At 36.9% G+C, this 144179-nt stretch overlaps 1 protein-coding gene across 1 annotated transcript; it reads right to left on the reverse strand.

The window, feature by feature from the left end:
- Positions 1-28158: 28158 nt before the first annotated feature.
- Positions 28159-88621, reverse strand: LOC105385600 (transcription factor SOX-4). The gene is made up of 2 exons (XM_038106342.2): positions 88060-88621; positions 28159-34199 (listed from the first exon to the last, which is right to left on the reverse strand). The coding sequence occupies exons 1-2, from the start codon at positions 88180-88182 to the stop codon at positions 33486-33488; spliced, it is 837 nt and encodes a 278-aa protein (XP_037962270.1). The 5' UTR covers positions 88183-88621; the 3' UTR covers positions 28159-33485.
- Positions 88622-144179: the final 55558 nt, after the last annotated feature.

The raw sequence follows: 144179 nt of genomic DNA on the forward strand, positions 1-144179 counted from the left end.
AGAGAATAGAATAGAATAGAATAGAATATGTGGTTACTAACTTACTCTATTCTCACAAAAGATTTATGAATATTAAATTTCACACATCATTTGTTTTTACCTCTTTACGAATTAATCAATTAATATTGGATATTATTTATTTGAGTCCAATTTAACAAAAATGTGGATAAAATGCGAAGGAACCCCATAAAACGACTAAATCAAGTGACTAAACGATGTAGACTATAAAATGTAATTTGCCTGAAAAATACGATAATGTGGCGGGTACTTAACCTTTACTACTGTAAAAAATACTATTTATTCTCTTAGAAGTTTACGAAAAACCATAACTTCTGCTGGGGTAGCCACTTTACCTTTTTTAAGTCTGAATTATTTTGAAAAGCTTTTATTCAGATGAATAAATATTTAATTTTCCTTTTATCCACAAAAAGAGAGTAATGCCAGTAGCTTTGTATTTAGTATTGTAGTTGATAAATAACCTACTTATTAAAAAAATTCCTCTGCCGGGAATCGAACCCGGGACCTCCGGCTCCGAAGTCAGTGTCCTAACCGCTGCACCAGTGACCTTTCACAAAATTGGCCACTGAAGTGTAGTCTGGGCGCCGCGGTCGCTCAACCCGTCTGGGCTTGTTTGTCAAGGCTTTCATATTTTATACCTATAGATATTATACATATATTCAGTATAATCAATGAGGTAAAAAGCGTCAAATGGCTAGAAAACCCTTTTATAAGACTGAATAGTGAACATATCATCGAAAAGAGGGTAAGTAGCTCAGTAGTCGACTATAGTCGTGAGCAATAGTAATAGTAGAAGATATTAGGAATGCATAAATATACATAAAATACTTACTTATACTAAATATAAAATAATAAATGCACGAATCCTATCCTAACCTAATATTAAACTTAAATGCTAAAGTAACTGTGTCTATCTGTCTGTCTGTCTGTTACTCTTTCACGCCAAATCTACTGAACCTTCAGGGTTCTAGACCCTGAGAAAGAACATAGGCTATTTTTATAACGGAATTCCCACGGGAAACTTTTTAAGGCGAAGCGAAGCTCGCGGGAATAGCTATATATAATATTTATATAATAATAAACAACAAAATACAATATCCAAAGTTTTGGGGTACAAAAAATGCTATTATTTATCTAACTTAGGTTTCTTAGGGTTGTTCATTGGTCTCTTGATTATTCTGCACATTACAATAATATAATATTTATATTATAATTTAACTTCAGTTATTTTGGTTCAAAGTACTGGCTTACTTCAATCATTGTATAGAAGGAGAGGGACCAAAGTGTATTTCAAGAGGTAACTTTACAAAACCTGTCACAGTTACGTAAGTACGTTTTTTGTCACATCTTTAAAACTCACAACAAATATTTGCAAAAGTCACAAACATTCTCGCGGCTCAGGGAGCATTTTTCGACAAATAACACAGACATATATGACACGAGATGCCCCAAGTGTACCGCACGTGTCAAAAGGTTGATTCTGATCACTTATGTTAAACTTTTCGTTCATACATTTTGGGTGGCTTGCAGCAAAAAGTTAATCAAAAATAAATCTGTTATCTCTTGCTCTAACACTATACTAAGTAAAAGTCAAAGCAAGACATAACTTGATTTAACTGCGTTTAATTGTTAGGTGCAATGCAAGCCACCACCAGGGTACTTTTAGCAAACTTAACGTATTTAAAATTGTACATAAATCAAATTTTAAATACATTTTGTACTAACTAACAGACGTTTGACAGGCTACTAAACATGTTTAGCATTTGGTTAAATTCCACCTTAGTGTCCCGTCCAGCGGTCGTTATCAGTGTCAAAACAAAAATAATAATTCGTATAGGTACAAATTTCGGCAGGCCCGGTTTTCATAGAACTTAGTGCATTTGTGGCATCTAGTTATATATGTCTGTGACGAATACCGAGAAGGGGAAGATTGCGGGGAAACTTTTCGGATAAAGTGACTAAAATATGGAGCGAGTGTTTCGGAGAAGACGCGTGCTTCGGACACGGGGATGTTTCGCCGAAGTATTGTTCTTTGGTTTTGTCGAATTTATGTTTATGATACAGTTTTATACTTTTTGAAGGTACAAACTTATTAAGTTAAGGTAAGCGTCCACCTATTGAAACCGTAGGTACGGTCATGTGCAGAGAAACCTGACCCCCTCTCGTAGCAAACAATGCTTCTGAGAGGGGTCAGATTTCTCTGCCTTATACTGTACGTATTAGAACAAACGGATTGCGGTAAATGTATGAAGAAAAGGCATCAGCAATGCCTTGCTACTCTTCTACCTCTGGATAATAGCAATAAAAAAATGAAAATGCCATGTCTATGTCAGGCCTTTGTCGACAGTTAATAATGTGTGGGGACATCTCAAACACGGCCATCCGATCCCAAGCTAGGCAGAGCCTGTAATATGTATAACACAGATAATGTATCGATAGATAAATAATCATCTACCCAAGTACAAAATATCTGGCTTTCGGCATAGGAGTCAGCGTCACTAACCAATCGGTCGTAATTTTTTTCATATACCTATATATTTTTTATTTGAACGAAACATTTACTTTTTCATTTAGCAGTAATTAGGTGCTATTGTAACTGAAACTTTTTCATTGCCCATCAGTGTAACAGATACACAGCAAACTTACACAGCATAGTAAAAACTACAAACATAGGGCAACCAACTAAACAACGTAATTTAGGAAACACAATTCAGTCGTCCCATTTTATAAGGCCTATAAAAACGGACAAATAACTGTATATACTGGAGCCTCCGGGGAGCGATGGCGGCTGTAGGAGGGCATGAAACTTGACTGTTTAAATGTACAGTCGACAATAGGGAAAAGTATACAGGGTGTTGCAAAAAGGGTATACTAAGCCTTACGGGGGTGACTCAGGGGGTCATTCTGAACAACTTTTGTACGTCGAGTTTTGAAAATTCACGAAAAGAAAAATTATAAACATCCTGTATACCCTCCAGCGCAAATACTTTAAAATTTTGATCTACTGCAGAGTGACAAAAAGACCGAATAATAGACTCGTGAGCGATGAAAAATATCCAGTGACATATGGAACGTCAATGGCAGGTGGAACTTTTTCATTGCTAATGAGTGTAGTTAATTAAAAATGTTGAGCTTGTGTGGGCTACGTTTTTAGCAAATATAGGTCTAAAATGATTAAATATATCCAGTATTGAAATGGTAATTTTCGTTTTGATGTGCATAACATTATGTACATGTTCTGTTGGTTAACTTCCTATTAACCTACTGAAATAGAGGTAAGTAATTTGAAAAGAAAAGTCAAGATATTTGCCGCCGCCTGCACCCGGAGGTCACTCTATGTAACGAAAAACGAAATTTCGGAGCGCAGCTACGCGACCCATGACTCTATAAAAAATCACACGCACTCACGCCTTGTACTAATGTACTCCCTTGCGGGGTAGGCAGAGGTGCATTGCTGCACCCACTTTTCGCCAAAGTGTTATGTTAGTCCCAATGTAATAGGGGGCGGGCCTATTGCCATTTTACGGCCACATCCAAGACCCGAGAACAAATATCTGTGTTTAAACAAATATCTGCCCCAGCCGGGAATCGAACCCGGGACCATCGGCTCAGTAGTCAGGGTCACTAACCACTACGCCATTCGGTCGTCATGACTCTATCTCGTTGTATTAAACGTGCCGATTGCACGACAGCTCTCGTTCGCTCGTTTTTCGTCAGTATAGAGTAACCCTCCAGTGCGCCTCAAGGGACTGCTTGCTTGTATGAAACACAAAAAGATATGAAGTTGAAGCGAAATCATTATACGTTCTCCCTTAACATACTCGGCTCACGTCAGGGGCGGCGAAGTGCCCTATTCTTGTGACTGCTCGACACATTTCGAACGAGAATTAGAGGCGTGTGAAAAATGCATAGAAAACTTTCTCGTGAATATTATGGAGATAAAGGTTTGGATTTCAGTAAGATTAGCAATTGTTTAATATTAATCATTAAATTATAGGTTGGATGCAAAAAATTCTACAAAAATAATAACATGATATTTTGTATTTTCACCCATAGTCGTACTACGCGAACTCCGTATATTTTTACCAAACCAAAAAATCTATAATTTCATATAATATGAATTACGGTGATAGACATACAAGTCTTTTATTCAAAGCACTGAACGTTAAAATTTGTATGGAAATATAAAAAGGATACTAGCATACCAATTAAAAGAATGCTGTAAATCGTTATCATTATATTAGCCTATAGCAGTCCACTGCTGGACATTTCCAGGCATTCCCAGGCCTCTCCCAAAGCACGCCACTGGATGCGATATTTAGCTTTCCGCACCCAATCATAACCAGCCACCTTTCGCAAGTCGTCACCCCATCTAGCCGTAATCGTTATAGTCAAGCCAAACGCTTTGTTAAAACTTCTGAATAATCCAAGGAATACCCCCCGAACAGTGTAGGTACTAAAAACAAACGCGAAGTAGGGGAAACTGTCACTCATCATAGGAAAACCCTTAAGTGCGCGCCGCCTACACTGACATGCTTAGAATATTCTCACGCGAAGGAAAAAATGTTGTACATTTGACCCCGTGCAGCGACGGGTTAGGACGGGTTGATTTTATGAAAATGTGACGGCATTTCATGAGCTTTTGTTTTGAATATATCACGTAGGAGGGAGTATCGTGATAAGTAAAGATGCAGGGGGTTTGAGAATAACCTTTTTGTGAATATTAAAAAACGTTTTGGTTAAGGGCGTTGGTGATGTAAGGCGTCTTGGAGCGAGGCCTATGTCCAGCAGCGGTAGGTTTATGAATTCTTAGGTTTTATTTTGATCTCCATAATCCTAATCCTAATCCTAACTAATATCCTAATCCTAATCCTAACTAATATTATAAATGCGAAAGTAACTGTGTCTGTCTGTCTGTTACTCTTTCACGCCAAAACTACTGAACGGATTTGAATGAAATTTGGTATACATACGGTCTAGACCCTGGGAAAGAACATAGGCTACTTTTTATCCCGGGATTCCCTTTTTAAGGCGAAGCGAAGCGCGTGGGAACAGCTAGTTAATGATAATTTGAATATACTAAGGGTGCCTTGCACAACAAAGTTAATCAAAATTAATTATATGACCAATTTAATTTTGATTAACTTTGTTGTGCAAGCCACCCTAACTCAATAAATATAAGGTACTAATTTCGCAACATACCTAAATAATAATTATTTTCAATACACATAGAAACTATGCAAATACCATGCATGTACAAAATATTATTTAAAAAAAAGTATTAACCCTTCACGCACACTCTCTATTCATAAGTCCCCCACGACCTCCGTTCCATAACTACACATACGACATACACAACATTATGGAATGCAAAAGTGCATATCGATCAAAAGACCTATGTGAAACATACAGGGTGTTTTAACATATCTGTCGCCCCTCTTTCAACCGCGAGCATTAAAAGTGAATGTTTATGTTTATGTCACTTGGTGTATCTATCGTAAAGAATTGACTGTTTTAATTGTATACTTTTAATTCAGCCATATTTTAACGGCAAAATTTTCTTTAAGCTCATAAATAGAGTGGAGTTAAGTTTATTTCGTTTTTACATTGTGGATCAAACCCGAGATATTATATTAATACAAAGTTGAAATTAGAGGGTCTCCCACTTAACTTACTTAATACTTGTACCTAACAGAAAAAATATGGTTAAATATTTATTTTTTGTACTCCTATACAATGTATTTACTCCCTGTACCTCCTGCAGGTTGACTGGTAAAACATTCTTTTAGCATTAAGTCCACCTGATTGTACATAATCACTTTTGTATATTGTGCAATAAAGAATAAATAAACTATAAGTTAAAATTTTATTAAGAAGGAAAACTATATTTTGAGCACCCTGTGAATACACATGAGACCCTTTCTTCATAACTTGCCCGGAGTCCGCAGTTCCGTAAACGTATGGAAGTTCGGTGAACATTTTTTTATAGTTCTGACTTATGGTGTGCGATAAGAGAGCATTTTTGCATTGATGTGAAAAGGGTGGCTGGACTGCGAAGAATTTATTAGGTTTTTAGTGAAACAAATGGGTTGGAAAGACTAAGAACTGATAATAATATAAGGGAATGGACGAATCGTGCTTTATGAAAGCTAGTTGACAAGTGAAGCGACGACTTCGTTTCAGATAGATTTGTTTTCATAGTTTTCACGAAGATATAACTTGAGATATTTCTTTCCCCTATTGAAACAATTTGATGGTCTTCAAAGACAGTTTTTTAGCCAGAATAGTCTCACGTTAGCTTCAAACTGGAATTATTTTTGATGTTGCTGGAGGGTATAAAAGTATTTAGAAATGGCGGTAAGTTATTTAGTTGTATTCACTGTGTACGATTTGTATATATTAATCGTTGATACGTCAAACATTAGCAACTAACAATCTATCTATAAGCAGCGTCTCTCATCTGTCAAACGTCAGTCAGTGGATCTGACGGTTACAGTTACAAGTTGTCAGATTTGACAGACGAACGACGCTGCTTAAGAATTGTTAGATGCTAACATTCGGTGGTGGTAACCCCACAGTTTAGAGAATTGTCTAGGGCATGAAAAATACAAGGTGACATTCTATATAAATATAGAAATGTATAATCTGGTGTAAACGAACTTGTATCGGGTACTTTATCAGATACTGTATCAGCGATATGACTGTGTGTTGTTTATCAAATTTCACTTCGTCTTTATGCAATTTATCGCCCATCGTGATTATCATTATTTATAGGTGTTAGCAGTAATATCTTGTACTTAACTAACTTTATATTTGAATCCCGTACAAGAAATATGGGTATGGTATAAATTTTTGGCGTTTGAGTAAATGAGAAACATTGAGAACAACAGAAATAAACAATTATTAAATTTGTACTATCGCTTAACTAGATTTACACTACCTTAATATTCTAAACATCCAATCTCAAATTCGTAACTAATATAGACGTTAAATTCATTCACAAAATGTAACTAGGTATACTATTTACCTTTATTTTACTTTTTTCCTAATCAAAATCGGTTCAGCCATACGCCAGTTTATCGTGCAAAAACATACATAATACATAGGCCTATGTATTAGTTACGAATTTGAGATTGGATGTTTAGAATATTAAGGTAGTGTAAATCTAGTTAAGCGATAGTACAAATTTAATAATTAATTATTTATTTTATTATTTATTTATTTCAGATCAAACCAATAATCTCCATTTTGAAGCAGGTTAAAAAGTAAGGTTATAGTGCATCATCGGTATTTCCTGAAAAGCTCAGCTAAAGTGATGACATAAACTTGAACCATCTCGTCACGTAGTGTGAAAATATTGGCGACTGAACGAAATTATTAAGTCTACCTACTTCTATAAGAATTTATGTTATTAGTATTTTCAACAATGGTTGTAAATTGAAACTTGAATGTTTTATTATAGAGTCATACATTTTGAAACGATATATTGAATATCTAAAGTTTTATAGTAAGACGCATTTGGCGGTATATTTCCTTAGTTTGAGTCCCGAATTGAGTTATGCTACGATTAAAAATTGATTTTGGGGTCAGTATAAATAGTAAAGTTTAGCTTTAGAATAGCTTCAAATATCTTTTCCAATTTATCAGCTGACTTTAGGACGCGACGCTATAAAGCTATTATCACTAACATAAACGATCTATTTCAACATAATGATCCCTGCTTCGCTCATAATATGAAGATTTCAAAAGTTCAAGGTGAAATCACACAAGCCCTTGAAATCTCAGGAAGATCGTGACCCTTTGCGTTTACAATTAAAAATATATAAATTAAAAAAATAAACAATCGGCCATGACTCAGAATAGTAGTGAACAATTAACCCAGATACGTGTAATTGCAAATAGAAGCGTATGGGCCATGAAATTATAAATTATGTAGGAAGTATAGTGCGGGGTGATTCATGATTCGAGTAAAGTAGTTGAGTTGCGTGTGTTAGCTACTGACTGACTGAACACCACTAGAATAGAATAGAATAGAATATAATATCATTACTATTCAACGTAAAATTTGACAGTTATTTGTTGATTGTCAAGTAGTCACTAGTAGTGTGGATTCGTTTTTATCCCCGACGCAAAAAGAGGGATGTTATACATTTTACATGTCTGTGTGTTTGTATATTTGTCTGTGGTAGCGTAGCTCCAAACGGTAATGTTACCCCGAGTGTTATTAGCAATTAATTTTATTCAATTTGTAAACGGGTAAATATATATGGGCCCCGTACCCATTTACCAATAACGACCTGACCTATGTTATTAGATAGCTCATTTCCTTACCTATCATTTAATTTTGTTACATGGGGACATGTCTTAATTTGTTCTGGGGAAAACCGTCTTTGAAAGTTCATTAGGTAAACAAAATTTTGCTTTTTTATAGACACACGTGAAATGTTACTACTGTACTGGTACTATATTTAGTACGCAAAATGGTTCATTGCTTCACTGGTACTGTACCTTAAGTACTGAATTTAGTATTAAAAATGGTTCATGCACATTATTGCACAATTGTGCATGCTCAGTTTCTGTGTGGACAACCTTGTACTCTATCTAAAAATGAGTCATAGGTATATTCATTTGATCTGTTTTTATTTGTTATGCTTATCTAGTTTATTTTCTTATGTAGGTACAAAACCTATTATAATTATTTAATCACTTTTATGGATTACTTCGTCGTACTACAACAACAATAAATAATATAAGTGTAAAAAACTGAACTTATGGTGACACTATACTATTATTTATTATTTATTTATTTGAAGACCAACAAATGATACACTTGTTACATACATCAAGGCTACATAAATAAAATACTTAATAAAGTGTTCACTTAATTTATAATAATAATAATAATAATAATCATTTATTTCAGGTCATCATTTGTTACATTAAAATTAAAATCACAAAATAAACCCATATGTAAATACAATAAAAGTACAACATTTAAAACTGAATAAACATAAAAATATAATAAAGTGCTGTATAGGGGCAATAAAACTATGGACAAATTACAATTAAAATTATAAAAATGTTAAATGCATTCGCCTACTTCTTATTCCCCGACTGGTGCATGAAGAGCCAGTGCTTAATGAACCCATTTCCATAAATATCGTCGCCGACAGCTGCTATCAGCTCATTGCTGGAGCTCCGGACTCGGTCCCAGAACGACGCCGCCCGTAGCCGCAGCACGGCGAAGTAGTCGGGGACCCCGGCGTCGGCGAACATGGCCTTCGCACTGCAGTAGCGCGGTTGTCTCAGCAATATGCGTAGTGCGTCATTGTATTGTACTCTAAGGGTGCTGTATGCTCTCCTTGTGTAATTAATCCATAGTTGGCAGGTATAAAACGTTTGACAAAAGGCCTTGAAGAGCACAATTTTTACATCCTTAGAGCACTTGGCAAACCTGCGTGCGAGCATGTTGCACCGCACCGCCAGGGCCCGCCGCTCGCGCTCCATGTCGGCGTCGTCACTCAGGGTCTCCGTCAGCACATGACCCAAGTACCTGAACTTATCTACAACCCGAATCGATGAGCCATACATGTAGACCGGGGGTATCCTCTCCGGACCTCTCCCCACTCTAAATACCATTACTTCACATTTCTTGGCGTTATATTTTAAACCATTACTATTAGCGAATCTCTCACACACAGCAATGAGCTTTCTTAGTCCGCCGACCGAGGGGCTGAGGAGCACCATATCATCTGCGTAGCTCAAGTTGTTGAAGCATACATCCCCTACGTGACACCCGATGCCGGTGCTCCTCAACTCCTCGATCAGGTCATTTACATAAAGGTTGAAGAGGTCCGGAGAGGTCAGCCCTCCCTGACGAACGCCACACTCTAGTCTATATTCACTAGAATGTGCGTCGCCCCATCGTACAGAGTTAGTTTGGTTCTCATACCAGTGTCTCAACAGACCCACTAGGTCAGAAGGAACCTTAGACTTTAACATCTTCGACCAGAGCAGGTTATAGTTTACCAAGTCAAAAGCACGACTTAGGTCTAAAAAGCATGCATAGACCGAAGTTTCTCTATGTTTGTAGTAATTGACTGCGTGCTTAAGACTCAGTATCGCAGAGTCTGTTGAGAGACCAGGACGAAAACCAAACTGCGCGTCACTGATCTTAACATTCCTCATCAACTCGGGCTGCAGAAGCCGTTCAAGCACCTTGCCAGCGACGGTACCCAAGGAAATAGGTCTATAGTTTGACACACTCGAGAGATCTCCTGTTTTTTTTTTTTTTTGATGACTGGAACCACCACCGTCCTCATCATAAGATCCGGTAGGTACTGAAGCTCTAAGCAATAATTAAATATTAAAGCCAATATTTTATATACCTCATCACTAGCGTACAGAATATGCTCGATGCTGAGAGAGTCATGCCCGGGGGACTTTCCCCGGGTCATGCAGCGCACCGCGCGAGCCACGCTCGCCGCCGTCACACGCAGCTCGGCCGCTGGGGGCTGCGGGGCGGGGGCGGGGGCGGGCGCGGCCGGCGCGGGCGACGGGGCTACCTCCGCATCGGGCCCACACTGTACCTTGAGAGGAGCGACTTTGAAATGGTTTGCGAAAATGTCCGCAATGGCCGCTTCATTACTTTCATTCTCTACAGATACTGGCAACCCTCGTTTGTAGCTTAGAGCTTTAGTACCCTTCCAAAACTTATTAAAGTCTTTGTTTCGCTTCTGTAGTACTAGTATGTTCATTTTAATTATCTCTTCGTTATTTTGGCACCAGCGTAATTTACTCTTAAATATTTTCCGGCTAGCGTGCATTTCATCATAAATTTTACCCGTATTGGGTTTACCAAAATTTATCCACATCTTAAAACAAATTCTAGCCCGCTCATGATGATGTTGAACATGGTAGTTCCAGCCGGTTACCTGGCATTTTCGTTTTCGTGCACCAGCCTTGGTTATATTAGAACTAAGGATAGAAGCAGACTGTAAAATATCAATAAAATTAATATACAAATTATCAATACACTTAGCAGTAATATCACATGTTTGACTAGTTGCATTATACAATTGACTTAATTTATCTTTACAATATTTCCCATATTTATCAATTTGATCCTGATCTCGGGTACCCCATCTGATGCCATGAGATATTTTAGACTTATTTTTATACACTTTATTACAACCTGTACCTATATTACACTGTACAAACATTGGGAAATGGTCCGAGGTGGTGACGTCGTGGTGGACGCGCACGCGGCGCACCGTGGCCCGCGCGGCGCAGCGGGTCACGCAGTGGTCCAGCCAGCGCCGGGCGCCATTGGCCTCGCTGATGAAGGTGAACGTGCCCGAGTCTGCCCCGAGCATGTCGATGTCAGTGCAATTCCACAATTGCTCACGACAGAATGCCAGGAGCTCCTCACTGAAGCGGGTGCCAGGGTGGGCGTTGTAGTCTCCCATCATGTAGACCGCCTCGGCGTCACACTCCTCCACCACGGCACTCATGTTCGACAGTGTATCGATGAACTCTGGCACATTTTCATCTTTGTCACACGGCATGTAGACATTTAACACTAGATATTGCCGGCCATCAAACTCAATTTGAATGGCCGCCAATCGGTCACTCACACAATCTATCACACGCACATTAGCACACTTAGACTTACGCCACATGATCGCTAAGCCACCGTACGGCCGACCACGGAGTATTCCTGCTGAGGTGTCCACTGAAGACTTCGCGAAGGTACTGAAGTCAGGATCAATCAGGTCAGTGAACCCGAGGTCATGCTGCAGCAGCCATGTCTCCTGCAGCAGCACGATGTCCGCGGCGCGGCACAGCTCTCGAACATGATGGACTGATCGCTTTATGTTCTTGCAGTTAAACGTAACGATTTCGATCTTAGTTCGTACATCCATTACGGTTTACTGGGGGCGCGGTAGGCATTACTTTCGACGTACTTTCTGTACACCAAGTGTAAAGGCCAGAAGTTCTTATCTAAGAAGACATTCAATTTAGCAGTCGGTATAACCACTTTGAAGGAGTTAAAAGAAGTCTCGGTACGCTGCTTAAGTTGTTCTACACATATGGCTTCCTCCCCGAGATCTTTTATATGGGCTTCTATATCGCTACTTAGTATGTGTTTTTGTAGACGAGAAATATATATAGAACTTCTCGGTTCCGCCACTTGTAGCCGCGCACATTGCTCCAAAGAACCGCGCATGTTCCTTTGTTTCGTACGTTTTTTACGAACTACGGGAGTAAACCCATCATCCCCGTTAATAAGGCTTCTGGTTTCTACATCATTGAGCGGTCTGGCGTGAACCGTTGAGATCTGACTCATCGCAATATCCCGATAGCTAAGTCGCTGCGCTGCGGGCCGGTGATCAGCTGATAGCGGGCGGGGAGGGCGCGGCGCGGGAGGCGGGCTCGCGGCAGCGGCTGAGCCGGCCGCCACTGAGTCCTCCTCGAAAGCACGGCAGGCTTGCCTTTATTTTTTGCGCCGATACAATTTTGCCGCTTCGTTATGTTAATTGTGTTATTATCACTATAGGTCTGAACTGTATGAGTCAAATGAATTGCGGAGTTAAATCTCTTTGTTGTAGGTCTGACTTGATTTGTCGCAACTCGGATAGAATATTGTGCAATTCGTCTTTGGAAACTGTATTCCGGCGTATCTCTTGCATGTCTGCATTTATACATGTCATTTTTTTAATAATTTTTAATAAGACACGTAACGTCAATATGGTCTAGGGTTACGGGCGGTAGCCGGTCTATATTCTTAGCTACGAAATGCGGATGCATTTCGGGTTCAGTTTCTTTCATTCTTTTTAAGACGTCCTTTACATTTATTTTTATAGGTACTTACAGCTATCTTTATAATGAAGAAACATTTTACTAAATACCTATATCTACTAATAACTACTAACTTTAAGAATACTTTACTAACTTTACTATCAAACCAAGACAGCAATAGATTTAATTAAGTACGTTTAAATGTTTGGCGCAAGTCACCCTTAGTGCTGAAAGCATTTTCTTACTAGTCTAATGACAGGAAAACCGGTAAGAATATTGTATTTTCGATTTTCGTAAGATTTTTGAGCAAGATTTCAGCAGCGTTTCAGCAGTTCCATAAAGATGCGAAGTAATGTTCGTAACTTCAATGTGGAAATTCAATTCGCCAGGCAATTTCAATTTTTATTTGTAACCCCCCCTCCCCCCGTACTACTTGTTGTGTTAAATTGGATTAACAGAAAGCTTTCTCTCGGCGAGTGTGCTTGTTGGATTTACTTGATTCTGTTGGAAAAAAAGCCAAATTGAATTTGGTCCGATCGCGGTGAGGGCTCGGCAATGTGTCTTTTGGCTGCTAACGTGTTAAGTGTGTATGTTAACCGCCGTCGAAAAAATTGACGTGTCTGTAGTAGCGTAGTTCCGAAACGGCTGAACCGATTTTTGATTTGATTTTGGGTCATGTGATGTTACCACGAGTGTTCTTCTTAGCTAGGTATATTATGTATAAGAATATCGGGCTAAAAGAATAAAATAACTATTGTTTACAGTTAAAAAAAATGTGAAAATGTTCTGTTTGAGTAAAATTTGCTAAGTTAAACTCTAGGGCCAGGTACATAATAATATTTGCCTCCCAGTATATTTACTAACATTCGTAGCTTCTTACTTACAAATTATTACATACATATATAGTTCATTGCAGTCACTTTAGTTCAGTTAGTTTATCTTTTATTCTTATAGCATTATTTTTTTTTTGTCTAGTGGTGTAGGTACTTATGTATATTTATTTTCCAAATGGAATCACCACGTGGAAACTGCAATAAAGTAAGCAAAAGTCAGTTTATGTTTTTGTTTTATTTAGTGTGGTAAGCAAAAATATCGCTAAAACTACATTAAAATTGTGTTTATACAAGCAATAAATGCACTTGTGCAGCATAGGAACAGACATGCATTGATAAGCAGAATTATCATTTTATGACGTTATTGTTATTACCAACCTACTAAGTATAATTATTATTTGTTTATAACCAATCATACAGACATTTACTATACAGACCTACAGATACTTCTTGTTTCATAAAAAAGCAGATATGTACTTTCTAGTGTTCATATTGAGGATACCAATTTCAAGCCAACTTTTTATATTCTATCATATTCTATTCTCTGTTGGGGTGTAAGTAACTGCACCTGGCTCTCTCGAGTGGAACCTTTGTGCATATCCCCAAGGTCTAAACTGCCTTCCTAAGCTTGGGCCATTTCCCACCACGCTGGTCCACTGCGGGTTGGTGGGTTCACATATCTAGATGTGCTAAACTTTTATAATATTATGTTAATTGTTAATAAGTACCTAGCTAATAACTATTCGGTGGTGGTAACCCCACAGGTCTCTGTACAAGATCTTCCTAATGCAGCCACAACCGTGAACATGTTTAGAGCTACATCAATAGATATTAATCAGATTGCCAACGGAATAACACGGAGCAGGTAATTGGCCGGCAAGTCACCTTTACCGGGTCGAGTCTCTATATTACATAGTCACATTAGTCACACACATACGTCATACACAGAACCCGCCACGATCAGTGCAGCGATCACAGGATTCGATACTATTTTCGATTCTTCACAAACATATGGAAAAAGAACAGTATCGTCAACTGTCAATATTTTCGAATCTACACAAACATATTATGAAACTCACAAATGTCACTTTTGGAACTACAACAAATCACCTTACATTTTGACAGTGACAGTTGACGATATGCGACGTAAACGGAGGTTCGAAGATCTTATATTCGCTGCACAGAAAAACGTAGCGTAGATCGCTCTCCATGGGGTCACTCTGTAAATCGACGAACGAACGAACGAACGAGAATTGTCACGCAATCGGCACGCGTAATACAACGAGATAGAGTCGTGGTTAGCGCTGAAAATTTGCTGTTCCGGAGTTACGGAGCGCTGCGTAAACTACGGCTTTATCTCGTTGTATTATTCTTGTCTATCTTGTTCGTTCGTTCGCCGATTCAAAGAGTAACCCCCTTGCCAGCTTGACCCACGACGCTAGACAAGTAACCAAGGACTGGTTGGATGAGGACATGCAGTTTTGTGGGATTCAGAGGAGACATATGACTGTGTATTATTATGTTTGTAGTGAATAAACTCAAATAATAAAAACAAGAAAAAAAAACAATTTTAAAACTGATTTCTCCACTATGATGCTACTTTATGCTCATAAATAAATAATAACATTGGGGAATCTAAATAATTTGTGCCAGACTTCGTGTCGCTGTCTTGTCTTATCGTAGAGATAAGGATGTACATGCATGCGCTGATAAAGTATTGATAAAATGACGTTTGTTGCTCATAGCTATTTATAGATTTCTAACTTTCATCATATTATTCACGACCAGAGATCTAACCACATCAACGCTAGTACAGAGCTTATTGGACCACGTATAACAAAAGAAGAAGTTTTTTATGCAATTAAGTCTGCGAATAACGGAAAATCGGTAGGTCCTGATGAAATACCAGCTGAGATTCTTAAACTACTAGAATATGAACATCTTGATGTAATGGTGAATTTCTTCAATAGTATCTATGACACAGGCATTATTCCTTCAGATTGGCTCCACTCTATATTCATAACCCTACCAAAAATCAGCACTGCAAAACGTTGTAACGAATACCGTACCATTTCATTAATGAGCCATGTCCTAAAAAAATTCTTAAAGATTATTCACAAAAGAATCTATAGAAAGTGTGAAGAAAATATATCAGAGACACAATTTGGGTTTAGAAATGGCTATGGCACGAGAGATGCACTATTTGCCTACCAAGTGCTCATGCAACGGTGTTGGGATATGAACCAAAGCATTTACATATGTTTTATCGACTATGAAAAAGCGTTCGATCACGTGAAACACGACAAACTTATCCAGATCTTAGAAAAAGTAGGTCTCGACAGACAGCAAACGTCCGCGTAGAACACAAACTCACAGCTGATGTAGAGATATTACGAGGAGTGCGACAAGGATGTATATTATCACCGTTGCTATTTAACTTGTACGCTGAAGAAATTTTCACAGAGGCGCTTGAAAATGCAACTGAAGGTATTGTTGTAAATTGGAGACCCCTCAACAACATACGATACGCGGATGATACTGTTCTCCTTGCCAGCTGCCCTGAAGACCTGCAAAAGCTGATAAATTGTGTGGCATCAACCAGTGCTCGTTACGGTCTCAATATTAATATAAAAAAGACCAAGTACATGGTTGTCGGTCGTTCACAAATATCTGCCAATCTCTATGTCAACAACCAACCGTTGGAGAGAGTTAGTTCATATAAATATACAAATACCTAGGGTGTATTGTGAACGAATAGGAGGACCACAGTGTGGAAGTCAGATGTCGCATCGAGCAAGCCAGGGCTGCGTTTGTGAAAATGAGACACCTCCTTAGCAACCGAAATCTCAAACTCTCCACTAGGTGCCGCTTGGTACGGTGCTAGGTACATTTTTTCCATTCTTCTGTACGGAGTAGAAGCTTGGACACTGACCAAGACCTTATGTAAACGGTTAGAAGCCTTCGAAATGTGGATATACAGAAGAATGCTGAAAATATCATGGACGGATAGAGTAAAAAATGAAACGGTACAGCAAAGGATGCACAAAAGGCTAGAACTCTTAAACACAATTAAGAAAAGGAAGCTGCAATACTTAGGCCATATAATGCGCAATGAAAAATATGCCCTCCTGCAACTCATACTGCAAGGGAAAATACAGGGCAAAAGAAGACCTGGCCGTAGAAGAACCCACTGGCTATGTCGCAGCCGGATCGTATAATCCGCCACGTTACATTACGGCTGGCCGCATTACATAACAGGGCAGCTTTGTAATGCGCCGGATCAACGTTTAGCCGGATTGAATACGGCTGGATGAAATTTCGGCGGATTGTATTCGACGTCGTGCGTCCTTCAATATGGCTGGCCGTAATGTAATACGGCTAGAAATTAGCCGCCGCTTTGAAAGTTTTTAGTTTCTATTATTAACACTCGTGGCGCTGCCTGACATAACAACAACAATGGCGTCGGATACAGTTAATGTGTTACAAAATTGCGAAGAAATTAGTGTTTTAAATGAAAAAAACGTGATAAATACATTAGTGGACAGTGACTTTAAGGAATTTTTTAACGAGCAGTTAAATAATTTCTACTCAGCTCAATGTGGGACAGTGAAGAAACCATGGACAAAGGACCGAGTTTCGGAGGTTATAATGCCCGTCAAAACAGGTAAAGTGACCATGGATTCTGGTGGTCGGCGGAATTCAACACAATATATTACTAGGGAAAAAAATATGATATCATGAATGTGGCCGGCGAAGATTATTTGATCTTTAAGAAAAATAAACCGGAAGATCCTACTATCCGAGTTGTGCCGATGGGACATTATTTTAATACTTTGATGGAAGTCCATAAGGAAACCGGCCATAGTGGAAGAGATAAAATGATGTACGCTATCAAAAGTAAACTTTACATCCCAAAGAAGGCAATTGAAATATTTGTCTCCTTATGCCAAGTTTGCGAATCCAAGCGAAAAATACCAAAAAAAGCCTTTTTTAATTCAAACGTTTCTTTATTTTATAAGTATGGTCATGGTCACCCTACAATTACAGTAGACGTACGATGTGGCTAAACGTGGGCCGCCGTATTGAAGAACGTATGGAAAGGACAATCTGGCTAAACGTTGAACCGGCGCATTACAAAGCAGCCCTGTTATGTAATGCGGCCAGCCGTAATGTAATGCGGCGGATTATACGATCCGGCTGCGACAGCTAAAGAACCTCGCCGAATGGTTCAATATGTCCACCATAGAGCTATTCCGAGCTGCGACTTCCCGGGCCCAAGTGGCCATAATGATAGCCGACCTACGATAGTAGATGGCACCTGAAGAAGAAGAACTTTCATCTAAGTATTTCATGTTTTGATTGTCTGTATTTCGTTGGAATCTGAGAAATTAATATTCGAGAAGGTGGTATAATGAACTATACTTAATGAATATAATTTGACAGACCATGGTGTTCTGTCCTACCAAATGCAAAATCACGTATAATTTGTGACATACCCACCGAATAGTAGTAATTAAGTAATTTGTAAAAATTTCAGGACTTTGACTTTGAATAAAATATTATAGTGAAGTTGCAGTTTCCCCGTGGAAAATAAAACGTTATACCTACATAATAATATTTATAAGTTGCATTCATTGACTTCTAGGTACGATAATGTAGTTTTGATTTTTACAGGTATATACAGTTTACACTCTTACCAAAAAAAATAAGGTTTTTTTTCTTATGAAGAGACAGTTTCGTACAATCAATCTTCCGTGTGCTACTATGGTAGGTATTTTTATTTACAAGCAATATCGTAAGTGTAGATGCAATTTTCCACGGGAGCCTTAAAAAGTACCAAATTCCTCTGCAGCTGTCACATGAAATTTGTTATTTATTTAATCCTTTATTGCACAAATATAAAAATTAGTTTATACAGGTTGGATTTAATGCTACAAGCATTTTCTACCAGTCAAACCACAGGAGGTGCAAGAAAATGTTGGTCATACTCTAGCTACCTAACACAAGTCTTGACTGCAACACACCGGCGTATCGCGGTTGTAAACAACGAATTATCGCCTATCTTCCTATACGTCATAGAAGTCTGAATGTCATATTGGACGGTCGACCACCTCGGCAAGGTCACGCGTCATTTGAAGGGGTACGTGAAAGTCTGTTCAATGGCCTGCGGTTATCCTCAGGGTGTTCAAAAATGGTGGTAGAAATGGAGTGACTATCAGCTCATCATTCTGAAAAATAATCAGGTACGTACTTACAATATGTGAAATAAATTAATTGAATAGAATGGTATAAAACTTAAAATTCATTTGTAGAGTCGAGAATATAACTCATTCACTTTACTCTGAGCTAAATTAGAATTCGTCTATGCATAATAATTAAACCCCTTAAATTAATTAACGATTCACCAGACCAATTCCAACGGGAGACAAATTTGGACAGAACAATAAAATGTGATAAATAAATTTGTAAGGCTCTGAATTTTAACGAGAACATAGTTTACATTGCCTGTAGTCTTTGAGGTTTGCATAATTTTGCTAACAATATTAATTCACTAACATAACTAAATTATATACTATGTACAGTCAGCTGCTTTAGTAGCTATACACTTTTGTACCTTGTCAAAATACCTACTAAACAAAACGTCAATGTCTGAATGAATGAATAGGCAGTTAGTGAGTTTGACAAGGTTCAAAAGTGTATAGCTACTAAAGCAGCTGACTGTACTAACACATAAACTGTCTATCTAAAGTTAGTGCAAGTGACTTACCGTCGTCAGTTTCATACCTGAGAACGTCAAGTTGAGCAAAACTTTATGAACCTAAAAATTGCTCAGAAATATGATGTTCTGATCTAAATAAATACTTTATTATTGTTTTGTTGGTTAGTTAATTATAAGCTTAATATTATTGATTTAAGAGTTATGAATAAGAACCTAGTATTATTGTGAAATTGGTTCCTACTAGCTTTAAGGGAATTTGCAGTGCCCACTATGGGTATCAAGTTGTAAGTACTATATTATTTTAAGATCATTAATGTACACTTGATGGCAATAAAATATTTGATTTGATTATGTACTCGTAATGCGGCGCTGCAATTAGCTGAATTGTCGTAAGATAGATTCAGGATCTAAGTTCAAGCTAGATTTACTCAGATGAGAAACTTCTTATACTCGCGATGCGAGCAATAAAAAAATTCGACACCAAACGACCCCAATTTTGTCAAGCATTTAATTTAAAATGACTAAATATATCGTTTTAAATTGGCAGTATTGTGAGATGCTGTCAAACGTACTTCAATATTGCAAACGGCGTCATTTCCGTCTAGAAGTTTTTACTTCTCGACAATAGACGAAACTTCTATTGTCACTGGAACTTTTTCATTGCTCGTGACTTTCATCCTATCCTAGTCCTAACTTCCTAACTAATATTATAAATGCGAAAGTAATTGTGTCTGTCTGTCTGTCTGTAACTCTTTCACGCCAAAACTACGGGACTGGAACGGATTTGAATGAAATTTGGTATACATATGGTCTAGACCCTGAGAGAGAACAAAGGCTACTTTGTATCCCGGAATTCCCACGGGAAAACTTTTTAAGGCGAAGCAAATCTCGCGGGAACAGCTAGTGAGTGTATAAATGACAACAGTATTGCCAATTCTATAGAATCAATTTCGGGTGCCGTGGATGTTTTTCGGGACGCTGTTTTGTTTTCCGATGGTATCTTGGGAGCCTTGACTGACAAGTTTGAAGGAAACACACTCTTTCATACACTACTAAGAGCTTTTTATTAAAACTTGCTTATATATAAACTATACAGGAATTTTATAAGTGACGTTCATATTCGACCACCTATCGATATCATACGTATACAAATATTGCCAACTACTATTTCATATACCTACTTCACTTAATAATTTATAAAAAAATGCCATTAGACGGCTGACTGGTGTAGTGGTTAGTGACTGTTGAGCCGAAGGTCCCGGGTTCGATTCCCGGCTGGGGTAGATATTTGTTTAAAGACACATAATATTTGTACTCGGGTCTTGGGTGTTGATATTTATATTTAATATGTATCTATCTATGTATTTGTGTAGATATATCAGCTGTCCGATACCCATAACACAGGCTCTGCCTAGCTTGGGGTCGGATGGCCGTGTTTGAGATGTCCCCAAATATTTATTTATTTTAAAAAAAATTACATTTAGTGCCGGAATTTTGTAAGTGAATCTTTTCCATTGTTCTCGAGCCTATTTATCAAATACCTAACTACTCTCATACAATACCTAAGCAGTAACTTTACGAGGGGCAAATCTTCGACTAACGTGCAAAGCCCGCGGTGATCTGAATAACTTATTCGCAGGCACGGGTTAAGTTAAAACAAAAAGACGACCGAATGGCGTAGTGGTTAGTGACCCTGACTACTGAGCCGAAGGTCCCGGGTTCGATTCCCGGCAGGAGCAGACATTTGTTTAAACACAGATATTTATTTTGTTCTCGGGTCATGGATGTGCCCATAAAATGGCAATAGGCCCGCCCCCTATTACACTCTGGCGAAAAGTGGGTGCAGCAATGCACCTCTGCCTACCCCGCAAGGGAGTACACTAGTACAAGGCGTGAGTGTTTGTGTGTTTTTTAAAACACATTCAACAATGTCCCTAATTTAGAGTTAAATCTTAGACTGTGTAGCTTTAGAAGTGACAATTTTATTGTGTTTTTGTAACATTTGTGTAAATTACTCCGTTACGGAAAACACTGCAATATTGATGAACTTTTAAAATATTTTGTCCCATATATTTATTCCAATTGTTTTAAAAAATTGGGTTCATTTGGTGTCGGCATTTTTTGACTAAAACTTTTCGTTGCTCGCGACTGTAGTTCAGTTTCTATGCAACGTTTTAGTTTCAAAACTGCACACGAATATTTACCAAACCTAACATACTTACACCATGGGCCAGCGGAACCCATTTCAGCAGTCCAGCGACATTAGGCGTCGTTCCCAGACCCCGAATAGCAGCCGAGTGATCCCACGGCGACACTTCGGGCTCGTGTGTGCGGTGCCTAAGTAACAACGGCCCCCGACGACCCATTATTCAAATTTATTACTTTAATTTTATATAGGCCTCTGTTATATTAGACTTCTCATCCATTTTTGATGGCCGTCCTGAGTTTGGGGTGGAGTTTTGTAAGTGATAGTGGTGGTTCGTATTGAGTGCAAATATTATTATATCTTGTTTATATACCTACTTAATTATTACAGGTATTGCTTTCAATGTGAAAGCGCATAATTCAAAATGAGATAAAAGTATAAATTGATCTTTAATAGGTATATTTACTATCTACTAGCTGTTGCCCTCGGGCCTCGCTTCGGCACTCCGGGTTAAAAAGTAAATAGAGGGCGTTAGCTTTCAGAATTCCAAATGTCATAAAAATCGAATCTGTACTTTCTAAATGAAACATACAGCCTGTATACTGACATTATTTCGCGTTTATTTTTATAGAACTTACCTATAGTAGATTGAACCACTGATAAAACTTCAGCCTGTATAATTTTGTCTCGTTTCTGGTATTATTTGCCGGCGACGTCGACGTGTGGTTGTCGCGGATTAATAAACGTTGGCTGTTTTATTGCGACGCTGTTTAAAAGCGGCCCCTTCTGGCTCTGGGGTCACTCTAGATTGGCCAAAAACGAACGAACCGGAACTTCTTCTTCTTCTATCGTGTAAATGCACTAAGCTAACTTCCTCCAGTGTTTTGCTACTCTTATTGCGAGATCATTGGCCTTCATCAGGTCTCCTTGACTGCACTTTGGGGCATTAGGACACTCTAAGATGTGACGTAGTCTGGAGGCTTCCGCAACTCCATAGAGTGCTGGCATTGGCTGGGAGCATATCCCATCGCCTTAAATTGTCCTTCGTCCGGGCAACGCCAGCCCGGAGACGGTTTAGTGTTTTTGATAAAGACCACTCTTCACCGGAACTCTGAACCGGTACTGTCATGAATTCAGTACCGTTGGTGATGCAACGATGCAGTCATCGTTTTTCGTTAGCTGGAGTGACCTCTCTGTTTTGTTTAAGTTTTAATGCTAGGGCGATAAAAGCTGACGAAATTCATGCTTTGAAGATGACTGTGAGTTGATTGTTGACTTATTTTGTGTCTCTCTTTTTTATGTTACGTGAATGCCAGGACCATAATCTCATCAATTTGTATGGATTTATACACCTTGTACTTGTACCTTGTCAAAATTTAAATTTTGAATTCAAAGCGACGTCGACTTGTTAAGTTCAGTTTAATTTGACATGGTACAAAAATATATACCTACATAATATTTATGGGGTCAACTGTATCTGTACCTGCACCTACCACAAGCAAAGGTTTGGCAGAAACTCAAGTCTAAATAAAAATAGACGCATTTTTCCTGAAATAAAAATGACATATTATGTATCTAGCCTATCTGAAACCTAGTTAAACATTGTGAGATATGGCGTTTCGACTTTCTCCGTGTTCGGCATCATAAGGGTCACAGTGACAGTTAAATAAAGTCCATTTTTCTCTCCACCTTTAATTTGCAAGGTGCGGGTGCCTATATAAATAGAGTGAGTCGCCCGCGCGCCTCAGTTGTAATATCACCATGCAGAAATGACTAGGTTTCAGATAGGCTAGATACATAATATGTCATTTTTATTTCAGGAAAAATGCGTCTATTATGTAGTCTGAGCCTATCTGAAACCTAGTTAAACATTGTGAGATGTGTTTATTATCGCATGGTGGAGAGAAAACCAACTGTGACCCATAAGCTACTGATGAGTATATCAGTAGATAAATATTTGAATCTATAAATTTATAATGCATAGATTTCTAGGTAATAGATATACTAAAAAGAAAGGTATAAGTATACATAAGACTTAAGTACTTCCTTATTATTCCTGACTTGTCAGAAAGTTATGGAAGGTATGTACCTATACATATAGGTAGGTATTTATACATATGGATACACACAGTGCCTCTTTGAAAGCAATACTTATAAGTAATTATTGATCAAAATCTTGTTATTGTCAAGGCAATATTTTTAACATACACTAGCCGAATGGATGGAACCAGTGAAATACTTTAAACAATATTTAAAAGCTGTAAAATGTAGAATATCGATCCAGGCCGCTGGGGCTCAGGTCAGCACATGCTGACTAGGGTATGTAATTCTGGACTGACCTCAGAAATGCAGCAGCCGACCCTGGAGCCTCGAGGACCTGCTCAGTCAGCCCTGTACGACGACACGGCCTGCAACACCTGGCGCGGCATCTAGTCCTTGGAACGAGGAGTGGTGCTTGAAGGGAAGATAATTTTACTAAATATCTCAGCCTCATCAGCTACTGGAAAAGATTAGATGAAGGCTGTGACACTGGCGGATAACTAAGTATTCAGTTTTTCAAAACATGATGCAGGTCACTATATTCATATTCTAGATTGACAAGTAACACACAGTCTAATTTTGTATTCTAACTAACTCGGCGGTTAACGAGTTCCTGTGCAGTCCTACTAGGAAGGAAAGTTATTTTATAAGCCTTTGCACCGATTTTGTGGGCTACTATCATTCTGTATCATCATGTGTGAATATTATGAGCTCTGGCAGCATTCCTTGGTAGATGACATCAATTAATAAAGATTGATTAACACAACAATAACAATTATAATAGTTGATAAATGAAACCCGGCTAACATGTCTTAACTGGGTAAGTAAATGATCAGTCATGCCACCAGGATAAGTAAAATGTTCAGTACTTCATATGAAAAACATTAACAAGGTCACCTTTAGGTATGTTCGTCAACACTAAGGGCAGGTCTCGGCCAAAACCTTAAGGCTTCGCCTTGTTGCAACTTCAAAGGTACGTAGGTAGGTACCTACTTACATTGTTGTAGGTTCGATCTTGAAACCATTAAGTCAACCTAGATAAAACAAAATAAAATAGCTCGATTAAATAAAGATGGTACGTAAAGATGTTAGTTGTACCTGATCAGACCTGATGCAACGACAGCCAACATAGACTCTAATCTGTGGAAGCAACAATCATGGTGGCGGGAACATGGACAGTTGGACGAGCCACCTCGAGCCTATCAGAACTGACAGTTCGCCAACAGCAGATAGCTTGCGGCTATCTATAGGTAAACTTAGGTAGTTAGCTATACCCAAGAAAAAGTCCTTGGACATCGATATGCGAATAACTGTGACTGTACTTGTAACTTAACTGTACTTCAGCGACCTGGTATTGCATTCTGAAAGAACTGCGAAGAGTTAATATTATGACTAATAATTATTACTTATTTAGAAAGTTTTCAGCAAACTCTAATAAATCAAGCAGCTACCACGTCAGTTCCCGCTGCCCGGTTATAACTCTGTACTAGCTTAGTAGATATATATACCAGTTCTAGCCTTCAGCTAGAGGCCAGAGAGCTCCTAAATGAGATGCGAGTACGGGCATGACACAAGTAATTTTTTACTTGGTAACTAGTTACGTACACTTGTCCAAAATTAATAATGCATGTGATCTTCACACCCGAGTCATTAAATCGTAAGAGCCTTAATTAAAACACTTGCAGTTTGCACCTTGTTCGAAAGAAATAGGAGTCAATATCATGTGTCATATAATCGAAAACAACCGATCTGTCAAAGATTTCTATGCGCATTATAAATTTTGGAGCTCTGTAACTAACTGAAAGATCCATAAAACAGTTGAGGATACTCAAAATGGAATTGTGAAAACGGCACGTCTGCATCTTAACCAGTCAGTCTTAAGTAGTTTCAGCAGATACAGTGTTGAAAAATAGTTATGAAACGTTTGCGCCAGAATCGAATTAAAAATACATTTTCATTAGAGAAGCCGTTTAGGCATGAATAGGTACTTTCACCCTTTGGATTGTGCTCCAAATGATGACCTTCGAAATTCATAGAAATTTAATGACGACTGCCATTGTTTATTATCTAGCCCCGTCCATTGAGTAGGGCTGCGGCTACACGTGATGTGATACACAGTACACAGTAGGTATATGCATGTTCCCAGAATAGTGGAAGTTATAATTTTACCAAAAGGTAGTCGTCTCGTGCAAGAGCACCGTTACTCGATTTATTCGATACACAACTAGTAGACAGCTGCTGCGTAGGAGGTTCACGCATTTTTCAACAAAGAGCTCGGATACACACTCACAATCCACTGGGACATAAGTAAGACAGCTAATATGGTGCCACTCAGAAACCGCGATGACACTCCGATCATGATTACCCGACAGTAGGATTATAATAAATTCGGTAACTTGTGAAGCGGTATGGTATAGCAACAGCGACTTTCACGAAATCAGGAATTAGCTCAGTGCTTTTAGGTTGAACACTCGCCGGTGGGATTCACTTTGCTCACAGCCGAGAAAAGAAAAGACTCAAAGCTGGAATCTGCCGATGTGTCATGACACTTAAGATAGTGTCTGAGGGTTCACTTTATATGACGAAAAACGAACTTTCAGTGCACTGCGGCGCGAGCCGCTCTATCTGTTTGTATGTATTAAACGTGCCGATTGCACGACAGCTCTCGTTCGTTCGTTTCTCATCAGTATAGAGTAACGCTCCTGTAGGTACTTACCGTGCGTCACTATTCCCATGAGCAGTCCAATGATCTTTAGGCAGTTTAGAACAAAAGCTGCATTAGACAGTTTCTTCAGCAGAGACATCGAAATAAAAAATTGATTGCACAACTATCCCCAGGAGCAGTCTACAGGTCACTTTGGGCAGTTCAGAAGAAAGCTGCTTTAATAGAATACCCTACCTCAGCGGAGGCATCAAATTGAAGTGCTATAACACTTTTAGAAGCGGTGCACGTTACCCGATTTGTCGTCATCCATGCCGATGCGGCTACGGCGACTGCAGGTGGTTACTCAGGCTTCGTTGGTGTGCCCTTGTATGGCTAACATGACCAACCTTGGCAGTAAACGTTCGTCTGCATATGCCAAAATCACTGATGAATAGCGCACGTTACTCGATACCTTCTAAATAAGTCACTCATAATGATGGCTGATGATGATGATGACCGTGCTAGCAATAGTGCAGGCGGTTCCGCTAAGCATAAAATCTCTTCCCAGATAGGGGGCGTTTGGATCTGGCAACCAGAACAGGAGTGCCAGGTGTGCGCAGCGATGCAGGTGGGACAACACAGCCGCCAGGGCAGGAGTACATGGCTGGGTCTATGCAGCGATGCAGGTAGCACAAACCGGTGGCCAGGGCCAGGACCGGGTGTAGGCTGCGATGCAGGTGGCACAAAACGGTGGCCCGGGCCAGGACCGGGTGTACAGCCGCCAGGGCAGGAGTGCATGGCTGGGTCTATGCAGCGATGCAGGTACCCCAAACCGGTGGCCAGGGCCAGGACCGGGTGTACGCTGCGATGCAGGTGGCACGAGACGGCGGCCAGCGCAGGAGCACAGGGCCGGGTGTATGCTGCGATAGAGGTGGCACGAACCGGTGGCCAGGGCAGGAGCCCAGGGCCGGGTGTACGCTGCGATACAGGTGCCACGAGACGGCGGCCAGCGCAGGAGCACAGGGCCGGGTGCAGAATACACGAAACTTCAATTTCACCGAATCGGCCTGCCTACCCTCAGCGGGTAGGTACCGGCGGATCACATTACTCGCCGCACATGCCACAATGTCCCAACATACTGAAACTCGGAGCCACGTGCTTCCTGTAAAAAATCCTATGACGGTCCTGGAAAGCTCCTGTTTGTAAAGCCTTACATAAGCTATAATCAAGTGCATTATTGTAATAGCAAAGTTTTTATCTACTGTTTTCTAAAAATATTAGAAATTGAGGGTAGAAAAATATATTTTAATTATTTTTTCCTGTATAAAATTAACATATGCTTTACTTAAAGCGGTCATTAATGTAAGTATCTAGCTCAAGCGCCACTAGTAGGACCGGAATATGTGATCAATCATCACCACGACTATTGAATCGGACCCTACTGCGTGGGATAAAAACCCCAAGCGCCGGAGCATTATGACCAGTGGCTGAGCTTTTAAAAGCAGTAAATAATAGCATTTTACTCACGGCTTATCAACTCAAACCTTCGTTGCGAAATCCTCAGCAATGGCTGCGTGCGCAGCAGCCGGCAGGCCCCGCGCCGCCTGGTCCGCATCACGCTACAGCTCCCGGCAGCGAGGACTCCGCAAATTCAATAATATATTTTTCCCCGTCGGAGCGAAGCCGACGAGAACCGTGGCTACGTTGAGCCATTTTGCCGAAGTGTTCACTTCAAAAATCAAAAACCAACTGAGGCGCGCGGGCGACTCACTCTATTTATATAGGCACCCGCACCTTGCAAATTAAAGGTGGAGAGAAAAATGGACTTTATTTAACTGTCACTGTGACCCTTATGATGCCGAACACGGAGAAAGTCGAAACGCCATATCTCACAATGTTTAACTAGGTTTCAGATAGGCTCAGACTACATAATAGGGATTCCAATAAAAATCTGGTGTATATTTTTTAAAAACTGGATTATTTATTTTTACCATATAATAATATATATTCATTATTGAAACAAAGTACGATACAAAATGTACACGTTGTCTTAAATTCATACTCTACAGTAGTTGTTACATCATACTTAACAATTTTTAGATCTACGTACATATGTATATCAAGTTATTGTAGATAGGTAGGTATACCCTATATATAATTACGACATAGTATGTACAAGTTGAGAGCCCACTGGGACCCCTCGCCCCTCTCAATACGTCAAACTTATAATTACAATTAAACACCTTAAAATATACTGTTGGACAAAAAGACAATATTACAAAATACACCCTTTGACGAAGGTCATAAAAATCTTTGTCGTTTGAGAAAACCGTGCCTTAACAGTTTCAAAAACATCTTAAAAATTAACTGTTCATTTCTAATATCTACAAGTTTTAGAACTGATTATTACAGCGAAAACAATGTGTTTCTTATTTGGTGAGCCGATCTACATTCATCGGGCGGAGATTTTGGTAATTTCAAACTTCTGTTTTCAATTGATCACATTTCTTACTGCACAGAGTATTACGATTTTTCGAAATTTTCAAAACCACCTCCACTTTAAACTGCATAGAGCTACTTACAAGAGAGATCCATCGGTAACAGTTTGTAAGAGCCTTGTTTTTTTGGTATAATTTATATTTAAAAAATCTATCCTCAAAAAGCATTTACAAAGTTAGCTTGATTAATTACAAATTACAGAAACTGGAAACGTTTATCCGGCTTTTATACAAGAAAATATATTAATTAGACCGTTAAAAACTGCTCAAAAACCTCCAAAGACTAGATTGGTTCGGAACACAATGACATAATGCAAGTAGATGATTTATTCCGATAGCCTGAGATATCTGGCTTTGTGATCCACAAGTTATTTACAATGATCAAAGTACAGTGGCAAAAGTATAGAAAATAAATCACATGTGGCGACCTCGACAATCCCTCAAAAGCCTTGCCTTTGAACCAAAAATTTTGGCATGTAATAGTATTAAGGTAATACTTATTAAGCACACACAAATATTGTATCTGACGCACTAAATTTACACTTACATCTATCTTTAAGTGATAAAATTTAATGGACCATTTCATTTTTTTGTTCCTAGTGATTTCATCAACGAAACTCTATGTACAATTTTAAAACTGGAATTATATATAATCAACAACCTTGAAAACCAACTGCTTACGACATGTTAAGGAAAGCATTAGAAAACATGAAAATGTACGAAGACTGAAACTGAAGGAAATAATGCATTTGGAACGTCATCTTACATACTTTTAAATATAAGTTACTTATGTAGTCTGTACGCTTACGTCGTTATACCATATACAATATATAATTGTTAGCCTATTCTAGTTCCTTGACTCAGATTGTGCGAAGATTTTGTTTGTTTAACATTAATATTTATTTTCAATAGATTACTTAATGACGTTTCTACGACGATCGCATATTACTCGTACTTATTTATTTTATTATTAGTATTTCTTTCACTACAGATTGCTGTTGACATTTATTATACGATTATAATATATTTTAATTTATTATATTGTTGAATTTAACTTTCTCATTATAGACACCAATTAAATATCAGATAAATATCAATAATCACATTAATGTTATGATGCGTTGTGCAGACAGAAGAGTAAATGAAAAATAATATTTGAAATTCGTTGCTTCCGAAGTGGCATATCAAAGAAGGGATACACCTTAAGATAGACATAGCTTATAAATTAAATCAACAACAGTATTGACAGATAGATACATATTATACAGAGAGATAACTTCAATTTTAAACAACATAATAACCAACGATTAGAATATTATAACGTTTCAGTTCTGTGAATGCATTCACTAACATTTATACCCTTATATATTTTATTAGTTACATATACAAAGACAGGTTCATTATCTTTATATAGTTCACTACTGTATTATACAAATATACATGAACAGGATGTAAAAGCATCGACCAGAAAACTGAATTAATACCAGCTACTCATCAACTGCAAAATTTTCAGCATATATATGATTTCAGTTCCAGGAACAAAGGCTTTTACATCGTGTTTATATATGATAAATAGTAAGTTACGTGATTAATTTGTAACCATGTATATATTATGTGAAATCCACAATATATACGAATAATAAACATAGAAATCTACCAATTGAATTTATTGTTTGAATTATAAGCGTGGAGAAGCAATCGGAGAATTAAGCTCAATAATGTTCATGCCGTCGGATCAAATGCAGAAAGTATACAATATTTTTTCCAATTTTTACATAATATTTATTAATTTTATAACCTACAACAGCTAACTATGTCATCTATGATATTTCTTCTTTGAGACACTTAAATATAACCTCTAATGTTTTCTCACAGTATCGCTTTATTTTGACTTTTTTATATTAACATTTTATAAATACTTATGTATTTACAATTTTAAAAATACTTCCTAATACACAAGAACTAAAGGAAGAATACATAGTAGAAGAAACGAATGAAAAGACACACAAAATATTGATGAATAATGCAAAGAAAGGGAACCGATCTCCTACTGTCGAAAACGAAGAGGTAAAAATGAGATGAATATGCAAACAAATGAAAATAAACGATTGAAGAATGAAACCCTGCATAATCCAAAAGTTTTGAACAACATTTACTTAATAATGAATCAAAATACGTAAGTGTAGTCAGCAGTCTGGTAACCTAAATGATAAGCTGACAACGTGTCAATAGTGGTATACACAAATTTAATTTTGAGCGTTGTAATAAGTCTCATTTTATTTATATTGCTTAAACTCGATGCAGGTTTTATTGTTATGCATAAAAATCGTTTAACTCAATTTAATATAATGGTATTTCTGAGAAAACAATGCTACTAGGAGGAATATAAAGGATAGAACTGAAGAAGATGAAATTAAGAATACAGGTGCATGAAGCTAGTCGATGTCATTATTGTCAAATTTTGGAAATAGATAATAAGTTACAAGTAGTAGTATAGTTCTATAGTAGGCATAATATAATTATTATATTACTCAGCTACAATAAACCATTCGTATTCTACCGTAATTTTAACTTTTGAAAGTAGGTAGATTACTTACTATGTATGGTGAAAATCTACTTTAGCAAAATATATGTACTTTGAAACGTTTTATATATTTTCGGTCATTCCTTTGTCGAAACGAAAATTTTAAGCTTAATTACGAAATGCAACATCATCTGGCATCAATTTTGAATCGTATTTTTTTCATCAGCATCTAAATAGTGTAACGAGCTTAGAGTAGAAATTTGAGCATTACTAAATAAATATACACATTTAGAAGATTTACCAATAATCATTATTAGGCACATATTATTTCTGTCCTTATTTACCACTACAACACACATAGTATATAACTTATTTCTTCGCGTTACATTAATGTATAATATTATATAGATAACATATTTTCTTATGAATTTCAAATACATAATTGGATTTCGTAGACACTTACTAATTATGACGTTAACTTGTTTTTTACATATATAATTATAAGAATATAATGTACGTAAAGCATTTTCCTTATTTCTTATGAAATAGCACAACGGACTCACGTGAGTCCCTCGGGACTCGCACTACAAACGTTGATTTTTCAAAATCGGAAACTGTTTTGAAGAATGCTTTATACTTTATTTTAGACCTTACACGGCTCAAGAAAATGTTTTATTTTGTAGATTATCAATATTACTTCCTATCTAACTGACACCATTTTCACAGAATTGACAGATTTTTTGCGATATTTTATACACTTTGTTTAGCTTCATGAGCCACTGTGAAATAACAAACATTAATCTAAATAAATACTTTTATAAATTTAAAAATAAATTAAAAGAAACCACCTCTAACCACTTTACTTTTCGTTGAAATGATTGTTATTTCACAGCAGCACACATTATCAAAAATATTTAGTTCTTTTAGCTTTAAAGTACTTCCAGTTTTAAAAATAAAGTGTTAAGAGAAGCTAGCGCAGCTAAAACTAATCTATGCGATATCAGTCTCAACTAGAACCTTATAATTTAGATTCACAAAGTAAATCACAGAGCCGAAACTGCAAACTATTGAGTGAAATCAATCCTGACGAGACCATTCAAAAACCCACCGTGCCGCGACGCAATACGTTCCTTTATTGATATGTATCGTTCTATTAACGTTGTGTGTCAAGAGATAGCATGAAGAAAGAAAAAAATATGAAATGTTAAACAAAGTGTCCCTTCGCAACGATCCCCAAGTGCCACTTTACATTATTAATACATTCCTAGCCAACATTGTATCATTAATTACACATACTAACATACCTTCTTATACCAACTCGACCTAAACGTATCCTTCGAACCAACACATTCTCGAAAGTATCGCACTCCGAAATTCTTTCAACGACAATATTGATTAGCTTCCAATAATAAAATTATAATTCGTGATCGTTATCACCTACTAGTGCGTCAAAGTATAAAGTGAGCTTGCGCGCCGGACGCAAGACAACGTGACTATAGCCTAGTCTTATGTTACTATTACTCGGTTACATAGTTCATCTAAATCATCTCAAAGTAAAGTACGAGTCATTCGCTCCTATAAGTACATGATTAATCAAGTATTATGAAGTGAGGTTGAATTGCAAACCTATAAATTGCACTAGAAGCCAAATCGAATAATGTACATGTGCGGAATACGGGCGCGACATCGGAGTGACGGCGAGCGCGCGCCGAGCGTTCGCCAGCGAGCAGCGAACATTCGCCGAGAACATTCGGCGCGCTGCTCGACCCTTCTGAACAAGAGCTTACTAAACCAGTCGACGGAGAGTAGACGGAATTATTTACTGAGATGCGTTTGCGACGTGCCGTTTTATAGCTATCACCTACGGTTGTGAACAAACAATTTGATAAAAGCAACGTGACAAAAATGAGAACCAACTCACAGCCTATATTTTCAAAAAATCCGATGCGTTTCCAAAAAAAGACGGCTCCACGGTCGTCTAATAAAACAGAGAAAAACATTAATCGTACATAACTAAAGAATTAAGTAATCAAATAAGAACTGAAGAAGAATGCGACATCGAAAGTCAGTTGACTTCAAAATTAAATTTTCACCCTCGATCCTTATTAAATAACTTTGTACATTGAATCCAAAAGTCGACACGTCTATTTGGATGTAGGCACTCTCTAGGCGGGGCGGCGAGCGGGCGCCGGCGGCCCGCGGCGGCCCGGGCCGGCCGCATGAGATCATTGGAACTGCATCACTGGCGACCCGCGCACCGCTCTAAGATGAATTGAGGTAGGAGGAGAACGTGTGGTCGTCCCAGTCGTTGCCGACGCCGATCTCGCTCAGCATGTCGGACACGTCGGGCGTGCACGAGAACTCGAAGTGCGAGCCGGACGACGACGACGCCGTCTCGAACGACTCCATGTCCGTGGTGAGCACGTCCAGGTCCACCTCGCCCTCGCCCAGCGCCAGCGGCAGCAGGTCCGTGATGGAGTACAGGTCCGTGAGGTCCGGGGGCTGCCGCGCGCTGTCCTCGTAGAAGCAGGCGGACTCGGGCGAGTCGGGCGCGCCGGCGGGGGAGGCGGGCAGCGCGGGCGGCGCGGGCGCCTCGGGCACGCTGGCCACGCTAGGCGGCGCGGGTCGCGAGCGCTTCCTGGCCAGCCCCCGGTTGTTGTTGGAGTCGGCGCGCTGCTTGCGCTTGCTCTTGCCGACGGCGCCGGCGCGCGGGGCGGGCTTGGTGAGCTTCTTGCGCGGCCGGTACTTGTAGTCGGGGTACTCGCGCATGTGCAGCTGGCGCAGGCGCTCCGCCTCGTCGATGAAGGGCTGGCGTTCCTCGTCGTTGAGCGTCTTCCACACGCGGCCCAGGTTCTTGCTGATCTCCGCGTTGTGCATGTCCGGCGTCTGCTCGCATATTTTCCTGCGCTCGATCTGTGACCAGACCATGAACGCGTTCATTGGCCTCTTGATGTGGTTCGGATTGTTCTTCTTCGTCTGCGAACAAAAGAAACGAAACCAGTTAGATAAGGTCACGACTTTAAAAGTAAAATTGCTGGTGTTTTACGGGCCAGCAATTTGAGCTGAACTATAAAGTAGATTTATGTTCGGTTCAGAATCAGTGTTATCTGTTTAATTGCGGGTGGAGCGATTATTATTTCAGGCATGTCCGATGTGCCGCTGGCAAAGAGCTGGTTACATTATATTAGTATGCATGGCATTGCACCATTAAGTCTGCGTCCTTCCTATTAATGATATTGTTATCATACGAATTATTATTGCTAACAAGTTGAAACGTAATCTGTTCTAATAGTTCAGTGACGGAAAATTTGGCCGAATTGAATAAATTAGGGCAAATTAGTTAACCGCCCAATAGTTAAGTTGTACTCGTAGCTATAAATTATAAATATGTATGATACAGTATAATTGATTGATATTTTATTCATTTCGAAGATCACTTTTAGTATCAAAGTTTGAAAATATAGGAAGCTATTATGGAATCAAACAGGAAATGGCTGCAGGATTCCGGTAGTAGTGACAAGGGTAATAGAACTACGACATTATCCTCAGATGACATTGACATAGCGGATTCGCTATTTTAGTATTTTTAGGTACCTACCTATTTTTAAACCATATTTTATGACCATTTTGGTCATAGTCATTTTGGTCACACATAACAAGACATTATATATATTTTTTACAACATGTAATTGGGGAAAACGATAAAAACAAAAAGCGCAAATTTTAAAGCGCTTGAATTCTTTTCATCGTTACCCAGCGTCTTTTTGTATACCTCCGGACAAAATTCGTTCATCTAAAACTTTATGAGTTCTCGCCCTTACTTTGCTCATTTACACAATATTCCAGAACTTTTCCAGTTTGCTAACCAACAACAGCATAACTCGCGAAATTTTTAGGAAGACTTACAGCAATGTCACAAACACCAAATAGAATTAACTCCAACCGCTACAGTGAGTAAACGTTACCAACTTCACAAATAGAGGCACGACCTCAAAACTTTCTGTATTTCCCTTTATGAACATATTGCATTCGGGTTTTAGTAGAAAACTTTTTGGACCGCCATGAAAAGACGGAGCGTCTAAAACAACAACACAGTAACGCATAATAATTAAATCGCCTACTGCCATATCATTCAAATTTTACTTTCGTTAAACACCACTATCGTTTGGGACAAAGCGACTGGGATTTTTTGCTGGTCTTATTTACATCCTTAACAAAAAAAGGGTTAGTCGGATAGCAACTAAATCAACTTTGGTACGCCTACGGCCCACGTCTCAAGGTGAACTATAATAGTAGATTTTTTGCTTCGCCTACCAAAAAACGTATTCAGGTTACCGGTGTTATTATTGTTATTACACTTTTTATTAAACATTTGAGTCCGCGTCTATTGATAATGCACGTATGTGGTGCAGTCCTTTGGCCGGCACTTTTAGTGATTTTTTTTGTATTATAATTAAGATAATTAATGATCATGAACCAGATTTTACGATCGCACCAAAAGGTTGGCCGGTTGTCATCAAAAAGTTCTCGTTCAATATTGTTTTTATGGCATTACTAAATTTAAAATAACTAAACACAGTCATTAAAGACGTTACAGCTACTAAATTAAGAGAAGCGGGAGCTCTTGAACAAAACGATAATTATAGTGACGCGACCGGTTTCGGAGGCAATAAGTTGGGAGAGATGACGTAGGCACCGGGTGATAAGAGTCTTGCCGGTTTGTGGACCAGTCACGAATAGAATATACCGAAAGAGCTTGTCCAGGAAATGAAGCGGGTGCCCTTGTAGACCGACATTACTGACAAGACAAACGCCATATGCGACGTGCCGCACATACGTTATGTCTAAGACCCGACTATGGTTCCTCATGGGTACAATTATGTTGGTTCCGCGTACGAGAGCTTACCACTTTTCAAGACTATATTGAATTATGATAAATTGTTTCTGAAAAAATAATAGAGGTAGAAGATATAAATATAATTTTTATTAATAATATTCGCAGTATAGTAGATGGGGAAAACATTTACAATGACATAATTTTTAAATGTAATATGTAGCAGTCAATGACATGAGAACATTGTTTTATTCATGTGAACAATTTTCATTGAACTTGACCGCGTTTCATGAAATTTTGTTAACAGAATTAACCGGTTGTTGAAACAGGTTGGTAGGTTTTATTTTAAGCCGCCTCATTAAGTGTAGGTGTAAAAGTAAATATACCTGTTTAAGTAAATTTGGACGATCTGAGAGATGGTCCAGTTGCGATGACAACATCACGTGAATAATGACCAAGAATATTAATGTTTTCGAAAATAAGATTATGAATAACGTGTTGTATATTTTAAGACCATAAATGGTTTAGTCAAGTAACATAATTTTGTTTACATACATGATACCTACATATGAGGGCATGGAGCGAATGTATCGATTCGAGCCAAGGCCACCTCGCAGTTTCCGCGTTGCTTTTTAATGCCTTACAGACTTAGATTCCGGTAATTTTTGCAACTGTAATCGAGGCCACGATAAGCACCTAACAAGGATGATTAATTCCTACTTCCTACGTGGAATTCGAAATTTTGTTAAACAGTTAAAGATGGGGCAGAATTTAATTAGAAAGCAGTCTTTTATCGCTGTAATCCAACTAAATAATAGCAAGACAAAAACTTGGAAGGAAATATTAATGAAGATGTTGGGCATTTCCTAGTCTCTGAAGGAACAAAAGGTCTCGGAACAAGGGACGGGGCGATTACGACCGGCTTTGTAATAACCTCGGTACGTGAGCTTCTAGAGGTATTTAATTCTTTTGTGTTTGGAGATAATGAGTCACAGTAGTCGAAATGAAACTTTTTATTAAAATCCCTTCACTGTATTCATTGGAAATTTTGAATGCGCTGATTTTTTCTCAAATTGTTTGGAAGTGTTTTTTGTCTTAATTTAAACTCCGTTTCCATATTCGTCGCTCAAATTAAATGCAAGCAGGTACCTCATATAAATGAGGGATATCATCAATCAAAAATATATTGATAAATAACCAATTACCCCGTCGTCTACCTGTGCCTGTGACTCGGGATTGGCAAAAAACGACAACGGTCGGTTGTAAATCAAATAAAAAAGCGATTCATTCCTACGTTTAATTTAAAATCGCTAAAGAACGTTTCATTACCGTCGTCAATTTGATTTACTTATCAGTTTAGCTTCAACACACATGGTTGCCCTCTCACAGCATATTGCTCGCAACATGCATTTAAATCTGTTTGTTTATTTTAAATTTTTGCTTACTTGGATAGGAGAAAAGGGCCAAGAATAATGTGATATAAGGAAGTGAATATAAATAACGTATGATTGAAGTACTGCGACATAAGCTCTAGGGATGCACTCCAAGTTATCGAGATGCTAATTTACATTTCCTTATAATAAAGATGGCAGTTTAATCGCAGCTCTTCCGCGTTAAGGTTTACAGGCATATTAAGATTTTTGTTGTTGTTTTCATTTTCTACAACTCTATCGAGTGGATCTTAAAGGCGTCATAAATTTGCATACATATTCATTAGCATTTTCTTTCGCCTGATGGTCTTTTAAATTTCTTTGATACCAGCTTTATAGGAAGGATTGTAAATCTTGGGCATTTCTACCTTTTGGTTTGTCGTTTAAGGTTGTAAGTCGAGGCTCACGCTTCCCATCACTAATGAAGCTCAACGGCCCGGTCACGACGCGCGGACCACCACGACCTCTTTACAGAACGTCCATTTTGACCCCTTTCCGCGATAATCGTCTATTCATACACTCACCAGCAATGAATGATAAGCAGCAACCAAACTATTCCGCCCGCCAGCTGCGCCACCCGACTTAATAGTCAAAAAACAACGCTCGTTACAACCTCCTACTATACTTAGAGAAATATAAATTATTTCCGTATGCTATGCAATTTGAGATAAAGATCGTTTTGCTTAAACTAGCCAACGAGCTTGAACGGCTATTTTCTTAAACTTTACACCTCTAGTTCCGACGGGCACGAATTGCTCATAAAAATACTATGAAAAGACTGTACTTTTTATGGAATATAATATAATAATATAAATCCACAATTCACCACGTACGTGCTTCTAAACATACATATACCTACACCTTGGCCTGGTTGTTTCGCTTCGTGATTCAAAAGGTGAACTCTTAAAATCTGATTAACAAGAACAATAAAAAAACAGCCACTACGCACGGTAACAACTAAATATATTGAATAGACACATGTAACTAGCCTTGGTGTTAAATTACAACTTGATGGATAGGTGTACGCCTATATGGTTCGATTCTCTAGGAAGATGTGACGTTTAGTAGAAAATGTTCTCGGATTTAAAGACTGCTTTAAATAATAAAGACAGTTTAAGTTCAAGGTTGATGAGTCAAGTGATTGATGTAATAGAGTTGAACTAAATGAAATTATAATTTATTTTGATCGCCAGAAATATCAATGTTTTCCTGCAACTGCAAATAATTTAAAACCTGATATTAATACTAAACGAATAGGTACTTTCTAACTTAGATATCTATTTTATTTAAATGTAGGTAAGAAGTACTTATATCTATCTATAATACGCACACAATACAATATATTATTATGGCAAAAGAAATACATACATATTTGAAACGACTAAAGGTCAATATAGGTACCAATCATTGTCAGTACAATAATGCAGATCATGAATATATCTGATAGAAGAACTAAAATAAATCATCTATTATTCATACAAAAAGCAAAAAGTTTCTACACGTTTTGCATTCAAAATGGTACGAGCAGAGATCTTTTGAAACATATTATTGATAAGAAATAATATGTACATTATGATGTATTCTTCGACAGTCGCTTAGACTAAAAATTGCGACGTTTCTTTTGCACCGACACTCCATTTACTTCGTATTGGAATATCGACGGATAGTCGCATAAAACTCTTTATCGCATAAGAATGCCTGAATCAATATTTATTTGTCGTAAACGACAAAAGAAATCATTGACCTGACATAATGACCGCTGTGGACTAGACCTTCTTTTCACCTTCCACGATTCTAATGTTACAATACAAATAAGTGCTATTATTGTAAGTTGAGAAAAAACAGTATTCAAAACCTGTGATTACCACTTGCGGACGTGATTAGCCGGGTACGGTCAGCAAGGTAATGGCTGACGGAGCTCAAGATAACGGTGGACCCAAAAACGAGAATTCTAGATGAGAATCTAATTGTCTAGCCTTCTACGATACAAACTATTGCAGACTCCATAATTGTGTTGCAATTAACATGAAACTAATTACATATTCGCTTGTGAATGTCACATCATTAGAATTATTTAGTTGTAAACAAAAGTTACTTTATAAGCAATATAAATTTACGCACCATTATTTTGCTGACCCTCCAAAAACAACTGCAGTACATTATCAATAACGGCCCGGTTTAAATTATAACTATGATCGTTATAAATTTTATCCTACCATTAAAACTGGCCCGAGGCGTTCGACTGACCTTGGCTGGTCCGAAGCCAATGTTACAAAATATACCTACAAGGCATAATTCATACGTTTTCTATACTATTTTTAAAATAAATTATATTATGCTCCAACCATTATCTTTTGTAGAATAGCAAATACAAAGATAAGACATACGTATGTAAATGAAAGTGCAACAGCTGATAGTAAAAGGTAAGAGCTCATTTGTATAGACCAAACATTGAATGTAAGTAATAAGACAAATCTTTGAGGACGAAATAAAAGGCACCCTTTATAATTTGTATGATCTGACAGATTTATCACACAATAAAATATGGGTTTGATTTGGCGGATCAATTTATATTATAGTTTTTTAACTGTTGCAATCGTATTTCTAAACATGTATTTTGTGACTTGCAAATTGACATTTGTAAGTTTAATGTACCATTACCAACCAATAACTTTTTAAGGTGAAATGCGATGGAGTTCATTAACTCACCCCAACGTGTACTAATATAATATTGATACAGGATTTTGTACCTAATCACACTAAAACTTGCGACATCGACCAAAAATATATATTCAAAAATTATGCTTAAATACTGCTCGTAAAGCCAAGCGCATCAAATTATAAATGACGTCATGAAAGCACTAATGAAGACGATAGGCATAGCTCGTAAAACATCAGAAAATTTGGCACTGACGAAGTGAACGATAAATAAAATTAAACTATTCATACCAGAAGCAGCGTTTACCGAACTACCTACCGAGGATCATGTAAGTTAACACGCGATTAATATGCTAATGTTGATTGTTTCAGACACGGAACTGCAAGGACGTACAGACTAATCCGATTTATTCTAACCTTAATAAACTATCTTCCGCACTAAATAAGTAAATATGTTAGAAAAAAATACTAAAGTAGGTATTAATTATTATCATCAAACAACAAATTATAAAAATGAACAAGTTTTTTGGTATGAAATAACAAATTAGATAGGTCATTAGTGTGACCTTAAAATGGGCAATTTATCATTCGTATTATCAACTCTACTAATTTAAATTGAAAGTGAATATAAACTACCTATTTATCATCAATTTGAATGCCCCCAGCGCTGAACTCCGCTTGCATTTTAAGTGAATTATTGTTCTAATTAATAAAACAAATAGATCGGGGAAGGAGAGAACGAAAATGAAATATATAAAAGTTGCTCTAACAAATATGGATCCATAAGTTAGAGATAAACAAGTTGCAGCAACGTCAGCCTTACGGATGCAAAATATCATTACAGCAAAATTTATGATTTCGGAAGATAAATTGGATACTGGACTAGCTCGTGATTTCCTGCATATAATGTATTCCTGTAGAGCGGCGGACTCGACTCGCTTCGTCTTTGAAGGTTGTCATAGAGTAGGAAATAATAGTCGCATTTTACAGAACTGACACTTGATTCATGAGGATTATTGTTGGAAGGGACGTTAATGTTATTCGATGTGAATTTTTATTAACATCCTTCATTTGAGTTCCGAAATAGGAGATACAATTTCACTCTCATTCTTCTTAACACTTGTAGCGAGTTATTCCGTAAATGCTTTCAATGTACAAGTTTGTTCTTTTCGATATTGTGAGATATACTTCAAAATCTATCATTGAAAATAAGTGGCGTTCTTATCTATAAAGGACTTTATATCCATCGGAGGCCCGCGTAATCCATGGCACAATGATTAAATAACTGTTCACGTACTATCTGAGGGGACCGCGATACGACTACCAATAGCCTTTTTTATGCCTCGCCACACCATGTTTATTGAATCGTGTATCTAGTTGCGTAGATCAAGTGTTGGCTGTTGCCACGCATTGATATGCTGCATTATGTTTGCAGTATTTATACGTATCTTTGGTATTGGATCTCTGTTTACATACAATTGAGCCCGACAAGTATTGATTCGATAAATATGGCCGTTGTATAATTTTGAGCCGCGCCGTTGGTATTCTGGCGGCAGTTTCACCGGAGGCTTCTTTTGCATTTGTTTTGCATTGATACGGGAGTTGGTTATTGAAATTTATGTACCTGTCTTGTTATTATTTACTTTATTGTATGAATGTTTAAGATTGAAATAAGCTATTGTGGTGCTAGAGTAGCTCATTGTATGTATTATTATTTTTAGCTTTTAATTGCTGCACTTTTTAAGATTACGTTTTATTTATATTCGAAACTAATTGATAAGTTCAGCGACCGCTCAGACAACAAACTTTCATCTGTAGTTGTATACATTTTATAGGTTCGTGCACCTTCCGTCGCTATTTCATCTGACATTGCCATGTTGTTGATTTTATTCGAATAAACAAAATATTCCTTCATAATTTTTACGTTGATTCATGATTTGAACATTTAAAACATTATTAATTTACATTATACTATAGTACATTACAAGTACATTATAAAAGCATTTATAAAAATTTAAAGCCCTATTCGTAAATTACTTTTTACTAGGGTTGGTAATGTCATTATGGTGCAGACCTTAGAAAATCCTTTACCCTACAACATACAGGTTCACTTGGAAAGTCATTAGGGTCGGTTAAATCTTATTACGGGTATGGCCGTTACATCTACATTCAAGCGGAATTATGCCTCAAATCTTGTGCGTGATTTGTATTAAGGTTTGCTCGCTGCATTAGTATTATAATTACAGTAATACATTAAAGATTATTTATGTATGCATGCAAATTATTTTCAGCGTAAGGTTCATCACGTGAGCCTAACAATAAGTTCAAGGCTTCAAATACGAAAAAGTTTAGCATAATTAAAATAAGTTACTTGTCCGCTAATATATTCCTCTGCACGTTGTCGATGCTATCTTGTAGGCTGTGTGTTTTTTTTTCTCTTCTTTTTGTAGCTAACATTGTACCCAATTATTAGGAGATCCCATCTTTTAGTGCTGTGGCGTGTGTTCTCATGTAAATTTGGTCTTGTTTTTAGCTCAGAGTTCTTTATCGCACACTTAAATAAACCTTAATTCCGTAATTAACGCAGTGTGAATTCAAAACGGTTCGGTCGCGTGTGCACGTCGCTGAAAACATGCTCTGCAATATAATGTTATGACCCCGAATACTAATGTTTGGTTTACTTGTTTTCGCTGCTAAACGCAAAACTTAGTTTAACTTAAAATGTTTACTTTCTGAATTAGAATCTAGAATTCTCCATTCAGTCCTGTTACTCACATGTGGAGGTTAATCTAAGCGGAATTTATAAATAAAATAAGATATTTTTACTTAATGTCTTAAAAAGTTTGAGGTTGGCCACCGACATTATCGTCCAGAAGAGCTATTCATAAACTGTCGGCGATACTCTATCGTCTATCTTTTTAAAGGTTGTTCAAGTTGAACTTAGTTTTAGTTTGGTAAAGGCTTCCCCTCACGGGAAGAATATTTTCCCTCAAACAAAAACTTATTTTATTCTCAAGACGGTGTAGATTTACTGACTTGATATAGTTTTCATTTATAATACTTACTTATTATTCTTATAATAAAGTTTATCGGAATTTTTTTATTGAAACCTCGAGATCCCACGGTGAAATCTCCATCAAAATGGCTGGTTTCAGCGAAACGTTCGTGTCCACAATCAAAGTCGGCGTCAAAAGATAGAAGCGGCATTCCTCGTCAGCAAAACCTTAATTAAATCACCCTGCCCGCCGTCCGACTGAATTCCTGTCTAATAACGCAGGGTCCTTCACCGTTCACATAAAGACACAAGAGATCAGAACAGTCTCTGTGTTTTATGACGCAGAAAATTTTAAACTCCATTCCATACTTTGCTTTATGATAATAATGCCATTTATTACGTATGTAAAACTCTCGACTGTAGAAATTTTATTCCGTCGGAAAGTTTGTATAAGCACCTAGACAGAAGATGTTTGTTCCCAACTGACGTTAATCTCCCACTAGCACGGTGTCTGGGTATAATGTTTTTGCAAATTGCATTATGACTCGGTCGGTGGGTGTTTGTTTTGGCCCTGGATATTCATACCTGAAGTTTGTGAAATAGTAGCGGAAGGAGCAGGATTACAAATGTTGCATTCATATTTTAGTGTGTCTTGGAGATTTCGCGACTTTACATCTTTGTCTGGATGTTTTTTGTCCTGTAAAATGTGAGCATCATTTGTTTTAGTAGATTGCAGTTTCGGGTGCACTTTATTTTACTACAGAAGAATAAAGAGCTTTTGAGAAACTCAGATGATTCTTTTTAATCCGTGATAAAACATTTGCGCTCACCAAAAATTTACTCGTCAAAGTAACAAAATCAACGGAGGTAAAATTTCAGAAATTGACAAAAGTCCCAAATGAAATTAGCGGACGGGTCGCAGAGCGAGGAGAGAGGTAATTTTGACGAATTTAGTTGTTGGATTAATACATTTCCTTTGGTCCCTGATAAGTTTAATGACTGTCGCGGAACCGAGTTGCGCACATCAGCTGACTCCAAATTGGGACCGTTGTGAGAAGTTAGCTTAATTAAGACTGGAATTAGTCTTCAGTTAAGTAGGATTATAACTGCTTAAGATAACTTGAGAACTTGCTCTTTGCAGGCACATGAGTGAGCCGTGCATTGTCGTTATAATGGCCTAAGTTATTGTCGCTATCCATTGTTTGGCAAGTGTTCCTAACTCCAAAAGTTACGTTTCTGCCGCTGCTCTTAAAGTATTTTGATTGTATTGACAAACGTTTGCCTGTATTAGAATATAATGGAATGGCAAATAGGATTTTGCACCATGTATACTTCAGGGCCTATAAATTAAAAACATACATAAATTTGGCTTCTAAATAAGTTTTTAGTTTATTGGCATACGCATTAGCTGTAAATCTAACGTTAATAAACAAACAATGCAAAACCCGAATGAAAAATCAATGCACAACGTGCAGACTAATCCAGTTATTTATAGCATTAATAGTTGAATAAGCACTGACTCTATCGAGTTTCACGATCATGTAGAACTGAAACAACGTCCGCAGTTCAAAATACAACTGTTGGTTTTATTTTTATTTTACGATAGGCGCCTGCCAAGTTTCAACTTTGCTGCAATTTCGCGGCCGACTAGCAGTCGCATCGACAGGACGACTTTAAAAGTTGCCTTTGATACGTTAAATAGAGTGTCCACTGCACCCAGACGAGGCACAAACTTAAATAATGTCTATAGGAAACTTGTATGAAACAAGTTAAGGAGAGCCCACAAGCACAACTAGCCAACTTTGTTGTTTACTTTTAGCTACTGCTGGGGAACCGGGACGTTTTTCTTTTCTTTAAATACGGTTTGCATGCTGCTTATATCCTCCTTGGTTACAGTCGCGACTTGCGGGCAAACCTTTTGGGAGCTCCTCGAATAGAGGGGTATTACTCTTGAAAGAAAGATTGTTCTTTTTGTGTTCCTCAGGGTTCCTTACTCGGTCCAGCATTGTTTAGGACATGCTTCAACGGTAATCATCGAAAAAAAATGTGCTGTGAAATACTTTAAGAACAGGTAATAACACAAGCCAGCTCAGAACGTTCGGAAAGACAAAATATTCAAAACAGGGGGATGGTTAATGATATTCATGAATCTTAAAGCGGCGAGCTTTTGTGAAATGTCGCTTAGACTTGTGAGTTGCAAAACAACGAGTTAAACTTCAGCTGTAAACTTTCCTGTTATCTTCATTTTGATGGCGTTCATAAACCTCAGACATCAATAATTTAAAGAATATCGGAGCGACTTTCAGCTGCAGAAATTTTAATTAAGTCGGCTGGCAAAAGTTATTGCGAAATATATCACCATTAATAGCTAACTGGAAAAGATTCTATCTTAACTACTTTCGTCGCGAGGAATTCACTTAAATTTGGAGCTAACAAGATAGCTCTGGGCCGCCCCATCTCGCGCTCCACCGACCTGTCCGAAACTTTAAACAAACAGCTAACTGTTAAAGAAAGCCAAACAAATTTACGAATCAACTCGGTAGACCCTCGGAAATGAACCCAGAGTTTAATTGTTCAAAGCGAAAATATATTTAAAGTCTCGGCGGAGAAATAAAAGCATAAACGTGTTGCTTTTACACAAAATGGAATGACGTCCAGTCCGCGAACGGAAGAAGAATAAATTAAAAGTGAGGATTCGGTCTATACAGTTTTTACGCTGCGTCTTTTTGTGTATTTTTTCATAAAGAATACTTAATATTGTTTCGCCGGAGATAAAAATGGATGTTATGACGAACGATGGCAGAATAACAATAAGTTTAAGTCTCCCTGCATCTTATTCTGCTTTTAAATAGCGAAGAGCTTAGGAATGTCGTTCAATAACGTCGCTCAGCTTAAAAGGCTGTCGCGAACATTGCAAATATTTTCAAAAGGAGCAATTCCCGGGACCTTTTCAGAGCCGGAGCTTCAATCCACTTTATGTGGCGAGCTGTATCTATGCAGCACATTTCGGCTGTCCATTTCACTAACAGTCGCCGAATGTGATAAATTTTTCCAGCTCGCAGCGATGAGAGTGACACGGAGGCCTCACGGTGTCGCCGCTCTGTACCTACCTCTACACACATCGATATCCCCAACAACGACTCGTATACATTTTCTTCCCGCCGCAGCCTCCTTCATCCTCTAAAAGGTAACGCATTAATAACTCGTCTAGACTCCGCCGGACGTTCGAGGCGATTTCCCTTCGATTTTATTCTGTAGCATCTCCTGCTTTCAATGCTAAAAAGTCTTTGTTAAACGCGGGACGTCATTCGGCTCCATTAATGCATACAGCGTTGTTGCAAACGGAATTTTATAATAGGGACTTATTGAAAATAAACGCGCGGACGGAATTCTCTTTTACGGTCGGTCTGGCAAAACGTACAGTAGGATACAATTTTCCATTTCGAAATGCCTTACTTGGGCCACTATAATTTAATATTACACGAGAGAGGCTGCCAGTGGTGGGGCTGGCTTTACTTGGCGTAGCGGGAGTGAATAATTTGACTATGGAGATTCAGGCTAGGGCCGCCTCGGTGCAATTTATTCGAATCTTACGAATGATCGCGCCAGAATGATGCATTAACTGAATCTGCCGATGCGAGCATCCGTGTCCGAATTAAACTCGAGCTATTTCTGCTCTATTATCTTTGCGGTCGCAAACAGATTGACTTGTAGATTGTGTTTTGGTTCATTTTGGCAATTATTTGCCAGGTCGGTGCTTTACCGGTGCAGTGTAGAATGTACAATGTATCCGTATAGAAAAGGTTTGGATAAAAGTAAATCATAATTCAGCATCTCATAAATATCCCAAATGTATCAAAGCATGTTCATAATACTTATCCGTTCAATGTATCTCAAAGTCATCAATCTTGTATTTCTTAATAAATTTTTTATGAAACACTTAAAGAGCAGATGATAAAAGTCAACCTAGCAAGCGTAACTTTCAAGTAAATGCAAAACGGGGCGCTTCCCATAGCACCAAAAATAATGATTATTTCTTTATAGAATATTCCATTTTGATGTTTAAAGTAATTTATTCAATTACATAGTATACGTAGAACAGAGTCTTAATAACTTTAATTTGGTAGGTTTTCGAATATTATAGTTAGTATGTTTTACCAAACAAGTCGTATAATATTTTAAACCACTCGAGCTATTATTAGCGTCGCCAAATAATCAAGAACTTAATTATAGCAAACCACAAATAACTCGTTAGGCGGTGTCGTGGTCCAGTGATAAGACGGGAGTGACCTGCTATACGATATCTACAGCGAACAAGGTTTATAGTTCAACGACCCCAGTGGTGTGAGAGACGTTTAAATTATAATGACAGTCAAACATACCGCCTAGGCTTTTGTGGTTGTGGGTATGATTTTATTTATGTATCTCTAGAAACAAACTTGCCAATATAAGCATAACATAGGTAACTAAACCTATACATAGCAGGCACATAACTTTAAATTCTATACTTACTCTAACTTAAAAACGACAAATAAGTGTTTTAAAAAGTGATCGATAGATCATTTTTGACGACCTTTCGACGGAAAAAGTTACATTGCACAAATACCTAAGTAATACAAGTCAAACATTTCACCTAAATTTACCATGCATCGCGAGCTAAACATTATTACGAAGAAACCATCATTTATGAAGAATAAAAGCTCCACCGCTGAGAATGCAGTGGGAATGGTAACGTCACCTGATACTTGTCTAGACAGTTTTAAAGATGACATATAAATGTGAGCGGTGTTAGGTTTTTAAGTTAAAGGGCGCGCTCAGTGAACGATTTTTAAAGTATGTTTAAATTAAAAATCGTTGACTGCAATCTTATGAAATTCGACCATTTTATATTTTTCCCACGGATTAGCATTTAAGAACTCTGTTTATGGGACTGTGTTGGCCTTAAACTAGATTACATGAAAGGTGGAAAACCCTAGCATCCGTTTCTACCGAGCCCTATATAGTACTATATACACCCGTATGGCAATCACGTAGCCTATGTATCATAGTACATACACCGTTGTAAATATGTATAAAATGTAAATACACACGCACAGTTATAGTGCTGTTGATACGCATACAAGAGATAAGTTTGTAGGACACAACGTGTCAGTTTATACTGTCTGTTTATCAATTTTATGTACTACGAAGCACTTATGTATTGTTTGTTACATAGGAAACCAACTTTAGGTTTAGATTTTCATTACTGTTCGAGGATTGGAGACAAGCCTACGTGGAAACTCCTGTCAATCCAACCCTTATTACCTATGTCCATTCGTATCGGAGTAACAATCCCTCAGACTGACCCACAGTATCCACCTCAAAATTACAGCACACTTTATTTTTCGATCAATGGCAAAACTCAGGCATCCCATCGCATTCCGTCATGTCTCATCAATTTACCTTTTCAACGATTCAAAAAGCATTCTATCCGAACTGTGGGTAGGTAGCGCCCCCGCCACGGGCTGGTATCTTCCACCGTGTCAAAAAAGCATCCGCCCAAACCTTGTTAGGTGGTTTCTGAAATATTACACTTTCCCCCGCTGAATAATGTACCTTATTGCGAGCGTGGTGAGGCGTAAAATTGCCTTCCGTCCAACCCGTCTCTCTTAACTTGATGAATTCCATAAAATGGTTTGCGTATCGAAACGGTTTTCGACGCGGTTCCTCAGTGCTGGGTTTATTCGGAGGTTTAGTTGTGTTTTACAAGAAATGTAACGTGATCAGTCTTGTAGTAATCATGTTAATCCTTTTAACATTAATGTAACAGTTTATATAATATGTAAATTTGAAAATAATAAAATTACATACGCTTAAAATTATGATCCTACCCTTAATCATCCAATGCATTTTAGGTCTACTTTTTAGGTCTCAGGTTTTAAAATGATATACTTATTAGGAATCTGATCGTTTTGCTTGGTCATTATTGCCTCTATCTAGTCTGAGATAATCTGACTGATTTGGGCAAGCTGTAAGTAATAAGCCTATGCTGAACGTTAATCGAATTACTGTGGCAGTAAAATACCACTACACCTCCGGGTGTGTTCAAAATTAAATTCACCGCAGTCCAGGCTTGCCGGCTAATAAATAAAATACATAAAAATGCTGCTCGTTTCGGATTGCAGTCATAACAGAGCTATAAACGTGTGCCGTGCTTGGGGGGTCACTCTATACGACAAAAAACAAAGTTTCATACCACAGCTGCGCGAGCCACGACTCTATCTCGTTGCATTAAACGTGCCAATTGCACGACAGCTCTCGTCCGCTCGTGTTTCGTCAGCATAGAGTGACCCGCCTGCACCAGATGTGCAGATTCGCGTTTCAGAAAAATAATATAAAAAGCGTTCCGACGTAAAAACGCGGGGAGGTTTACGCTGTCGATACCGTCGACGTAAATGACGGTTGTTGTTCGTCGCAGGTGAGACGCGATACGAACACTTTTCTTTAAAAAAAAAATCAAATCAAAATTGTTTATTTCAAAAACTTTTCACTCATAACTAATATAAGGTATGCACCTCCTATGCAACGCCATTTAATAGTGAATAGAGAAAAACATAGTTAGATACCGTTTTTTTTAAATCTGGATTGAATTTCATGTACCTCATGATGCAGGACTAGTATGCGCGGATCCCTGCTAAAGTTTTTTTATCTCAGATACTAAATTGACAGATTCTGAACGGTTCATCATCAGTTGATTGTCCCGCAATTAAGTGAAGTATCGTTATATTTAAAAACAGACTTTAGTATCTCAGACTATGACTGCTGCCGTTCTTACTGTTGCTCAAATAACTATTCCTAATAACACATACACAAACTTGACTAAAAATTTAAAAACAGAATTAACATAGACACACAACATGTTTGTTTGGTCACTGATAAATTCAGTCGCAGTTAAAATACAACGGATAGGAATTGAATCGAACACGCGCGCTACACGGCGCATGCATTTCTAGCAGCGAGCGAGTCGACGCGAAAATTGGACCCGTTACCGACGCGACGGATACTTCTGATCGGAATAAAGTATCGGCAACATCGCTACGAAACATTGGCAAGTTTAATAAATAAATAAATAAATAAATATGTGGGGACATCTCACACACGGCCATCCGACCCCAAGCTAGGCAGAACCTGTGTTATGGGTGTCGGACAGCTGATATTATCTACACAAATACATAGATAGATAGATACTAAATATAAATATCAACACCCAAGACCCGAGTACAAATATCTGCCTTTAAACAAATATCTGCCCCAGCCGGGAATCGAACCTGGGACCTTCGGCATAGCAGTCAGGGCCACTAACCACTACACCATTCAGTCGTCAGTTTGTTTTAAGTATGTGTATTTACATTGTGTAGTTCGTATTTATAATTTGTGCGGGTTTTTTAGGGTCTGTTTCACAGTGTCGGCTACCTTTGGGATAAAAGACATGCTGTCACTGTCTAAAACATAGTTACAGAGATTTGTGATTATATCCAATTTATCTATTATTAATTACTGTGGTATATTCATCATAAACAGTTTTAATCTAGGTACTTTAATTAATAAACGAAACAATTAAAATAGAATTCTGGATTAAAGTCAAAGTCAAAGTCAAAAATTTTTATTCATCGTACAAATATAAAATTTTCTGATGAACGTAAATTTTTACAAATTACTCTCCGTTCGGATAAGGGGGGGCTCTTTCTGTCTAAGGAGAAGAACGGAGGCAAGAAACTCCTGAGCCATCTTTTAAAAAAAAAGACTTAAAACTAGTCTACTAAAAGTAGTAACTAGATTATTGCTGTGACACTACAATCATACCAAGATGTAACTTTTGCGCTAATTGCGACGGTATTGGGTTGCAATAAAATGGCAATGGCATGCAATAGAATGGAAACTATAATCTGGAGTGACCCTCCTTACAGTGGCAAAGACTAGTAGTTGGCTCTTGCGTTCCATTTTGCTCTTCTGCTGTCAAAATTTTAAGAGGTTTCTTGAAATATTGCCAAGCGATGGGGTTATCTGCCGAGATTTAGATATGGCTAAATCGATTCCGCCTTTTCAAGTTTTGTAACATTGCGTTTCTGAAATTACACGCTGTCTCACATTTGGAAACACATCTTGGAACTGGCGAGCGTTTCTGTCACATATTTGTGAGAACCTTATTACTGAAAATTGCATTTAAGTACACACACACATGGCTCGTTACACTACACTATAGGACATGGTAGTCAGTTGCGAGTCACAATAAAATAATAATAGGTAGTTACTATTTTGCAATGAATTAATGGCACACGCCTCTAAAGGAGAATAGGAGCCGTGGGCCCCATCGTAACACGAATATTTAATACAAGGACCCGCCACTATACAAGCTGTTGGCTTCTATGCTACTATCAAGGACTGTTGGCTAAAACCTTTTATAAATTGTAAATATAAATTTTCTCGTCGTGATTGCGGCAGTCACGATTCTTTTGCGACATAAAAACGATCTTATTTTAACGGGTCCACCAGTATCGCCTCGGTCTATATTACAGAAAGCTTTTAAGTCGTAAATATAGTGTATCGTATGAAATACATAACAGCGATAAAAGTGACATTTAAATGTGACATTGAAAAAAGTAATTAACATGATTGTGTTGTTATTATTAAAGGAAAGGTTATAAACCTACAAGTGGCGGGAGGGCTTGTTGGTTGTTTACTAGTTATTGCAACATATCAAATATAAATTCTCATTTTTACGAGAACAGAACCAGATAAAGTTCATTATACGATTGCCTTTACCCTCAGGTAGGTTCAGGTAGATCTCATTGCTAAGTCAATGACTCCATCAACAACTTTTGGCTTCACCAGTCGTTTTTATTCAATTCTCACCTCTATATCTAAAGCGAAAAGCGGCAAAGATAACGTCCAGACTAGTCTACATACTGGCAAAGGATTAACTGGCGATAACAATAGGATTTTCGTTTCCCCAGACAGATGTCTGACGGTATTAGACATAAGTCAATGGGCTACTAAGCTCAGGCCGAGAACGTAAAGGTATCCCGTCACAGTATTCAAAGCAGCTGGCTCATACAAGTTTATGAGATCGTAAGACGAAAGTTTAACTAGCACAAAGGAAGTGCTTCAGATACGAGCTATGCGCTAGAGCGTTCGAATTGGGAGTAAGTCTGACTTTTATGACGTCATCAAATAGTTTCATGAATACGCAACGAGTTCTGTCATCAATACGTGTGCATTTTTCATATGACAAAGCCGTAATTTTCTTTATATCTTTATGTTAAATGTCTTGTAAGGTTTATGAAAGCAGTGCGCCATCTGCTCGGTTCTGTGTGTCTGTTCTGTGTAGTGGAGAGGTGACAAATGGTATTCGGACTGCATTATCTCGGTCGGGGATCCGTTGTCGCAGAATTTAAGATTTCTCTAGACTATTCCAGAAGTTTTGGCAACTATTCATGTGAAAAATACACCGATGGTTTCGAATGAATATGAAAGGCATCTATTAAAAGTGTATTATAATACATTACAATGTACGTAGCTAGCTCTAGTTTTATACTTATGTGTAAACTATGTGCTTGTAACAATATTTATCGATATCGTGTTCCTGTCAGTTAACATTAATACAATTCAAACTGAATTAATTATGTATGGTTAAGGTTGCTTAGCATCTCAACACAACGCTATATAGTACTGTTTATTTGTATATAAAAATAAAATTAATAATAAATTTTATTGTTAAAAATATTATTCGTTTGACAGACTTCATAATTTGTTAATAATTATTGAGTGTTAGAATTCATTGCAATAACTTACTGCTCACTATAATTACTGCATTATGACGCGTTGTTGAGTGGCGACTTTAACGGAGAGTGGTAGAAAATTGCCACGTTGCCTCTGGGCCTACCTTTACGCTCGGGGACGGTTAGGAAAGTGTCGAATGCAAAGGCAGCCATCTAATGAAAGGTGATAGACAGTCGCTATCGCTAGCAACCGACACTAGCACGGGTTATCTATCAGTTCAATAATAATATGAAAGCCATTACGTAGGTAGGTACGTAGGTACTGTGCAACTGAACCACTAGTAGTGAACTGAACAAAATCAACCCTTATGATGGACAATTAATTATACATTTGAAAATTTGAAGCGTTTCATTTTAGTTATGTCTGACAAGGTAAGTACCTAGGTATATTTTTTCTAGTGGAAAATGATATTTACATAAACAGTCAGAAGAATTAAATTTTAAATAAAAAAAATAAGGTTTGAATGCAATAAAATTAAAATAACTGCTTTCAGAATATAAATAATTATAAGCTCCAATTTGACTTTGATGTTTAAAAGACTTGAAAATATATAAAAATACACTTTCATTAAAATAAATAATTATTATTATCTTAAACTACTAATAATAAAACAGTAGCCTTCTACATACATACTACTTCATGCTCGATTTTAACAGCTAAATCAGTTATTACACACAGTAAAACGATTAACAAATAATCTTTTAACGATTGCAAATTAAAAAGCTTAGCAATTAAACCATCATAGTTTTGTTATTTATTTTAATTGTTTTCTAATTGGTTGATCGACAAAATAATGATAATGAAATAGGTCTTAGTTTTAAGACCCAATTTACTTGTATATTTTAACACGCCATTATGTAAATCAATCGACCAAGGCGTAAAGTCACAGATTTTTCAACAAGTGTTTTGATGCTAATAATAATAATAATAATATGTCGGGACGTCTCACACACGGCTATCTAATCCCAAACTAGGAAGAGCCTGTAATATGGATATCAGACACATGCATAGATATTCATATCAATACCGAAGACCCAAGTATGTTTTTTCTGGTGTCCTTGTGAGCACCAGTATCACCCCTATACCCAGCTACGTAACCTTTTGGGACACCCCGTATAAGTATATAAATCAAGACCAATACACCAGCAACACTCAATTCACTCATAAACAAGGCGATTACTGAGCGGGCGCAGAAACTAGGTACGAAAAAAATAAAATAAATCTGCTAGAGCGGCGTTACACTGAACATCTGTAAAAATATTTCGTCACGCGATAATGAGTTCACTGAACCTACAATCACAAGAGGTGGACAGAGTACGTTTGCTTGCTAAATTCAATATTGTGTTAGGCTTTTTAATTAGTCTTTTCCTAGATTTTTTCATAATTATTATAGAAACACCTGAGAACTAGAGACGAGATTTTTCTTATCTACTTACTTATACTAGTTATTTTTTGTGTACTGCCGCACAAAGATAATCATCAAAATTTTGGCCGTTGAAAGCTATTTGATGCACGATAACGGCACGATTTGCACATTACGACCACGATCAAATAACTGTTTAATATTTCGTATACCTAGCTATGTTTCATTTGCCACGACAAATTTGGAATTGGAATTTTCTCCCCGTATAATTCAATGTGACGCAACTGGGGGTCACTCTATATGACGAAAAACGCGAGCCTCGACTCTGGTCTTGTATTAAACGTGCCGATAGCACGACAGCTCTCGTTCGTTAGTTTTTCGTCAGTATAGAGTAACCCTCGCGGCGGCGTGGCGGCTTGTGACGAGAATCGACGAATACATTGGCGCGAAAATTGTCCTATATTTTATTCACCAGCCCACGATAATGAGGTCAACGACCCCCCTGTTTTAGGTTCAATCAAATATGTTACGATACGTTGGGAATTGCTTTTTTAGCACGTTGTAAAATGTTGGCATAGGTTTCGTTTAAATTTTGTTCTTCTAGTACGCTAAGTAAATACACTTACGTTTACGTGAAATACTTCAAAGTGATGTTGTGGAAGTAGAAGATTCTTACCTGTAAAGAAAAAAACAGTTTTTATTAGCTATTAAATTTAACATTAAAAAGAAGGTACGTATAACTTATTTATGAAGAAAAGGAGAAGGTTTCCTATAACTGATGTTAAAACCAATAGTAACAACTACCTGTATTGGGTGAATGACCGACCATTTTTTTCAACTTTATTCTGATTTCAGTACAAAAAATTATAATAACCGTAGGCTGAAGCTGCATAATACATTTGAAATGAATCCATAAATATTAGTCTGTCTCTATTTTCACCAAATTATGCAATATGCATGACATTCATGTATTCACACATTTTTGATGCAAATATTAAAAATTGGTTGTATTGTATAAGTTATTTGTGACGAAATGTGTGCCTCAGTTTTTTTTCTTGTATTGAATGTTAAAAATTGTTTTATTTATTAATGTTATTTCGTAAATGTTGGTTACTCCTGTAGAATTTTGTAATTGCTTTCTTGATTTCCTTTTGTCATGATACCAGTCTATTATACCGACTCATGATGGGGAATCGTTAGAAAATATTCATTATTCGAGTTGTTTCAGTTTGTCGATAAGACTTTATATTATTATTTGTTTGGTATAAGTTAAACTCAACACTCTGTACTCTTAACATTTCTTTGAGTAGGGAATAAAATTTATATTTTAGAGTTCAAACATTATTTATTTTGTTTACACGTGATTCGTATTCCAAATTAAATTATTATCACAACGTTTACCATACTTTTCAAATAAAATCAGAAGTATCCAAACAGAAGTCCATATTTAGAACCTTGTACTATAAATATCATCGAAAATTTAATGTCAAAGGTTACTAATCTTTTTATGGTTGAAACTTTATATCAAAAATTGAATCTTTTCACCTTTAAAGGAGTATCTAAATAGTGGCTACAGCATTATAGACCCAAGTTCGTTTTGTGTTCAGTATAAGAGTTTCCTAATATGGAATGTTGTTAATGATGTTGGTATTGTGGGCGGGGAATTAATACAACTCATTATTTTAAATATAACGGAGAATATTAAACAGTCACATGAATGTCAAATGCAAATGGTAATAACTGTTGAGAAAAAACTGACACAGAACCTAAATAACCAACATTTAAAATAAAATCTATGTTCTCATAGCGATTACAAGTGTCTACGCATGTAAACTTGTAAATGTTTTATTTTACATATCGTTAGTTTTTCGTATTCGGTGAGGATTTATCGTCACTGTTGAATTTCGTACTTATAACTATTTAAAACATACTACTTACGAACTTACATAATAATAAAATAGCTATGAAAAATCTTAGTTGGTGAGAAAATAGTCATGATGAATTTCAAACATGGAACGGCACAAATCGATCCGCATCGCAACAGGGGGTTACTCTATACGACGAATTCCGAACGAATGAGAGCTGTAGCAATCGGCACGTATTATACAACAAGATAGACTCGTGGCTCAGCAGCGCTCCAAAAGTTCGTTTTTCATGAGTATAGAGCAACCCTACAGGGACGCCCTACCGAGATTCGATACAATGGCACTGCTATCGCACGATCTAACGAAGCAAGGTCGACGAAATATGATCTTTAGTGCGCGTTCTAATCGCTGCTTCCGCTTGGCTGGCCGCGCCGAGTTATTGGTCGCCGTTTCACATATCAGTAGCTCCGCCCGGATTGGAATCGTGTTCGAAATTTGAAATAACGTTCCATCTTGAGGTTTGTTGGTTGCCAGTGTTTTGAGTCTATAAAGTTTTTGGTCTTCTTTCGTAAAGGTCGTTTTATTGGTAGGTGGTATTTTTACAGCTGAAGTAATGGACTAGCCAAGTATGAATATAGGTAAATGAAGATTTGTATAATTATTTATTAAATATAAGTGGTTTTGTAGAAAGGCAAAACTCATCCATATAATATCTTCAACCCATAATGGCTACTATAATTTCGTATTTAACGAAACGTAGCATTTAAATTCAAACACTTAAAACGGGCATTTATCTAATCTCGATCTCCGCCGAGTGTTTCATCACAATTAAACGACCATCAAGTTAAAGTTCAGATAAAAATAAATTAAGTAAGTAAGTAGGTACTTCAGTTAATCCATGACAGAACAACACTTCATTGTTAGAATAATTATTATAAAATCCCGCTTTTCTTTAGTAAAGCTGTTTCAGAGTATATCAGCATTAATGTTGACTAAGAACAAAACACATAATTTTCGTGCTACAATCTTCATCAGTCTTGCACGCACAGAGTTTTGAATGTGAAATAAAAAATGAATTCCTTCGAATGGGATTTCTGCGTAGGGTTCCATGGCTTTGTTTTTAACTAAAAATCATGTTGTTTTTTTCGTAGAAAATGTTATTTGTTATACTCCCAATTTGTATTTATGATTCTGTTTAGATCGATTTAAAAGCAATTCTGTAAAAAACAAATGTTACATTTCGAAGATTTTGATCAATAATTACAAATTCTTAGTCCATTTCCGCTTCAACTAAATGCAAGAGAAATGACAAAAATTTACTAAATACCTACCGAGTCTACCGACTGTAAGTTTTGTTTTTTCTCATTATCACCAACATTAACACCTACGGGGCTTCTCATTTAAAGGCGTGTATTCTACACATTTTGAATTTTCAACATTTTGTAGCTCTAGCTATATAACCATCCATTGAACAGATAAAATCTTTAACAGAATTACTTTGCGTGTTGATACAATGGCGTTCTATTTTGGGGTCTGCCTTATGAGGGTCCCACCACACTATGCCGCATTCATCAAATGATACCTTGTTTTAATTTAACTCAAAAATCTTAGATTAAAGCGGGAACTACTTTATGAATAGATGTACCTAGTTTATAGGTTAAGGTATACGCGTAGCACATTGATTTTCCTTCGAGAAATTCCCTTATAAACCATTTAACCCATTCTAATAAACTTACAATTGAAAATAATTAGAAATGCTTTTTGATCGCCCGAATTTCAAACTTGCGAGTCCCATATTTTATTGAATCTATAGGATTTTGAGCCCGCTTAAGCTAATTTCCATATTACAGTCATTATATATTCGTCCGAGTGTGGTGTTTCTCTGCCGCTACTGTTGTACTTAAAACTCCGAATAGACGAACACTTCGAGATTTTACTAGATTAAATTAATGTAAAAAAATGTTCTCTAAAACAATAGCAATTAGGGTGTCACTAATTTTCTTGTCAAGATATTCAAAAGAGTTGTTGTGTTCAACATGGAGGAGGTGAAAATGGTTTAACTGGAGCTGTAAAGTTGTTACAAACATATTGTAATTTGTACAACAGTTTATGAACCATTATAAAAACAATTTGAGATAAGATCCGGCGATATTTTAAGGAGGAAATAGTTTGTGAAGTGGACTCTACGGATGTTGTTTGATAAATTAAAAAAGTTTTTAGAAGACTGAAGAGGTTTTATAAAAATGTTTTTCTTGTGTTAGGAATTCATATAAATAATTTTTAATTTGTTTTTTTGTGTTATTTGGAGTGATTGATTTTTGAAAAAAAGACATGTCTTTTAATGTACAAATAAAGGTACTCTATATCTAATAAATAACGATTAAGTACTTACGTTTTAAGTAATTTACAACTTTTTTTAAATCAAAAAGGTCACCAGTAGAAATAACCGTTTTTTTTAACTCGCACTCTGTAACCACAATTTGCGCTGTAAGCATTCTTGACTTTTATGGGCAGTTACCAAGATAATATTGGGAGGGAAAAAGTGGGAGACGAGGCTATATGTTAGTACGCCCCTAATACGTTCCCATAGCAATACACTGTCCTTGCTCCTCGAATTTATTATCACAATTTCCTAACTACCGCACGCCGCTGGCACGATATATTCTGGGTGAAATAGCTTTTTATTTAACTTACTGCGTTGCTGTTGCTGTTACAGAAAGGTCTCAAACAAACCATGAATAAGTTCACGACCTCCAAATGCAAAACAATGGTTGGTTCGGATTGTGAAATGAAAATCAAACCATAGCTTCAACCTTACATGTCTTTAAAATGTGGTAGTACAGAAAAGTAACTAAAAACTGTTAAAAGTTAAAAAAAACGTACAAGAATGCTTAGTAATTATACTCTTTAAGTTGTCTCTATTTATTTTTGTATAATTTGTGATTATGTTTTATGTGTATCTACGAGTATAGTTTTATAAATAAAATTTTGCTCTAACTTAAAACAAGCTGTACTCAGGTACCTTAGTAACAGTATTTTAAAATAGTTGAATAGACCTCGAGTTCGAGATTAACTCAAGCCAAGTAACGGCCACGTAACCTTACACTTTAGTTACGAAACTTGCCTCTACAATATTATACATCTCGACCACCATATTTAAATAACGTGCTTATTATTTTGTGTTATCGTCATTGTTTGGAATACTCCAAATTATAGCCTTCCCAGTGTTAAAGGGTCCGTACTTGAAACCTTATAAGTGTTTCGAGGTGATTTTAGAACAATGCCCTTTATTTTTGTTGTGATTTATGCTGTGTTGGTAGTTATAGTCATGTAACGTTATTGTTTTACGGGAAGGAGCCAAACCAAATAATACATCTTGGAGGCAACAGAATAAAAAAGATTCATTAAATAAGATAACTTCGATAAATGTAGCTTAAATCATCAGAAGGTATTTAATAAAAAGCAACGTCAAAAATATATTTTATAATATTGTTATTTAATTTAATTACCTTACCCAAAAAGGTGGAAATCGTTTATATTACTTCACCTTCTTGCGTGATTTTAGGGTGAAACATAATAATCATCGATTAATATTGCAAATCTATCCGCTCCAAGTGAAACCTTGGCTGTGGTTGCATAAAACCACAGTTAATATGACAATAAATGTCAAAGTTACTCGCACATAAACTCAAGCTCTTATGCAATGCCTCCCACGTTCATTCTCGGGTTGATAAAACCGAAAAAAGTGTTAAGTAAAAACGTAAATATTGAGTCACCAATATTAACTTGCCCATTTTTTGTCAGAATTACGTTTTTACTTGTATATTTATTTGATAAATCAGAGTTTCTAAGCACTAAATGTTTGTTTAGTTAAAAAGCAATTTGGTTAAATATTCATTTTAACATCTGTTAGTTTTGAAAATAATTGTATTATGTATTACTATCTATCTAATCGCTAAGCAAAGAGAAGATTAAACAAATTCACGTACCAACGTGCGTGTCGATGACAAATGTAAACAAACCGATATTGATGGACCCACTTCAATGAGAGTGCTAATTCCAATTTCAAATTGCGATTCAGTAACGTATTATTCACAGTACGATGACCTTTTATTTGAATTATAACGGTCAGTGAGTATCCATTCGAATCATTATCCAAAATAATCGGAAGTTAACTTTGTACCGAAAATCATAGATGAAAATAATTGAGTCGTTTAGACGCGTTTGGTACTTAATAAGCTGAGCTTCATCCAAAACAGATATTTCGTAAGCTCGCAATTAATTATTCACATAGGCTAAGATGGTTGCAATTAATGTATACAGCATAGTACGATTATGCATAGTACCAACTGTATAATTGGTAGATAAATTATACTCAGCTGTGATTATAGAAGCCCAGTAACCTTGCGTTGGTACCTTCACAACACGAGCGGCGTGGGTGGACAGAACTCAATGTTAAATAAACCTAAAGTTATACAAACATTTAACAGACTTACACACGGAAAGTTACGGAGTTATGAAATCTAAAGCCTACTTCGAGTTGTATATCGATTTTCAACACGGAGTTTGAACAGTATTAGGTATAATGTTTTCATCGTATTCTTTATGTGGGAACTGCCATACGGTCGAGCCCAGTAGCTTAACTGCAATGATTTTATAATGCCAGTCATTTACTTTTTTCTTGTGCTAGCTATTTTTTATAAACATGTTAGGCGTAGCATGCAGACAGTGCTCTCACTTTTTAGAAAAATTCACACTAAATATAACTCAATTTTCATGCTAAACGATAACAGTTTTAAGGATAACAATGTCACAGAAAATTACACCCCAGTGCTTCTTCGCTCGTTTTTATAAAAATGCTAAATATATTCATGAATTAATAAACGATAAAACTCCTAAACAGTCACCGAAATCGGCCCAAAAAGAAAAACTGCCAATACGCGAAAGTTTCCTACTTGGAGGTAAAAGTTAATAAAAATGGCAGCAAAATTACTCGTTCCAAGTTTTTCGTAAACAAACCAACTCTGATACTAAGTGCCGCGATACAAAAAAAAACGAAAAGATTACGACGATCCAGTAGAAGGACCCCGTAAACTAAGGTATTTTTTAAAAATTATTATTATAATCATTTATATATTTAAAGACTTAAATTTAAAACTAAAGCTGTTTCAGATCTATACAAAAGCTGAGGAATACAACGCATTTTTTTATAACAGGATAGACAAAATATATACTGCGACGAAGCTGGATTTAGAAACGAAGACAAATTCATTGGAGCAATCAGATAGCCACTCCGTATTGACCCAATACGGGATTCGTTTTTCATTAGGCATTAGAGGAACCCTAAAAAGAAAAACCAGCAGCCGTAAACAAGGAAAGCGAAAAAGTAATTTGTCAAGTAAATCCTTGCCGTCCCTCATTTGGGGAAAAGAGAAACAAGAGAATGAAAGAGACTGAAGTTTTGCCAAAACCTTCACCGCCTTGTCGAGGGTTGTGAATCAGCCCTTTCTCTCTTTACTGAGTTAAAATTTACACCTGAATGTTCTGAAGTATTCTTAATATTTGGGGGTACATTTTGCAATAGAACACACGGTAGTAATTTGACAAACAACACATACACTTTGATAGCCCAAGTATATTCTTTCAGCTTTACTCATTTCTATTGTTATTACCTTTTACGTTGGAGCAGTAAAACTGAAGTATCTACTTACACGATAAACGTACCTGGCCTACCAGGCGGAATTGCCAGCATTTTTACGAGACAAGTTTCCGTATATAGTCATAACAATTTCGGCAACCCTATCAGAAGTTGAGCGATTTGCCCTCAATAATAGGCCGTGTAAGTATTAGTGATCAATCGGGAAGTTTCGCGAACTCTCAAGCCGGCGGAGAAGCGTCGAGTGGATCACCAGACTTTTTGCGCAGGCTTGACTCATGTATGATAATTATTTTGGCAATAATATAATGTAAAAGCCTGTAGGTATTCATATAAATTTAATTAGGTACTAATATTTTTTTTATTTTTATGAAAATTCAAAAATCTTTATTATCAGACTCTCAATGACGAAATTTAATCAAGTAGGTACAAAAACTATAATAAAGTAATCCAATAAAACTAAGAACGACCTTATGAGAATACTAATTAATAAACCTAATTGCTTTTATCTGTTGATTCGGGAAAAAAACGTAAAAGTGCTATTCACATCAAATAAGTATACGACAAATATCTCTCTGACACCTAATTGGCGTGATCCGAAAATAGAAGATTTTCAGGGGAAAATAACCAGTGAGAAACACTGAAGTCTATACAACATTAGGGAGGGATGAGGGGTGTGTTGGGAAACAAGTTGCTCATCCCCCTTCTTGCTGTCAATTAAGGTGATTAATGGAAAGACCGAATATTGAAACGTTTACGAAATGCGAAAAGTATTATAAAGTGAGGAGTCGGTCCACCGCCCTGAAACGAACTTTTAATAAAGTCGAGTCGAGTTTAAAAATGGCGTTTCATCGGATAATGTTTTCGAACGCTTCGAATTTTCTCAAAATTAAACATTTTGAGGTTATGAACGCAACGAGGTTATTAATTAAATTATAAATTTAAATCAGAATCCGCAGCTAGTAGGTATAAGGCATAAAATATTTGTGCAATCTTACTTCCGTCTTTGGCAAACACAAAGGGTGGAAGCGCAGATTTTGTTTTCAAAAAGCGAATTTCTTGAGCTTAAGTTAACAGAAACAAAGTTGTGTACGAAACATGAAACAGAGAACAGTAACAGATTTCACAATTTGTTTCCTCAAACACAATCGGAGACATGTTTTTATTTACCAAAGAAAATACGACCACGAGTAATAAGTAAAGCACCAATTCCCGACCACTTAAAGAAATAGAAAAGTCAATTGTCTCGCGATAGGGAACTACTGCCAGGAAAATAGTCGCGCCGCTTTAGAGCAACTGTTTTTTCCACTTGGCAACATTTGGACATTTTTATTGCCACACTTTACCACAATCAGCCGGATCATTAGCCCGGGAGACGGCCTGCCAAATATCTTTACTTAGTTGTCAGTATTTCACACCCAATCTTTTGCGTTAAAAGTCTAGTTTTACTCCCTTTTTGGACGCATTCTCTTTAGCCCCTTCCGAATGTTGCCAAGTTTTTGTGTCTGCTATTATGATAGTACTTGCTGCAAGCATTTGCTAGCTTTTTGTTTTTGTGGTCGCAAAATGTGGTAGCCACTTTGCTATTGTGCAAGTTATTTACTAAATAAATTGAAGTAGAGTGCACGACTATTTTAAAGTTATAGATTTGCCTAAATGAAAATTATGTTTCAAAAGATTACGCTGACGACAAACAAAATATAAATTGAAATGAGTCAAAAAGTCGAAAATTTTCTCTGCCATTTAGGAAGCAATATTTTTTCTACAACATTTAATAAGAGTAAGAAGCGAAATGGTAATTTGTATGGACCGCTCGATGTAAATTTTATGCAGGAATTCATTCGGGTGCCCACCCTCCAGCGAAGAGATTTTTGGAGCGAACAAAATTTTTGCTTAGCCAGCTGAAATTTTAACTGGCCCGACAGAGACAGCCGGGAAAATACGAATACTTAATGCTAAGTTACTTCCCGCCGTTGGTTCATTATACTTCATAATTTTTGGCGAAAAAAGATTTGCTATCTAAAAACCTAAAGGGTTGGGTTGTTTTTTCATAGTTTTGATTTACGAGTTTACTTTCCTTCGGTTTCCGCTTCGATAACTTTCACGCCAAGTTTGTTTTTGTAGGCAAATTAATGAAATCCTTTTAGCCGTGTTTATTATCAACAGCCCTGAAAAACAAACAAAAATGTCCAACAAGAAGGTTGGCGAAGAAAAAAGACAATAAAAACTTGTACAAGTTAAAACAGTGCCGTGAAACTCCCTTCACGCTGCGTCTCCAATTGTTTGAATTGAACTTCTTAGTTTGAATTAATGGATCCACCCTCTGAAGATACTCGCTAACTTTCAAACTTATTCTCCTTCGATCTTTTCAGTTAAGCATCGTTTTAAGAAACATCAACATGCATGTAAGTAATTGCTGAATTCAATCAGGAAAGTTATACTGTTTATTTTAAACAATATTTACGTAAATAAAAACAAACTGCGGCTATACCCATTACCCATCCAACATCATAATACCTACATAATTGAATTATTGAATCCAAACCTAACATTAGACCGGTTAATCGAAAGCGTGTAAAGGTAAGCCGGAGAGATTAATTAATTTCACCCAAATTTCCCACAGACTAGTATTTAGCGAACTAGGTAATTATATTCACAGAATAAGCCGGCCTTGTGGGTCACCAAAGGTTTCCAAACAAACAGATCGCGCTTGCCCTATAAAACCAAGGTAGTGTTTCTAAAACGGTCACTGTGATAAATAATAACAAACTAACTAATGAGGAAGTGGCTCATCAAGGAGTCTGAGTACTATAATGTCACTTAAAAAGTGTATAACAGGAAGCGTGCTACTATAGCCATGTTAATCCTAGATTGGTCTTGATTACCGTCGCTTGCAGTAAATGAAATCTGATTTCGACAATTGACTCTATTTAGACGATCTCGTTGTACGCAAATGACAACTGTTAATTGGACAGGTACTTTCAATTTGTTATGACCTTATTGGTTTAATTCTATCTTTAGGTTAGGTCATTTGTTATAAATAGATTTATCATATTATTTCTTTATAAGTGGTGATTAATAATACACTCATAACCCACGAGCGCTGCAACAATCATCTATATAGATGCTGTGGCCAATGATGATGATGAGTAATGAAAAAGTTCCAGTGTCATATTGATTATTGAACGTCAATGGCAGGTGGAATATATTTTATTTCTCATTATGTATTAATAGATCTTTGACAATTATTATTATTTGATATAATACAGAATACCTAGGGTTCAAAAATACTCAACAAATTTTAAGGCATTCAATAATACATTTTGAACATGAAAAAGTGAACAACGCTAAGAAGGTAAATGATATAAAAGACGACGAAATTAATCACCGGCTCGGTACAAGTACAAAAGCAAGTTGCGAAACTCCGAGCAGAAGCACAACGCAGTTGGTAATTACTTTATTCCACCAATGTCCGGCGGAACTGTGTAAAATTGAAAAGTATAGAAGTGCTTCGAAATTGAAAATGTCTTGAGAGGTGTTACGTTCAGAGAGGGAATAATCACAAACTGTGGGCTGAATGAAATATTTAACGGATAAATGGGAAAAGAAAATAATACGACAGATGGACTGAAACGATCGTAACGATTGAGAAATTGAAAAGGAATCGGTTTTATGTTATTTTTAACTTGAATATTTACAGTATTTTAGGCAAATATTTTCCTTGAATCCTAACTAAAATTATAAATGCGAAAGTAACTGTGTCTGTCTGTCTGTCTGTCTGTCTGTCTGTTACTCTTTAACGCCAAAACTACTGAACGGATTTGAATGAAATTTGGTATACATACGGTCTAGACCCTGGGAAAGAACATAGGATACTTTTTATCCCGGAATTCTCACGGGAAAAAGTTTTTAAGGCGAAGCGAAGCGCGCGGGAACAGCTAGTAACAAATAAATATTTCGATTTATATGGGTATATACAGAGTTGAAACATTTTCATTAAATGTGTACCTAAGTTCAATCGTTTTAAAGATACGGTAGAAAATATTGATAAGTAAACCATTTTTTCAAATATGTCTAGTAGTAAATACCAACTCAAAAATAACACGATAAAACTCTCCGGCTTCCATCCAGTTAGTTTAAAAGTAAAAGGGAAAATATTTTCACAGCACTTTATCAGTTTTCTTCTTTTAGGTATTCCGCTTCCGAGTGTTATAAATTAAAGTTATAAAGAACGAGTTGTAAAGGAGGATATAGCCAGGTTTGTAACAGGCTGAGTGAATAAAGTTATTTTAAATTTATTGTTATGGCCGCTCTAAGAGCGGTAATAGAGTTTGCAGGTACTAACTGCACTAGTGCAAACTTTAAATAATATACTTTTATCATAAATAATGTCTTAACTAATGACTTTAGTCACCAAGAATCCCATACTCTAGAAAAAAAGAATGTAAAAAGTAAACTGAATACTGTCGGTATTTAAAACTAATGGCTTTTTTGTATTTATGCCACAAAATGTCTGGCAGTAGCGAAATTAAATGAGAAGCATTATTCCATAAATTTTAAACCTCAATCAAAACTTAAAAAGCGTCTAAATAAAAATAATGTAAAATATGTTAGGTCGAGTTCCAATGCAAAAGCCAGGTCTGCAATTCCATTTATGCCACATTTTATGCTTAGTAACAGATTTCAAAACTCAATTTAGATATTCCCAGTATCAGCAACACGATATTCTCATTTGGCCTGTTTACCAGAGAGCAGAGAGCCAGCTAAATAACGATCGTTTTAACAGAAGTACTAAGTTATGCGAAGGCACGTACGAAAGAATGAACGAAATAAAACAAGGACACAAGTAAATATCCTTAGAAGAGGCTTTATGGAATAAATCTGTTAATCTCCTTATACAATTTTATCGAGATCGGCCGACTCCAAGGCGATGTTGTCGTTTCGGTTCAGAGCAAAGAGGCTGATATTTTTTTGATATATTTTTACTGAAGGAACTTGTTTGCAGACTTAATTATAAAAGTTGCATAATCTATTTTTATTTAATAGAGAAGGTTTTATCGTGGAAACCAAAGTTTTGAAAATAATTTCATAACTCTCTAACATAACCGATATTAATATTTTAGTGCAATATTACCACTTACAATAATTACTATAGTAAATTATGTTTAATTCAAACCTGAATAACCACTTCTCGCACAGCATTAGTAATGGCTTATTGGTACAAACACAACCAATGGACAATTTAATAGTTTTAATTTAATAACAGAAACAACTATAGGTATTATTTGATTGAATTATAATCTGGCAAAGTACAAGTAAATAATAATAAAATATCAGGTATGTATAATTCAGTAAATTTCGAAAGGTAAATTATTACCCATTGAAAAACAAAAGTGGTAAAGACCTACCTATCAAACGAGGATAAACTTTAAGATAAAGTGTATTTAAAAAAACATCAATCAAAAGCTTTGAACGACGTCGAGGTCTATTAGAAAGATCTTTCCGATGTAAAAAATGTAATTGATGAAGACAGGTAGCTAAACCGGCTTCTGTACAATATATTGTAACAGATAGCCAGGTACGGCGGGCGACGTAACTTTGTTGAAATAAAACGCAATAAAACGTAAATTATATTTAGACAGGCACTTTTATTTTGTTCTAAGACGAATTGACTGATCTCGGAAAAACTGAATTTAAGTCAATCGTATTTTTACAATCATCGCTAATCAACAAAGATCATCTTTTTTCCTGACCCTTCTTTATCCTGCTACTTATAGGCCGCTGATCCATCTAGTTGGAATGCGTATACCATACTCAGTACTTGAAAATTCATAGGTTTCGCCAGTGAAACTATACGTACCTAAAATTAAGATACTTAAAAAAAAAGGTTACGCCGGATTAAATAGGCTTTGAAATTGATCATTGACCTTTCGAGAACGATTTCACCCAGAAATATATTATCCCTAAAAGCTATTTTAATATCTCAATCATCTCATACTTGGGACATAAATTCTGACCTAAAGTGGAATTTCGTTTAATATCTAATATCAAAGCTTCTACCCAAGCTTTTTCAAGTAACCTGACACAAGCTGCTTGAATTGATTTTTTGTCTGCCTCACTCGACGGGCCCCTATACTGCAGAATAAAGGTCGACTTCTTATCTGCACTATGTTTTCGTTTGAAGGCGATTTTTTTCTCTCGTCGTTCTACCGCTACTGCGCTTTACATGTGCTTCTTTTCATTCGATGCTTTGTCTTCCTCAATTGATTTCTTTTTGTGTTGTATCGTTGACGTCTAACGATTTACGACGTTGGTTTTTGGTATTGTAGAGAAGATTCGTTTTAGGTTAGGATTGAATGTAATATGGGGTAAAGCTTATATGAATCATTTTATGTAGCGTATCTTTTGACAAAGCATGTTTCTGATAAAATTGGTTTTGGGTTTTAAATGTTCCAATGTCTTATACTTAATTAGTCAGGTCAAGTAGGAACATATTTTTTTCTTGCTACAGCTGCCTTTGTTCTTTTACCAAGATCAAAGGAAATATTATTATTTGAAGTAAGATAAGGTGCATGTGCAACACTCAAGAGTGTTACAAATGTTTGCTCTCACAATATTTTCTTGTTCTTACTTCTTCATGGCGACATAAGGTTGAAAAAGACCGTTGTTTAAATAATACTTAGTTTTGATAAAAAAAAAGTAAATATAAAGTTACTTAAATAATGTTTAATCACCATTGTGAAAAGTGTTTTAAAAGGGATAAGTAGGTTACGTACGTAAAATTTGACAGAAATTTCATTTCATAATAATATATTATAGCGATCTTAAAATTACACAAATATGGAACCAGCTTTAAAGATTGTCGATTGCTATAATAACGTGCGATAGTAACACGGTAGCAGGTTTTATAATTTTATGCAATTCTGTAAAACGTAATACACACAATTAATATAGTGTTTACTGTTCACGTCATGAGAGTTGTAGTTTACGAGATGCAAAATGATTATTATTGTAACATAAATTACATTTATTATAATAAACCAATAGATATAAAATTTTAATGATCAGTTAGTGCTTAAGTACAAAAATATATATTTACCATGCTTCCTTATGTAATTTTTCTGTAAGGTACAATTAATTCTTCTAGTATATGAATAAACTACTATAATCTTATAGCAGAATCCTAATTTAAATAATAACACAAAACAAGTGGCAAAGATAGATAAGAACGTAAAGTTCATCTATCTACACCAACACAGAGGTTGTTAAACATATTTTGTTTATGTACCTAGAAAACTACATATTATTAGAAAAACATTATAATATCATTTGGAAAATAAAACGTATTTGGTTTAAAAAAAATATCAAATCTATGGCTGGCAAGGTAAATGTGGTGTTTTAAATTTTAAATTTAAGATAGTAATTGTAGCCATAAACATCTTACACATCCTAAGAAAAACAAAACCACCACGTGGTATAATTGCTATCCTTTTAAAGCCATAGGTAGGAAGTTTTTTTTTTTTCAATTTTACAACAGCAATAAGTAAAAAAAACAACAATACAATGGAAGAAGACGCTGCATTGTGTAAAGGTATAATAACGTAATAATAGTAAAAATTATGAGCCTTTGGTCAATAGGTAGTTTAGAAACATTCAAAAATGTTTAGTAAGATATTGAACAAAGTTGAGGTTAAAAGGTAAAATAAAATCACAGGCCCTTGGCAAGCGAACCCTGACGGAGCAATATACATGGCTAGGATAGTAAGGTCAACTTTGATCCGGCACAATTCCTTTAAAGGTCAGTCTTAAGAAGGCGATAACAAAATATAATATTTTATGTCGTTTTATAGTAAAACGGTGCCAAAAGAGAAATTGGCGCTTTACTTAGAGATAAATTCAGATAGTTTTGAAAATAGAACACGTACGAGTACTATGTTTAATAAATTTTATATAATTATGTAAAATAAGTGGATGATTTAATTTTAATAGAATAAAAAATATTATATACTTACCACCATTGAAAGTTGATGTCTTACCATTTTAAGGAATATCATTTACCTGAAAACAAAAAAAAATGTATTAAGTACCTGCGTTCATATTTTTTTCAATATTAACATACACATCAAATAAAAAGGCACTTGAAAAAAAAACCCTGACGTTATATTTAATGGCATTAGTACGTATGTTAGTATGTTCGTATCTAACACCGCAATAGCCGATATGAACCACAGTGCTCGCTTTATGCATACTGGTTCATTCCACTTTAATCATCACATCACAATGTTCATTATCATGTTTATATTTTTACTAATTAATAAAAAATGGGGTAACCCAAGTAGGTTATCATTGCAGATCTATCGTCATGTTTGGATCCATTATATTCATCATTTTTTATAATTAGGTATATAAAAAATAACGAAAAATAGAGCTACGAGAACACTCATAGACTGGAATTTTAAACGAAGAATTTGCGGTTTTTACAGTCTAAGTGCCAATTTCTCCATAGTTGTTTAGATCATAACCAGGTAATAGTGGTTGACTTTTGACACATCTGTCAAGAATTTTATATGGAGATGACGTATAATTGATAACCAATCCCTGGTCGGTTAGATAACCGACTGTAGAGAAATTGGGGTTTAAAATTAGAATTTTTGTCTTCAGAATCGTCATCAAAATGTGATAGACATGGAAGAGCCCGGTACTATCGCGCAGTCTACACGTGGTTGTTTATTTATAATATAGCTGCGCACTCCTGCGCATGGTGGCCGGCGCGTGCAGTGATGTAACTACGAGCAGTACGTACCGATAGGAGGGGTTTCATCTGTTTCCATTGGCTGTTTGGATCTGGAGAAATTTTTGATGCATTTTCAGCTGCATTGAATTTGGAAATGGTAATAAAGCTTTTGAAAGATTTTGTGGTGTTATCGCGAAGTCATAACGAAGTAATTAGTGTCAAATTCAATAGATTTTGAATTCTAAAATCGTTGTCAAAACAAATTCACTATAAGGGGTCTGGACTTGTTTGCAAACATTCACGTTTTGGTTCTCTCTCGTCTGTACGATAATAGAGACAGTTGTGTGATATTAAAGATAGGTAGTAAAGTAATTAAAGTTAATTTGACGTCAGCGGCGTCTGATAGAGGAAATAAGATTAAAGTAAACATTTTCATGTGTGTAGATTGATCTTGTCATCGGTTCACCTATTTTAGTAAGTATTGCAATACGCATAGCGGCAAGACACATCTGGCTTATGATTCAAGAGTTAGTTTAGTACGTAATCTTGTTATTTCTATAGTTATGGAAGTGATCTCAAAGAGCATGATAGATAAAATGTAGTTTACATAGCGAGCACGTCGTTTCAAGGAAGCGGGAGAATATAATCAATCAACGCACTCACAATGAGTAACACGCAATTAAAACTGCTCTCAAGAATCAAATCGAAACTTCGGTATTAAGTCGTTAAAGTGGTGAAATTATTAAATTATCCAGCAAGACAATACTTGAAGCATACGCAGAAATATAAATCTCCATGGAAAAACACAAGTAAGCCCTGTAAATGAGCACTAAAAGTTAACTAATCTTGTTTGATTATAATAAAATTTTTACAAGTTTTGTTGACCTACCCTCATACTTGGATAACTACCGGTGACAGTTGACGTCATACTGACAGCTGAATTGACATTGACAACTATAATTGTCACATTGACAGCTTCCCCAGATAACCTGTCACATATCAGTGTTGCCAGTACAAATAAACCTACCTAAAGTAAGGGAATATTTTACAAACACAAATCTGGTTACCTATATCATAATCATGACTACGAAATGCTCTTCCTGTAATATAATTATTAACGAAGTACTGGCATTTCTACAATGCAAAATTAATGTGATGGATGATAAAAGCCTCATCGACATTTGCGCTACCCACAACACAGAAGACGAAATAACAGTAGCGAAAAAACTTCTATTTGATACGACCCAAACAAGTAAACGCCTCATAAACAGGAAACAAGATAAAGCACGAAAGGACCTACAAGATATCATCACACAACTTAGAGAGGTTGAGCCTAATCGGGCACCGATATTTGTTGCACGAGATTTACACAAACTGCCTCCCGTAAATTTCGACCACGTTGACGTATCACGCCTACTGAAGGATATAGTTCATCTGACTCAGGAGGTCAATAATATCAAGAGAAACTATTCGACGGCAGCAGAAGTCGCTGAGCTTAGAAACGACATAACTTGTATTAAGTCGGGCCTTCCCTCTACACCAACCGGAATCAAGCACACACTGCTAGCTGCATCGCCTCCTCCCACACCAAAGAAAAGTATCCAATCGAAGAACGCATCCTCAACAAAAAGAGCCACCAACGCATGGGCTATTCCCTCCTGCCCTCTAAAGACTCCCCCAACTAATAAAACCGATAAAAACAATCAAAACAGTAGTGCCTTACCATCAGACCTGTCTTCATTGCCTGATCCAAGGACTCCAAGTGGCAGTTCTAACACAATTAGTAAGGAAATTGACTCTAACAGTGAGAATCAAGAAGAATTTATATTAATTGAAAGGAAAAAGAAAGCAAAACATATATCTAAACCTAAACCTAAACAAAAAACGTTAAATATTCGCGGTACTGCTGTAAACTACTCAAACACTCTTAAAGTTGCTATTAATTCTGCTGAGGTGTACACATCTGGCTTTGACAAGAGCGTCACAACAGAAAATATCAAAAAACACCTTATAGACACTGGACTAAGTGCACTACAGGTTGAACTGCTGCCTGAAAGAGAAGGGTTTAATCACAACGCGTTCAAAATAACTGTCTCTAGCAACAGCATTAATAGCGTGCTAAATCAAGATCTTTGGCCACCCGGCATATCAGTCGGCATATATAAAGAACACGCGTACCTAGCGTATCAAACCAAAAGAAAACATCGTCCAATCCACAAACATGAACAATAAACTAAAAATTGTCACGATAAACTGCAAATCACTGCGAAGATCCAGTAAATTCATTGAGGAGCTCTGCTCGAACAATGATGTAGTGGCTTTGCAAGAAACGTGGCTCCTGCCTACAGATTTACATACGCTACAGAACATACATGACAGCTGTGATGCGATAGGCACCTCCGCCGTCGACACTAGCGCAGGCCCACTCGTCGGTCGCCCACATGGAGGAATCGCAATCCTATATAAGAAAACTTTAAAAGCAACAGCCAGTATACTGTGTGAAACACCCCGTCTAGCGGCAATTGAGCTGACTCTATCCAGTGAAAACAAGCTGCTTATAATCAACATTTATATGCCTACCTGTAAACAGGATAACTTTACGGAGTTCGTAGACTGTCTCAGCAAAATTCACGCCATAAAGGAGGAGAGTAACTGCAGCGACTGCCTTGTGATTGGGGATTTTAACGCAGACTCATCTACACAGTTTGGAAGAGAGCTCTTATCTTTCTGTACTGAATATAACTACGAATGCGTCGATAGAACTATGCTACCTGCTGATACATACACCTTTGTCAGTGATGCACATGGCTCCGTCTCGTGGCTTGACCATTGTCTGATATCAGAGACAGTGAAGAAGAGCATAACAGACATATGTGTGGACTACGATGTGACATGGACTGACCATCGACCAATACATATAACACTTTCAATAAATAAACTGTCAAGGGTGTCAGTCGGCCCAGAGAACTCTCACACTGATCCCTGGGCATGGAGACCACGGGATAGAAACGATATTGTTAGGTACGGTAACCTGATGAATATATACCTACCACATGAAAAACATCGTGAAGAACCTAAAACGGCTGCAGAGATAAATGAGCTGTATGAACTTATTGTTACCACTATGCAAATCGCTGCTGCAGGTGCATTCAATAAAAATAAAAAACGCAATAAAAAATATAAATCTCAAGCGGGCTGGAGTGAACATGTTGCGGAACACTATGCTAAATCACGGGATGCTCTGAGGGAATGGCACTGCGGCGGGAGACCTGCTGCTGGCGAACTCACTGATAATAGACGACTAGCTCGGTCCAAGTTCAAAGAGGCGCTCAAGAAATGTCAACAAAATGAAGAGCAAAATAAAATGAATAGCATAGCAAAAAATTTCTACAACAAAAACTTCACTAACTTCTGGCAAAAAACAAATAAAATATGCAAGTCTCGAAGTTCAATTCCCTCCAATATCGATGGTGAAACTGACAAAAAAAGAATAGCGGACTTGTTTATCAATAAGTTCACACACCCGCCACCGGCTACGCAAACCTATGCCCAGTCACTGCAGACTGCCTCTGCTGGAAGTGATATTACGTGTGAAAGGGATCAGCCCGGTGGTGATACAGCCAACAGTATTACGCCCAAGTTGCTTCAGAAAATTATGAGTAAAACTGCGAACGGAAAATCCCCGGGGCATGACGGGTTATCAATTGAACATCTGAAAACTCTTGGGCGCCCCTTGTGTGTCATCCTGTGTAACCTGTTTAGAGCGATAATAAAACTGGAACACCTACCAATTTCACTTACTCGGACAGTCGTAGTGCCCATATGCAAAGACAAACAGAAGGACATATCCAACTCCAACAACTACCGTCCGATTGCCCTCGCACCTATTATAGCACGACTGCTAGAAAAAGTGATTCACTCTCTATCTGAGAAATACCTCTATAGCAGTGATCATCAGATGGGGTTCAAGAGTAACTCGTCGACAACAACAGCTATATACGTAGTCAAGCAAATAGCTCATTACTACAAGCACAGAAACACATCTGTTATAGCCTGCTACCTGGACCTTAGCAAGGCTTTCGACCGTGTCTCTCACACTCTGCTCTGGGATAAACTTCGCGAAAGAGGAATGCCGGAGATCCTTGTGAGAGTTCTAGTGAAATGGCACCAACAACAGACGAACTCCGTGAGATGGAACGGCGAGTACTCCAAACCTGAAAAGCTGTACTGTGGGGTGAGACAGGGAGGATCCAGCTCTCCAGTGATGTTCAACGTATACATGGATGAGCTGAGCAGCAGGCTGGCGGAGTCCGGTGTTGGCTGCTACATGGATGGACTATGTGTGAACCATGCAAGCTACGCAGACGACATGGTGCTCTTGGCGCCCTCGGTATCCGCCATGAGGCTTATGTTAAAAATCTGCGAAGACTATGCAGAATCACATAACATGCTGTACAACGCAAGCAAATCTGTGTACATGGTGTTCGAGTCCTCTAACACTCCTGCCAAAAATCCCCCCCTACATCTCAATGGGGCAGCTCTGGCAAAGGTCAGCCAAGTTAAATATCTCGGACACCTAATTGACGACAAGCTTCGCGATGAAGCCGACATCGAGAGACAGCGCAGGGCTATCAGCGTCAAAGCCAACATGCTGGCGCGCCGCTTCCAGCGCTGCAGCGTGGAGGTGAAGCGCCTGCTGTTCACCACGTTCTGCTACAACCTGTACACGGCTGAGCTCTGGTGCCACTATACGAAGGCAGCATACAACCGAATCCGCGTGCAGTACAACAATGCATGGCGGATACTGCACCGCCTGCCCCCCTGGTGAAGCGCGTCGGAGATGTTCGCGGCCGGGCGCGTGCACGGCTGGGCGGCGCTGATGCGCCACACCACGGCGGGCGCGGCGGAGCGCCTGCGCCGGTCCTGCAACACCGTGGTGCGCGCGGCCGGCAGCTGGCAGGCGAGCCCCGTCCATGAAGTCTGGAGGCGACTACAAACACACTCACCATGACTGACAACTGGCTCAAACTGACTTTTCAATTGTTGTGTGATAAATGCATGTAAAATAATGTTTAATATGAAATGAATTATGACTGTATTTAAAGGTAAAATGTAAATTAATTTTATATAATTTATTAGTAATCTTGCTTTATAAATAATTATCAATGTTAATGTTATTTAATCAAAAATATGGGTTATGACCTGGAATAAATAAATTTATTATTATTATTATTATAATGTACTGTACCTAACTTTATCATTTTTAATTTACAGTCGGATATGCCGAAACATTAAATTGAATTGAACTGCATTTTCTCTGAACCCCGATAATGGTCAATGATATGAATTTACTGGTATTTATTTGAGAGCGGAAGTTAAATCATTTTCCAGTAAAAAAGTTACGTATTATTTTCAATGAGCTGTACCTACCTACTTAACATAAAGTATTCAAGTAATGATGACATGACGTGAATCTAGGTGTAAAAATTAGGCAGTTTGTATTTCCTAGCCAACATTTACTACGTGCGAGGCCAAGGCTACTACTGAAGCTATATTTAGAACTTGTGAACTACTTTGTGCAATCAAAATTTTTGCGCAGCAAACAAACCGTGCGATAGCAAAACGTTTTTCTTGTAAACACCACGAGTGAAACGGACAACGGCATCGGTTGATCCCCAACTATTGACACACAATTTTCAATATCATCTTCGGCAAACATCGTTATCTCAATCAATACTTTACTCATAATCAATTGACAAGTAGTTTGTTAGCTTAATAATGCACTTGAATTTATTTTCATAATCCACTTTAGCGCGAAGGCTGATACAAGAGCCAATGGACTTGGAAACGAGGACACAGAGCTTAAAATACAAATGAACTAATACTATTAACTATAAAAGAAGCAGTAGGAAGCATAAAACGAACGCGTAATATGCTGATGATAGTATACGATAAGTAGTACAGCTGCATCCACATACACTGCGCATTCAATCTCAATGTTTCAAAACCGAATGGAAACATATATAGAAAGTAGACGGAAAATTAGCCCTGCAGTAGATTTGTACCTTCGTACGCAAATTGTAGTTATTCCTTGCAGACTACTTTCTGCATAATAAGACACTTCGAGCAAAGACATAAGCCTTACACATACAAGTTTGATAAGTAGCAAAAGTTTCGCATGTAGTGGTACGCGGATGAAAACGGTGAGAAAGTACCTAGCTACAAGGAAATTTAACACTTGTGCTTTTAGACCGTAATGATATAAACATAGAACTGTTTTTGTGGACTGTTTGTGAAGGATAAGAAAAATGGCAGCCATTAGAAACCGTTCTGATATGATCGTTGAATCGTTATCTATTGATATTATGTAATTACCTCTATTACGGCAGTAGGTACTACAATTTTCCAATTGGGTTAGTTGTTTCTTGCTATATTCAAGAGCAAACTATAATTAGTACGTGTTACAAAAAAATCTTGATGTAATTATCTTCAGTTGCTATAATAGTGATAACCAAAATCATACACCAACCCGCACTATGCCAGCGTGGTTGGTCCAAAACTCTTCCTACATAAGAAGGAGACCCGTGCCCCAGCAGTGGGGACGTGATGGGTAGTGATGAAGAAAATACTCAGCAAGCGTAGGGAAATTAAATAATGTTACACTTGCTAACATGGAGCGTAGACGCGGTATATTCTGATGCACGTGTGTGCACTTTTCTCGCCACAAGATGTTCTATTTGTGTTCTCAGAGATGGTAATTTACATCGTAGAAGGTACGTTCAACGCAGTACGGTATTACACTGCCGACTTTCACCGGTAATCTTGGTGAATAAGGCATTACTGTGATTTACAGATGAAATAACTTTTTCGAATTTATGCTTTTTATGCTTGAATTTTATTGGAACATTGGCATAATGACGACAGAACCAGCTCTGTAAGCTGAAGTTTGACATGAGCGGCACTAAAAAATAATTAATTGTTGTTAAACAAAACATTATTGTTTTAGTACTAAAGCGTGGAAGAATGCACATTCTTTTGAAACACTTTTTTGTACTGGCGGAGAAAAGGCTAGTAAGTGATTAAAGAAGTAATTATAACAAATTGAAGTCTAAATTAAGATAACAATTTAATGAGCTATAAAGTACTTATTATTTTCCTCAACTTATGTGGCTTAATCCAAATTAATTAAATATACGAATACATAACATATCCAAGAAGTTGTTCTTATGGAAACTGTTTGAATATACCATTGATTTACTTGTCAATGTTATAGCTATGATACCTCGCATCAACACGACTAGTTAATAACACCATTGAACCTATTATTTTCAACAACGACTCTATAAACACTATCAACAATAAAAAAGCCCCGTAAACAGAACAGTAATTTCTCAGAATCACTCAGATGATTCCCTTACACACGTCTAACACACTATATTTGTCGTAACGGAGCTAAATGCGGAGTTGGATCCGAGCGAGCCTGGGAACCGAGTAACAAGCGAACCCACTGCTTTATTACGCCTCTGCCTGCCTCTGGATACTCGTAAAACACTCGCTAGGGATTTAATTACGAAGATAATGGACTGACATATTACTGAATAGCGGGACCATTTTATTTGCAGTCAGCTGTTTGCTGTACGCGTGTCTTCTACTCTTGCTTCACTACGAACGAAATCAGAAACCAACTTAAATCTAGCAGACTGTTACTGGTATTGTCACGACCAACAAAACCGACATGGTAATTATAAATACATTATCGTAACTGCTTCGCTGTTCACTTTAACAGAACTAGAGCACAATTCATCTCCGACCGACTTAATGCGGCTTATGGCTCGCGGAGTACATTTTACGAAAATCCCAACAGTGCTCCCTTTTTAATCTTTAAACATATTTCACGCGCAAAAGAAGAGCGTAATGTAACACAACCAAAATGCTAATTTATGAAATGGACCACTCGCCCAAATCACTTTATGTTTATACAACGGACTGAGAATATACAAATCCTCCGAGAGCCAAAAAGGAAAACTCGGATGCATTTCAAAATTCAATATCATCTTATCTTGCGAGAGATCAGAAAGAATCGCAACAGAAAGAAAATTTCCAAGAGAAAAGCCGGGATCCGACGGACAAAAGGATAAAGGGACCGTAATAAAGAAATCATAGTCGTGTTGTAAGTAAATTGTTTGATATGTTGACTTGCAGACGCCGCGCCGGCGAACACAATGAGCACGGGATCGATTCCACGCAAAGAAATCGTTCCCATCACGAGCGAGTGGGGCGGTCTGGTGCGAAGCAATTACATTAATGATAGTAATGCAGTAAAGGGCATAAGATAGCATTATAGCAGATGAATCATCATTTGCTGCAGTCATATTGTAATAACCATGTCTAACAGCGCTCGTCTAACTGTGCCGTCAGATGAGACAAGTTTAATTCGTTCAACATCAAAAAGGGGCAATAGATGCAAACGCCCAAATTAACGAGGTTGTCTTCACAATCGAAATATTTTACTTTAACGAGTTTCTCATTAAAGTTGGAATTAGTTACTCGTGTAAAGGGTCTCAAACAGATGGCCACGACTGTCTTTGTATTCAAGTTTAGTCCAACTCTTGGACGAAAGATAAAAGGTATTAGGTTTAGTGCGCTTGCCTCCGTAAGTAAAAGGCGAGAGGCCTCTTTTCATTCCGCTTTTGGCACCCAAAGAGGATGTTGGAACTTTTCTTATTCCCCCAAAGCCGGTGTGTTCGGGAAATGAGAGACATTACCGAGTCAATAGACTTCGGTAAAAAGGGAACGGAACAGTCAATAAGTTCTCCGTTTAAAGACGATCTCGTTTAACTTAACCTTTACCCTTGGTTTGGCACAATTTGAAATCAGTAAGTAATTATGTTTATAACAAGGTTAGTATTAAAAAGTATTGACAATATTGGAAAGCAGTTTATTGAAATCTGACAAAAGCGGCTTGCAATAGTGTTCAAATCGAGTTGGTATTCCAGAAAGCAAATCTGTCGAACGCCGACAATTTTGCATGCGGCGGAACGGAAGCAACTTTGGCAATTCTTTACACAGTCGACAGCGAACTTGTACCGTCCCGCGGGGCGCCACTCGCCTGTTCTCTTTGAATTTCCACTCGAAAATTTTGACGTTTCCGAATGCACTCCATGGCATGTGCTAGTAACCGATGTCGCAGATGGTCCCAATCAATAAGTTCAAAAACGGACGCAGATGCGAATCGACCGAGAATAAACCGAGCGAATACTTTGTTGCTTCCTTATTTTATTGGCGAATGATTTGGAGTGGAATTAGTTGTTGGAAATGCGAGTTTACGCTAGTCGGTTCTCCCTTGAGTCGGTGGAGTACTAAATGCATCGGAACACTGGAGAGACGACAATGTTTGTGCAACCATACGTCCCGGCCCGCTCCTGAGGGAGTCTGTAGCCGTGCAAATATTGATAGTGTATTAGCGAGCTCCGTACACTGTAACGAGTCACTTTTGAACCGAGAAGCGTCTGCGTTTACTTTCTTTTACTTTTTTGCACCGACATTCTTGGCTTCTACACCTTTAATTGTTTACTTTGTTAGTTCGAAATTTGTTGTCGCTGCAATTTTAACGTGTTTTATATCGTTGACGCTTTTATCGTGCTCTGTTTTACTAATATATTCATTTAGTCTATTTTTTAATAAATAATATGTATACTAATACTATATATTACTATATATGTACTTTATAATTATAATTTTCCGCTTACAAGAAAATTACTTTTATAAACAAGTTGGTAAGTATTCTTATTCAGAAACTATCGAAAGAATATCGCCGAGTAAATTTGGGGGCGAGACACTTTCATGTTTATTTATGCCGCAATCAAAGCAACGCATGACAGACAGAGATCAATACACGTAAACCTCCGTAGTTGGGATCTCATCTAGAAAAACAAGTTTACGACGGCGTATTTACATTTCAATACGGCTGCGAATATATTCGTCTTTACAGGGTGGTCTCTGCTCTATTTGCGAGTACTCGGCCCGTAATAAAGAAAAGAGTTCACAAAAATAAAGTTTCAATGAGAACGTTAGCGATGTCGCCATATTTCTTTCGGCTTTCATCATAAATCGTCTGCATCGAGTTCAACTCTTTAGACATACTCTGAATAGTTAGCTACATTTTATAGGCGGTTATCTTTTTTTCACAACCTCACCTATCTTTTATCAAGCTTTTTGCTCAAGTACGTCGAGTAGTTCTTTTTTTTATCACAGCGCTATAATCTAAAACAGCTTTTTTTTCTTTTAAACGCCAGTTTTAACTTGGAATTTCATAATGAGAAAATTCTTCAACTTATATAGCTTAACATGGCTTTGTTGCCATAGAAACTAAGTAGTTGATCAAAAACTATGTAAACAACATAGTCGTACTTACGAAATGAATGTCAAATATCACCTATGTGTAAATACTTATCATTTATTAGATGATGTTTGTTAATGATTATTTCTAAATTACTTTGCTCGTTACGAAGCGATATCAAAATATAAATTTGTGCCGGATACAAAATCGAAGTGTAATTAAAATCTTCGATTCTGTTATTATTTCCAGCGCGGCAGAGAAATTTCAATATAAATGGCTGGCGTTTGTTAACGTCAGAATTACAGCCATTTCTGAAGAGAATAAGGAACACTATCTCAATAATTCACTTATCTACATAAAGTACTCACATTTATACACCTAGCATGTACAGCACAGTACTAGTTTCATTTACAAGTGTATGAGCCACATCTCATTTGTCGATATATCTACCTCTACATGTAGCGTATTGGTTTATACACAGTTTGTATGCAAGAGCGACCGACCCTCGCGTTCGTAAATACCCTCTTAGGTTAATTAATTTTGTTTGTGTGCGTGCGCAGGGAGCAACTTCAAGTCCTGGGGGCACTTTATATGACGAAAAACTAAGTTTCGGAGCGCAGCTGCGCGAGCCACGACTCTATATCGTTGTATTAAACGTGCCGATTGCACCACAGCTCTCGTTTGTTAGTTTTTCGTCAGTATAGAGTAACCCGCCTGGCATGAAAGCTGGCCCGGTCTAGGAATGAAAACTTACGGGTTCTTATTGTTTGTACTCCTTATCGAATTTAATACAATATTGATTAAGCTTAATTGTGATTATTCAAACAATGATAAGTAATAATAGATAAATAATGTATCAAAAAAAAATAAGGTACATAGTGAAAAAATCATAATAATAGGATTTAGCTATAAACGGAAGTAAATCGTATACTTTTTGTAAACAGAACTGAACTTTCCAGTACTTACTTTTTGTAAGCTTCTTATTTGCAAATTAAATTGATGTCACAGATTCATCGCCTCTTCGTCTTTACTGGCACTTGATCTTAACCTTTAACGTTTGAGATTAGAGTTTATTTTGCGGTATCACAGGCTTTTATTTAAATTGGTTTGGGAAGCTGGTAAATGATCTTTACACGGTTCAGCTTAAAGTTTAAAATTGATGGAACATCGAGTGGTTACTGGTTTGAGCGTTGGTCTCGTTATAGGGCAAGACTTGTACTCGGGGTGGGTTTAATATACTCGTTCGTCCGGTTTAAGCCCGAGGCGAAAGACTCGAATGTAAAATAAAGGCCAAGGTCGAAAACGTATTTACAATTTGTTCTGCATTAAACTTCCTTATTTCGTATAATTGCTTGGTGCTGGCTCATTCGAATCGGATAAGTTTTAATGAAAGTGGTCGGATTATTACTTGGATTATAGTAATTGGTTGAATTGACATAATCATTCTCGTGAACCATGGAAAGTTGAAGGTGCGTGTAGGAAGTATTATATACTTACCTGTTTCAATCCTTTTTACGAAAACAGTGAATTCAATACGGAAGATTTAATACCCAACTAATTGAACAGCATCCCAAACAAAATAAATAAACCGAAAGAAAATAAACCTTCACCTGCATTAGGCGAACATTTGGACAAACATTACACCCAGAGAACAGTTCCATTTCGCACGTTCCTTACAGAATTGGGCCAAGAAAAATAAATCGGAAAACGAGCGAGGGAGAGCAGCGTTTACCAACACACCGTTCTTTCGAAATGCCCTTCCTAGCCCCTTGCCAAGTTTGCAGCTAACAGCACTGATTAGAAACAATTGCTTTCGTTTCCAGAAAGTAAGTTGAAACCGGTTCTAAAGCTGCTGCTCTCAAGGGATTGCTTTTTTGTGCCCCAACTCAAACTTGCTCGTTAATCGAATGAGCCTTCATCAGGTAAACAACTTTTTTTTCTGTCGGAAATTAGAACAGTCCTGTCGTTAACATTAGAAGCCACTTAATTAATTTCTTCATTAGCATCTTCAAAGGCACATTTCACTATCAGAATTTGATTCTTTATTATCCTTTGAGATTATTTAGCTCTAAAAACAAATCGTTAATCTTTTTAACCTGTTCGAAACGCTGGTTCAAATCTAGTTCTTTTGTAAGCGCATTGTCTCGCTTTGACTATCGATTTCGTATAACTTTGCTCGGGGCTTGGTGCCTTTTAACTTTTCTTGTTCGGCAAAGAAAGTTTCTCTTCGATACTCAGTCGTACCGTAATCTTGTCTAAATTAACTTGCGGACAGGTTCTTTCGTTTAATAACTTTATTATTCAATTATAATATCACTTTTGTGCTATTCGAAATTCGATTTTGTGATTCTTTAGGTCAGAAGTTGAGGAAGCCTTGAAGAATTCATAAATTACATTTAGTAGGTATGTAATGTTCTATTCTATTCTAAGTGCTGACATCGACAAGAAGACTCAACTGTCGGATGATGTACGCGGGTAGCTCGCGTGACTTCCTGAACGTACTGCGAAATCCTTAAATGCCGACAAAATTAATCACTAGCCCCGAATTTCCTTCGGCGAAATTTTGTAAGAATTTCTCCATCGAACGAAATAAGGAGTAAAATTTACTTAGCACTCGGCTAAGGTCATTTGTTTTAATAAAAGTGAAATTTTCGAAAGTGTTGTGTTTTAATGCCTCCAACAGACCTTCGTCTCGATGGCGTCGAATATTAATTACAAATTCGTTTGTTCCAGACTATTTATATTAATTATGTCCCACGTTGGATAAGAACACTTTAACACATACTTTGTATTTTTTTTTGTTATTCATCTACATCAAGTTTAATGCCTCTAACAGTTTTATTTCATGGACTATTATGTACCTATATATGTATACTTAGTACATTATCTGAATTATTCAAAACGTTAATTAGGAACAGTAAGTAAAGCATTACATACTTTATTAATTTTACGCAATACAAAATAAGCAATAAAGAATGTAGTAGGTATTTCAAGAAGTCCTTGAGTTGAAAAAGTCTGCTGAAATTTAAGTAACAACACTTAGTCGAAGAAAACAACGATAAGACGGTCGTCTCGACCTTTCATTATTTTCCAATCAAACTTGGACAATAAAGTTGCCGAGGGCGGGCTAAAAACACCTAATCAACATTGCGTGAGCCTTCAAGAGACAGCGAAATAACTCAACAGGAACTTTTCCGAAATCCAATCAGCATACATAAATCGTTAAATGGGGGAGTCTCGGAGACTTGGCTGTCGAAATTCAGAACGTGGTAAAGGATATTTACATTGCTATTTCACTGAAACTTTCTTCATCTGTTCAATTTCAAAAGTTGAATATATTAGTAGTCTCTAGCCAATTCTGTAGTTTTTGTTTCTTCTGGTTGGTAAGAACTTTTTATTCTCAAGATAAATCGAAAGTAATAAAAATATAATAATAACCTCTGAGTCACCCTTTCCATTGGGACCAATATTTACGGGATACCCTGTATATTAATGCTCACATTAATTCAGCAAGCAATGATTTTTTGTTTACACCGAAGCCAACAAACAAAATACACCGTATGTGGGTAAAATTTCAACAGAAAGATATATTGGTAGATTTTTGTTGTTTCACAGCGAAGTTCCTCCGTCCGCCCGCTTCGCGATTTCAGTTCGCGTCAACGTGAACCGGCAAAATTTATTGCTATTTGCAGTGCAGACTTTCTGTTTTCACATGTCGGACTTGAGTTTCGCAAGACAACTGAGGCTACGCCAAACTCGGTTTGGAGATGTTTTTCAAAGACCCTCACGACTAAGTCAAGCACTACTTCCCTCGCCACCACATTTGTTACCGCAATTTATAAAACATAACTTATAGGAAACGCACCTTCATTTCCAAGATCATTATCTACAGCAATCATAACTCCTTCCATAAAAATACTTTCATATTCACCGCTCATGGGCTATTAACACTTGTTCTGATGAGTAACTTTACTAAGAACTTTATTTGAAATAAGATTTTTCCATACCGTAATTTAGTTGTAAATATCTATAATGGTGTGTTTGTCTATAGGTACCTACGTACGGAGGTAATTTTGCTTGAGCAACCTTCGGCGTTCGCTCGCTATAATGGCACCATTAAAACGCCACCCACAACTGCAGAGCAAATTGCATTTGCCGACATGAGTCTGTATTTTACAATCAAATGTTGATTTGCACCGAGCTTGCAAGTAACGCATTAGGGTACATAAATTTGCCTACTAAACGATAAACTTACGACAAAAGTTAAGCATGGAAATTTTACTGTACAGAAACTTGTGTTCTTAAATGTTAATTTATGGGTGCAACTGCATGACTACTGCTGACAAGGATTAGTTAAAGTAAACATGTTTACGTGTGTGCTCTAGAACATGAGAAATAAAATCTGTTTCTGGGAATGTCTGCACAGTTTCAATTTGCCAAATAAACAGAATTCTTTAAGGGAAGCAAGACGTTGCTGGGCGAAGTTTTTATGCAACAACAATTAATCTTTCAATCAGTTAAGCCCACGATCACATTTCCAGTAATAAAATGGAGCTAAACTGTCGAATAACCTTGTATGAAGCATAATTGTATTTTGACCATTACTGCTCCGGTTTTTTAATGAAAATCATGAGCAAATAATAAAACATATAATAAGCTATGTATGTATTATTATGTACTTTTATATTAATTATATAAAGCGATATTTTATTTCCTCTTCACAAACGATGTTTGTTTTCCTATGCGGTTAACTCAATTAGCACAGATGTTTCTCAATCAGATAACAGTATAAATTGAATAATAGTACCTTTTTGTGCAAATTCAATATCATCACGTGATTCGTGTTGATTTGTTAACCCATTGTTTCCACCACATCTATAATGAAGTATTATACCTAATCGTTTCCTTATATTGCTAGCCCTATAATTATTATTGTATCTCATTTTCACATCTTCGATGTATGCATTTATTATGAACCAATTGGCATAATGAATAATGATATACTGTAGATATTTCTTTTTGAATAGTGAACTCTGTTGTTTGATATGCAAAATGTGATAAGCTATTTATTTGCCATATCAGTGATTAGATTCATCAATGACAATCTCAATCCTACCTGAATGTTGACGTGATATTAAGCACTTCCTCGAAACTGACAGTGTTTAAAACTGAATCTCAGACGCGAATGACCTAAGATTATCATTTCTCAGTACTGAGCGAGTAACCCACACGCACACACACCGACACGTACACACACATGCACAAACACATGAGAAAGGTCACGCACACACGAGATGACTAAAAATATTGCGGGTTGACATTGAAAATGTTAATGCACTCTCAAGAGTTCGCTGGCGCATTTTACGTATACTTCACCCGGCAATAAAACCAGCAAGTATTTTTATTTTATCGATTGTTTTGACGGCTATCGCTTCATTTAGGATATCATGTATTGGTGAGTTTGCTCACGGCGATAATGCAAGGAAATCATATTGGGTGTCATTGCCCTCAGCTGTATTATCGTATTCGTCATTTTGCACTATTGCAGCCGCGGGCGTGTCGCGACTGGCTCTCTGAATCATTACCGGCCACAATTTACTCGTAATAAAATTGTTATTTGTGTAATTTTTACTGCGACCAACTTCGATTTATTTGCTATTAGCAATTACGCACGTTATTACAGTTAGGTTTCTATTTTGCACTTGGGTCCTAATAAAGTTTTTTTATTTAAGTAGGTATTTATTAATTAATATTTTTTTGCGATTTCTCGAAATCTTTGTAAAATAATGTTTAATATTTTTGATTTTATAGAGTCGTATGCACTTAAGATGAAAACTGTTGTAGGTACAATCTATTATTTTCAAAATCAACTAAATCATCGAATTGAGTTATATATCTAAGAAGACACTTCCACAGTTTACGCCGCGGCGTGAAATTTACACTCATTTTTATAACATCATTTATTGCGTTCAAAGTGGTTGTCTTGAAAAACCCCAAGTCCTATGCATTGGGTTGCATGCTTCGCCATCATTACTTCCCATTAGTTCATCGTTTATATGCCGGATTGAATTTCTGTATCTTGCTAATAACTGTGTTGGCCAATGCATGCCTTAATATTATTATTAGTTATGAGCACGATAATCCTCGAGTTTTTGCATAGATTTACTCAAATGGCTGCGGTTTGAAATTGATATTGGCTGAAGCGTTTAAATTAGTTAACGTTTAAATTTCAACGTTGAAGTAGATTTATGTAGGTAGGTATTAGATAATTTTTCGGAAAGTTTTGCTGTACTTAATTGTTTTTTTTTTAACTTTTAAGTATAATTCATATTTTTATTTATGTTAGTCAAACAGTTGTCTAGAACAGATTTTTATTTTCACCTATGATTTGTAAATCTGTGTAAACTTTATTGAAACATTTTATTTGGATGCACTTGTCGTATAAAATCATTTATTTTTGCCTCTATAAAATCGTTCAGATTCAGACTCATTATTCCATAAATACCTACACTTATTTAATTAATAGTTTACTTTTCAAAGACCTTTTTTATTTTTGAATTTTTTATAGAATAAAAAGGTAGTTTTATTTACGTAGGTATATTTTTCATTATTTTCTATGAGTTTTTGGTATTTTTATAATGTTTAAACCACTGTTTAATTTAGTCGTATTTTTTAAGTTGTACCTAGACCTACTACTACCTAGTCATATTTAAGTTGTTTGTGTTATTACACTTTTTTATTTATTTTTAAATATGGATTTAATATAATAATTTTATATGGATTTATTAGGTAGGTATTATTTAATTTGTTTTGAATTATAATTTATTTTATAAGATATTTACCAAAAATTTGTTTGTGTGTAATAAAGAGTATTTTATCTTTATATAATTTATTAAAATGTATTATTTTTTAGATATACATTTTAAAGTTTGTAATTTTTTACTTTTTGATTTTTTGTAATCTTTTACATTAATTAAAACTTATACTTATTTATACCGCATTTTTGAGAATTTTTAACGCATGTATTGCGTATTTTTATATTTATTTTTTAAATTTTAATCACTGTAAACACATAAAAAAAACACTTCCTGATTCCCTAACCCTACCCGAGGCCTACAATATTTAGTGCACATTTCCACCTACCTGAGTGGCATCCGTGTAGGGTGTTGACGAGTTCTTGTCCACGAGCTGAGAGCCAAACACCACTCCACTGGCCCCCGGGCTCATCGAGCGAACATCCGACACTTGCTGGGGAACCATTTTCATCTATCTATCTTCCAACTTTAACACAAACACAGTTCACCTATTGCACTTAAAAAGTAACACTAAAATCTAATATGTTCAGGTCCAAAAAAATAAAATTTATAGCAGTCCGAACGGGGCCACCAGAAGCCTCTGCCTGTTCCCAATCTGTTGCCTCTCGGCCGGTGCAGCGCCGAAGACCTCCCAGTACCGGGAAACTATCCTCAGAGTTTTCTCTTCTAGAACGAGATATCTGCCGCTTTCTTCTTCGCCGGCAAACAATCCAAAAGTCATAATTTTAGTGGCTCCCAACCGCAGCTCAGTCCTGTCGAGCGCTGCGGGGCACCGAGCGTAGCATAATCAATCGACCCTACGCCGGAAGCGAAGATCGGAGGAGCTCAAGTTGCGTTGCGGCTACGTTCGCACTCCGCGGTGACAGCGAACCTACTGACTCGCGGCAACGTGCCACTCGCTGTCAATATACGCTCAGCTGTTCGCCCTCGCCCCGCGCCGCGCAGGCGCCCCGCGCCGCCCGCCGGAGCGCCGCACTCCGCGGGCGACCGCCGCGGCGACCACACGTCTTTACATGCACTCTCCTCTGATGCTGTCATAGAATTTTCATATAAACAAGGATTTGCAACTTTTGTATGAAGCTAAAGTCTCGTAATTATCAACAGATTCAGTGTACGAAATTTTAATTTAATCGCTAAGTGGTAGTCAGGCAAATTTATATGCAAATTGATAAGAAACGTAAGCACTTATTAATTCAAAGTTAATGGAGTCAGCAACACATCGTCGATCTTGCTTATCTTATAAATTTCGATGAACTCGATAAACATTCGGCCGCATGCATCCTCTGATTTAACACTGTAAAGTGTAATGACTCTATTAGTCATCGTTATTAAACATTCATCACTCTTTACACTTTGAAAATTATAGTAGCAGCGAAATGTGCTTACGGATAAGATCCCCCATAAATTAAGATTTGTTGCTTTACTTAATGTAACAACTTCACTTCGTCCCTCTGTAAACATTTAAACATCTTCATCAACATCACAACTAACATTGAATCCAATCTCCAACTCCCATTATTCAGCTTCACTTCCGCTCGAACCGTTCCAAACATCCTTCTAAAGTAAACATCGCTACATCATCCAAGTACGCATTGAGCACAACTAATGCGTAGGTCCTTACCGAAAATCAATTTGGAAATGCTCCCTCAGCCGAATACAATCGCCCTTTAAATACAAGCAACATTCTGAATAATTCCGCTGCGAACACGATCCCACCTGACAGAATTCCCTAATTCGCAACAGGTAATAAATATTAAAGGACCTCTATAGAACGCAATGGCTTAAGGATGCGGGGGGGTACTTGGAAACCACACAGCAGATGGTGAGCGGGACGAACTCGCTCCCGTCTTACTTAAAGCGAAACACTGTGGAGCTTACCATTTTGAATATTTACAACGCTAATTCCAGACTCACTCCGTTGTAATTGTAGAAGATAGAAAGCGAATTGGAAAGACTGGACAAATTGCGTGTTTGTTTTGGTTGTGTCTGACGGCGTCCCACTTCGGGCGTAGATTTAATTGATATGAAAATGGAAGCTAACAATGTTTGATCTGTCAGAGTGATAATGAGTGACATCAATATTTTTGACGTTAATGAGGGCCTTAATAATGACGTTGATGGAGGGTGTATTTTAACCGTAAACATTACGAACAAAAGTATATAATTATTTTCAGATAGTTTTATATCTTTTATGGTAAGTTTATGATGATGATGATTTTTATCAGATGTTGGATTTCAGTTTATCTTGTCACTTGACTTCTTAAGAGAGACATCTAGGGATATAAAACATTACTGGAAACTCCCTAGTACTTACACTTTTGCAAATAAATTTACAAGGTTTTAAATACAGTTGTTTTTTTTTTTATTGTTACCATTTCACGCATAAACTACTAAACGGATTCAGATAAATCTTCATAGTATTTTTATGCATTATTTTGCATTAAAAATTTAAAAAAACTTATTTTTTGTTCAGGAATTCAAACGGGAAAACTTATTAAGGCTAACCAAGCTATAGTTAGATAATAAAATTAACTCAAGATAAGTTGTTTTATATTCACTAACAGATGTCGCTAGTTGTCAAAAATGTACTACAAGTCTCGGGCTAAAATAAACACACCGTAAGTCCTTGCATTTTACGAAAATTGTTCTAATACAGAATGATGTCATACGAGTGTTTGGTGAAAGTAGTATATCAATAGACTGTGACGAATGTAAGTAAACTGTATAATTGATATATGTTTTTAAGATTTTCATAATAAATAACATGTCTATTATAATTCAGTAAGTTTGTATTGAATCTACATTACCATTATCTTCAGGATGACGCTTAACGTTAAACACACTCACGAGCAAATAAAAAGTTCCAGTGACGTATGGAACGTCAATGGCAGGTGGAAATTATTATGATACAGCTGAAACGTCTATTTTCATGCACCCTAATACCTATAATCAAAAATCTGTGAAGATATGGTATATGAGGAAGAGAAGTAGGTAAATATTGAGATAAATACATATTATACATAATACGTAGGTATTAATTAATAATTTTACACTTATTACAAGTTTCAATAAATCCGAACAAAATACCGTCTCTATCGGAACATCCTAACATCGAAAATCATCGCCGTGATAGATACGTCATAAAACCGATGATTAATAATATAGTTGACGGAAATGAAATGGTGACCTATAGCAACAACCCTGAATCATCGCTATACTGCACTATCAGCAAAATAAGTTTGAACTTCGAATCCAACAGTTGAATCAGTTTGCTAAGAATTTTATAGTTAAGAAGTTTTATGGATCGCTATTGTTTTTTGTTTTTGATAAAGGATTTTGGAGATATCCGTCTGGTCATTTACGTGAAACCTTGCTCTCTTGCTTGAAAAGGGATGTAAAGTATTTGGTTAAAAAATATCCAATAAATGTCCAAATCATGTACTAACTGGTGCCAGACAGACACACCAATCATTATGATCAGCCAGTATTTGTCTATCTATTACAAGACATAAGCCTCTCCAAAGGATCGCTACAACACTATGTCCTTGAACAACCAATTACATAACACCCCTGTTTTTCAGTCGCAGACACCATAAATGCCTCTTGAGCTCACGTTAGGTAAAATCAATATTAATGAGTCATATAGAGCAGCGCTGGTAGCTACGTGTAATATTGCTTCACCTACACTTTTGATTTATGGCATCGTATTGATCGCGAGTTCGGGAAGGGTGTCAAATGACACTGTGATGTCATATACCTTGACCTACTGTGACATACCGATCATGAGTCATTTAGTGTGATTTATGAGAATTGAGAAATTTTGACTGAAATTTTGCTGATGCGCTTAGTAAGAAATACAACGAAGTGTAAAGGGTACGGAATGGAAATAATTAGAGATAAAAAAATCCTGATTGTCCCGGAAAAAGGGTAGAGTTTTCGAGCGCATGCATTCAATTCCTTTTGTACGTTTGCTAAAAAGAAACATTGGGCTCTACATTCAGCGAACGACCTTTGAAAATCTGAAATAGTTTTTGCAAACCAACTGTGCTGGGGCAAATTGCACCCGTTTTCCACGTCAAAACGTCCTCGTGTCTTCTCAGACAAACGATTCTAGATATCATACCGCTTCAAAACTGCTGATGAAATGGAATCGACCGTTCCACGTCAGCTCAGCGAGCAAGACCCGGCCAGATGAACGAAAATCCTCGACGGCAATGCAGAAACGACTCTATTCCCAGATGATTCTGAGTCGGGTTTGGACTGCACGACTGAATCATCAACGATTTCGTTCTGTGTGGAAGCTACGTGAATTCCGACTGAAGGCTTGTAGAAATAAGGTATAAAATGGTACCAGCTGTGTTTTTGTGCAGTAGTTCTCCCTATATTACGTTTATCGGGCCTGTGATGCTTTTTTATAATAAAGGTATTTGTGTCGCTACATCCCTTTTGACGATTGATTTTGTTTTGGGTTCTATTTTCAATGATAGTTGTTATGTCTCATCTTCGTTTCGTAGGTGATTTCGGGAATCATTGGATTTTGTTTAGGGAAGGAAAGGGTTCTTTAAATTTCGTAGAAAAAAAAAATTACTCTTGTAGTTACATAAATAACATGGGCAAGACGCTACCACAAGTTTTGCTCAAGGTTTGCTACCTTGTGATAAGACAATAATACTATACCCAACAGTGGTCGATGGAAGGTTGATTATAGATAGATAGAATATTCTTTATTTGTACACACACACATAAAAGAAACTTACAAAACTTAAATACTAACAAATATGTACAAAAATGGCGGTCTTATCGCTTAAAGCGATTTTTTCAAGACAACCTTAGGGTGGAAGGATATTTTGTAAAAAGAGGTCAAGTTTACTAAAGAATTCTAAAGGAAAAAATAAAATAATGATTTAGTTATATGATTATATTATACTGAAAATATTTTGCAACTACCTTTCTAAAAATGTATAAATTACTGTTAATTAATCTTTTCAGTAAAATTTTCACTATATTTTCACTATAAGTCCTTCTTTTTAGGGCATTTTATGTATTTTGTAATAGTTCTTAAATATTTTTGCAATGATAAACTTAGTAAGTAAATACATAAAATATAATTCAAGATACCAACATGTTTGAACTTTTACCTAAGTAAGTACTTGTATGTACGAGTATTTGATAAGATTAAAAATAAAATATTGAATATGTATTAGACTATCGGCAGAAAAATACCAGTAAAATTTTAGTTCAAAAAGTTTTTTGAAGCCATGTCCGTTCTAGCATAGGCTTGTCTATAAACCAAACTTCAACATGCAACAGGCAGACTCGAACCTAACTGATTGTTGAAATATTCCTAACTTTATAAAGTCACAATTTAGCTTTTAGACCACGGATAATATGCTTTACGCGCAACTAGCTATATATTATCGCCCAACAATATTACTGAAAACCTTCTTCTGAGTCTTTTGCACCTTAAGTCTTATGAATAAAGTTGAGACTGGAGGGATAGATGTTCAGAGTTAAGTTTGCAGAGCTCGATGCAAGCATGTTTTGTTGCGGTCCCTGTCGAGCATTGATTAGCCGTCTCGTTCGCACTTGTGGGATGCGATTTGTTGTCCCCCTCGCACACAAACCAACCGGTTTATTCGGACACGTTCGTGTACAAGCCGAAGAAGGATATCGGAGGGTGGATGAGACAAAAGCTTATCCTGCACAAATATAAAGTATCAATTTTTATGACGTTTCTAACAATATATCGCAGTTAACAGGGTGTGGGCTCTCCCAAACAATAAACGACAGTTGTGGTACCTACGTGACTTTATTGCATTATTTATCACACTTGTAATGTTAGTGATAATATACCTAATTTGAATGAATAAACTGCTGAGACACCAAAATTTAGGACTTAGCAAATAATGCTAAACCAAACAAACTCATTTGTCAGAAGCGATATAAATATAAAACGAATGCTGAATTTTGTTGTATAAAATTATGCAGCCAGTAGCCCAGTATCGTGCTCACCATAGAGGCCAATGTCAGAGGACCCTTCTTTTAATCCTTCTCTCCAGCAGCTGAAGCCGAGTCTTTAATCTCTCACGTGTGGATTGACTGTGTGGATAATTGTTTTGAAAATGTTTCCCTTAGCCTTTATCGTGAGTTGCCCCACATTACGACAGAGTGAAGGAACGCTGCAACGACGTGTGGCACGTTTCATTTTGATAATAACTCTGGCATTTGAAGATTTGGTGACAGGTGCAAATCAGCACAGCAGAAATCATAAATTTAATAACATTAGTTGGAGGTTTTAAGGTAGTTATTATTAGTATTTTAGCCATGTATTTAGATAAACAACATTTGGTAATAGAATAAATAACGCTGCATCTCCGTAGAAATACTAATACATAGAATATAAATACTAGTATAATATAATTATGTGGGCACTACAAAATTATAACAAACTAGTCAAATGTGTTTATCGACAACAAACTCATTTGACTAGATCAAGACATCTGTCTCTACTGAGCAAAGCTATAGGTATTATAAAAAAGATTGAAATAATTGCTATTAAATTTTTATAAGCGCGGTAGTATCCACATTGCTCCAACATAGAGTTTAGCCTGCGGGTTGATCCACGATGCAGTTGCGAGTCCCGGCCGAAGGACCGTACAACAGGCGAAAACCTTTCTTTTTGTCCAACAGCAACTTTTTAGCTTCGAGCAAATAAACTTTTTTGGTTCTCGTATGAGTTCCTAGAGCGACTTTTTTGGATACAAATGTGTTTCGTGATGCAACTTCATCTGGTTATATTTGAGCTTCTCAGTGGAACTCGAGTTTGGTAAATATTAACTCAGAAAATATGTTGTGAAATAAGTTCTGGTTGATTTGCCATAATCACCAGGCTTGGCAGGCAAGTTGGAGGTATCCTGAAAGACTAAAATGGATATCATCTAGCTGCCTTTTATAAAAATATTATAGGTATTTAAGAGGGATGCCTGTACCTCTCAAGAGCCATAATATCTAATTCAGATATTGTGCCTAATAATATTAACGCTGCTTTGAACGAAGGATGTTAAAACTAAGGTCCTCTAAATATATATCTGACTGTTTCTGTCTGTATACTGTCAAAGGCGGACATATATTTATTAAGATTGATTAGTTTTAAGTTCCTTCGTGCAAATCAGCGTAATAAAACCCTTATTTTATTCCATTAAAAAGGTGGATATTGAATGTTCCACTGTATAATATATCATCATCAGCACTAATAAAACAATATCATCCATGTATTGGTTCCGAAGTTCACAACTCCAATGCAAGCTTTACAGCAGCTTTTTGCGTGGCTACAAGTTTATGCCTCGGTCAAGGATAAGCTAGGATGGCCGCACCGGGTTACATATAGAACTGCAAGTATATCTCTCTTTACTATACAGGGTGTGTTGACTACGCCGCGACGCCTCATTAGGAGGCACAGTTTACAAACTATGTCAGTTTGTCATGTTCATTTTGTAAATAAAGCCTACTGAAGTAAAACCAGGTACTTAATTATAATTGTTCACCTTACCATCAAGCTAACCAGCAGCATCAGTTGTAGGGTGGAAGTTTATCAGTGACTTCCCGCCAGCAGTTTAATGTGTGCATACTGAGCCACTTTAGCAGTTGCCCAATTCATTTAGCATGAGTAGGTATTGAATTTTACCATAATTTTACACATTTGGTTTTTTTGTCCGCGATTTCTGAGTTTATCCCTAAATAAAGGTGACTAAGTATGATCGGTTCATTGACCTGCCAACGGGAATGACATTGACAAAAATCGACCCTGTATATAATGTACCTATACAATATTACATCACTGTATATCATAATCAGCACTAATAAAAGAATATCATCCATGTATTGGTTCCTGGTTCCGAAGTTCACAACTCCAATGAAAGCTTTACAGCAGCTTTTTGCGTGGCTACAAGTTTATGCCTCTGTCAAGGATAAGCTAGGATGGCCGCACCAGGGTTACATATAGAACTGCAAGTATATCTCTCTTTACTATACAGGGTGTGTTGACTACGCCACGACGCCTCATTAGCAGGCACAGTTTACAAACTATGTCAGTTTGTCATGTTCATTTTGTAAATAAAGCCTACTGAAGTAAAACCAGGTACTTAATTATAGATAGATAGATAGATAGATAGATAGAGTACTCTTTATTTGTACACCAAGAAATAATTAACAATTTTACATAGACACTTAACTAGGGTACAAAAGGCGGTCTTATCGCTTATAGCGATCTCTTCCAGACAACCTTTGGATGGATGGACTAGAGATATAAAAGGGGTACAGTGTACTTACTCAAGGAATATAGTTTAATTTAATTTATTATTATCTAACTACACACTAAATATAGGCAAATATAATTAAATAATAATAAATAAAAATATAGGCAAATATAATTGTTCACCTTACCATCAAGCTAACCAGCAGCATCAGTTGTTATAGGGTGGAAGTTTATCAGTGACTTCCCGTCAGCAGTTTAATGTACATTGTATAGGTACATTTTACATGAGTAGGTATTGAATTTTACCATAATTTTACACATTTGGTTTTTTTGTCCGAGATTTCTGAGTTTATCCCTAAATAAAGGTGACCAAGTATGATCGGTTCATTGACCTGCCAACGGGAATGACATTGACAAAAATCCACCCTGTATATAATGTACCTATACAATATTACATAGACATGTAGATATCTCGCATCCTTGTATGTTGCTTCAAGCATTAAGCGATTTAGACATGGTACATTAGGTTATGTTAATTGGAGAGATTCATACGCTTAGGGAGTTTGTAGACGCATTGTTATTATTCATAATAAACTTGCGTTATACAGGGTGCACGGAGCAGGAGACTATACATGGTGTTGTAAACGAGAAGATAGGATTCTTTTAATACAGGTCGTAGAAGTCAAAGTTACCTGCTGCTATGTAAGGAAGGGCTCAAATATATCTTTTTTTTATAATTTTCTACCTGCGCCCGGGAACGATAAGGTAAGAAGTACTTACCGCAATTTTTTATATAGTTAACTAGGTATATATTTTGTTCTTGCAACATGACAGTACCTTTATTAGATATATGTAATTATAATTATTGCAGAAAATTACACCCGTTAAGGGCTATCTTACATAAATGTTTACATAACCTAGTACCAATTGTTGCATTTATCTTTGGTAAATATAATATGTAATTAAATGTTTGCTTGTCGATGTGGGAACTGGTCTGGCCGAGATTCGAACTTGGGGTCAGCGAGCGAGGTAGGAAGCAGTACGTAGTATACGGATGTTCTCTTAATAAAAATCCATGCAGCCTTCCTACAAAAGTATGACCAAATAAATTATTACATACTATTGTAGTGTACAATGTAGTAATATTGTAGTGCAGAGAAATGTCGTTTGTTTAATCAAACTTAAGCATATATTATTAGAATTTCCAGATTAAAAAAAGCTCAGAATAACTCCTTTTTGGCTGAGTACTGAATACCCTTTTTAATATTCTATACATTTATTTATAATATTAGAAAACAAAAAAAAACAACAAATTGGTACTCACTGTAAAATAATATTATCAATCAACAGTTTTTTTTTCGTTCCTAGCATATGTTACACACACATTTACATTATCATCAATTTACGCACTCACCGACTTAGTACATCGATAATTGGAACACTAAATGTCTAGTAGGCATTGATATCTACAAAAGCATAGAAAACTCTATTTTACGTTATTGTCATAAAGTTAACTTTTGTTCGAATACGGGAAATAGATCTTGGAGTAAAGTTATACTTTTAGGTGCGAAGACAAACGAAGTGTGTATCTGAATCTGTTATGTTTAAGTTGTAATTATTGGAGTCATCTTAATAGAATTGTGCCTTCTCTATTTATGTTGACTTTCAAGTGCTGTTTGAATTGAAGGTTTGTTAATTTGCTGATCAATGATACAACATGAGAATATGTTTCTGATCGGACCACAGAGAGATGAACGATAATATTTGATAATAATTATACACTCACGGGCAATAGTTCCACTCACAAAATGCCGACACCAAATTTAATGACCCCAATTTTCTCAAACATTTAATTTTAAAAATTAACAAAATATTACCGTTTTTAGTTGGTAATATCCTGATGCTCTGATAAATGTATTTCAATGTCTATGAGGAATTTAATGCTTCTCTCAGTGGAACCTTTTCATTGCCCGGGAGTGTATTATAGCTTCACACTAGGCTTGATGGGACCTAAACTATTCACAATTAAAATCAGATATAACTTAATGAGTACATTTTAATAAGAAGAATGTCTAGATGACTGAACATCCAATCATTATTCGAAATGTTTACAAAACATTTGAGGCCAAATATAGAGTCGACCGTTAAAATACCAACCGACTCAACTTTCAGCCTAAAAGAATGTATGTCATCGTAGATTTGTAAAACTAAGTGCCAATTTCACCATTCTCGGTTATCTAACCGACAGGGATTGATATATAAATTAAACGTCATCTCCATATAAAATTCATGACAGATGTGTCAAAAGTTAACCACTACTCCCTGGTTATGCTCTTACAGAGAATGGTGAAATTGGCACTAAAACCGTCATTTTAATTAAATAATTGCTGTTGTATTAAACGTGCCGATTACCGTGCCGACAGCTCTCATTCGTTTGTTTTTCGCCAGTATAGTATAGAATAGTATAGATTAACCCTACAGTACCGGCTACATTTCTGAGGCCGTCAGTCCTTGGATCTAAAGGGCGTACGCTACGTTTGCCTGTTCGTAATTTCCATTTGATAAATTTACTAACCTTAGTTGCTAGGCAAAATGGCTTTGAAGTGGACCGAAGCTGGCGATAAGAGCTCATTGTCCGAAGCCCATTGGTAAGATGATCTGTGTAAGATTGCAGAAGCCGCTTGATCGACGTAGGCATTCACCGTCCCATTCAAAATATACTGATAAACGCCAAGCTACTGCTTACCAACCACTGCACACTACCACTACTTAATATAGTTTCAATTAATTTTATTATTACAATTTTAATTTAATTTGACGAATTTAATTTAATTATTTTTGAGATACACACACACACACACACACAAACACGAACACACACACACACACACACACACACACACACACACACACACATAGCATAGCATAGAAGAACTTTTTATATTATTTACCACCTTACCATAAACAAATAAATAAGTAAATTTGAATTTTTGTTTTGTTCGTCATACAAATGACTTTTCTATCAAAACATTATTGTTAATACCTAGGCTCTAGAAGGAAACCTTTAAAACGCTTTTTTTAACGATACTTTCTGTGTTTTAGACATGAAATACATAATAGATGTAGGCAATGTGTTTTTGTGCTGAAAAATAACAGTTTTGTTAATTTCGCCTTATAATATTTATTTTCAGTTCACCCATGGATTGTATTTGGAGATCTTCATAGATTATGTGCGTTACTAGCACAGGCGTTAACAAGGCTCTCAGAATAAGCTCCTGAAGGCAGTTTAGACCTTAGGGATATGCACAAAAGTTCCACTCGAGAGAGCCAGGTACTTACACCCCCACAGAGAATAGAATAGAATAGAAAAAGCTCCTGAAACCCCGGTTTTCATTCAGCACACCCAATACGGAGGCACAATGGCACACTAATCCGTTTTCCCAGTTATTAATCAATAGTCACTCAGCAGACAGAAGGGCGATCGTCATTGTTACAATCCATTTCACATTTACACTTATTGCTCAAGTTGTTTTCATATTTTTTTTTTATAAGAAACAACGTTTTTCATATTTGTTCGTCATTCTGACTATTCACTTCCATGGAACAGGGTAGAATTTATGTATGTAGGAATAACGCAACCCATAAATATTATTTACTTAAACAATATTTAATTTTGCGTCGATATACATGGATAACCTATACTTTATACTTGCGGTTCTAGTCAAACACTAATTATATAGTGGCATTTTCATTAGGTGCTTAGTAAATTAGATACCGTACTAGACCCTTCAATAATTAAAGGGTTGAAATAACCGAGGGCCTTTCAACGAGCGATTAATAAAAATTGGTCTAATTATCTTTTGATCGATCACTATGCTCTTTAGCTAGGATTGTTGTGAAATGTGGGTTTTTTTCTAGAAATATAGTAAGTTTACAGTTTTTTACTAGATTTTTCGCAATGTATTCGCATCGTTTATTAAAGTAGGTAACCAGCGATTGTGATTTCGGCATAGAAAGTAAATACATAGTTTACTGCTTGAGGTAACGATAATGAAGAATAATATATTCGTCAATTAAGTAGTTAATCAGTAAAAAAAACTTTTGAAATTGGCGTACTCTTAAAAAAAATACCTTAAATTAGAAAAAAAGTCGATTTATCCGTCGTGTAGCTCAGCTGTGACCCAGACAGATACACAGCATACACCAGTTTTAAAACACCCCTTTTTCTTGGAGGGTTTAAACCTGACATTACAGCTCCAAACTTATTTCCTTTATGTTGTGGTTTTCAACAAACAGAACTCGGAAGAGAAATGTTTGTGCTCAACGCGATATGAAAAATGGAGTCTTTCACACGCGACTTACCCTTACCTACGAATATTTCGGCCCCTTATTATGGCACCGCGGTGAATATGGTAAAAGGGTTACTCTATACTGATAAAAAAGGAATGAACGAGAGCTGTCGTGCTATCGGCACGTTTAATAAAACGAGATAGAGAAACTTTGATTTTCGTCATAAATATAGAGTGACCCCCTGGGCCCATCATCATATTCATTTATTAGGTAATAAGGGGACTAGTGCACGGAAGGAGCCTTCTGGAAGCACGGTTCAGCTATATTTCGACGACTGACTAGTGAAGTGGTTGGTAACCCTGACTCGCGGCTAGTGCAGAAAGAAAAAACAACGAACGGAGTAACATAACGGCTGAATGGTGTAGTAAGTTAGTGACTCTGACTGCTATGTCGAAGGTCCCGGTTTCGATTCCCGGCTGGGGCAGATATTAGTCTTAATTCAGATATTTGTACTCGGGTCATGGGTGTTGATATTTATATTTATTATGTATCTATCTATGTATTTGTTTAGATATATCAGCTGTCCGACACCCATAACACAGGTTCTGCCAAGCTTGGGGTCGGATGGCCGTGTGTGATGTGAGATGTCCCCACATATTTTTATTTTTTTAATAACATATCCGGAACACCACGCTACGCTCCTCGACTCGTATCACTGATGTGGGCGCACAGACTGCGAAGCTGAAGTGGGCCTGGGCAGGCCACGTCTGTCGCATGCACCCGGACCGGTGGGCCAGAATTGTCACCGAGTGGGTGCCCAGTGATGGACGTCGGCGTCGCGGAAGACCCAGACGGAGATGGCGGGACGACCTCGACAGGTTTTTACCTCAATGGCCGAAAGAAGCACAGGATCGGGAACGGTGGTCATTATCTAAGGAAGCCTTTGCCCAGGAGTGGGACACGATGCAGCCTACATATAAAAAAAAATAACATAACTACTTTTCACGCAATTGGCGCGTTCGTACTGGCGGTTAATACATGTATACGCCGTAGTTCGCGCAGCGCTCCGAAGCTCAGGAAAAACAAAACTGCAGCGCTAACCATTTACGTATTGCCTTCATTTACGTTAAATAACATTTACGTGTCATATAAATTACTAATTTATCAACTTACCACCGACTTTTCCACCAAAAATCCACATTAATCACCGGCAGGTTATGATTAAGTTGTGAGTTATGGCCGTTCTCAAAGTATTTTACATCCATTAAGATAGCGGTTCTGATTAAATTTGATTGAATTTTGTGTCAAATTTATTACATCATATCAAACTGTACCTTCACTACATGGTGTAATATTTCTATGATTTATGTATTCACTTCATGGTCTGATAGTACTCCATAGTATGTAATACTTTGGGCATAATAGTCTTTAATATCAGATTATGTTAAAAAAAAATTAGCTCGTCGCACTCAAAGCATTCTGGGCAGTCAGCAACTGACGCTATTGTAACCGGCTAATCGTTTTTGTTAGTTTTCACCGACACGCTAAGAAAAAGAAGACTTAAGAAAAATAGAAGAAAAAGACAGAAGGTAGATGAAATATCTAGATACTCATACTGATAACTTTTCTATGGAACCTGGTACTTCGGAACTTTATACAGAGTGTTGCAAAAAGGGTATACTAAGCAGAAACCTACATGTGCAGCATGGCACGGTATATCTAAGTCCGAAAATTAAATCAAAATGTCAAAATGCGCGAAATAAAAATTCATTCTTTATACTAAAAAGTCACGTGACAACTTTTATATATATCACGCGATATATTTTTTTCGCGAATTTTGACATTCTGATTTCATTTTCGGGCTTAGATGTACCTACCATGCTGCACATGTAGGTTTCGGCTTAGTATACCCATTTTGCAACACCCTGTATATTAATTATTAATCATAACGTATGCGATGACGATGAGGTAATGTTAATAATTACAGAACATTATTATTTTATGTTTCAGCGTTTATCAAGTTGCATTTTATTAGTGGCTAAAAATATATTTTATTTTATTATATTTATTATTACCCAAAAAGGACATTAATAATTTGTTTAATATTTATATTATTTATACAGAGTGGAACTTTATCAATGAACTCTCTAATGGCTTCCATATACTCACACACGACACCCAAAGATATCCCCTATTGGCTTACTAAACTTTTTTAAATGGTTAGTGGTTCTATTGTCTTGATCACAGCTAAAACTTTACCCTAAACCAACATTCGTTCACTTTCAGGAATTTCAAGAACTCGAACAGATCTAATCTATTAAGTTTACTTTGAAATCATCAGAGATTCAGAACTATTTCTTTAGTAAACAATAACTCACGCCACATAAATGCTCAAATAATCTTGTGTGGGATAAACAAATATACGCAGGTAAATATTTATAGAATTATAAAGTTTATTTTGTCTAATAAACACATTTATTCTTGCATGCATATGGAACGTCAATGGCAGGTGGAACTTTTTCATTGCTCGTGAGTGTAGTAATTTTTGATAGATGCCAAAAAGGTGCTTTTTTACAAATCAAAAGTATGCAATAGTTTGGAAGTAATTAGGTAGGTAGTTTCAAGACATTCAAAATTCAAATTTTCATTGTAAAACAATAGACGATCACCTTAATATCCTGCATATTTTTTTCGGTACAACTTATGAAAAAATAATTTATATAGTTTTTCCCCTGTAAAATTTTATGTTTACCTATCGAGACTAAGAACTGTAAGTCTGATACATTCACCAAAATGCTATGAAGTCAGCCTTCTACGAACACTATCGTATAAACAATTTACAGTTGGCATTTTATTTGTTTAACCATTTATATTCACGCTTTTGTCGTATTCCTAGAAAGTATTGCAGGCTGAGGCACGTTCACTCACTCTTGGCACTATTTGAATCCTAAAAACTAACCTAGTCACCTATAGGTTTTTCATTTTATAACTAGTCTAGAATGAAAAACTTTTATAATATATGCCTTCGGCATAGCGTTACTTCACCATTCAGCCATCAAATGGTTGAATACTTGAGCATTTTTACCTTGCAAAAGTACCTATGTTTTTTAATCTCAGCAGATACTAAACTTATCTGTAAGTGAACGAGCGGTGATGAACGGTTCATCAACAGTCTATTGTCCCGCCAATAGAACGACACGTCACTTAATCGCGAGACAATCGACTGTTGATGAACCGTTCAGAATGTAAGCTACATCAGGGTAGTAGACGACCGAATGGCGTAGTGGTTAGTGACGACCGAATGGCGTAGTGGTTAGTGACCCTGACTACTGAGCCGATGGTCCCGGGTTCGATTCCCGGCTGGGGCAGATATTTGTTTAAACACAGATATTTGTTCTCGGGTCTTGGATGTGCCCGTTACATGGCAATAGGCCCGCCCCCTATTACATTGGGACTAACATAACACTCTGGCGAAAAGTGGGTGCAGCAATGCACCTCTGCCTACCCCGCAAGGGAGTACATTAGTACAAGGCGTGAGTGCGTGTTTTTTTTTTTTTTTTTTTTTTTATCAGGGTAGTCACGCCAAAGTGCCCGGTTTGTAGCATTCGCCTGTTAGCTAAACATAAAATGCCGACTGAATTACAAATAATTTGGTCCATTAGCCATTATTAACCTCCACGTAGTCGTACCCATAATAAAGATCATACAAACGTCTAACTGATAGAGAATAATTGGAAAGGTTTCGAAAGAAACACGAAAGAAAATTAATTTGTTCATATTTGACTATTTTTGCTCTGCCTCTGCCTCTGCCTACCCCGCAAGGGAGTACATTAGTACAAGGCGTGAGTGTGTGTATGTGTGTGTGTAGAATATTTTTTAAATTCTGCGTTTTAGTTCTAGGTGTTATTGTGTTTTGTATTTATTATTACATAAATCATTTCTTTAAAATAAACATTCACTGTGTTCATATACTTCATCATCATTATAGCCTATAGCAGTCCAGTGCTGGACGTGGGCCTCTCCCAAAGCACGCCACTAGATGCGATTTGCTTTCCGCATACTTACCGTACCTACCTAGAAAACTTTTTACCTGCAAACTTATCTTGGGTTAAAATGCTCAATTTACCTTTTATCCGTTATTAAATTTGTGCCATTAATAAATCCACGAATTGAATGTCTGTTTGACTATAAAAAGAAACTTTGGCCATAAATAAAGTAAAGTTAAATCTGAGAGGGGCTGGAAATTATGAAATCTATTGTACTGCGTAAGTCACCCTAAATCTAACAACCAGTGGAATTCCATTCTTATGGCGAACAAATTAAGTCTACAATACAATAATTCAAATGATACTAGCACTGTGCCTTTATTGTTTAGATGCTACAAAACTTGATATAGCTTCAAAGATTCTGATGTTTCGTGTGGCGGAGCCAGCATCTCTTTGGGAAAAGAGATGCTTTGACGGCTGAATGGTGTAGTGGTTAGTGACCCTGACTGCTATGCCGAAGGTCCCGGGTTCGATTCCCGGCTGGGGCAGATATTTGTTTAAAGACAGATATGTGTGTGTACTCGGGTCTTGGGTGTTGATACTTGTAGTATGTATCTATCTATGTATTTGTGTCGATATATCAGCTGTCCGACAACCATAACACAGGTCCTGCCTAGCTTGGGGTCGGACGACCGTGTGTGAGATGTCCCCCCATATTTATTATTTATTTTAAAAAGGGAAAGCGAAAGCAGGTTTCTCGCTTGCGAGTCACCTCTGACTACCCCTTTAAAGAATACAATATTATGGAATAAAGTAAAGTAACTTACATAATTCAGCCGTTTAGACAAAGTTGTTATTGCAATTAAAATATTTTTTATTTATCAAGGGTAATAATATTACGATTATTATACCGACACAGAGTAATCCACGTCTCCTGAATGCCCCAAAGTGAAAGGAGAATAAATCCATGAGCTTCATACAAAAGGAAGGGAATTTCGGGGACTTTAAGAACCATCCCCAAGGGACGGTATTATAGCATATATACCTCTACATTCTGCAGCTATGGAAGGTAGAGTTGACAGGTCTATACTGGACTGATACAGAAGACAGAAGGCATTCACTGAAATATCAGTGCAGTGTCATACGCATAACGAAGCCACTGCAATAGTGAATGCCTTTTTAATTTCTAAGTTTAACGTGTTTGTATGTCTATTAAATCTGTCTGAGATAGATATTTTTCGGTGGTCATCAATACTTTTCACCAATTTTACAATGCTCTGTAAAACTTAGCAATTGTCAGTTTAGCACCTGAGAACGTAAAAATTAGAGTATGAATTCAGCACTTCGATTGGCTGTAGGGCTTGGTGCATGCTTAGGTTAATTTTTAAAAGTGAAAAAGAGGTCCTATACTTATAGGACCACTGGTAGCTACCTGGAAAATTTTCTCATTAATTACAATATCGATACGTAGGTATAACGTATAGATAGGTTGAATTTAAATATAGAAGGTGTTTCAACATGTCCCATTCATAGCGCTTTGAATACTGAAATATCTGAATCGAATTTTTGGGTCAATATACCTTTCTGGTAACGGATTAGCTTTTGTATGGAGCACGTTATGAATGTACGGTCGGGATTTCAAGAGATTTTTGACTCTTTGAATAAACTCATAAAAGGCGGTGGTTAAATAAATTGATATGAATAAAATGTTGGCCTTTTTTTAAATGATAGCTTTGCATGAATAGGAGGGGGATTTCTGTGTAACTGACCTAAATGCGCGTTTTTTAACCTTATGCTAAATTTAAACGCCATATCGGTAGTAGTTTCTAGATAGTAACTTAAGCTTTAGGCGTATTTTATTCTATAATATATTTTTTTACAGGTATATAAAAATATTTTATGTTAGGTATAGTATAGGTACTTATAAAGTTATAGATCAGGTAAAGATCAAGTTTTTTCATAAATTCAAAATACCTGCAGATAAACCGGATTTACATAAAATATTACTAGATAACTTTTTCCTGAACTTAAATTCAGTGAAAGTATTTATTCAAAATAGATTTTACTGTCTGCAGATAAAATAATAATAACGCCAAGGTCGCAATCACAGCCCAACCATCACCAATAATTAACGACCCGACTTCTAAAAGCCACGCACTGAGTAGCAAATCTTCAAAAACATTACCGAAAGGCCAACAACCAAACGATAATTTAAACGATACCCCGCCCACATTAACAGAGCGAGCCCGATCATAATCTCCATAGTTCAGATGACTAAACTTCCACCATCGAGCGAACTTGCCCAATCGTGATCAAATTAGCGTCTGATGATGTCGTTTGGGCCAACAGAGATGAACATTACCCCGATGGGGGCAAATGTATACCTACAGAGGTAGGAATTACCCCAGTGGTTCGGCCATTGGACGCACACCCTTTTTGTAATATTGCAGCAGATGTCCTAATTAGAGGACGAGCGGGGACGCGTGGCGATATTGCGACCTTTCAATAATGAAGACTAGGGAAAAAGCTTATTGGGTGTGTACGAGGTGGGAGCGCCAGCGGTCCATGTAGCGATTATGTATTTCTTTATGTTTAAGGTTGCCTATAAGAGATCGCTCTTAACGATAAGGCCGCCTATTGTTCATTGTTTCTAGTTTATAAGTATTGTCTGTATTTAATATTTGTGGTGACCAATAAAGTATATTCTATCAATATATATATTCTATTCTATTCAATGTAAAAGTTCCACTGACATAGCACCAAATTACTCCTAAACGAAAAAAGCTAGCTTAATGAGCCGTCTGTAATATTGAAGTACGTTTAACAGCGCATCAGAATATTCAGAATATTACCAACAACCCTAAAAAACATTGTGTTCAAATATATTTTTTTCTCAATTTTATGTCAATTTGTGGCAGATATAAATATAGAAGATAATCTGCTTATCTACAATTCTGTAGTAAGTAATTAGAAGATTTATTTCAGTTACAAAACAATGTCTATAAATTTTCACCTGCCCTGAGTTTTGGACCACACGCCAACGGATAAAGGAAAATATTTGGCAATGAAATCCTCCGCTCCCTTGTAATTGTTCCAGAGAAGATCTATTTTTGCAAGAGAGCGAAGTAAGAGAAAAAAAAATGCGATTTTATTAGCCGGAACTGTTGGATTTGTGCGCCCGGCGAGGAATTAGTACGTTTAGTAGACACGAGATAGTTTTATGGGTACGTTTCAGATACAGATTTTAACCACTATTTTTTTGTCCTAGATACTGAACCGGATGTTGAGCTTAGTCATTTAAGAAGTCTGAAAATTGACATTAATTCATAGGTTCAAGCCCATTGCCGCACGCTGAAGTGGCAATGGGCTGGCCACGTAGCCCGCAGAGCCGACGACCGCTGGAGTAGAAAGGTTCTGGAGTGGAGACCCCGTGTCGGCAAACGACGTGTCGGTCGCCCCCCAACCCGCTGGTCTGATGATCTGCGGAAGGTAGCGGGAAGCCGCTGGATGCAGATGGCGGGTGACCGTTTGGGGTGGCGATCGTTAGGAGAGGCCTATGTCCAACAGTGGACTACAGAAGGCTGAGAGAGAGAGACATAGGTTCAAGAAGATGTTTTTTAAACATCCATTTAATTACATACATACATATGTACTCACGACTGTAATCCCCGAAGGGGTAGTCAGAGGTGGCTCACAAGCGAGCCACCCACTTTTCGCAGCACACCATTTTATTACATATTTATATTTACTTCGAGTTGTTACATATCATACCAGTAGGACGTTGCCTCATTGGTCTTAGATGAATATCTCAGATGAAAATTACAGTATTTATGCAATTTCCAACCGACTTTTCTATTGACCATTAGTATTCAGGGTTTCATGCAGTTGAGCATTCAACATAAAAGATACAAACTGAAGGTCGTAAAACAATCAGTGACGGCGCCCCTCACCCCCGCGCCGCACCCCGGAGCAAGAAACACAAAACCCTCCTCATAATCAAGAATTCACTTTGCTTTGAGAAACTGCTCCTAATTATTTCGCTCATTAAATAGCATTTATTCTGAACAAAATTAAGTCCATTTTGACGTTAGAAATTCTTACAATTAAAGTTCAATTGAAAATGAACGGCGGCGAAAATTGGGGATCTTCGGAGGAAATTGAAGCACGAGAGAAACGTGCGCTGGAGATTCTGTCATTTACAAACGAGATATATTATTTAAATGGAAATTGATTTAAGCATTGTGATGTACGATTGCGATGGCTGTGTAGCATCTCTAGGAAATGCTTTCAAAATATTAGAACAAGGTGGAGTTTATAAGTAATAGGCTATGGCCCTTACGGCCGAATAAAAAATAATACAAAAATAAATACATTACGAAAGCATTTATATGATACCATTTTGATAAGTTTAGAGCAAGACACCCAAGACTATTAAGATTGCAGATGAGGAGTTAACGTGTGCATGTGATTAGCAAATAGTACTTGCTAATCCTTTCTTCTGTTCACAGTTAAGCTGCCTTTTCACATGAGAACATTCAATATTAATATACCTATGGCTTGGGGTATTTCGTGTGTTTATTTATATACCTATAACTATGTATTACACTCGAGACAGGATTGTAGTAGGTACCTAACCCCTTATTTTTTATCTATCTTAACAATACCTAGAAGACATTGTTTCATAATGATTATGATGATTGACATGATAAAATTTTATAATTTCCATCCACTTAACTGATAAGGCATATTAATCATAATTTTGGAATCCTTGATCAATCTAAGAAGATTTTGTTGTGTTCATCCCGTAATCGTTCACTCCTAGATCACTCCTTCCCAAGATGCAAGACTGTGTCCTCACCTTTCTTCTTCCTTCCACTACCGGCTACTTGTCAAAGTCGGCGGTCCAGCTGGCCGGAGGGCGTCCCAAGATACCCTTGCCTGTTCGTTGTCTCTACCAGAGAACTCGTTTACCCCACCCAACTCCAGAAAGAAATATAAACTTCGTCGATTCGTATCATAAAAAAATATTGAACCATAAACCCGTAGATTAACAATATACGAACAAGATGGCATCTATGTCACATACAAAAAAAAACAAAAAAAAGTCCGCCTTTTGTTTAAGCACTGTTAAAGTATTTTAGGTTAAACCTGATTACAACCAATTAGGTAATAAAGTCACAAATCTGATCGATATAAGAGCTCAGTGGTAGTTCAAGTGTAATTGTTACTTGTCGAGACGTTTCTTTTACACTGTCACTCCATCTATTTCATATTAAAATATCGTCGCATAAACCATTGGAATCATTAAATTTCTTGGAATTCCACGGCACTTCTCACTAAAACAGGTCAAAGAACAAACTGCAAAGGCGCAGCGAAGTCGTCGAACAATAATTGAGTTACCAAAACTGATAATTGGTGATTCGGTGACGGAATCTCTATTGGCTGATATTCTGCACTTGAGACATTCACATAGACAACTCGAGCACGCTGTCGGTGGACCGTGGCAACCGCAGCATTGGACCCTAATTCATAAATAATATAATAAGTGTTTTCTTTTTTTATTTAAAAATAAATATCTGCCTCTATCACTTTGTAATTTTTTTACATAGAATGTAGGTAGCATTTTTTCACACAATATTATCCTTCAGCGTAAGAGAAGGACATAAAATTGATCTAAAAAAACTCATTCGTACGTGTTAGCATTTGAAGCCACGGCCTCTCAAATGTATACCAAGATCTTATCCGTTAGCTGGCAGTCAAGCTTGGCTTTAATCAAAGAAAAAAATAAACGTCATCAAATTCGGAAGCGGAAAATTTGACAAAGTAGGTACCTAGTAAATATTTATTATGTAACGAACACGCCTTAGGGTGGGTTGCCCCATTTAACTTTAACTATTACAAACGTCAAATCCCTTGACGAGCGAGGTCAATCTTCAAAAGATTTGACGTTTGTAATAGTTAAAGTAGATGTAGGTTGGCTGGTAGAAAATGCTTTTAGCATTAAGTCCACCTTTTGTACACTTATGTTATATTTGTGCAATAAAGTATTAAACAAATAAATAAAGTTAAATGGTGCAACCCACCCTTAATATAGTACCTAACTAATGCAAAAGTCCACGAACTACAAGTTTTGACAAATATTCACCAAATGCACAATATTCCTTCCTCACTTTATGATAACACAAACAACTGCGCTGAAAATTCTATTTAAGGGGATTACGAAACCTAAAATGCTAAAGTCGGTTTGATATACTTGATTGGATTGGAAAAACGGTAGCTTCTATCACTTTGAGAAAAATATATATTGTAGCAGAGGGTATACTCAACATGATATTTGCTTAGAAATTGGTGCAGGATTATAATAAGTATGTTAAAAAAAATTGCAAACAGACCATGTCTTTTGCCATTTTTCGACTTATTATGAAAAAACCCTCGAAATCAGAGGGCCCATTTTCATGGAATCTTATATGTATGTGTAGGTAATTAAATTCTTAACAAAGTTACCTTAAAGAGTTGGATTTAATGGACCAGAAGTCAACTTTTTTTGCAAAAAACTAATAAATTCCGGTTTAAAAATGATGACGCCGTGACAGATTTCAGATTTCTTCAGTCGTCGCCCTGGTGGCGGCCTGTTAGGAGCGATACCCACGCCATTTTATTTTTAATCAAATATTTCACAAAAACTGATTAAATCAACAAATGATGACTGCAAATATTATAATACATATGCATTTGCTATGAAAAGTTAATTTTCTAAACATTTTAGATGGAGAAAAGCCGAAAATTCTTAGAAAACATTTCGCCTTTTCGATTTGTTTACATTTTTTACTATAGAGTTACAGATGCATAGATAAAGGTAAACATTACACATAATGACACTTATTAGATTCTCCGAATAAGAACTATACGGTCAATACAGTATGCCAAAGCGCGAGCCTGTTTATATTCTGAGGGGTAATAATTTAACTTTATTTTATTTTAACGGTTGTGTATGCTAGGTAAGCTACACAATATACAGGGTGTTGAAAATTAAGTTCTCAATTTGTATTATTTGAAACCAAAAACCGTAATTTTTTATAATATATATTTTAAGATGTGGTAGTCTGTACACTAAAGGGTGTTCAAAAGTATAAGTACTTTTAAAAATTGAAGAACTAAAATGTACATATTTTTTTAAATCTATGAAGGTATTTAACAAGCTTTGCAAAAAAAGCGGTTAAGTGCGACTTTATCTACATATCTACACACATACATACACTCTCACGCCTTGTACTAATGTACTCCCTTGCGGGGTAGGCAGAGGTGCATTGCTGCACCCACTACCTCTGTAGTACGTGGTGGTACGGTCTCGACCTTTCGGACAGTCAGTTTGGCATCCGAAATGCGTGATCGTTCGTTCACTGTCGGAGCAGGATGAGAACTAGCTCTTAGCTTCAAAATATTAACCGCGTTCCTAGAGGGCTGACATCCCAATGGACAACATTTCATTTTTTTTACCCTACATTTTTATTAGCTATTCGGAAAGTTAATTAAAAATTAGAGGACCCGTATTTTTTTATTTTTCATGTACATTTCTTTTTCCATGTTATTTTTAACTTTAAAGTTTATTATTTTAAAACCGGAAGTGACGTCACATATTAGGCTCAATTTTGATTTAAGTCCTTTGCCTTAGTCTCGAAAAAAAAAACATAAATGACACTGACAACTGACAGGTGACATAAACTTTGTTTACGTGCCAACCAGCAAATGGGTCATTTTCAAATGACAAAAAATGTGTGACATTGATAATTCTGATGATACAAAATACTTATCATGAAAAAATAATTTTACTAAGCATTCCAGTCAAGCATAATTGAAACACATGAATGCATAATATATTACTATTTTAAAATAAATATAATGTACTTACCCCAATTTTTTTAGCTATTTAGGCGGTGGCATGCTCTGGGACATATTATATAGCGGGTCATCTCTTAATGCGTACTAACCATTTTATATACGATCAATAAAAAAAAAGTCAAAAAGTGTCGGAACAGAATTTATGAAAATGACCCAAATAAACAACAAAACGTCACGATAAAACGTCAACGTCAATCAAAAATGACAGTGACAGTTACTTTTTTTTTTTCATCGATAGGCTTTGAGCAACAAAATTCATCGCACCTAATGCATGACGTCATCAGCACTTTTTGACTATTTTATGAATTTATCCAAAATGATACATCCAAAAAATTCAAAAATATTTTTTTCGTGGCCTTTATAGCTAAATCTCGAAATGGTTTCCGATTTATAGCAGCTTTAGTTTTTTGAAATGTTGTCCATTGCTGGAGCTGTGCTCGCCATGCAGTGCATGGGCTACTTAGGAATCTGGGAGGCTGTTGCAAAGGAGTCTGTTGCCTCTATACGGTACGGGTGCCGTGCGATTTATGGCCCTTCCAGGAGCACCTGTTTTGTCAAGTCGAAGAGAATGGCTCGTATTCGACGCAACCTGCAGTACTGGTGGGATTGGTTGGAGGTCTGGACAGCACGTAGCTGCAGCAGCCGTCATGCCGTCATTCGACGCATAGATGCAAAAAAAAGTTGAAATTCATGTTAATAATTAGATTTTAATTTTACAATATTGCAAAAAAAAAATATTAACATTGTTGAGTATGTTATTTTATTTTAGTAAAGTAGTAATAAAAACAAAGGCTTATTGCATAGTTTTCGTTCACGCTCGCCTACATCGCACGTTGTATATGAGAATAAAGGGAATTACTAAATTTTCTTGTTTAAAAATCACGGTTTCTGGTTTAGAGGAAAACAAATTGTAAAATGCGGAATACAGTTTTTTTTTCGAATAAAGAGTAAAACAAAACATGTAAATTCAAAAAACGTTTCTAATGACACTAGGGCATACAATACCGCAATACCTTATTTAGTATTTTTCAATACCAGTATTGAAAGTTAATACCGGTATTGAAGTAATACCGAAATCGGACTTTTTAGGCTATAAATAAAGCGATTAAGGTATAGTTAGCCTTGTGTTCTTATATACTATGAAAGCGCACTTGTTTCCAATAGTTTAATGTAGTTTTTGGCCGTTGGAAATCTACTGTTGCCCATGCGTAAACCGACACCAAATTTTTTTTTTCAAATCTATCATTTTAACTCTAATACTCAATTGTCGTAGAAATCTATATCTATAATTACAGAATTTGATTGCCTTTTCTTGTTTAATTTTGGCCTATAGTCCTTTAAACACAATATTTGCCATTTATAACAACAAGAAAGTCTAATACCGGTATTAGTACCGGAATCCCGAAGTAGTAATACCGAAACTCAATACCGGTATTGAAAATTATTCCGGTATTGCATGCCCTAATTGACACCAACTGACACTAATTGACTTTTCGCCGAGAAAAGTGGAGTTACAATGTTTGCGATCTAAAGTGATTATAGAATAATTAGAACTATCTATTTTTTTTCAGTTCACCTGGTGTTGACTGAAATTGTAATTAGGTACTGACTCCTTGACTTGAAAATAACTTTTTTTATAATCGTTATTACAAAACCGCAATTTTTTTAATACAGCAATATTTGTAGGTACTTACAGTGAGCAAAAGAGCGCAACAAGGTTTTATTTTTTTTTGGTTTTAAGAAACAAAAATATTATTTCTATCATGTCCAAAATACACATACTTAAGTACATATTATACCTCACCCAGACCACCCCATATCACCACCTTTGCCAGCTACGTAACCTTTTGGGACACCCTGTATATGCAGAGTTCTGCAAACTACTGTTCTGCTTTTAAAACACCAAAATAAAACAGGTCGTCTAACTAAAAGGTCACGTGACCAAAAAAAATATATGGAGAAGCGTTTTTTTTTTCACGAATATAAAAAAATACGTAGGATAAAAGTTATTCAGAGTAACGCCCTTTCGTCTAACTATACTTTTTTTAATACAACACCCTGTAGTCCCTCTTATATTAAAATCTGCCCCCAAGTGAGGCTATACTTAATTCGCGAAAAAAAAAACGCGAATTTTTACATTCTGATTTCATTTCCAGGGTTTTAGACATAATATCAATAACATGCTGCACACGTAGGTTTCGGCTTAGTTTAGTATACCCTTTTTGCAACAACCTGTATAAATATCGGCACGGGCACGACTTTTTATAATTAATGATTAAATATTAAAAATACTTTCAAATAAAAATAAATATTTTCGTATCACTTACAAAACAATATTACTTACTTAGTATATGTTTAACAAAGTGGCATGTCTTCACTTTAATGTTTTCGAGTACTATGTTAAAATTTCATGTCATTGTCCGGAGAACGCCCCGCATACCTCAATCCCCCCTCACTAGATTTGACAGATTCTGATTTTCTTCTAGCTTTAGTGACAGCCTTAACTCACAAATTTTCCTTCATATTCCAACCCACACTGGCACCTTAAATTTTTAATCCTTTGTTTACTTCCTCACCAACTTGCCTACCTCATCTGACCGAACCGTCTTGGACCTTTAATCTAAAACTTCGCAAGGAGCAATATCCAGGTCCTGTGGGTCCGTTTCCGGTGGAGCCGGTTCATTAATTTCCAAGCTCAGGAGAGGGTGTCTGTTTGATGAAACTTTTATGTTCAAGACTTTCCTTAATTAGTTTTGTGTTGATTTCAATTTAATATTTAAAGGAAAGGGTTACCTTTGCGTTTTCGGCCAAGTCCAACGGGATTCTTCTTCTTTTGTTTTGTGTAGTTTTGTTTGACCGTGTTTGACTTGGGTTGCTGGCCTTCGGTATATGATGGTAAAAGGGAACTAGCTTTTGGGAATATGTAATGAATATTCGGGATATTGCCATGTATTTGCCTTGTATCCAGGTAATAGTCAGACAAGGGAAGTTTCAATTACTTACCGTTTAATTTAAAGTTTCGCTTCTCTTAAGAAGATTTTCCCATGGGTATTTTGGGTATATTTAAATAGGGTACCTATTCGCAAAAACAGCGCAAAAAAAAACAATTAAGTACACATTGCATGCAATTGTTTTAAATCTGTGTAGCGATAGTGATGCAATAGTTAAAATCAAAAGAACCAGCATATAACCTTAAAATTATTAATATAAAGACACAACGTATATTTCGTTTACAAAATTACGGGGAAGGTAATTGCAGCAAGTTCCTACAAAATTTCAGCTGCCGTCGCAGAACTCAGACGCTAATGCGACCGCGTTGTGCACTTGAGAATACACCCCACCCCGCCCCTCCCCTCCCTACCCCTCCCCTCCCCTCCCTTCCCCTCCCCACCCCGGGAGAGCCGTCTCAAAATACTAAATGCTAATTGCAATAACGTGTGAGATGCGAAATACTACCCCGCCTCTACTAACCATCGAAAATACGAACAATACTACGAATGCGAGTGTGGAAACTGAACTGTGTTTCCGCGGCGATAATGATAAATGTGGAATAACAAAGAAATAAGGAAGTGGTTTCGGTGTGAAGTTGTCATTTAGTTGTCGGCTGAAATCATGAAGATATTTGAAAATGAATAACGGCTAAAAATATGTACTGTTATATGGTTTTCTGACAATCATCTAGCAATAAATAATTGAAATAAGTTTAGTGTAAACAGCTTTTACATCGACAGTTGACGGAACTATTAACATATTTTATGTCACCGTTGTGAAAGGATAGCGTATATACAAGATTTAATAATTATACAGTTGGTATGGTAGGTCACTCGAGGAGGCTCCTTTCCTCCTGAAACCTAAAATATCACTTTTAAATTTTAACATTATGAATACACAGAAACATTACGAACGCAGCTCCAACCTAATCGTCTATTAAGTGCCACCGCATTTGCATTCCATGTATATGTCAGTACTATTTAGAATATGTTATGTAAATTAGCCGTAGAATTTATTAGTTGAAAGCTATTGTGGTAATGAAACGGTAAGTGGCGGCAGCTACCCGGGGAGCCTTCGGTAATATCACAAGATAGGGGTGGGGAAAAAAACGGACCGTCAAAACGTTATTAACTGACAACGGAAGCGTTTAATGTAGAGAAGATGTTACGTTAATTATCGAAAATTCGTTTTGTATGGACGTTTTTTTTTTAATTATATATTTTATAAAAATATTGGACGGTGAATGTACCACATATTTAACAGGAGGATCACTTTAACATTACGTCAAATAATTATGTTTTTTAGCCATAGAGTCCCTGTTTGTAGATACATAACGATTGCACGACAGATCTTAAAACATCGGATTTAGTCTTAGGGAAGCAATGTATTCATAATTATCTAAAACATTATAAATATATTCAGTTATAAATAATGAAACTGTTTCTGTTTAAGTGCAATAAAGAGTATGTTATGATAATCGTTATATTAAAAACATACAGACATCACTATCTTGGAGCGTCGGATAATTAAATTGGTCCATCGAATTTTATAAAAGATCCGAAGTGACAGGCCAGCACTCGTATTCGGTTACAAGATCCCAATTTGCTTGTCAGTAAGCGTTTGCGAGTTTTTAGACGAAATATGCGTAAGATGGAGCAGACACCATGAACGAGCGTAACGTGGGACGCCCTTGGGACTCATGGGAGTGGGTGCGCGAGAGTGAAAGAAGATAACATTGCTGGTAGACATTTTAGCTTTATTTATTTATTTATTTTAAACACTTTATTGTACACATAAAAGCAAAACAATACAAACAACAGTTACAAATTTAAAAAAACACATAGGACGTATACAAAGGCGGGCGGGCTTATCACCAAAAAACAATTTCTTCCAGGCAACCAAAACAAAAAAGTATGATCATTATGATGATGGCCAATGACCATAGAGCGTTCTTTACGTCTCATCATCAATCACGAAAATGTCAAGTTAAAAAAGAATAACAATAATTGGTACAGTTGTAAAATATCCATGTAAGAAAATCCAAAACGCTATCGATTTCCAATTTAAAACAATTTAATTACGAAACTTGATTGGTAATTGATCAACTCAAATTGAGTACATTTAATATAATAATAGAGGAGATTTAATGTCTAGTCTGCTATAACGATGGCCCACGGGAAAACGCTTGCTAAAATGCTTTCAGAACTAAACCTGTTTAATTCGAACTCAAACTTTATTTAATGATTTTAGAATAATTACGTCGGGCTCACGCGGGAATATCCTTACTTAGGAACATGTCAACGTTTTGGAAAGCGCCCTCGGCCCGTTAATAAATAGTGATGGGACAGCTATATCGGTTAATAACTTTTACTGGTTCGATAAAAAATTTCGAACTTATTTTTGTCAACACATTACCTGCTTGGATGCAGGACGAGTGACGTATCATCTGAATCTTATATAAATGTTCGAAACGCTCTGTGGACAATCAACGACTGTAAACCTACCTTGTTACTATACCTACAATATAAGTAACTTACATGTATTATGTAACCTTAACCTTAACTTTATTTCAATAAAAAGACGTGTTCACAATAAAAATAATATCTACTACAACAAACAAGTAAATCAGGATAATAAAATAATTATGTTTTCCTTTGAGTTTATTTTTAATTTCATTCAATTATGTCAAGCTCATCGACCAATCACGGCGCTACTCTGCACTATCGACCAATAGTCGCGCAACACTACACTAAACCGGGGGTTTCTATTCTAATATTTAAATGAGATTGGATCTATTTGCTAATTGTGAATACGTGTAAGCTAACCGATTTGAATATATGCGAGTGTTTCAGATTACAGTTAGTAACGCTGACTACAATATTATATTGAATAATCTGGGCACACTTTAATATTTGTTTTCAATATCACGAAAGAAAGATTAAAAACGAAACAAATAATTATGTTTTTTCAATATTTGATTTGATTTGTAGTTTTTGATTAGTAGGGAACCAATTGAATACATAAATCGATAAATAATGAAGATCCTTCAATAAATCTGGTATATTTTTTAATGAGTCTTAACATCACAACTTCCCTTATTATTAATCTAATTAATTTCAGCGCATTTCTGAGCCGTTTATTAGTGAGCTTCCACTAGTCAGGAAGCTGTCAAAAACATAAAGTGCCCAATGAAAATTTTCCGCTGGCAGCATTTCCGACGATGAAATGTTATGGCTACCTGCTTATCCCAATTTAAATTCAAATAATGCTATCTTTTGTACTTATAACAAATGAATTAACGCGCCATGTCACCATCATTCAACAAAACAAGGGGTTCACAAGACAACCGTATAAATTTATCATGCATATAATTTCTCTTTAATTAGCCCAGTACTCATTAAAAACAAGTTAAGATACCTTAAAACGGTATTTATGATACCTAGTTAAAGATGGGAGATAAGTTAATAACCCATCTGATTTGGCTGCTTCCATTGTATTTCTTAGTGTAAACATAATTCATCTTTATGTTACTAGTGAGGATTTTAGATGCTTAACAGCCGAATCATCTTTTTGTTGCTTATGTTAATAATTAATAGATCTGATGTTGAATTTGACAAGTTTATCGCCATCGCGTCTACTATCCTAACTAATATTATAAATGCGAAAGTAACTGTGTCTGTCTGTCTGTCTGTTACTCTTTCACGCCAAAACTACTGAACGGATTTGAATGAAAATTGGTATACATACGGTCTAGACCCTGGGAAAGAACATAGGCTACTTTTTATCCCGGAATTCCCACGGCAAAACTTTTTAAGGCGAAGCGAAGCGCGCGGGAACAGCTAGTACTACATAAAGAGCAGATTTTTCAATAGTCAAATTAAACTTATCTGGGGAATAACTCCAGTCGCCACGTCTTAAGGTGAAGTGTACGGCCAACTCAGCGACTCCCAATTCCCAGTATCTAGGATGTAGAAGTCAATGTACATAAAAGACGCTTAAAACAACAGTTACAACTACATTTGAGTCACTTTGACGACCGAATGGCGTAGTGGTTAGAGACCCTGACTACTGAGCCGAAGGTCCCGGGTTCGATTCCCGGCTGGGGCAGATATTTGTTTAAAACACAGATATTTGTTCTCGGGTCTTGGGTGTTCATATTTATATTTAGTATCTATCTATCTATGTATTTGTGTAGATATATCAGCTGTCCGACACCCATAACACAGGTTCTGCCTAGCTTGGGGTCGGATGGCCGTGTGTGAGATGTCCCCACATATTTATATTTATTTATTTACTTTTGTAATAAAATATTATTTAGACTATTTACATGTAAGACTTCAATTTAGCTTGCCAAAAGTATGGAAGCAGATTCGGTAAAACTGCCTGTCTGTTAAGTTATTAGTTTTCGCTACTTATACAAAAACTCCATCTTAATTCTTTACCATCAACACATTCACAGCTAACAACATATTCAAATATTTTACAACAATAAAAACACACGTTTTCGAACCAATCTCGACCCTAAAAGCCACAGACCATAAAATGATTATAGAAGCGGCACCACGAGGAACAATCGGGCATAATGTAATTACTCGTCTATTATTCTAAATTCGAGATCTTGATCTAGTTTCCTGCGCGGGCGCTGTAAAAATGTCATCGGCGCGAACGTTGTTAGTTAATTATTATTATTAGTAGGCCACATGGCAACTGGGAAGTGTGATGCAGAGCTTAGAAAGGGTTAGAAGTTACCTGGACCGTTCATTTTATGTTTGACGTTCAGACAAATTATACAATATACTGGTGCCGTTTCATTAGCAGTCGTAAATCCTATTCAGAGGCCTTTGCACAAGCTTGCTTGTGTTGGGGTCCACCAACCGGCACTAGGCCAGCGTGGTGGACTAGGCCTAATTTCCTCCATCGGAAGTAGCCCCGTGCTAGTGGGGACGTGATGAGTTGTTATCATGACAAATAAAAATTTAATTTTTTGCCTTCAGAATCGTTCTTTTTGAACTTCTAAACATTAGTAGGTGTACAAAATAAATCACGAGTCACCCTCAACTTCGCCGAGGTTATCCGTCACGCGTCGGGGCACAGACATTTTATACTTTACCGCTCACATTTGAATTTTGGGTTCATAGGAACGTACTGCACCTACCTGGGGGGTCACTCTCTAATCGACGAACGAACGAACGAGAATTGTGACTCAATCGGCACGTTTGACAACGAGATAAAGTCGTGGTTTTGCTTTTTCGAAGGCTTTATATCGTTAATTAAGACAGTAACCCCACTGACCCCCGTTATGTTTACATCGGTTGTCTAGTAGAAAGTTATTTTAGCAGTAAGCCTACACTTAGTACACCTCTATTTTATAACGGTGCAGCAAAAAATTAAACCAACGAACTGTTCATACTGTCCTGTTTCATACAGGACACAGGCATATTTTCCCCTGAAGTTGTAAAAAAACCCTTTCAAATAATTATAAATTATTTTTTTTACAAACCCCTAATCTGAACGGTCCAAAGTATTTTTTCGTTTATTGCATTGAATAGGATTTATCTTTGAACTCACGCTACACTGCTCCGTCTTTTAGATTGAAATAAAAGGTTATTCATTCGTTCTTCATTGGCTTATTGTTTTTGGAAGTGCGTAATGTTTTAAACAGATTTGTGGTCAAATCAATAAAACAGTTTTTTTTTCTCTGCAGAGTTTTTATTTGTTTAAAGTTATTAGTAGCTAGCTAACTATATGAATAAAATTTACCTAAAAAAAATAAGAGATGCATGACTGTATTAAATAAATAGGTAATACCTAACTAATGATAAAAGTCCCAATTACGACCCTTCCTTGTAATCGAACAACTGAAATAAAAATTCCACGTAAAACTGCCCTAAATTTGCAAAACATATTTACAGTTTAGAAACCCGGACCGTTTCCCGCCAAAGATTGGCGACACCTCGTGTCAGCAAGGAGTTGGCAACACTCCTCACCTCGGTCTGACCAAAAAGGCCGAAAACCGCCGAAACTTCCGAACTCTTTGCTGAAACCTACGCGACCTCGGTCGCGTGACCTCGGTAATTAATTTCAGAACGGGTCAACGCTTGAATTTTATTTGAATTGTTAATCATTCTTGTGGTGTACATTTTTTACACGGAATAGTTTAGATGAAAATTTGATTAGGAAATTTAATCATTATCTCCAAAGTCCCACATAATTTGGGTTTCCTTTCTTTCATATCTTTCCTATTCTATTATCTGTGAGGGTTTTAGAACCTCCACCTACCTCTCTCAAATTGAAACTATGTGCATATCCACCGCGGGTTGGTAGGTTCACACAAATCTAGGTGTGCTAAATGCGCAGGTTTCCTTACGATGTTTTCCTTCACCGGCAAGTGGTAAAATTATTATTTAAGAATTCATTGGTACATGCTGGCTGGATTCGAACCCCATACTCATGGATGAAAGTTGAGATCTTATCCGCTAGTCCACCAGAGCTCTCACACATCGCATGTGATACTATTATGTTAGTTAGTTCTTTACTTGTAGCTTTGCATAGTAAAGGGAACGCTATTATGAATAATTAAAAGAAATTCATCGTTCTAAATACAAAAGTGTTAGTTCCATAATCAAACGGCGTGACAGCAGCTTCTTAATTCAAATTCCTTCCACAAATTATTTCTGTCGACAGTATTGTTTTCCTTTTTCTCCTACGGTGTGAGTGAAGGAGAGAGGAACACTTCAAGTGGCACAAGACGTTGGTAGGGGGTAACAGAGTGTGATATAATTTCGGTACAATTCCTACAACAACTGTTAAATTTCTCTGATTGATGTTTCATAGTTTCTACTTGTGAGTAATTAAGTGTTTTGTACGGAAACGTTCTTTACATGTTGAGGTGACGTTGCTATATGTAAATTAAAGGTTTTAGTTAAGGCAAGACTTTCTTACTAATACCTACTTTAAACTATATATTTTTTTTTTATTGTTTACTTCAGTTATTTATAAGATTTTTCATAAATTAATTTATTTACAAACAGCATTAACTAACTAATCTACCTAGAGGTGGAAACTTGTGAAACATAAGCTACCCTGTCATTGTTATCTACAAAATAAATTAGTTAAGTTTTGCTAATATAGTAAAATAAATAAATAAAACTCGAAATTTTGTAAGTTTAAAATGGATGTTTGTTACTTTTTCACGGGAAAACGACTGGAGCTCTTGTTATGAAATTTGGGTTTTAGATAACTGGCACCCTGGATTAACACAATATAGATACTATACATACTACTAAAATATATAGATACTACTAAAATTTATTTATTTACTTCAAAGTTTCTAGATACAAAAAGTTTTATAATTATGTATTTTAGGTACGTTTTTTAGACACAACTCGCTTTTATACAGGGTTTTCAGCACATGAAACAACAATGTTTTTTTTGGTGGTAGGTGAGATCAGGTTCTTTGAGACCTTAGTCAAAACCCAAAAGTTATAGAGATATATATTTTTTTCTATTTTTTAATTTTATTCACCTACCTGCAAAAAAAACGTGCCATGTGCTGAACACCCTGCATATACATAGATGAGTAGGCCAATTATTAAGTTTCAATTCTATAACGAAATGATTTAAGAAAGGTTCTTACCCTTAATTGACTCTTTATGCAAATGTCCACGCGGAGGCACCGCCTTTTTGTAATCATGGAGGTGGTACAGAAAATGTTATTATTCTGTACCAATTAGAATATTTATTCACTATATGAATTAAACTTTTTGTTGTTGTTAATCCTGGGTTAAGAAATACACTTGCGAGAAATAAAAAAAGGTTCCACTCACAAAATACCAACCACAAATGACCCCAATATTTTTACAGATAATTTATATTTGTGCATCGTATTTTTCAAATTTTTTATTGCTAATATTCGGATGTACTTCAATATTTCAGATGTCATTAAGCTAGCCTTTATTTTTTTTTTATTTATTTATTCTTCATTGCACAATATACAAAAGTAATTATGTACAATTAGGTGGACTTAATGCTAAAAGCATTTTCTACCAGTCAACAGCCTTTCCGTTAAGGAGTAATTTGGTGCTATTTTCGCTGGAACTTTTTCATTGCTCGTGAGTGTAACTACAACAAGTACTTCAAGTGAGCCTGAATTAAACCATTTTTTTTTCAGGGCGGTTGATAATCCTGAGTTTCCTGAGTGACCTGAGTAAGTAAATATATTTTAACCATAAAAACACAAATGTAGCTGTTGAGATCTATGAGTAGTGAGCCAGCTAATTACCCGTTCTACATTTTGTCTCAGGGGCCGTCCATTAATCACGTGAGGTCGTTTTTCTCATTTTTTGACCCCCCCCTCCCCCCTCGTGATGTTTCGTGAGGTTTTCAGTACCCCCCCCCCCCCCTTTGAGCCTCACGTGATTAATGGACGGCCCCTCACGTAGTCGCGAGCCGTATCGCCGTGTGTAAACTTGGCATGTGCATGCTGCAATTTTCTTTTATGGTCAATAAGTACCTACAATAGTTTTGAACGGCTCAACCGATATTTATGAGACATGCGTAAAGGTATAGTCAAAGAGGCCATCAATGAAATATATTTTTTCTGAAAAATATAAACCCTGATCAGAATGAACCCGGAACCTTAGGCAGAAGAGTCAAAACAGCTTGATTACTAAAATATTTTGTTTCTACAAAGCTGTTTCCTAAGCCCCGCCAGCACAAATAATATAGTAATCATTATTACCCAACGGAAAACATAAATAACAAGATCACAATTCACTTTCCGGTTAACATTTTTACTATCCCATTATCATAGTCTTAGCTGAAACGGCCCAGTAATTTACCGGCGGTAATTTCGGTAATAAAAAAAATCGCCCGCAGAGTTGGTTAGCAAATTACGAAAATTACCAAGTTTGTTGTCGTATAAAGCATCCCCTAAAACTAATGGTATTATGAGAGCGTTAAAAAGTCATTAAAAGTGAATTAATTGCTGAAAAAACCTGACATTAGTTAGTATTGAACTGGCCACCTGCGCTGCTGGCGCCATTATCATTTCGTTATGGTTTTAGAGATCCGCAAGTTAGTAAAACATGTTTTAAGTGCAATGCATTAAGTTAATATAATAAACATTTAAGTAATTCAGTAGTAAAAGTAACTTAATACTCATCTAGTAGAAAAATGGGTGTTATCGGTCGGAAGTTAAGTTTATGTCTATGGCATTGTATGTGGAAAGTCAGATATAACATTTTTAAAAATAGCTAATTACCTAAGTGGCCATGCGATGTTTCAACATTATACGGAACCCATTGTCCTTTAATTTCGAGGGTAAATTAACAAGTATTTATACGGTTTTTTACAAAGTTGATTTGAATATAATATTTAAGTGTAAATATTTTTTTTGTTAATTCAAGTCAACTAACTATACCTTTGGAAGGGGTACAAGGGGTTGATTGAAAGTGTAAATTAACAATTAACATATAACAAGTGCGTTATCTTAACGGCCCGTCATTTAGAGGGAGCAAAAGGATATGGGAATTTATTTGTGTTATAAAATTAACTAAATAAAATAGGGTTAATTTATTATGTTTGTGTAGTTTTATAGCTTTACCTGAAAGTTGGAATTTGAAAAGAATGTAGTTAAGCTAACTAGGTAGTATAATTTTGATGACCAAACATCAAATATACCTAAGTACAATAATACCACGTGCTCTTACGGTGATGGAAAACATCGTGAGGAAACCTGCACATCTAGATTCTAGGTGTGTATCCTAAGTGCATTGTAGTTATCCCAAAACGGCGATATGGATCACAACCTATCACATGAGTACAAATGTGCTGCGAAAAGTGGGTGGCTCGCTTGTGAGCCACCTCTGACTACCCCTTCAGGGATTACAGTCGTGAGTCAATCAATCAAATACATATCAAATATCAACCTGTGTATTAATTTAACCGATATAATTATTATATTTGCCCGCATAAAGGTAAGCAAGTATCTACTTACATGTTTTATTTCAGTAAACCATATTTAATTAACTGCGTAAAGTATCAAAGGCTTTAGATTACAAAATGAATTCAAAATAGGCATGAAATCATTAAATTCAAATAAACCAGTTGATATACATGTGTATAATATACATATACAGTGTATAAACTTGGCCAGTCAAATCAATGATGTGTTTCGAAATCAAACACAGTTAGCCCGAGGCGCTAGCTCTAGGGATGGGAAAGGTTCTCAATTCGTCTGTACTGTATGTATATTTTATGTAGTTATGTGCACCGGTATCTTTGCCGATTTATCATAAATAATATACCTAAGTAGTTATATAAAGAGGAAGGATTTGCATGTATGTAATGTATGTAGAACTGTAGGTACTGTTAGCAGCTGTTTGTAGTCGACAAAAATATTCAAAAAATAGAGTTGCATGTTCTCCTAACCTTATAGTTTTTTTTAACTTATTCAACCCCATCACTAGTGGCTGTTGATTAACATGTGATACGCCGCTACACAGCCTTTGTAAAGGGATGTCATGTACAAATTGATATTTGAACACTGCCGGCTAAAGGTATGTATTTGCTCTAGGACATTGTGGGCAGAAAGCTTAACTCCAAATTACAAAATGTATGGTTTATAGGTTAGGTAGTTATAGGATTAGTTACTGTAAGCTGCGCCAATATAGGGAGGAATTTTATTAATGAACTACCTAAGTAAATGTATAACATTTCACATTCGGTCACCTTTAGGCGCAGTTTTAGTGTATATCTTAATAAGTACGTAAGCATGAACAACATGTGAGGATGTCCTACTAAACAATAACTTAACCAATCACGGCGCTGTATTCCATAAATATAGTGTATACTCAAGTTATTATTATTATTACACACATATAAAATATAAGTGTGTACATCAGGTAAGTAGACAGGTGCTTTAAGTAGACATTCTCAGGTGTGAAACTCTGATTTTATATGAAAGAAATAAAAGTAGTAAAAAAACGAACTTAAATAAAAATTTGAGTTCGTTTTTTTAAATCTTAAACTGGACTGAAAGTTAAGCTATAATTACGAAAGTCCTATGATATATTTTAACCGACTTCGTAAAAAGGAGGGGGTTTTCAAATCGTTTCTGTGTATGTTATTACAGAGACTATGATTGGCTCTGCGATCTCTTTATGTCGTGACGTACAACTTGACACACATTTAAGAATTTCAAATTTATTTCTTACGCAGTTTTTCTATGAATTTTTACATACGAAATGATGTGTAAGCATGTTAGATTTTAAATAACTATCTGAACTATTAGTTGGGTTCTATATATTTAGAGACGCGGAGCGTAGTAACAACACCGTGGTATGATCGGAACTGATTTATTAGTCAGTAAACATGGAGGTAGATACATGTAGGTAGGTAAGCAAACATTATAAAATATTGAGATACTGCATTTCTCCCACACTAATTAAGACATATGGCTACAAACAATAACATGATTGAATACAAGAAAATGACATGGGTATGGTATGACCATATAGGTATGTGTAGGTACATTATGCATTTATAAGAGGTGTTTAAGTATTAAGTACCTAAGTACGTAACAACTAAGTTATAAATAATGTTGTTCATAACAAACTAATAAGTATAATAAGTACACTTCACTTAAAAGGTAAGCATTTCAATATAAAGAGTGAGAACATTAAGAGTGGTTTCATAGACGTTATTTGGGTATAGTTTAAGATCCCACTAAACTTGCATAATAACCTTTAAATACACATGTATACAGGTTAGTCAGTAATTAACTTAACAACTAAAATCCTAACAACATTATATTTAATATCTACCTAACTATATCGCCTAAATCTAATTTCATGCTAAGTACCTAAGCTTCATTTATTAACCTGTTGGGTTGACGACGGATGCGCATTGGCCGATTTTCGGAAATAAGACCGGAAGGCGCCGCCGTGCCTTCTACAGGGGGCAATGCCGGACCAGCGGGCGCCGCTTGGGCGCCTACGGCTCGTGGTGACGTCACCGGCACTGACTTCAATGACGAAGCCAGCGGAACCGTAGCGACCGTGCGCGCTGTGATCGACTCCGTGTTCCCAGCTGTGGCATGGTTCGACTGAGAAACGGAATGATCCCTCATAATTTGATCTATGTGTCTCTTATGGTATCCGGAACCATCATTCATCAGGTATGTTAATGGACCTATTCGCTTAATTATACTACCTTTGACCCAGAACTCTTTATTATTTTTATAGATCTTAAATACGACCTTTGCTCCCTCTTCTAGCTCCCGGCATGTAATTTGACGCTCATTTACCGCTCTTAATTGTCTTCCTCTAACTATCTCCTCCGCGTTGGGAACTAGCAAGTCGAGATTGATGCGCATATTCCGTTTCAACAGTAACTCCGCTGGAGTGCGCCCCGTGGTGCAGTGCGGCGTGGCGCGGTGCATCATCAAGAATGTTTGTAACGCTTCATCAACATCTGCGCCATCCCTAACTGCTTTTTTTAAACATGTTTTGACGAGTTTGACAGTGTTTTCCGCTGCGCCGTTGCTGCTGGGTTTGTAAGGTGATACCGGTACATGTTTTATACCACGGTACCTTAAAAATTCAGCGAACTCCAAACTACTAAACGGCGGGCCGGAGTCTGACACCAGCTCTAGCGGATTTCCAAATCGCGCAAACGTTTCCCTCAAAACTCTGATCGTGTAAAATGCACTAGTGGACTTTACACAAAATGCCTCTATCCATTTTGAATGGGAGTCGATCACGACCAAGTAATAAATACCCATTTTGGGGCTCAGAAAATCTACATGTAGTCGGTACCACGGTGCCTGTGGCCATGCCCACGGGTGTATGGCGGCGCGCGGTGGGCTAGGGCTTTCCATAGTGCACGTGTTGCACTCGCGGCATGTGCGCTCCACATCGGCGTCTAGACGCGGCCACCACACGTAGCTGCGCGCCAGAGCCTTCATGCGCACGGCGCCCTGGTGCGCGGCGTGCAGCGCGGCCAGCACGCGCCCGCGCAGCGCCGCCGGCACCGCCACGCGCGCGCCGCGCATGACGCAGCCGTGCTCCACACTCAACGACTCTCGTACTAGCCAATACGGTCGCAATTCTTCTTTATCACAATACTCCCAATTGCGACGCAATAAGCTTACCACTTTGGATAACACTGGGTCGAGGCCCGTCTCCTTGGCTATATCTTTATGACTAATAGCGATCCCCTCTTCAATGTGATTAATAAACTCGAAAGTTTCTATATCTGACTCTAATTTATCAACCGACGCTGGTAATCTCGAAAGTGCATCCGCGACACAATTCTCCTCGGATCTTATACACTCAATCTCATAGTTATAGCCACTCAGAATCACCGCCCAGCGCTGAAGACGGCCTGCTATCATTTTCGGAATAGCCTTGTTTTGACTAAAAATTGCTGCTAGTGGCTTGCAGTCTGTAACTAAAATGAACCGTCTGCCGTAGATATAGTGGTTGAATTTATGTACCGCAAAAATAATAGCGAGGCCTTCCCTGCATATTTGAGCATAATTTTTCTCGGCGGTGGAGAGTGACCTCGAAGCGTGTGTCACGGGCCGCTCGACGCCCGCGTCGTCTGTCTGCGTGAGCGCGGCGCCTACCCCGTAGGGGCTCGCGTCACAGTACACGCGCACCGGCCGCGCCGGGTCATAGTGTGCCAGCACGGGCCTGCGACACAACATATCCTTAATGGTGTTGAATGCGCGCTCGCACTCAGGACTCCATTCATATTTTATATCTTTTCTCAAAAGATTATGTAAGGGGTGAAGTATGGTGCTTATATTCGGTAGGAATTTTGCGTAATAATTGACGAGGCCTATGAAAGCTTTTAATCTGTGGACATCTTGAGGCGCCGGTGTATTTTTAATAGCGTCTACCTTTTCAATTTCCGTGTGAAGTCCTTCCGCATCAATAACATAGCCGAGATAGGACACGGACTTCTGAAAAAAACTACATTTCTTTGCCTCGACTTTTAAACCCCATTTGTTTAGAGTTTCGAATACTACTATCAACCTATTCATGTGATCTACCGTGTCTGTGCCCGTGCACAAAATATCATCGCAGTAAATAGTTACGTACTTCATCCTGAACAAATTTTCCATAACTCGCTGGAATTTACTTAAAGCGCATTTTACGCCGAACGGTAATCTGTTATAACAGTAGTTCCCCAAGTGCGTAACGATTACACAAAGCATTTTAGACTCATCAGAGAGTTTTAATTGTTGGTAGGCGTGGCTTAAATCGATTTTACTAAATAATTTACCACCTTGTAACGCTACGAAGATGTCCTCGATCCTTGGAATAGGGTACTTGTCGTCCTCTAGGACTGGATTCAAAGTAACTTTGAAATCGCCACACAGTCGAATCGCCCCTGATCGCTTTATAACGGGAACAATGGGCGTGCCCCATTCACTAACTTCTACAGGCGAAATTATTCCTTCGGTTTCTAATCTATTCAGTTCGTTATCGACTGCCTGCCTCAACGCATAAGGAACTTGCCTAGGTTTACAGTAAACGGGTTTCGCACCCGGCGTCACGCTCAAATGAATAACACCGCCATTAAATGTACCTATACCCGGCGAGAACACATTAGGGAACAGCTGACTTAGCTTCGTAAACATTTGTTGATGACTAACGGTGGTGCCTACGTCACGAGGTGGCGCGCGCGCCGGTGCGGCGCCGGTGGCTGTAGTACCCACTTTGTTTACATATTCATGACAGTTAATGCCCAATGCGACCATCCATTGCCTACCCAACAATGCTACCTTATTAGCGCTGTCTACAATAATCAATTCTAAGTTTTCAACTGTGGATTGTTTGTATATAACTTTACATTTTATCATACCTACCGGTGAAACTTTTTGCCCGCAATACATTTTGAGACTTATATTAGTCGGCAGAATATTTAAATTTCCAAAGTATTTTTTATACATGAAGTAAGGAATAATACTCACACCTGCACCGCTATCTATTTGCATGTCCAACTCAATACCATTCACCGACAGTTTACACCACCAGGGCTGGTCGCGCCCCGCACTCATCATGTAGACCGGCACGTCGTCCTCACATTCCTCATCGAAGTGGTAATAGTCTACACCGTCCTCAACCTCGCGATTATGTTGTGCCTCGCACTGCACATTATTTACACTATTGCCGCCTCTTCGCGACTTACACACTTTGGCTATATGGCCCTTTTTGCCACACACAAAACACTCCACATTCACAAATGAGCAGCGGGCTGCTGGATGCAAGCCCGCACACCTGTAGCACCTCTGCTGGGCGCGCGGGCCGGCGCCGCCGCCGCGTCCTCTGCGCGCCTCGTGGTGGGCGGCGGCCCCCTGGCCGCGCCCGGCGCGTGGCCCCGGCCAGCGCGCTCCGTGCACCGCGTGCACGGCCTCCTGACGAGACTGCTCCGCTGCTGCCTCGTTCGTCTTCGAGTCCCGATCTGCCGCTTCCAGCGATAATGCCAACTCTGTAGCTCGTGCGAAGGTCAAACTGGTTTCAGTTAGCAGACGAAAACGTATGGTGTCGCTACGCATGCCAAACACAAACTGGTCGCGTAGATTTTCTTCCAGATACGTAGTTCCCGTGGTGCCCGTCGTGCCACTGAAGTTGCAATTTTTTGCCAACTGTTTTAGCCTCGCCGTGTATTCGCTCAATGTCTGCCCCGCTTCTTGTTTACAACTCCGGAAACAAATGCGCTCTGCTATCTCCGACCGCTTCGGAGACAAGTGTTTTGTAACCTTTTCGACGATATCTTCAAATGTAACATCAGATGGCGCGGATGGGTAACACAAGTCAATGATTAGTTCTAACGTCTCGGGTCCAACCACTGCGATTAAATATTTTGACTGCATCACCATCTTGATTTGGTTGATGTCGAACCACGCTTTTAACTGACTCACGTAAACACTCCATTTTCCGGAACGAATATCAAATTCCTTAATGTTTAAGGTGGCCAGCGAACCACTATCACTTGATGTTCCCGGAGGGCTCATCCTCGGTGCCAAATGAACTATTAGTTGGGTTCTATATATTTAGAGACGCGGAGCGTAGTAACAACACCGTGGTATGATCGGAACTGATTTATTAGTCAGTAAACATGGAGGTAGATACATGTAGGTAGGTAAGCAAACATTATAAAATATTGAGATACTGCACTATCTAGCCTTACCTCTACAAAATACAGTGTTTCAACTTGTCACTGGACTGTCAATCATTATAATATTTAGGTATAATAAATAAACAGTGCTGCGAATTGAGAATAAAATTTTAATCATAAACGAAAAAAAAAACTTAAACGACATGGCCTGCAAAAATTGCACTAAGTACATTTAACAGCGCATCAGAATACTATCAACTAAAAATATAAACATTTTGTTCAAATAAATTAAATATTTGAAGAAATAGGGGCTGTTTTGTGTCAGAACTTTGTGAGTGGAACTTTTTCTTTGCTCGTGAGTGTACAAAACTAGTATTTTTTTTAAAGTACAAGGCATCTCTTCGCAATATCACAGGTAGTAAAGCCATAGAGTTACAATGTCGCAGACAAGAATCTCCGGGTATTGTTAATTGAAAACTCAGCGTGAGCTCCGCCGGGAATATTGCATGCATCCGTCTTGCAGACTCTTGCACTGCGAGCGAGGGCTACTCTACAGGGTGTTGCAAAAAGGGTATACTAAGCCGAAAGGGGGTAACTCAGGGGGTCATTCCGAACATCTTTTGCGAGTCTCGGAACTCTACGAGTTTCGGAAATCCGAGAAAAAATAAATCGTTGTCTATAGTGACGTGACCAACAAAGTTTCTATGGAAAAGAATTTTTTTTTCGTGAATTTTTAAAAGTTGATCAGCATCACCTTCTGAGTCGCCCTCTTTTGGCTTAGTACCCTGTATGCTAACAGAAAAGGAACGAACAAGAGCTGTCGTGCAATCGGCTCGTTTAAAACACTGACATAGAAAAAAAGAAAGAAAATTCGTTTATTTCTAACACATACATTTACAGGAAAAGGTTAAAAAGTAGGTAATAAAAATAAATAAAAAATGAGCATGAATCTCTGAATGAAGCAATGCTTCGCGATTCCGAAATGGGTTCTAGCTCATCTTGATGCTATGGCAGGGAGATCAGTCGTGGCTCTCGCAACAGCGCACCGACACTTCGTTTCTCGTCATATAGAGTGACCCCCCAGTTTAATATACTTACTTGTCATCTCTAGACGGTACTTGGCTCTGTGATACGAACATTTGGGTGGCAACGTAGTGTAAAGTGTGTTAGTATATTAGGGGTAGGTATTTAAATATATTTAGAAAGAGTGTTACGGGATATTATATAGAATTATATAATTATATATAAGAGAGTGGTGGTAGACGGTGGTGTAACGGATAAGGTATCGGCTCTCATTCATGAGGCCGTCGGGTTCGAATCCTGCCACGTACCAATGAATTCTTTATATAGTGGAAAACTTTGTATTAGAGTAATCATTCGGATTTCGTATTCGTTTCGTTGCTTTACGAGTCCGATTGAAAACCAAAGACACACGTCACGCCATGCCCAGTGTATCCCCTAATAAAGTCTAATATAATACTTACAGCATATACGTTTAAAAAACCACCAGGACCCATAACCAGAAATCTATCTTTAAACAAACATTTACCCCGCCGAGAATCGAACACGGGACCTTCAACACAGCAGTCACTAACTACGTAACCACTACGCCACTCGTCACACACCTATTGCTTTAAAATTCCGAGTCCGAGTCGACCATTAATACTGTTGTTGAACAAATTACGCAATTTACTTTTGCCCCGCTCTAAAAGGACATATCAATTAGTATGGAATCAATTGGATACCATTAATATTTGTAAAGGGGAATTGATACCGAGATTAAAGTTATGTATCGAGCTTAAGTAAATAATTTATAAACATTTGTTATCAGTTTCGTTTAATTGATTCTATAGAGTAAGGTAAGATATAGGTAGTAAGTGGGAGGGTAGGTAGTACGGACGGCGTTCCTTGAGAGGGAAAGGTGTCATAACAGCGAAGTGTCCTTTGAGCTAGCCGAAGGCGCCGCATTAGCTGAGTGGACACCTTTTCGACGACGAAGCAAATTTATATTTGATAATGTTTAGGTTTTTTTTATAAATGTGTCAAATAAAGTTTTTCTTTCTTGCGTTGGATGATTACGCGCCGAAGATGATGATGGCACATAAAATAAGAAGCAAAGCATTGCGAAATTGCCTACTCTTTTAGAAATTAATGCGTAAGTTGTTAAGTAATATTGATATAGCAAACATACTTACCCGAGCAGCTTTTTATGTTTATAATAAATAAACTACTGGAATTACTACAAAGTTGTGGTAATGGAGTCACCAATCAAACTAATTAATAAACAAACAACAAGCAAATATTTCTTGATTCTAAATACAGTGAAGGCTTTAGGGTACACAGAGCAGACAAACATAGCAGACCTACTTTAATCAAGACAAATAATAAAAGATTATGTATTCTATTTCTTGGCTACATTTTAATACACTCACAAGAAATGAAAATGTTCCATCAACAAAAAGCCGACATCAACAGAACTGAAACAATTAAAAAAAACATTTAATTTAAAATTAAGACCCAATATTTAAGTTTTTAGTTAGTAATATATTGATGCGCTGTTAAATGTACTTCAATATTGCAAACGGCGTCATTAAACTAGCCTTTTCCGTTTAGGAGTAATTTGTTTCTTTTCTCACTGGAACTTTTTCATTGGTTACGAAGCTCACGAATGTATTTCACAAACCGGATAAATCAGAGAATAAGTCCACCTCATAATATCTCGGCACCGTTGCGTAGTGCGGTAGTGATACACCCACACTAAGCCAAAACCTGTTCTCGGCGCGACCAGTTTGTTGAGACCTCTCAAACATCCCATAAAACTGTGCTCTTGTAGGCTTTAAAGCTGCGCGTATATTACACGACGCAGCATGTTGGGAACCAGGGGCGAAGTCATTTACTAGGACAAAAATGATTGTTGGGTAGTGTCAAATACAATACTTTTGATTCCGAAAATCGTTATCAAAACTCGTGGTTGGGCGCAAAAATCCTATGAATTGTATACTTAATAGAATCACGTAGGTCCAATCTTAGACAGATAGCTGATAGTAGCCCGATGAGGAAGGGCGAGGACAGAGTATTGCCCTATAAAAACCTATATCCAACTACCGTACCAGCATCGCACATTAGAAATCAACAATATTAAAAGAGAATTGCGTATCTATCTACTATAATACGGCATAGCCAATATTTATCATCTTTAGTGTCTGTGATAATTTTGATAGTATTCGGGTTGGCCTCCTGGAGTAAATGGTTTAATACCCGAAATTCCCCCGGTTTTTTCAAAGCGAATCTGTTGGGAAAAGGTCTTACAGCATAATAAGCTTGTGCCTTAGTCTGTGGGAGACCAAGCGGCTCTGGGCGCGGCGTCGTGACACTGGGCCGGTAAAGGGCAGGGGGGCAGCCTGCAACTCCGATGTAAGTCAAGTTGCTGGCTCGAACTCTCTGGTCAGTGTTTGTATGTTATCTGGGAAACATGATTATGTAGGTACCTATAAGTAATCTTAGTTAAAGCTTTTACATGCGAGCTTTTGAAATCGCTTACGTATTATTTACAAGCCTACATAATATACATAGGTACCCAAAATAGAATAGAATATTATTTTATTGAACGTCACGTATGTTATACGAATATACCTACTTACAGACTACGGACAATGCAAGAATAATTATAGGCAGCCTTAACATTCAGTAAAGGCTAAAAATATTTTTATTTATCTAAGCTATAAAGAGTTATTGGTAGGCTATTTAAATACTTAGATATTAATTGAAATTACACAACACTAAATCAATAACCATTTAAACAGTTTTTTAACTCATCTAATTTCCTTACACCATTACTTGACTGATAGCATCCTGCTATTAGAATTACATTATTGCACACACACTATGTAGATTTTATCTGTAATGACTAGAGAAATGATATAAATCAGTCAGTCTATCTTAGTTATCAATTTCCTGCCCTTTTCTCACTAAAAACCACAGGACGTTGGGAATCACTGCCATCTCGCGGCGTATCCGGGAACTATTGTAATGATTAATGGTGGAAACTGTGTATTGATCGTTGCTACAATAAAATTAGTTATCTTTGACTATAGTCCAACAGTAACTATAAAGTCTCAACTACCGTACTGTTTCAAACGGAAATGTTTATTTCTTTGGTTTAAAAAGACGGTATTTAATATGTTAAAAGAGGATATCAATTGGTATTTTATATTATATTTTTAGGTATAATATTAATTAAATCTTTTACATGCGAGCTTTTGAAATTGCTTACGTATTCTCTTTTCATTTTGACTGATAATTGTTTAAAAGTTCTATAAAAAATATTTTAATGAAAGTTTTCTTGACAGAACTGGCGAAAATAGTAGTAGAATAATCGCATAAGGGTTTGAGAAGCATAATATGCAGCAAAGGGCGATTAATGACTACAATAATTTACTATAACTTCCTTCCAGACCAAACCTCATAATTCGGAACCCCATACACACAAACACTTCCCGCAACAAAAATACTGCTCCTTACAAGTTTAACTTATAGAAGTGTATAAGTACAAGTTATAAAAGTAAGTTGTCTGCAGTCTAAGCGCTTGTCTCGGGCACAAGTTAGGTAAAGTAACTTAGCTGTCTCGCGTACTACTTGCCCAAGTGAGCGCCACAGGCAAGTAGTTGAGTTGGCGAACTTACTTTTTTAAAGTTGGGCGAAATAGATTCCAGTGTTTATGGACATGAGCCTTGTTATGACACGCGTTGTGCTACCGTGTGTTTTCTTTTGTCTTTATGACGAAAAGTGTTTGAGAGTGTTTTTTAGTAGTATTGGTAACATGAGCTTTAATTAGTTAGGTAAGTTCACTATGTAGATTGAGCATGAGAAAGAGCGTTCACACCTAATACCGATTGTTGAATGTAAAAAATAAATTAAATTAGGTACTTAAATAATAATATTAATGAGTTTATTTAACGTTTAAATTAGTTTTATGTTTGAACCTATAACTCCATTTCACTTGTATCACTTAAAAATAGGCGCAATTATCTTGATCAAATGTTTATGTACAAAATACTTAATAATAAAATTGACTCCCCAAACTTGCTTTCTAAATTATCTTTTTTATGCCCTAGGGTAACTTGTCGAAAGCCTAAGTTATTCCATGTACCTTCAACTCGAACCAAGTATGCTGATAATGCTTTTATATCACGTGCATGTTCATTTAATAAAAACTTCTCCAAACTTGATCCATTCCATACTGAAATGTGTATATTTAAAAAATACCTAATGAATACCTTTTGTGAATAGGTTTATAAGGATAACTATATTGAGCCTTGTAGTCTCTTAAATTTTGCATAGTCTCTGTGACCTTTGTAATTTTTCTGTTAATTTTGTAGTATAAATGCTCTGTGTAACCATGTTTTGTTTGTGTTACGTTTTTAATGTGTATTGTGGATTTTTAAAACTAAAATGTCTTTAAATATTAATGGAAACTTTATTGGAAAAAGTACTACTTATGTATTTAACTTTAATGCATCCATCTGCTCTGTATGTTTCCTTAAGAATAATAAAATAAAAAAAACATGTTTTAATAAGTAATACATATATTATATTATTATATTATATTTTGAGCAATGACATGCAACTTTCTTTTATTTATTTATTTATTCTTTTATTGCACAATATACAGAAGTAATTATGTACAATCAGGTGGACTTAATGCTAGAAGCATTTTCTACCAGTCAACCTGCAGTCTTTTCGGGTACATATTTATTAACCTGAACGACAAAAGACCTACTTACCGTTTTTATTACATATTTATTCAGTTATTATAAAAAAACAAGAGATGATCTATTCCCGACGCCTGAAATTATTTCCTTCAAAAACAAAAGCGCATAATTTATGACGCCGAGAAAATTCATACCAACACCCGGCAATTTAACGCGGGCTCTTGTCATCCAAAACAGTCGAGATTTCAACTCCGATTTTCCCGTCAGCTCTAGCTCCGACCTGCCGACACTCCCCCCGGGCTAGGTTCGGATAATACCTAGAATCTAGGACTAGGAAACCTAGGTTTAACGTACACGGGCAATTGAGAAAACAATTGCCCGATATGTCACACTGACGTAACATTATGTAAGCCTGTGGGAAATTGCAGCTTGAATGCTGTCGTTATATTTAATTCGGGATTTCTGGTGCAAGATCTGTTTTTTAGGAGAAAGATTCATCGTCAATGGTTGCCGTTTCGAAATACTGTGATGGTTTACCTTTTGTTTTAGTTGTTTATGTAACGTTAAAAGTAACTATCAGATCGATACGTACATCTATCAATATTCAGCACTCCATTGGTGGACATTATATCAATCTGTCCTCAACATTCCTCTTTCAACCTCTACCGGCCACTATCTAGTAGTTTCTCCCACATTTCGTTTACTTTCTGCCCTGAGTTGCCCACACAGCTTACAACAAAACTGAAACCGCAAAAGCACAGTATCAAATCACCAGCATACCTCCGCCACAAAGCCTAATTAGTCTAGACCGTAGTATCAAACAGTCTAGAATATTCCCATATATCGCCCACCAATTACCAGGCCTGCAATGGAACAGTGTAACTGAACACTATTTAGCGCAGTAAGGCACCCTGTGGCAAGTGCGAGTTCAACATGCGTTTCCAATTATTGAGCTAAGAGTAAGCTTGTAAGCGGATATGCATTATTATCTCGCTCGCTGGCGGCACTAGGCTGAAGCCATAAGTTGCGGAAATTAGCGAGCGGTGTAAGGGTTAATATTAACCCTGAATCGGATGGCTGGCTTGTATACCATGATGTGGGTAATGCGACTAGTAATCTGGCTGGCTAATGTTTTCGGCATGGTAACAAACTCTGTTCTAGATTTTTTGTGTTGTGAAGGTTATGAAGCATGAATACTACTGTTATGAAGGTTTTTATTATTGTTGCTTAGGTTTCAGCAGTGGGAAACTAAATAGGCTTTATAAAAAAAAAAGGTTTCAGCTTGTCAAAAATTGTACGCTGATTTACTAGACATATTTATCAAGAGTATGTTACGTTTTATCATAAAGATATTCAACTGATACGCTGTTTACAGGTTTTTATCTCAAACTGCTAACGGAAAAATCTTAATATCAATTGAGGTCCATAATCGAAGGCTTATTGCTTGTGTTGGGGCCTTCCAACCCGCACTAGTTCAGCGTGGTGGACTAGGCCTAAAACCCTTTCTTCCTTGGAAGGAGACCCGAGTCCCAACAATGGGGTTATGTAACGTGATGGGTTGTGACGATTAATCCCAAGTGTCCCATAAATGGTGTTAATGTTAACCCCTCAACCGCCGGGTGCATGGCACCGCCACTAGACACACAGACCCGGGTACCAGCAGACAGCGGACTGACGCATCAATGTATCGCTCAGCGCCGGCGGCAACGGAATTATTACAAAAGACCTGCCAATATGTGATGGCCTGGGTAATTGTGAACACTGCCTTAGAATTTAGTGAATATTCAGAGGAAAATTAGGGCTGCAGCCGACGTGGTTTATAGATCGTCGTTAGGCTGTGATTTTGGTGTGCGGGGGAAGTTGTTGCAGTTATTGTTGTGTTTGCAGTTATGATAGGGTTTAATAAGGGTTTTATAATATCAGATGAAAGTAGTGAGGAGCATTGTATAGACCGAGGCCGTTAAGTGACCGTCAAGTAGTGTTAATTGATATGTGATAGACGGAGGATAGTTTTTCTGGCGCTCACGAATATAGAGTTCTACTAAGATTGGAGTGGTAAGATGAAAAGCAGGTCAAAAAAAACTGTAAATTGTTCGTAAGTCAAATGTGAAGTAAATGTGATGGAAATCGAGGGCGACGTTTAGCAAGTTTTAATTTTTAATTTTGATTCTTAATTTCAGGGGTAACAGGTAATCTAGTTAATTATTTTCACTCAGTGATTTTAACCAAATGTATCTTCATATCAAATAAAAAAAGTCAAGTAGCGTTAAAACATACATATAATAATATAATGTAAGTAACTCATAAATACCACACACAAGTCATAATTACCGAGCTCTCAAACCAATAAAACCATTAACCTTTAAGGTGTGTGACAAGTACTCGTAATATCATTTATCTAAAGTGGCATAGCGTTTCCAGAAGCTACACAGCACTGGGGGGGTCACTTTATATAACAAAAAACTAAGTTTCGGAGCGCTGCTGCGCAAGCCAAGACTCTATCTCGTTGTATTAAACGTGCCGATTGCACGACAGCTCTCGTTCGTTAGTTTTTCATCAGTATAGAGTAACCCCCCTGGTCCCTCTTATCTCCACTGCACTCGTCTGGGAGATGCACTAAAAATTATGGATCGCTTATTTTATTACCTCATGAATATAAAAATTTCTGGCCCCAACCGATAAGCGGTTAACGCGACGCCTCATTCCGAGGAACGAGTCGTTATTTGGAGGTTTTACATGTTAATTTGTATGTGTATGCAACACGGTGTTTTTAAACAATGAATTAAGAGGTTTATGCAATGCGTTAACACGCTATTTTTGTGAGAAGTAAATTATTAAGTGCTAGTCGGCACGTCACATGGAATCCTATTGTCATGATGACCGAATGGTGTAGTGATTAATGACCCTGACTGCTATGTCGAAGGTCCCGGGTTCGATCCCCGGCCCGGGCAGATATTTGTTTAAAGATATATTAGTACTCGGATCTTGGGTATTAATAATAATATGTGTATCTATCATTTAATAATATATCCACAGATACATGTGTAGATTTATCAGCTGTCCGATACCTATACAGGCTCTGCCTAGCTTGGTATCGGATGGCCGAGTGAGAGATGTCACCACAAATAATTATAATTACTAGTGTGGTGGTAATAGAGTACGTAACAGCTTAGTTAAATGTTAGGTATGCCATGCTAATATTGTACACCCTTTTCGTTGGATACCATTAACAAGCCATTAATTCCATTTAAAATACATAAGTATGTATAATAAATTTTCTAAAAGACAATTAATAAAAAATGATATTAATTTTTTAATTGTCTTTTGAAATACATGTACCGAAGTACTCAATCAATACTCTATGATTCATCGCAAAGTACTTTCAAGGTATGGGTGTTTACATCTTAACCTACTTTAAGACGTATAACTTTGATGGCAATTTCACTTACCCATCAAACATCATGATAGTGTACACATATCGTGAGGATTCTTTAACAGAGACGGTTATCGCTGGATTATGACAGCCTTATAATGGCCCCAACCACTCATTTAAGTTGTAAACCGAAATTACAATGAGCATAAATCATTTAAACCACTCAGTACACTTACGTAATACATGTGTATACGTGTAATGGATTGTTAAGTGAAGTACAGGTAGTTTTATTATGGCTCCAGAGCATCTGTTTTCGGATAAAATTATTTACCTACCGTTTAAGCTGTTTGTAGACGACGCTGTCAAGTTGTACCGTTTGTCTCTGGAAACCATTTGTTTTATTTATTTTTTCAATGGTTTAGTTATTTAATTAAGGCGTGGCGGTTGAGAGGTTAAGAAAATTTGTAGCATGAGAGCAATACGGATTCACGAAAATGATGAACAAGCGAACGCAGTCGTCATTCAAAAAGCCCTACATACCTACTAAAGTTGCTAAAGATTATTAAATTTATTCTAGAGAACTTCTAAGTAAGGTAAAGCTTAGAAGTTCGCGGTTAAAAAATATTTTTGACCGACTAAACACAGAAAGAGTTCCTGTATATATTTTTTAGTTTTTGATATTTTTAAAGTGTAAGTACATTAGCAAGGTTTTTATTTTAATTGAGGTATAAATTTTATTTAGACGACACATGTGCTTTAAAAATTACCTATGTACTTAATCTTTTTAATTAGGTATTATGTATTCAGTCATTTTCAGACGTTCTGCACGTGCTCAGACATGGTTCTAAGTGACTCACATAACGTGACCAACATGAGTCATAATGTTTGTAAATAATAGATTCATGGTTGGGTCACAGCTTTGAAGAAGTCAACCTTTAATCGATTGGGCGTCTCTAACCGGAATGTGATTAGTATTGAAAGTACTTATGTTATTGTTTCCAAAAAAAAAAATGGCAAATACATAGATGTATACTTATAAATAGGATTTTAAAAAAACATACTTAACATGTTTAAAATTGTTACTTTACAGAAAGGGGCAAAACAGCTGGTTTTTGTACGCACACAATTATAATTTATTTTCACTTATTATTAAACTATAAAAACAGCTTGTGTCGAAACGTTACTCTTAAACGTTAACAAGCCGATATTGATAACAGTTTCGAATGAACTTGTGTGAAAGTGTGTCCGTAGCATGCGTGTCCCGGCCTAAACCTGTACTTCTGAACTCCATTATGTTTCAACCCATAATAGTAATATGGTAATAGTGCCTTTAACGACAGACTGTTGCAAGTGTTCGAAGTAACGGGGAGCTAGCCTGCGGTTCCCAACCTTTGGACAGCCCTCGACAACTCTAAATATACACTCACGAACAACGTAACAGTGCCACGTGCCATTGCCGTTCCATATATGTGACTGGAACTTTGTAATTGCTTGTGAGTGTATAAGGTGCTTAAGTAAAAGTTGGTGTTAAAGTCGGCGGGAATCGAACCCGGGACCTTCGTTCGGCATAGCAGTCAGGGTCACTAACCACTACTCCATTCGGTCTTCAATTTAGTTTCTGTAGTGCAATAGTTTTTTTTTGTAATTACAACCCAAACATCGTTACGTCGTTTGCTATACTTATGCTGCCCTGAGTTTGAGAGCCACTGCAGTAAGTGTTTTCTATTGTATCTCCTCTAGTAAAACTGGGAGTCAAAAACGTAAAAACGTTTAGTCACTGCATATTCATTTGCTTAAAACGTTTTAAATGTATTTCCTCTTTTGTAGAGCCATGGAGTAAATATCAATAAGGACTTTGGGTCTGCATTTTTATGTACCTGTAGGTATGTATTGGGTTTTAGATGTGTATGTGCCTTGTACCGACTATGTATGGAAAAGGTAAGTTGTATTGTAGCTACTTATTTCTACATCGAATTAATATTCCAACTTATTTATTTCTGCCCAACAAAGTATTCGTAGTGTGAACTAGATTATACAAAAAATATATTAGTTGTACTTTAGTACATAAACACGCACCTTTCAATCATGTATGTTATTTAACCTACTCAATTTATTTTTTCCACTAATCTTAGCCATTCCCTTTCTTACAAAGAAAGAGGATGAGGAGACTGTTTATATATATAGTTAAGTGTTTTGTCAAACTTTATACACGTCGTAGTTCAACATACATAAAATGCCATATTTACAATAATTCATGAAAGCAAATAACACAATAATATCAATAGTAGTCAATAATTCCAGCTACTTGATAAAACAAATAGAGGTAATGCTTTTACCTTCGCGCCTATAAAATTAATCGTTTACAACAAGGCTTATTGCTCCCTTATCTTTATTACGAAACTACAGCGGTCCAATTGTACACTGCCATGACTCACTGGAGGTACCTAGTACACAATTATTCATCGACTTGGATTTAATATACCTACGTAATACCTACAACTAGGCAACATACTCGATAAGAGCCAAACAAGGTGTTTCCAAAATGGAAGAGCGTGTATGAAGATGAAGAGACATGTAGCAAAAGATTATCAGTCATCATTGTGGCACATAGAGATCCATACCCCCTTCTTCTTAAAAAAGTTACTGTTTTGTGCCTCTCTGTCAAAGAACAAATTGTTGTCAGAGAGTGACAGAACAGTTCAATAGCTAAAGCGCCCACTAACTTTTTTATGAATAAGGGGGTTAGTCTCTGCCTACCCCTCTGGGAGACAGGCGTGAGTGTATGACATGTAGTCCAATGAGATTATGGCAATAACCTCCTAGTGTTGGAGAAGGCCCATGTCCTGCAATGGATTATTTACGGGTTTAGGTACGTCGAGATCCCTAAAATCACCAACTTGACCTATCAAATTACCTGTACTAAAAAAAAAAAAAAAAAAAAAAAAACACGCACTCACGCCTTGTACTAATGTACTCCCTTGCGGGGTAGGCAGAGGTGCATTGCTGCACCCACGTTTCGCCAGAGTGTTATGCTAGTCCCAATGTAATAGGGGGCGGGCCTATTGCCATTTTACGGGCACATCCAAGACCCGAGAACAAATATCTGTGTTTAAACAAATATCTGCCCCAGCCGGGAATCGAACCCGGGACCATCGGCTCAGTAGTCAGGGTCACTAACCACTACGCCATTCGGTCGTCTGTACCTGTACTACGATGATATAATTTAAAAAAATACAACGTATCTAAAATTACAAATAAGTAAGTTAATATTTTGCAAGCTACAAATATTATGCTCATACACATAGATGACTCACTTCGCCTTCACCGGATATCTGAGCTGAGACTACATGGCATATTTTTATTATTTTTGAGTAGTTATTATGAAATTCTAAACATAAAAACGATTATCAATAGAAATCACACACAACACTTTATACTCAGAACACGACTCTTTTTTGGTCAGGGGTTAAAACACATTTAACTAATGGTAAATTATTAAACAATCGATTATAAATTTTATTGTATTGTATATAAATAAAATAAATAAATAAAAAGAAATTTTATTGCACAAAAAACAGTTTAGGTACATACATTTTCCGTTAGGTACACTAATATTACACTATAATTTGCACATGTCTTATTTAAGTTATAATCTTAGTTAATAAAGTGGTCCCCAAACTAGGCTTTGCCCGTATCTTGGGGTACCATAATTTATATAATCAAAAACAGTTTAAAATAAGAAATTTCAAATAGAAATAGAATTGAACAATTTAAACTAAAAAACTAAAAAAAAAAAATTAACAAAAATTAAAA

The sequence above is a fragment of the Plutella xylostella genome, chromosome 19 (assembly GCF_932276165.1).
Source record: "Plutella xylostella chromosome 19, ilPluXylo3.1, whole genome shotgun sequence".
Lineage (NCBI taxonomy): Eukaryota > Metazoa > Arthropoda > Insecta > Lepidoptera > Plutellidae > Plutella > Plutella xylostella.

Excerpts from the sequence above, each read along its gene's own strand:
- LOC105385600 (XM_038106342.2), bottom strand. The coding sequence starts at position 88,182 with ATGAAAATGGTTCCCCAGCAAGTGTCGGATGTTCGCTCGATGAGCCCG. Across the intron at positions 34,200-88,059 it reads CCTACACGGATGCCACTCAG|ACGAAGAAGAACAATCCGAA; the intron begins GTAGGTGGAAAT and ends TTTTGTTCGCAG.